General features: G+C 43.3%; 1 protein-coding gene across 5 annotated transcripts; it reads right to left on the bottom strand.

Annotated features, from left to right (window-relative positions):
- Positions 1-31,137: 31,137 nt before the first annotated feature.
- LOC112225645 (zinc finger E-box-binding homeobox 2) lies at positions 31,138-107,032 on the bottom strand. 5 transcript variants are annotated; one of them, XM_042306670.1, is made up of 10 exons: positions 106,863-107,032; positions 105,041-105,202; positions 46,674-46,946; positions 43,857-43,925; positions 42,072-42,269; positions 41,568-41,782; positions 38,006-38,114; positions 35,607-37,642; positions 34,966-35,143; positions 31,138-33,216 (listed from the first exon to the last, which is right to left on the bottom strand). In XM_042306670.1, the coding sequence occupies exons 2-10, from the start codon at positions 105,111-105,113 to the stop codon at positions 32,630-32,632; spliced, it is 3,738 nt and encodes a 1,245-aa protein (XP_042162604.1). In that variant the 5' UTR covers positions 105,114-105,202; positions 106,863-107,032; the 3' UTR covers positions 31,138-32,629. The 5 variants fall into 5 exon arrangements, with proteins under 5 accessions (XP_042162604.1, XP_042162607.1, XP_042162606.1 ...); XM_042306673.1 differs by having other exon boundaries at positions 35,044-35,143; XM_042306672.1 differs by lacking the exon at positions 43,857-43,925 and having other exon boundaries at positions 106,863-107,031.
- Positions 107,033-144,179: the final 37,147 nt, after the last annotated feature.

Here is a 144,179-nt window from a genome sequence, read left to right as displayed (position 1 = left end):
GTTGCAGGCCGTGTCAGTGGCACTGTATTGTCCTCAAAGCGGGCAAAAAAGTTATTTAGTCTGCCTGGGAGCAAGACATCCTGGTCCGTGACTGGGCTGGGTTTCTTCCTGTAGTCCGTGATTGACTGTAGACCCTGCCACATGCCTCTTGTGTCTGAGCCGTTGAATTGAGATTCTACTTTGTCTCTGTACTGGCGCTTAGCTTGTTTGATAGCCTTGCGGAGGGAATAGCTGCACTGTTTGTATTCAGTCATGTTACCAGACACCTTGCCCTGATTAAAAGCAGTGGTTCGCGCCTTCAGTTTCACACGAATGCTGCCATCAATCCACGGTTTCTGGTTAGGGAATGTTTTAATCGTTGCTATGGGAACGACATCTTCAACGCACGTTCTAATGAACTCGCACACCGAATCAGCGTATTCGTCAATGTTGTTGTCTGACGCAATACGAAACATCTCCCAGTCCACGTGATGGAAGCAGTCTTGGAGTGTGGAGTCAGCATGGTCGGACCAGCGTTGGACAGACCTCAGCGTGGGAGCCTCTTGTTTTAGTTTCTGTCTGTAGGCAGGGATCAACAAAATGGAGTCGTGGTCAGCTTTTCCGAAAGGGGGGCGGGGCAGGGCCTTATATGCGTCGCGGAAGTTAGAGTAACAATGATCCAGGGTCTTTCCACCCCTGGTTGCGCAATCGATATGCTGATAAAATTTAGGGAGTCTTGTTTTCAGATTAGCCTTGTTAAAATCCCCAGCTACAATGAATGCAGCCTCCGGATAAATCGTTTCCAGTTTGCAGAGAGTTAGATAAAGTTTGTTCAGAGCCATCGATGTGTCTGCTTGGGGGGGGATATATACGGCTGTGATTATAATCAAAGAGAATTCTCTTGGTAGATAATGCGGTCTACATTTGATTGTGAGGAATTCTAAATCAGGTGAACAGAAGGATTTGAGTTCCTGTATGTTTCTTTCATCACACCATGTCACGTTGGCCATGAGGCATACGCCCCCGCCCCTCTTCTTACCAGAAAGATGTTTGATTCTGTCGGCGCGATGCGTGGAGAAACCCGCTGGCTGCACCGCTTCGGATAGCGTCTCTCCAGTTAGCCATGTTTCCGTGAAGCATAGAACGTTACAGTCTCTGATGTCCCTCTGGAATGCTACCCTTGCTCGGATTTCATCAACCTTGTTGTCAAGAGACTGGACATTGGCAAGAAGAATGCTAGGGAGTGGTGCACGATGTGCCCGTCTCCGGAGTCTGACCAGAAGACCGCTTCGTTTCCCTCTTTTTCTGAGTCGTTTTTTTGGGTCGCTGCATGTAATCCACTCCGTTGTCCTGGTTGTAAGGCAGAACACAGGATCCGCGTCGCGAAAAACATATTCTTTGTCGTACTGATGGTGAGTTGACGCTGATCTTATATTCAGTAGTTCTTCTCGGCTGCATGTAATGAAACCTAAGATGACCTGGGGTACTAGTGTAAGAAATAACACGTAAAAAAAACAAAAAACTGCATAGTTTCCTAGGAACGCGAAGCGAGGCGGCCATCTCTGTCGGCGCCGGAAGTCACCGGGGGTGGCATAATGTTGTGGGGGTGCATTGCTGGAGGAGGGACTGGTGCACTTCACAAAATAGATGGCATTATGAGGTAAGAAAATTATGTGGATATATTGAAGCAACATCTCAAGACAGTCTCAGTCAGGAAGTTAAATCTTGGTCACAAATGGGTCTTCCAAATGGACAATGACCCCAAGCATAGTTCCAAAGTTGTGGCAAAATGGCTTAAGGACAACAAAGTCAAGGTATTGGAGTGGCCATCACAAAGCCCTGACCTCAATCCTATAGAAAATTTGTGGGCAGAAGTGAAAAAGTGTGTGCAAGCAAGGAGGCCTACAAACCTGACTCAGTTACACCAGCTCTGTCAGGAGGAATGGGACAAAATTTACCCAACTTATTGTGGGAAGCTTGTGGAAGGCTACCTGAAATGTTTGAAGTTAAACTATTTAAAGGCAATGCTACCAAATACTAATTGAGTGTATGTTAACTTCTGACCCACTGGGAATGTGATGAAATAAATAAAAAGCTGAAATAAATTATTCTCTCTACTATAATTCTGACATTTCACATTCTTAAAAGAAATGGTGATCCTAACTGACCAAAGACAGGGATTTTTTTTACTAGGATTAAATGTCAGGAATTATGAAAAAAGTTTAAATGTAATTGGCTAAGGTCTATGTAAACATCTGACTTCAACTGTATCATTCATTTTGGGGATTACGTACATCTGGTTTTAAGGTGGTCAAAGACAACTCCTGCTCCTTCCTCCTCAGGGTGAATCTGACCTGACAGAGTAAGTGATTGGCCACTAGAGTAGAGAAGAGAAAACCATCCAAAGGTTTAGCAGCAAGGTTACTGTCCTGAGGCCAAAACTTCAAAATAATCTCATCAGTATAATCCTAAAGAACCAGGATAGGGCATTTAGCCCAGCTAATAGTGGCTTGATGAGGGAAGGCCAGACAGCCGCTATAGCCGTTCCAGAGGCAGCCAGAGAACACTGGGAGAAGCCTCAGCCTCTGTGGCATGGACGGAGCAGTTCGTTAAAACACATTAAGATCTACTTTACAGTCATTACGAGGCTGGCGAGCTGACCCTTTAGTCAGAAGCTATAGGTCCACTCTGCAGCATCCCTATGAGGAACACTGGTCCACTCCATCTGGCATGGTGATAGGAGGCTGTGGTCAGAGCGAGGGCCCAGGGGGAAATTCCCCACGAGTGTTCAGACTTAGACAGAGATTAAGACGGAAGGAAGAGGAGCGAGGAGGACAGAGGAGGGTGGATGACATTTTGCCTTCAGCGTCATGGCAAAACAGTAGAGCTCAGAGACCCAAAAGTCAGATAAAATCATAGTGAGTTTTTTGTGGTGATTATTCTGGGAAAATGCTGACATTATGTAATATGCATATGGCTTGCAGAATGTGACATCGGGAACAATCAGCTTTCACCAGAGACACAAAGCCCAGACATCTGCTGTAGAGAAAAGATTGCACGGTAATACCCTCACCAATATAACCTGTCCGCTCAATGTTTTCATCCAGGTTGAGCTTCAGACATGAAAATCCTAATGTAACATCCCCATGTCAGGATTTGATTTGTCATCACAACAAAAAAATGGAATATAAAGGCCCCATAATGCATTGCAAAGAGGGTGAAAAAAAAGGTACACCGTACAGCACGGATCCCACTGAGACATCAAACTGACGTCCGTGCTCACAATACATGGGCCGTTTTTTCTCATTACTGTTTCCCTGAATGTGAACCTTTGTCATTTACTGGGTTGGAACACAGAATAAAAGTAGCGCCTTCCATTGTGACACGCAAGTATAAACATCATGGGACACACGCAGCCATCATACAGCTAGGAAGGAGATGCGTTCTGTCTTCAAGAGATTAATGTACTTTGGTGAGAAAAGTGCAAATCAATCCCAGAACAACAGCAAAGAACCTTGTGAAGATGCTGGAGGAAACAGATACAAAAGTATCTATATCCACAGTAAAACTAGTCCTATATCGACATAACCTGAAAGGCTGCTCAGCAAGGAAGAAGCCACTGCTCCAAAACCGCCATAAAAAAGCCAGACTACGGCTTGCAACTGCACATGGGGACAAAGATCATACTTTTTGGAGAAATGTCATCTGGTCTGATGAAACAAAAATAGGACTGTTTGGCCATAATGACCATCGTTATGTTAGGAGGAAAAAGCGGGAAGTTTGCAAGCCGAAGAACACCATCCCAACCGTGAAGCATGGGGGTGGCAGCGTCATGTTGTGGGGGTGATTTGCTGCAGGAGGGACTGGTGCACTTCAAAAAATAGATGGCATCATGAGGCAAGAAAATGATGTGGATTTATTGTAGCAAAATCTCAAGACATCAGTAGTTTAAATCTTGGTCGCAAATCTTGGTCGCAACATCAGTAGGTTAAATCTTGGTCGCAAATTGGTCTTCCAAATGGACAATGATCCCAGGCATACTTCCAAAGTTGTGACAAACTGGCTTATGGACAACAAAGTCAAGGTATTGGAGTGGCTATCACAAAGCCCTGACCTCAATCCCATAGAAAATGTGTGGGCAAAACTGAAAAAGTGTGTGCGAGCAAGGAGGCCTATGAACCTGACTCAGTTACACCAGCTCTGTCAGGAGGAATGGGCCAAAATTCACCCAACTTACTGTGGGAATCTTGTGGAAGACTACCCGAAACGCTTGACCAAAGTTAAACAATTTAAAGGCAATGCTACCAAATTCTAATTGAGTGTATGTAAACTTCTGACACACCCATTATTCTGACATTTCACAATCTTAAAATAAATTGGTGATCCTAACTGACCTAAGACAGGGAATTTTTACTCTGATTAAATGTCAGGAATTGTGAAAAACTGAGTTTAAATGTATTTGGCTATGGTGTATGTAAACTCCCGACTTCAACTGTATTTTACAATGTGAAGTATTATTATTTAAAAAAATGTTTAAACATATGTATTTACATTTTTTGTTATTGAGAATGTGTGACGCACATTTCAGACTTGCCATGTGCTAAAAGTAAATGATGTCACCACTGAACAGATGCCAATGGGTTTTAGCTAATGTTTGGTATTAAGGACAAATCACCAATACAGGGTTTGATCTTTAATTCGTTCCTAATCATCACAGTTAGTTCCCCGAACTTCAAAGGCACTATATGGACCTAATTGTGGTCGTTCCTGGCACACGAGCAACTGAAAACCGAGGCACCACCGTACCTGCAGTTTGGCTGTACACTGTCATCATACTTTGGGCTGAGCTCTTATTCCATACATACTGTACTCAAATGTGAGGGGGGTAGTAGACCAACCCGACCGACAGCTGTTTTCATCATGTCACCGATGAGCTTAAACATGGGTGGTTTAATGAGGAAAGCTAGGCTTCCCCCTCCTCCAGCCCCTACCCTTCTCCCCCTCTCCTCTCCCTCCACCTACCCTCGCAGTCAGGGTGACCACCGGCCGATGACTGGAGAGTAATCAAAGAGGACATTGTGGGACGAGTGTTGAGTCGTCTGATAAGATGACAGGCTTATGAGCCAAATGGTGACAGTGGATTAAACCCTCGAGGGGCGGGGCAGAGCGGTACGGGGCTGGGCAGAGCTGGGCTGGCTGGGTGGGCGGGTGAGGTTTAGGGTAGGGTAGGGCAGAGCAGAGCAGAGCTGGCTGGATGGATGCTTGAGTGACTTGTGAAATTTATGGTGGGCAGAGCGAGGCTGGCTATTATGGGCAGGCTGGGTTGGTGGCTGGCTGGGTTGGTGTCTGGCTGGCTAGGTAATTGGGTTGGTGGCTGGCTGGCTGGCTGGTTGGCTGAGTGGGTGGCTGGCTGGCTGGGTTGATGGCTGGCTGGCTGGCTGGGTTGATTGGTTGATGGCTGGGTTGATGGCTGGCTGGCTAGGTTGATGGCTTGCTGGCTAGGTTGATGGCTTGCTGGCTAGGTTGATGGCTGGCTGGCTAGATTGATGGCTGGCTGGCTGGCTGGCTGGGTGGGTGGGTGGCTGAGTGGGTGGGTGGCTGGGTTGATGGCTGGATTTACAGCTGCCTGGCTGGGTTGGTGTCTGGGTGTCTGGCTGGTTGAGGTGGCTGGGTGAGTGGCTAGCTGGGTTGGTGTCTGGGTGGCTGGCTGGTTGAGGTGGCTGGGTGAGTGGCTAGCTGGGTTGATGTCTGGGTGGCTGGCTGGTTCTATGTTTTCGTTAGAATAGAATGGTCAATCCAGGATGGACATTTTTCTTTGGCATCACCTTCCATTAAAAGGATCACAGGCATTGTCACATCAGGACATTAATACATTCACTCACAACTGACCATTGTCCCAACTGCACTAGATAGATTAGTACATATACCGATACAATTTACTTTGCATTTAATAGTCCAACAGCACAAGGAACAAAGGAATATTTGACCACATTCTTCTTGGCCATGGGCATTATGAAGTGCCGGCCAGAGAGAAGCCTCTCCAACTGATTGTGTAGAGGGTGGGTAAACAAGAGGATCAGTCTCCAGTCAATCCATAAAGAAAGTCAAAGTAAGAGAATCATCTGAATACAATTCACAGTAAGGGGATATGCACCATCAACGTTCTAATACAAATAGTGTAATCAACCAACCAGACAAAGTCTGAATTATTTTCACTTTTCAACATAGCTTCAAGTGACTAAATAACCTACAGAATACATTGAATGCTCTATTAAGTGTTAATTTCTAAAGCAAAATGACCCTGTTGATCCCATGGTAAATAAATCCCATCAGTCAGTCTACTGTCTGTCTACACAACCCCTGTTTAACACAAACCCCTCTCACTAAGCCAGTAGACCCAGACTGCCTTTCAAATTCCTCTGCTCCATCGCTTTAATGTTTCCAATTAGTCCCCACAGTCCCACGGCTAAACAGCCTCACCAAGGCTCACCGAGGCACGTGGCAACAACTGCCTTCAGATGTCCAGAATCTGGGAAACTGTCAACATTCCTTGGGGTGGTTTTCTCTTCATAGGTTCTCCATGTGGGGTGGCTGATACAACAACAATCTCTCTAATCAGAAACTAATGCAAACCGGTTTACGTCTCCATTTTTCACACATCACAGTATTCACCTAAACGTCTAGATGTGTCTGTCTCATCAGTCAAACAGTAACACACAACCTTTACTGTATAGCAGGACACAACGGACAAGACAAATTAAGTTATTGTGGATAGTGTTGGAACTAAACATTATTTGTGTCCTCCCGTTTTAAAATGTTACCATCTTCATCGGTTGCGAAAACGTCCCGTTGCATTTGAACTTTGTCAAATGATCGTTTCAAACAGGATATCCTGCCATCTGCTCCTCCAGCAGACTCATTCCAGGAGTCAGTCATTTGAGACCTGAGCTGACTGACTTGACTGCTTCTTCACAAGGAGCCACATCAATGGCTTTTAAAGGTAGCCAAAAAAAGAACAACCTTTTCCCAATCAACTTAAAAGTTTTCTTCAGTTATCTGCAGTGAGTTAAGGGACTTTAATGAAAACCGGTCATCAGTGGGAGGTCCTAAGGGACGTGCAACGCTTTCATGCAGAGTTGAAACCTGCATTGATATCTTTTCATGGAAGAACATGAAAGAGTCCCTTCTTTTTCCCTTTAACATTAACAATGGAGAACCTGTTCCATATAACCCTACATACCCTTGGTTCCTTCCACATTCTTTGTGAGAAAATTAAATAATAGACTAATCATGATCAATCTGGTTTCCCTCCCCCTTGAGCACCTGACGGCGTTCTGTTCTCCAGAGGAACAGAAATACACGCTGCCTGACAGCTACACAAACACCTCAGAGAGAACTGGGGTGAATGGGGAGACTGCAGTTGGGTCCCAGAATCTGGCACCTGCTGATTATCTGCATATTGATTTGATTACACACCAGACCTCTGAATTGACAACCCTCAAAGAAATTCAATGTCCCGCTGTTCCACCATGATAAATGTGATAGCTTTGTCTCTCACTACAGGTTTTTGCTGGCTCAGGTCAATCGCAATTCAATTACAAAAGTCCACCTCTCTAAAGCCGAGTGATAGATGGATACCAAAAACACACACTATCCAGATGATTTGAGCGCTTGGACTGAGAGAACATTTCAGAGACAATGAAAACACAAATACAGAACAATCATCTGGTGTTCCTTTGAGAGTTTTATCTTTTCAAAGAGCTGGACTAACTGTGTTTGGAAATGGACCGCAGGCATGTTTAGGGATTGTCGGCCATGCATATAATCGCTTACTTACACTCCGTGAGTTTGCTTTGGATCAGGCAAATTACCATCTGAAAATGAGCTGAAAATCACTCTGGGCGAGAGGCCTGTGTCATCCTTGTCATCTCACTTTCAGTATTTCTTACCCCAGCTAATATACAGGGAAACATGTGGAAATACACACACAGATTCTGCTCATCATTGCTTTCAATGTACTTAAAATTTCAAAAGGCAAAATAAATACTCTCTAAATACTATAAACAAACCTTACTCTTAATCTAGGCACAAAAGCTGGCTAGTTATGTGGTTATGCATCATCATGTTAAACCTATCCCTGTGAGGGTATATGTGCATCCAGCATAAATCGGAGTGGACTCAAATCACATAACTCACTCGCTCTAATTGGAAAGGCCATAAAATAAAGTCTGCATGACACAATAACTGCAGGCAGGGTCACACACTCTCACACACAAGTTTCATGGAGAGGGAACTCCCAAGGGGACGTAGGGCTACATAATTAGGTATAATATGCCAAAAGAGTATGCTCAGAGCAACTTGGGTGAGCGACGGAAACTGCTTTCATCTTTTCCATAAAGGCAAGGCTTGCATTGCAAGAAAGCAAGCAGAGGATTCATAAAAGAAACTGCATCAGGTGTTTGTTAGTTCCTATTCAATAAACGCAATGCTGACCCGATGAATATATTATGCATTATGGTTTCGCTTAAAAATGGGATACCATGTAAGAAATTCCAGCTGTGTGTGATACATCAGAGAATTGTTCAAGCAGCGACACAGACGACGGGGTGACATGCACAAACCTGTGCAACCAATTGTCAGACTTTGTCAGAACACATTTTGTGTTTCAATATTAATATTTAAGTTTAAACTGTTACGATGTTCTCGCATTCATGTGAACTGTATGTTGTTGATTTGGTCTCTGATAAGAAGCTCCTCTCTGTTGCATCGAGTTTTGGAGTGCTTCGCAGAGAGTACATTGTTTTTGAACAGAGCAATAAGATAGTACCACCCCTCGTCACTGATCCGAGACAACAGCTTATAAATATAGTACCACCCATCGTCACTGATCCGAGACAACAGCTTATAAATATAGTACCACCCATCGTCACTGATCCGAGACAACAGCTTATAAATATAGTACCACCCCTCGTCACTGATCTGAGACAACAGCTTATAAATATAGTACCACCCCTCGTCACTGATCTGAGACAACAGCTTATAAATATAGTACCACCCCTCGTCACTGATCTGAGACAACAGCTTATAAATATAGTACCACCCCTCGTCACTGATCCGAGACAACAGCTTATAAATATAGTACCACCCCTCGTCACTGATCTGAGACAACAGCTTATAAATATAGTACCACCCCTCGTCACTGATCCGAGACAACAGCTTATAAATATAGTACCACCCCTCGTCACTGATCTGAGACAACAGCTTATAAATATAGTACCACCCCTCGTCACTGATCCGAGACAACAGCTTATAAATATAGTACCACCCCTCGTCACTGATCTGAGACAACAGCTTATAAATATAGTACCACCCCTCGTCACTGATCCGAGACAACAGCTTATAAATATAGTACCACCCCTCGTCACTGATCTGAGACAACAGCTTATAAATATAGTACCACCCCTCGTCACTGATCCGAGACAACAGCTTATAAATATAGTACCACCCCTCGTCACTGATCTGAGACAACAGCTTATAAATATAGTACCACCCCTCGTCACTGATCCGAGACAACAGCTTATAAATATAGTACCACCCCTCGTCACTGATCCGAGACAACAGCTTATAAATATAGTACCACCCCTCGTCACTGATCCGAGACAACAGCTTATAAATATAGTAACACCCCTCGTCACTGATCCGAGACAACAGCTTATAAATATAGTACCACCCCTCGTCACTGATCCGAGACAACAGCTTATAAATATAGTACCACCCCTCGTCACTGATCCGAGACAACAGCTTATAAATATAGTACCACCCCTCGTCACTGATCTGAGACAACAGCTTATAAATATAGTACCACCCCTCGTCACTGATCCGAGACAACAGCTTATAAATATAGTACCACCCTCGTCACTGATCTGAGACAACAGCTTATTAATATAGTACCACCCCTCGTCACTGATCCAAGACAACAGCTTATAAATATAGTACCACCCCTCGTTACTGATCCAAGACAACAGCTTATAAATATTGTACCACCCCTCGTCACTGATCCGAGACAACAGCTTATTAATATAGTACCACCCCTCGTCACTGATCCAAGACAACAGCTTATAAATATAGTACCACCCCTCGTCACTGATCCGAAACAACAGCTTATTAATATAGTACCACCCCTCGTTACTGATCCGAGACAACAGCTTATAAATATAGTACCACCCCTCGTCACTGATCCGAAACAACAGCTTATTAATATAGTACCACCCCTCGTCACTGATCCGAGACAACAGCTTATTAATATAGTACCACCCCTCGTCACTGATCCAAGACAACAGCTTATAAATATAGTACCACCCCTCGTCACTGATCCGAAACAACAGCTTATTAATATAGTACCACCCCTCGTCACTGATCCGAGACAACAGCTTATAAATATAGTACCACCCCTCGTCACTGATCCGAAACAACAGCTTATTAATATAGTACCACCCCTCGTTACTGATCCGAGACAACAGCTTATAAATATAGTACCACCCCTCGTCACTGATCCGAGACAACAGCTTATTAATATAGTACCACCCCTCGTTACTGATCCGAGACAACAGCTTATAAATATAGTACCACCCCTCGTCACTGAGCCGAGACAACAGCTTATAAATATAGTACCACCCCTCGTCACTGAGCCGAGACAACAGCTTATAAATATAGTACCACCCCTCGACACTAAACTCAGCAAAAAAAGAAAATTCCTCTCACTGAGTTTATTTTCAGCAAACTTAACATGTGTAAATATTTGTATGAACATAACAAGAGTCAACAACTAAGACATAACCTGAACAAGTTCCACAGACATGTGACTAACAGAAATGGAATAATGTGTCCCAGAAAAAAGGTGGGGTCAAAATCAAAAGTCATTATGTGGTGTGGCCACCAGCTGCAGTAAGTACTGCAGTGCATCTCCTCCTCATGGGCTGCACCAGATTTGCCAGTTCTTGCTGTGAGATGTTACACCACACTTTCACCAACGCACCTGCAAGTTCCCGGACATTTCTGGGGGAAATGGCCCTAGCCCTCACCCTCCGATCCAACAGGTCCCAGACATGCTCAATGGGATTGAGATCTGTGCTCTTCGCTGGCCTGGTCTGCCACTGCGAGGACAATCAGCTGTCTGTTCTGTCTCCCTGTAGTGCCGTCTTAGGCGTCTCACAGTACGGACATTGCAATTTATTGCCCTGGCCACATCTGCAGTCCTCATGCGTCCTTGCAGCATGCCTAAGGCATGTTCACGCAGATCAGCAGGGACCCTGGGCATCTTTCTTTTTTCAGAGTCAGTAGAAAGGCATCTTCAAGTTTTCATAACTGTGACTTTAATTGCCTACTGTCTGTAAGCTGTTAGTGTCTTAACAACCATTCCACAGGTGCATGTTCATTAATTGTTTATGGTTCATTGAACAAGCATGGGAAACAGTGTTAAAACCCTTTACAATGAAGATCTGTGAAGTTGGATTTTTAAGAATTATCTTTGAAAGACAGGGTCCTGAAAAAGTGATGTTTCATTTTTTGCTGAGTTTATGTTCCTTACACTGATGAAGAACTTAAAGAGATAACAAACAATGTTTTCTTAATGTTGCCACCTCTGATCATCTCACCCAAACACTTCACACAGGTCCACTAATCACCGAAATCTGTAACGTCACTTCAACATCTGCAATGTCACACCGAAATCTGTAACGTCACGCCGACATCTGTAACATATACACAGGACAGTACGGATGACAGTGATAGATGGGCTTCAACAAAACAGGATATTAAAGCTCCATAGTCACTTCTAATCATGACTTACAGAACTAACTTCTCTCCAGTCAGTCAGATTGCCATTAACCATGCTTCCAAACCCTATCAGCTCTCTGGGTCGGATTAGGAGCCTGCAACGCTCTCTCTCTCAACTCTGCTTCCTTTAATCAGTGGCCTGGTTATCCCTAGAAGGCAAATGACTGTAGCCAAGGATGATGACACTGACCTTGTGACATGGGGAGATTGGATGGGGAAGTGGAGGACCCGGCCCTTTGGGCAGATGAGCTTGTCCAGGTCTTTGGGCCTGTGGTCCGGAATCATCTTCATGAAGGACGAAATGGAGGACAGGAAGGACTCCATGTTGAAAAAAGAGGAGTTGAACATCTTCCACCAAGCTGGGGGGGGGGGTGTCACACACACACACACAAAGTGACACTGCTGTGCCGTTCATTTGCAGATTCTGTGTGCCACATGGAAAGGTTCAGCATAGTGTGCATTTATCTGTACAGTCTAAAATGGCTCCCATTCTCTTTCATTACAACAAAAGCCCTGCATTATAATTCAAATTAGCAAAGCAATCTGGCTTGAATCCAATCAAACATCTCTTAATGATACATTCCCTTTGAGTAGCGTATTATTTAATGCTGCCATATTTGACTGGGTTAATAACATTAAAGTAGATTGAGTGGGCCTTACAGAACTGGCTTATTGACGCGTTTCCCTACGCAGATCAACAACAATGACTTTTCTTTAGAGTGCCTCTCTCTTTACTGTTTGCCCTCTGATTAATGACAACGCAGTCGCTCGACACAAGTGACTTTAATTACCCAGAGAGCATCATGTTGGCCTATCACAATTAAGCAATCATGTTGCGCACCCCTGACATGCTCATTAAGACAAACTATTACCGTATGAATAGTGTTGTTGTTATTTTAAATACACAGAGTAATTATGCGTGCTGCTAATTTTTCCTTGCTTGTTTGGGCTCTTGTTTCTTGGGACAGCTGTTTGCTTTGACGTTAGTTTTGTCCATGTTAACTGTGATAATAAGGTACTAAGCACATGGCACCAAATCCATTGTGTACTGTACAGTCAAGGCCAGGTCAATCTTCACCATGGTTGCATCCATACTGGAAGTGTCTGTCCTGACTCTTGTGGACCGGATAGACCAGCTGGTTCTGGCGGAAGTATAGCACAGGGCCACCAGCTCAGACAGGTTCAGTACCCTGAGGACCAGACCACACTAGACCAGAACACAGCACAGTGGATCAGGATGGTGAGTTCATCTATCTGCAAATACATGAATTCCTCACTAACAAATGCCAAGCCTTACTTCCTAATCCTCTATGTGCCTACTACTGTGTGACTAAAATGAAACTTTGGTAGGTGAGAGAGAACTGTCATTTTTAGCTGAGCCATGTCAGAATGAAATGTTCCCTCCGATGCCAACCTCTAAAATGAATTTAATAGCCATTGGTTTTAAAACCAGCAGGTAAAACATTAAATCACCCAGATGTACTAACTTTCCCCCAGCAGGATAATCCACCCAGCCTTGCCCATCACTCATGCACCCTATAAAAAAATGTATATATTTTTTATTTCACCTTTATTTAACCAGGTTGGCCAGTTGAGAACAAGTTCTCATTTACAACTGCAACCTGGCCAAGATAAAGCAAAGCAGTGTGACAAAAACAACAACACAGAGTTACACATGGGAAAAACAAACGTAGTCAATAACACAATAGAAAAATCTGTATACAGTGTCTGCAAATGAAGTAAGGAGGTAAGGCAATAAATAGGCCAATAGTGGCAAAAAAAATTACAATTTATAAATTTACACTGGAGTGAAATATGTGCAGATGAGGATGTGCAAGTAGAAATACTGGTGTGCAAAAGAGCAGAAAAACAAAAACAAATATGGGGATGAGGTAGGTAGTTGGTTGGATGGGCTATTTACAGATGGGCTGGGTACAGCTGCAGCGATCGGTAAGCCGCTCTGACAACTGACGCTTAAAGTTAGTGAGGGAGATATAAGTCTCCAATTTCAGTGATTTTTGCAATTCGTTCCAGTCATTGACAGCAGAGAACTGGAAGGAAAGGCGGCCAAAGTAGGTGTTGGCTTTGGGGATTACCAGTGAAATATACCTGCTGGAGCGCGTTGCTATGGTGACCAGTGAGCTGAGATAAGGCGGAGCTATAACTAGCAAAGACTTATAGATGACCTGGAGCCAGTGGGTTTGGCGACGAATATGTAGCGAGGACAAGCCAACGAGAGCATACAGGTCGCAGTGGTGGGTAGTATATGGGGCTTTGGTGACAAAACAGATTTGCTGAGTAGAGTGTTGGAAGTTAATTTGTAAATGACATCGCTGAAGTCAAGGATCGGTAGGATAGTCAGTTTTACAAGGGTAAGTTTGGCAGCATGAGTGAAGGAGGCTTTGTTGCGAAATAGGAAGCCGATTCTAGATTTAACTTTGGATTGGAGATGCTTAATGTGAGTCTGGGCGGAGAGTTTAGAGTCTAGCCAGACAGTGTCCAAAGAAGGGCCAGATGTATACAGAATGGTGTCGTCTGCGTAGAGGTGGATCAAAGAATCACCCGCAGCAAGAGCAACATCATTGATACATACAGAGAAAAGAGTCGGCCCGAGAATTGAACCTTGTGGCACCCCCATAGAGACTGCCAGAGGTCCGGACAACAGAAACTCTGATTTGACACACTGAACTCTATCTGAGAAGTAGTTAGTGAACCAGGCGTGGTAGTCATTAGAGAAACCAAGGCTGTTGAGTTTGCTGATAAGAATACGGTGATTGACAGAGTCGAAAGCCTTGGCCAGGTCGATGAAGATGGCTGGATAGTACTGTCTTTTATCGATGGCAGTTATGATATCATTTAGGACCTTGAGCGTGACTGAGGTGCACCCGTGACCAGCTCGGAAACCAGATTGCATAGCGGAGAAGGTACAGTGGGATTCAAAATGGTCGGTGATCTGTTTGTCGACTTGGCTTTTGAAGACTTTAGAAAGACAGGGCAGGATGGATATAGGTTTGTAGCAGTTTGGGTCTAGAGTCTCTCGCCCTTTGAAGAGGGGGATGACCGCGGCCGCTTTCCAATCTTTAGGAATCTCAGATGATACGAAAGAGAGTTTGAACAGACTAGTAATAGGGGTTGCAACAATGGCGGAGGATACTTTTAGGAAGAGAATGTCCAGATTGTCTAGCCCAGCTGATATGCAGGGATCCAGAACATCAGCTGTCTGGATTTGAGTGAAGGAAAAGCAGGGGGGGGTATTGGGCCAGTTGCTGTGGGTTGTGCAGAGCTATTGGCCCGGGTAGGGGTAGCCAGGTGGAAAGCATGGCCAGCCGTAGAGGAACGCTTATTAAAATTCTCGATTATCGTGGATTTATCAGTGGTGACAGTGTTTCCTAGTCTCAGTGCAGTGGGTAGCTGGGAGGAGGTACTTTTATTCTCCATGGACTTTACAGTGTCCCAAAACGTTTTGGGATTAGTGCTACGGGATGCAAATGTCTGTTAGAAAAAGCTAGCCTTTGCTTTCTAACTGACTGTGTGTATTGGTTCCTGACTTACCTGAAAAGTTGCATATCGTGGGGACTATTCGATGTTAGTACAGTACGCCCCAGAGTGTTGTTGTGCTGGTCAAGGGCAGTCAAGTCTGGAGTGAACCAAAGGCTATATCTGTTCTTAGTTCTACATTTTTTTAAAGGGGCGTGCTTATTTAAGATGGTGCGCAAATAACTTTTAATGAACAAGCAGGCATCCTCTACTGACGGGATGAGGTCAATATCCTTCCAGGATACCTGGACCAGGTCGATTAGAAAGTCCTGCTCACAGAAGTGTTTTAGGGAGCGTTTGACAGTGATGGTGGGTGGTTGTTTGACCGCAGACCCATAACGGACGCAGACAATAAGGCAGTGATAGCTGAGATCCTGGTTGAAAACACCAGAGGTGCATTTAGAGGGCAAGTTGGTCAGGATGATATCTATGAGGGTGCACATTTACGGATTTGGGGTTGTACCTGGTAGGTTCTTTGATCATTTTTGTGAGATTGAGGGCATCTAGCTTAGATTGTAGGACGGCTGGGGTGTTAAGCATATCCCAATTTAGGTCACCTAGCAGTACGAACTCTGACGATAGATGGAGGGCAATCAATTCACATATGGTGTCCAGGGCACAGCTGGGAGCTGAGGGGGTCTATAGCAAACGGCAACAGTGAGGAACTTATTTCTGGAGAGATGGATCTTTAAAAGTAGAAGCTCGAACTGTTTGGGCGTAGACCTGGATAGTATGACAGAACTCTGCAGGCTATCTCTACAGTAGATTGCAATTCCGCAACCTTGGGGATGGAAATTTCAGAATTTTTGGTGGCCTTCCTAAGCCAGGATTCAGATACGGTTAGGACATCACGGTTGGCAGAGTGTGCTAAAGCAGTCAATAAAGCAAACTTAGGGAGGAGGCTTCTGATGTTAACATGCATGAACCCAAGGCTTTTACGGTTGCAGAAGTCAGCAAATGAGAGTGCCTGTGGACACACAGGGCCTGGGTTAACCTCTACATCACCAGAGGAACAAAGGAGGAGTAGGATGAGGGTACGGCTAAAGGCTATAAGAACTGCGTCGTTTCCACCGCAGCCCTGTGGAACACACATCTCTCTCTCTCTCCGTCTCTCTCTGCGGCGTCTCTGTATCTGTTGCGTGCTCAGTGATGAGTCTTTGAAGCTCCAGCAACTCCCTAAGTGACTTCAAGCCATGGCTCGTCCCTTCATCAGTCAGTCAGTCCCCTTTACCCATGAGCAGGACTCTTTGATGTGGTTGAGTCCACGAGCCATCGCTAAGATCACGTCCCCGTGTGCCTTTCAGACCTGGGATTAGCCCAATTTCCTGGCCTGTTTGGGCCTTCGATCAAAACCAAGAGGCCTACAGTACTGCAAGTTACAGAAATCACCCTCACCGCCCTCACTCTGTTGGTAATGCAGGGCTCTGACTCAAACCAGATGAGAGTTCTCTACTTTTAACTTGTTCCTGCCAGTAGAATAGTCCACAAGGACATCCTGTGTAGTTAAGAATTAGAAGCACAGAGACTGGAGGAGTTACTTAATGTATCACTTTAGCAGGAAATAGATTTTTTTTTCTTTCCGTTTTTATTATAAGAATAATAAGTAGAACATTTTGATTTGTTATGTGTTGAATTACAACTTGTTTTCACTTAGGGAAAAGGGAATATCTCATTCTGTATCAAAAAGTATCATCAAAAAGAAGAGAAAGAGAAAATTGCTTAGTTTAGTTACTGTATGAGCTATTACTTAGCAACACGGCACTCCATAATGTAGGCTATCTAGCCACTACCAATTTGACTACCTGTCTTCATTTTGACTGATGACCTTTTGAAGTAGGAATTTCACTCTACTGTATGTGACGTGGCTCGCCCACTGTGTTTCTTCAGTAGCAACCGTTACAGCAGTGTTGCAGATATGACAGATAAGAGATCAAAAACCAAACAAGAAGGTTACACATCAACCTGAGTGGTAGTCCTGTGGGTGTGTGGAAGGACTGCAGCATCACTGCATCGCTTTTCCAAACGTATAGTTAATCACCCCATCTTTGGCAATCTGTCAAGTACTCACCAAGTCCTGAATCAGACCAGTTTCTGCAAAGCAGAGTTTCTCATCAAATGATTATACTGCACACTCTGGCTTAACGACAAAGGAAAGTAGCTAAAAAAACATGCAAGCAATTCCAATGCACAAAAAGAGGATGACTAACTACTGTTATACATTGGGTTCTTCCCTTATTAATAAGGTGTCAAACATACGGAACCCTTTCAATTATTTTCTTTAGAAAGAAAACATTTGGGGGGGGACAATCTCAATCGAAATGGAAATGACTAAAACCAAATGGAAACTGTGTAGAAATGAAAATGAACCTGTATTTACAGTCTCTTCACGCAGTCCAGCTTGCTAACAGTAATCAAAATCAAAGATAGACAATCAGGGAGCATTGGTTCATCATTAGAAATTCTAGAAGCAATGGGATAGAGCAGGGTCTCCCAAACTCAGTCCCGGGGCCCACGTTTTGGTTTTCACCCAAGGACTACAAAGCTGATTCAAATAACCAAATCATCATCAAGATTATTTGAATCAGCTGTGTAGGGCCAGAGCACTCAGGGGGTCGAGTTTAGGAAACCCTGGGATAGAGGATTATGTTTGCAAATTTTTATGACGAGAAAATATAATACATTCTAAGTGAAGCCATCCAGACCTTGGTGAAGACTGAATGCGACCTGCGGGCCAAAATGAGTGTGACACACCTGCTCTACATATTACCTAAACTCTCTACGTGGAAGTAAATGACGGAATGTAATCCCAATCTCTGACATCTAGTAGTGAGCGATACCAGGGTACCTTAGAATAGCTGACAACCCACTCTCCATCTCACTTTACCAAAACAGAGGAATTGGATTTCCCCTATACTGAGCTCACTGTACATGGAAACTCACAAACAACGTCTTGGAAAGAGAAACCCAGTGTACGTTTTGCAACACCAATTACCTACTAACCTTACTCAGGAATGTACCAGTTAACTCCATCCTGCGTCTTTGTGTTAACCTGTATGAGGGGCTGGCCGGGATGGCCTGGGCTGCTGATGGCTACGCAGTCTTCCACATTCTCTCTGAACAGGTCTATCAGCTGCTTGTGGGAGCACCTCCAACAGAAGCACACTCATGGATAGGCTATGCTGAATCTGAGGAGAGAAACATGGGATGATCATAAGCAAGGACAAAGAACACTCCAGTATGAATAGGACATGATGGGGAAATCAGAGGTTGGCAATGAAGGCCTCCTTGGCAGGGAAAGGGAAAAGACCAGTTACATTTTGGGAAGTATAATCTATTCATTTCCTGTGGAACAAATAAAAATATGTGCTGAGCTAAGCCCACACAGTCTTTTCCACATGTATTAGTTACAGTAAATTGACAATCACATACAAATTTGTTTTTTGTAAAATAGTCATCACAAACTCTATCTGGTCGTGTAAAGGAATGACAAGCGCAAGGAAGAATATGAGTGATGGCGATAGAAGGAAATGGCAGCCTAAAATGCTGAGAATACATTGATATACAGGACACTGGGCTCCAGAGTGGTGCAGCGTTCTAAGGCACTGCATCTTAGTGCTAGACGCGTCACTACAGACCCTGGTTCGATTCCAGGCTGTTTCATAACAGACCGTTAATGGTGAGTCCCACAGGGAGGCGCACAATTGGTCCAGCATCATACTATGCTAGGATTTGGCCGAGGTAGGCCGTCATTGTAAATAATGATTTGCCTAGTTAAATAAAGGTTAAATAAAATAAAAACTGTGTTTGAGTGCAATTTCTTTTCCAATTAATTCTCTCACCATGACATCCAGTTTACATCTACAGTAAATACTGTCCTCCATCTCATTCTTCCTGCCCACAATGGGTAACTCATCGTTCGCCCACAGACTTTCCAATCAGTCAATATCTTGGTCCCTCTCTCGCTCTGAAATGCAAGTCATATCTTAAGTAGGGAATGAGCTGTGCAATCTTTTTGTAAATGACAAACCCTTTAGGAGTTTAAAAGACGTGGAGTTCAGTAGAAAGTGGATGTTTTACAGGGCAAACAGAAGTTTAGGCCAATGACACAAATCTATCTTCCTGAAAGCACAATTGTGACCCATTGATCCAAAACCCCTAATGGAATACCAAGACATTCCCGCAGCATTAAATGTGTAAACAAAAGCTAAATGTAGTCTTTGTTACATATTGACATCTCTGACCTACTGTGTGTGACTCTTGTCAAGCACAAAACATTATGGACGCTTACACTGAAAAAAAAGAAGAAAAAAAACATGTGGATAGACGATGGACCATTGCTGTATAAAGCTCGGCATAACAACAGTTGTTGGAATAGAACACGAAACAACAAGTCTTAGACCACATCTCCGGGGTGATTTCCAACCATTGCGAAATGGACCCACTGACGATCAAATCTCTCCTCACCTATACCTTTCGCCCACCTCTTCAGAGTATTCAGGGTACTGACATCTTTCCACCTCAGAAATGAACTGAAAGGGTTCATGTCACCGTTCTCTCCCCCTCACGCTGCTATGAACGGGAATCCCCAACGCACCAAACCACCCAGGAGTGAATAACAAGGTAAGGACACTGTGAATGCTGACTATTCATTTCACTATCTGACCTGTCTGTCTGGAGACTGTCAGATAGAGTTAGTCTTTAGACTGAAACACCTGTCTGTTTGTAGATCCTCAGATAGTGTTAGTCTTTAGACTGAAACACCTGTCTGTCTGGAGACTGTCAGATAGAGTTAGTCTTTAGACTGAAACACCTGTCTGTTTGTAGATCCTCAGATAGGGTTAGTCTTTAGACTGAAACACCTGTCTGTCTGGAGACTCTCAGATAGGGTTAGTCTTTAGACTGAAACACCTGTCTGTTTGTAGATCCTCAGATAGGGTTAGTCTTTAGACTGAAACACCTGTCTGTTTGTAGATCCTCAGATAGTGTTAGTCTTTAGACTGAAACACCTGTCTGTCTGGAGACTCTCAGATAGGGTTAGTCTTTAGACTGAAACACCTGTCTGTTTGTAGATCCTCAGATAGGGTTAGTCTTTAGACTGAAACACCTGTCTGTCTGGAGACTCTCAGATAGGGTTAGTCTTTAGACTGAAACACCTGTCTGTCTGGAGACTCTCTGATAGGGTTAGTCTTTAGACTGAAACACCTGTCTGACTGGAGACTCTCTGATAGGTTTAGTCTTTAGACTGAACCACCTGTCTGTCTGGAGACTCTCAGATAGGGTTAGTCTTTAGACTGAAACACCTGTCTGTCTGGAGACTCTCAGATAGGGTTAGTCTTTAGACTGAAACACCTGTCTGTCTGTAGACTCAGATAGGGTTAGTCTTTAGACTGAAACACCTGTCTGTCTGTAGATCCCCAGATAGGGTTAGTCTTTAGACTGAAACACCTGTCTGTCTGGAGACTCTCAGATAGGGTTAGTCTTTAGACTGAAACACCTGTCTGTCTGGAGATCCTCAGATAGGGTTAGTCTTTAGACTGAAACACCTGTCTGTCTGGAGACTCTCAGAAAGGGTTAGTCTTTAGACCGAAAACACCTGTCTGGAAACAAAACAATATGAGAAAAAGTGAATATTGGACAATTGTTGTTGTCTGGTTTAATCTTTAGCACAATGCCTTCACATTTATAATGTAGCTTCACATCCTCAACATCACTGACATTTCCAGAGCATTGGGCGAATACAGTGAAGGACAATCAGCCAATCATCGCCACAGCTTTATAAATCATGTGTGTGTACCTTTGAAAAGCACACACACACACACACACACACACCGCCCTGAGGTGCACAGGGATTTCATGCAGAAACACAGGATTTACATAGACCTAAATAGCAACGGTGGGGGAGGCAGCCTGAGCCGCTGTGATTCCATATAAAAATGCATAAAGACGTCACAGTGAGGACCAATCGTGACCATTAAAGTCATCACCAGAAGCACTACCCCCATCGTGCCCTTGCGGATAGCAGGCACATGGTTGGATGGGATTGCAGTGGCTAGCGACAAACACAGATCGCTGGAGCATGCGTGCCAGATTCCAACACCTCCCTTTTGGTCCTTTCAGCCATTCAGGGTTTAAGCATGCATTCTGTGTGTGTGTATGTGTATGTGTATGTGTATGTGTGTGTGTGTGTGTGTGTGTGTGTGTGTGTGTGTGTGTGTGTGGGCATCAACATATTGTATGGGGTTTGAAAGGGAAGAGGCTATAGATCTGATACTTCCTCTGTTTATTTATCCTAAACATAAGATCGGATGAGATACTGTAGATGCTGAGAACATGGCAGACTGAGGCGGAGGCAAACTACATCTCAGTCTGTGTTGTGCACCGTCCGGAAGGTAGTTAGGGATGAGGTCTCACTTGACAAATGTCGTAAATACATCTATAACATTACACACCTACTACACATCTAAATATAGAAATGCATACACTAGACAGTCAAATAAACTGCAGTTTGACATGTGGGAAAATATTTGAGAAAATAGGTTAGCTTCTGTAATTTTCTCTTCCTTTAACCTGAATAGATATCATGGTATATATCAAGGTATAAGAGCATCGTCTTATTTTTGATTGAAAGGTTTAGTTAGATGACATACTTGAAATAGACTACATTCCTAATGTATAGAAAATTCCATCCTGATTTATAATGAAGTTATAGGTCATAGGGCAATAATATTCACAGTTATTGTTCAAAAGTGGGTACTGCAGTCATGAGACTAACCATGATTCCATTAGGATCAGTGCTCAACCAGCAAAACAGAGGGTAATATTGTGTCCTAAAAACCTTTCATTCAGTCTTCTCATGGCAGGCTTTTCAGGTTGACAATGCAAATTTAAGCGGCTTCCCACATCGAGCAAGGAACGTGTAATGCTATTCAGAACTCCTTTGATCTCATATTAGAAAAGGGGAGGCAGCTCCCATTTTCCGCAGATTAAGGTTTCAAAGCGGTGAAATGAGTGAGCAGTGACTTTTCCTTCTTTTAATTGAGGGAGTCGTGCCCTTGTACTTCACAAGCGCAGGCTTTATGTAAAAGCGAATCATTTAAGGATCCACTGAAAGGAACTACAGCTATAATTATAGGCACATGGACATGTGTTAATCTCTCTGTGCTGCTTTGCATGGGGAGAAGGAGAAGGCACAGTGATATGAACAATAGCCAGGAAAATGGAAAGGCAGTCCAATATGCACTGAGTGTGCAAAACATTTAGGTCACCTTCCTAATATTGAGTTGCACCCCCCCATTTTGCCTTCAGAACAGCCTTTAATTTGTCAGGGCGTGGACTCGACAATGTGTCGAACGCATTCTGGCCCACTCCAAAGCTTCCCACAGTTGTGTCAAGTTGGCTGGATGTCCTTTGGGTGGTTGGCCATTCTTGATACACACAGGTAACTGTTGAGCATGAAAAATCCAGCAGCATTGCAGTTTTTTACACAAACCGGTGTGTCTGGCACCTACTACCATACCCCGTTCAAAGGCAAATGGAACACACACACAATCCATGTCTCAATTGTCTCAAGGCTTAAAAATCCTTCTTGAACCTGTCTCCTCCACTTCATCTACACTGATTGTAGTGGATTTAACAAGTGACATCAATAAGGGCTCATAGCTTTCATCTGGTCAGTCTATGACATGGAAAGATCAAGTGTCCTTACTGTGTTTTACACTGTAGAACTTCACAGACTATATAACAAACTAGAGTGCCCCACTCAAGAATATCAGTCCTCCTTTTGGAAATGACCCTACATGTGAGAGGTGAGCCATTCATTTGCTTTTATAACTGTGCTCTTGCCTCTATACTGCTGGGTAAAATCCCTTTTTTGAATTCAATCACTTTTTGACAGCATCCCTTTTGATTTAAACAAAACTTTACACACATGTTTGATCATGCAAGAAGTGCTCAGAAAGTGACATTTTGGACCTGAATGCCAAAACATTCAGGAGATAAAGGTGCTCAGTTTAAACATTTTGCCTATACCCCACCAATCCATGAGACACCATGTCACTCCAAAACATAGCGGTTGGGTTTGATATCATGTAAAAGCTTACAAACAAATGTTGTCAAACTGAAATGTTTTAAACCTTTAATGTCAATCATCTAAAAATGTGTCAACTACAATTTTCTTTATTTTCACATATTCACATGTGATGTAGCTTAGACCCTACGTTACATCATCTGAGGTGGTGCAGTGCCCACCATCAGTTGAGACACAACATGTTTCTGAATACAGAGTGGGGGCCATTTCAATACTATAATTCATAGAATGGACCTATCCCTTCAGACCACTGGAATTTAGCTGCTACATTTGAATTACTACCATAAAGATGGCCGCCCGGCCCACCCACCGTCGATTGTCAACTTAAATGGTTATGTGTATTCTATTATCTATTTCTATGATTTCAATGGGTTTCCTACGTAGGATTGACATTAAATCCCTTTAGATCACTTCTTTACTCCCTTCTCGTGTCCAGCTCACAGTGTTGGTTAACTCTGGAGGTTCCGCTTGTCTCCACAAAGTTTGGTAAATCTGCCTATAGTTTTAATGCACCATAATTATAGAATACCTTACAAAACTAATAACACCTGGATTTCCTAGTGTCAGTAGGGCAGTTTAAAACTCTGTTGTTAAATGCTCATTGAAATGGGCTCCCAAGTGGTGCAGTGGTCTAAGGCACTGCATCTCAGTGCAAGAGGAGTTACTACAGTCCCTGGTTTGAATCCTGCCGTGATTGGGAGTCTCATAGGGCGGCGCACAATTGGCCCAGCGTCATTCGGGTTTGGCCATGGTAGGCCGTCATTGTAAATAAGGAAAGTCAGCCAACAAGTGCTCAGCATATGTGGGAACTTCAAGACTGTTGGAAAAGCATTCCAGGTGACTCATGAGCTGGTTGAGAGAAAGCCAAGAGTTTGCAAAGCTGTCATCAAGGTGGTGGTTACTTTGAAGAATCTAAAAAATAAATATATTTTGATTTGTTTAACACTTTTGGTTACAACATGATTCGATGTGTTATTTCATAGTTTTGATGTCTTCATTATTATTCTACAATGTAGAAAATAGTAAAAAATAAAAAATAACCCTTGAATGAGTAGGTGTTTCCAAACTTTTGACTGGTACTGTATGCTTCATGGTATGGTGGGTTATGCAAAAAACACCTTTATCTCAAATGATTTGGCATTCAGGTCCAAAAAGTTACTTTCTGAGCACTTCTACAATGGGCAAATACATATGGAAGGTTCTGTTCAAATCAAAAGGGGTTGTCAAAAAGTGATTGAATATAAAATGATTTACTCTGCTATTAAAATCATACTGTATCGGTCAGAATATGATTTGTCATGCAGCTGACTTATCACACTTTCAGGCATTCCACTGACTGAAAAAAGGCTTTTACATTGTGTGTAAGCAATTCTCAGGACTTTGTGTGGCCTTGTAAATGTAGAGCATCCCTTTGAAGTAGGCCTAGAGAGCCTTAGTCATTTAAAAACCACATCACTGGTGAAAGTTTCACTTATGAGCTAGGTCTACTGCAGTAAGAACAATGTCATTTGTTGATTAACACTGTAAGTGAACTGTCATAAACGACGACACTTTACTCTGCTCCGAAGTTTACAAAGTACCTCAAGTCCACAATGATTTCATCCACGGAGTTGAGCGCAGACTAGTGTGTTTTTATCCTTACCGTGTACTTATGTTTGTCCTCTGTTGTTGAGTGCCTATCTTGTTTGTTGAATTCCATCCTTTTTAATAAATCATAAATCAAATACAACTACCGACTGCTTCCTCATTGCTGTTGATCTAAAATGGCAACTCAGCGCAAATGTGCATGTGCCAATTGAATCTCAACAAGGGAGCAGTCGATGGTTTCATTTGATTTTTTTATTAAAAAGTATGGATTTCATCAAACAAAGAAAGGGTTTAAAATGTAAAAAATATATATATTATCGACTGCATAGTGACTAAGTAGTCAGATGTTTATTTCAAAATCTGTAGCCTACGCTCAACTCCATGGATTAAATCATCATGGAGTTGACATGCTTGGTACTATTTAGTATGAGTTGGCTTATCAGATGTTGGCAGAAAAGATGTCATACATTGTGACCAGTCACCATACCCAAGCTCAACAACCATTTAAAATAGGCTACTAAAATCATTCCAATACCAATTAAAAGGAAAATGCAGTTTAGCGGTATTAGAGGGCTGACTTGAGGACCATGAGGACACCTGGGAGCGGGATAGCAAAAGAGTGTCTGTATGGCTGGCTTGCTTGTTCTATGGAGAACGGGTCGACACAGCTGCAGAGAACAGTGCGACTTTTTCTAAAAACAGTGCAGAGGAAGAGATGACTGTAGTAGATGGCTTTGGCTAGGTAACTGCTGTTTGGCTAGGTAACTGCTGTTTGGCTAGGTAACTGCTGTTTGGCTAGGTAACTGCTGTTTCACTAGGTAACTGCTGTTTGACTTGGTAACTGCTGTTTGGCTAGGTAACTGCTGTTTGGCTTATGTAACTGCTGTTTCACTAGGTAACTGCTGTTTGGCTAGGTAACTGCTGTTTGACTAGGTAACTGCTGTTTGGCTAGGTAACTGCTGTTTGGCTAGGTAACTGCTGTTTGGCTAGATAACTGCTGTTTGACTAGGTAACTGCTGTTTGACTAGGTAACTGCTGTTGGCTAGGTAACTGCTGTTTGGCTAGGTAACTGCTGTTTGGCTAGGTAACTGCTGTTTGACTAGGTAACTGCTGTTTGGCTAGGTAACTGCTGTTTGGCTAGGTAACTGCTGTTTGGCTAGGTAACTGCTGTTTGACTAGGTAACTGCTGTTTGACTAGGTAACTGCTGTTTGACTTGGTAACTGCTGTTTCACTAGGTAACTGTTGTTTGACTAGGTAACTGCTGTTTGGCTAGGTAACTGCTGTTTGGCTTATGTAACTGCTGTTTCACTAGGTAACTGCTGTTTGACTTGGTAACTGCTGTTTCACTAGGTAACTGCTGTTTCACTAGGTAACTGCTGTTTGACTAGGTAACTGCTGTTTGGATAGGTAACTGCTGTTTGACTAGGTAACTTCTGTTTGGCTAGGTAACTGCTGTTTGGCTAGGTAACTGCTGTTTCACTAGGTAACTGTTGTTTGACTAGGTAACTGCTGTTTGACTAGGTAACTGCTGTTTGACTAGGTAACTGCTGTTTGACTAGGTAACTGCTGTTTCACTAGGTAACTGTTGTTTGACTAGGTAACTGCTGTTTGACTAGGTAACTGCTGTTTGACTAGGTAACTGCTGTTTGACTAGGAAACTGCTGTTTGACTAGGAAACTGTTGTTTGGCTAGGTAACTGCTGTTTGGCTAGGTAACTGCTGTTTGACTAGGTAACTGCTGTTTGACTAGGTAACTGCTGTTTGACTAGGTAACTGCTGTTTGTCCCAGATAACTGCTGTTTGGCTAGGTAACTGCTGTTTGGCTAGGTAACTGCTGTTTGGCTAGGAAACTGCTGTTTGACTTGTCATGGAGCTATGGAACAACTGTTTGACTTGTCATGGAACAAGTGTTTTAATCCCGATGGTGAACTAGTGAACAGTATGACATGTGTTTTTAGAATGTTAAAGGGAAAATCCATCCCAAACCACAAATTCCTATGATTATGTTAAATAACACTAATATGTGAAAACTATATTTCTGTTGAACAAATGTTTCAATTTGTCCTCATAACAAGGTTGGTAATGTAGCAACGTCAAAATCATTGTGGAAATCTGTTGCAGCTCAAGTCGACTACAAAACCCACGATGCAATGATCTCTCTCTGGGCTGGCTGACTAGCTAGCTAGCTAGCTAGCAAACGTAAATCCAAACAATAATACCAAAGTCAGTAGATAGCTAGCTGTAAAAAAAAAAAATACAGAGTATTTTGCTGTGGCAACAATGGCACTTTCCCACAGACATTGGCTGCATTCCAAACACTTTACAGACATACCCTCTCCCCTCAGCCCTCAAAATAAATGGACACTTCTGATGACGTATCATGACATCTGACGAGTTTACACTTACAAGGCAAGCGGCGAGGGAGGAAGGAATTCATTTTAATTTCGTCCTGCAACGATTGTGTTTTATATGCTCTATTATTGCATGTCTACTTATATTCACCATATAATTATTAATATAAGTATAATAGCTAGCAAATGAATGAGATAACTAACGTCAGCCTGCAAAGCTGGAACTTCTGAAGAAGGAAAATGTTTTATTTCTACAATATCCAAAAGCTAACTAAACAAAAACATATTTACTTTTACAAGACGTGTTTGTGCATTAGTAGGACAACTTCTAACATATTTACATTTGTTTTTACTTACACTTGAATGTTGACTTCATATTGACGTTGAGGTTTTAAGTTTTGGCTAACTTTTCTTAGGGTTAGGGATGTACAATCATCGCAAATTGAATTATGGGGCGTTTCTGGCCCCGAAGTGAACATAATTGTACACTTGCAAACTCCATTAAATACGAGGGCTGAGGGGCTTACGTTGCAAACTTCCCTTGCTAGGCTAATCACTTGGACAAATGACAAATATGCCCGCGGGGATTCCCCCAAGGGCATAAGGCCGAGGGTAAGTGGACGAGGGTGTCTTTTATGAGTTTGAAACGCAGCCACTGAGCATTGCAAGATGGTACTTAAAGGGAGAAACTGAGTTGAAGAATTTAGTACACAGTTTAGATTGATGACAAATTTTCAAAATCAGCATTAAAAAAACGTGCAATTTCCCACAAAACAGACTCGTTGCAGATACAAAATCAGTACGTGATGACAGTGCACTAAAAAATTTACTTTTTTTACTTACGTTTTTATGTAGAGAATCAAATGTAAAGTTCAACGTACATCCATCACATTTTTAACTCTACTCTAGTTTGTCACAAAAACGGTTGGGTTAAATACCAAATGTGCCTACTCTGGTCTTGGCATTTGCGCTCTAGCCAACAGCTCACAGATACAGAGCGGGTAAACTAGTCTACATGATGAGATTATTATGGATAAGATCGAGAATATTTGTATTAGTCAAACGGCAGTCAAGTATCGATCATCATGTCACCAGAATCAGCCCCTCGATATTTACTGTAAAGGAGCATCAAGATCACTGTGTACTTTCATCAACCTGTGAAGTTCATCATAAGTTATTTCATCTGTAGCCAAATAAATGGCATGGTTTCCTGAGTTGTAGTAGAAGGATCACATACCATATCATCTCATGACTAATTTACTTTGATATAATGGTTATTATATCAATATTTGCGCATAAAAGGTGTTTCCACGGACATTTCTCGAATAATTATTCTTACCGACACAAAATGATCCCACCATATCGAATGAACCAATGATCTGTCTGCATTCATGAAATTGTACTGAAACTTCCTGTTTCCATGACAGGTGTCTTGATTTTGTTTTATACGGTATGACATTGCTCACATTCAAACATATGAATGGAAACGTGGTTACAGATACAACATAGGCTTTCACCAAATCCACAAGAGTTTCACAATTGGCCCAGCGTCGTCCGGGTTTGGCCAGGGTAGGCCTGCATTGTAAATAAGAATTTGTTCTTAACTGACTTGCCTAGTTAAATAAAATAAAAATCTATTTCACCTTTATTTAACCAGGTAGGCTATTTGATAACAAGTTATAATTTACAACTGCGACCTGGCCAAGATAAAACAAAGCAATGCGACACAAATAACAACACAGTGTTACACATGGAATAAACAAACATACAGTCAATAACACAATAGAAAAAAAGTCTATGTACAGTGTGTGCAAAAGAGGTAAGATAAGGGAGGTAAGGCCATAGTGACAAAATAATTACAATTTAAACACTGGAGTGATAGATGTGCAGAAGATGAATGTGCAAGTAGAGATACTGGGGTGCAAAGGAGCAACAACAACAAAAAGAACAGTATGGGGATGAGGTAGTTGGATGGGCTATTTACAGATGGGCTATGTACATGTGCAGTGATCTATGAGATGCTCTGACAGCTGGTGCTTAAAGTTAATGAGGGAGATATGAGTCATAAATAAAGGTTAAATAAAAAATGAAGACTTTTACCTCCGGGGTGGATTATCCCTTTAAATCCCATATTGTCTGACGTGAATTAAACTACAGCAACAAGGTGATCATGGCTGGAGTCACTGTTGCTTGTTTTTACCTTTCTCCAAATTTCGATTTTAGATGTTTTTAATTTGTGTAAAAATTAAATAAGTGAGCTTCAATTTTATACAAATCCCATCCCGTCTCTTTGCCATACCATCGGACCTAGATTTATCTGAAATTATGGGCTGGTTTGTGACAGAGTGCTTAAAACACATGGTCAGGCCTATTTAGATTTCGCATGACATGTTGGCAAGGCTCAGGAAATATAATACGAAGTTAAAAGACTTTAGGTAACTGCTAGACTAACCGATTCAGGCGCGTGTGTTCAATGCTGTAGGAAACAAAACAAAAAGGCAGTAAACAAAATGCCCTCAAAATAAGTCATACTTTTTTAAAATAGCAGCTGGCACATAGCCTACAGATAGCAGTTATTCAACACTCGAGCAACATCTTTCCTTTTTACTTTGTAGCCTACATTGAATTCAGTCACTACACATGGATTTCGTATTTTGGCCCGATCCAGAATGCTCAGTTTACAAGGCGCAGTAATGCCCTGGACCAGAGCTAGATTGTACACAACGTCTCCTTTGCCAGAGACACATTTCCATTCGTAACCATATTTGTAATTGAAAACATTTACAGTCTCCCTATGCAAATTGACAATTGTTTTTCTATTCAGTAAGACAAATTAATGTAGAAATAAAGCGTCGCTTTATAGAAAGTGTTTGAAACAACATGCAGTGCACATGTCAGTGTTCGTTTCTGTCTGCATGTGGAACGAAGACTCACCTTTTCCTGAATATTATTGGTAGAAAAATGACGCACTCGTTCCATCCGTGCGTGATGGTGTCGTTTTAGGAACGCCCCTCACGCTGTTCGTTGTTTAGGTCTTCACTGGCTTGAGAGAGAGAGAGAGCTTTTTCGCTCACTATTTTGACAATACTGTCAAGGGATGACTTTTCTAGGCTACTTGTGAACATATTCTCTGCCAACAACTGATCTTCCATGTTTTAGTGGACTCAGTGACGATATGTACAATATTTTACCCAACATCTGCAAGATCCTAAAATAGACTTTATCTTGTGTGTGTGTGTGTGTGTGTGTGTGTGTGTGTGTGTGTGTGTGTGGGGGGGGATTTTATTTGCATTTCATTATGTTAGTTAAATTAGTAAGGTCATGGATAATGTAGTTCTTCTGAGATCCTGTGTAAACAGTTCATGGCCAGTTTGGTTGTCTGCTGCTGTGGTAATTTGAGCTCAAGCCTAGTCTTTTTAAACTTCAAAGAGGCAAAAGTAATTTAAAAAGTCTATCACACAGCTTCTAAGAAATCTTCACATAAAGTAGAATCCACATCAGAAGGTCATAATTCAGTAGCACTAATCACATAAGTGTAAAGGCAGCAATAACTAACAGTTGAGAGAGAGATTTTAGATTAGTCTTTCTCATTTTAAAGTAAAGTAAAAGTCTGTGCTAATTACTTTATATTAAATTGAAACTATCCCTGACTAGAAGCTTGTCATGGATAGTTAGAAATGTCTATAGTACTTTTGAAAATGTTTCCCTTTTATAAGTATAAATGATCACTGTTAGATCGATAATAAATAGAAGTCATTCAAGTACAAGAAGAATAACACAGCTTTATTCAAATTTATTTTGGCTACATTTATTTGAGGTCATTTCCAAGAGAAATAAAAAATTCAATAATAGCCTACTTAAGACATTTTAGGAATTTTCCATCAACACCCCCTCTATCTTAATCTCTTTACCTGGATGACTAAAGTGGATTTTTTATTGTCAAAAAATACAGTGTTTTCACAATATTGTATCAAAAGTTCCCCAAATTTCAAATTTCCAGTAGTTTAAAGGAAATAAAATGATAAGAACAAAATTGACAATTTTAACAATGACTGTTTTTCCAAATACCATAGAGTGCTCTCTATTGATGATTTTCTCCAATAGTCAATGACAGAATCCTTTACTAAAATATATTTGTTGAGGAACTATAATACTGTACACTACAGTATGAAATAAATACAATTAGGAAATATAAAATGAGTCACATAAATAAAATGGCAATCTTAAAATTTGATTGAAATGTAATTTATGCTTGGGAAAAAAATCTACAAAAACAAAAGTAAAACTGAAAAAAGGTAATGAAAAATACATAAAATTGCACAAACATGTAAACTAACGAACTGCTGTCTCTAACGATGCTAATACTGACATAGGTACTTTGAAAAACTAGGTGAAATATTGATTTAATACTGAAGCCAGAGCAAAGATAATACAAGTAAACTCTGATTTTTACACTGTACAGGGATGGCACTTGCAGAAACGCACAGGTGAAAAGGTTTGCATATAAGGCTTTCTCTTGAGAAAATAAAACATACTAAGTCTCTTGTCTGTCATATGGAGCCCTTCGTAATTTCACAATTCTCTATTTCATTCTGTCATTTCATTCCAGTCCATTTTAAGACAAAATCACACAGGTTTAAAGTTTCCTTCACATAAAGACAAAAAATGGTGTGGTTAGTTTGCCGAGCAAAAGGGAGGGTAGAACCAAGGACATCACAGTAAGTAGTAGACAAAGTACAACACTGACGGACTGCTACCAAGTCTTCAAGCACGGTATAAATATACATAGGGTTTTTTAAATAGTTTTTTATTGTTTTTGTAGTGATTAAATGGGCAGAGTGCAATTTCCTGGTTTGGGGTATGAACACAATAAAACACAAGGGTTAACAACATTATAGCACCACACAGCTTTTAGGCCTTATTTAACACTGTACATTAAAGACAGCTTCATTTAATTTGTTTATTATAATGGTAATCATTATTACATCATAATGTTGATTCTTAAATAATACCACCCAGCTTGTCATCTCAACTCTGATGTTGGCAGTCAGTCACCACATTCCATGAGTCCATCATTATGAGCTTCTGAGAAGCTACAAGTTGCTTGACTTAGCCACTGCAGTGCCCTTCTGAAAACAAAGCAAGTTTCATGTTTGCTGGAAGAATGGGAAAAGGAAATGAAACAAACCATCACGACAAATATTTTCTGCAATATTATTTTTTGACTGACTGCAGAATTGATTTAATCTGCTTCCTAATGGTCTGACTTGGTGTCTCTTTTCCCTTCTGTTGAACTGTCATCCATCGAATGCGTTGCACCTTTCCCCTCGTCATCCCTCGCTGTGTCCATCCTTCCGTCACCCTCGTCCTCTCCTTCCCTGAAACTTCCCGCCTCTCGTCTGTCTGTCACCTCCTCATACGTCTCGTCCACTTCCCTCTGTCCTCGTCCTCCCCTCATTCCTCCTTCCGTGCCATCCCTCAGGATGGTGTCGTCCCCGTTCTCCAGCTGGTCCTCGGGGTCTGAGTAGCCCAACGGCCCCAGACCCTGTAGGTAGGCCCTCCTCATCAGTAGCTCTGTGGGCTCCATGGGGCCCTGGCCCTTGTCCCAGGCTTCCCTCTCCTCCGCCTCCCTCTCAGCTGCCTCCCTCTCTTCGGCCTCCCTCTTGCAGTAGGAGTAGCGGTGGTTCATGTGCTGGGAGTAGGAGCCTGAGTGAGAGAAGCGCTTGCCACACTTGTCACATTGGTATGGCTTTTCTCCAGAGTGCAGGCGAGAGTGCTCGATGAGGTGGTGCTTATGTTTGAAGGCCTTCTTACAGATCGTGCACTGGTGTGGTCGCTTTCCTGCGGAGACACAGGAGACAGGGGAGAGGAGGTGTTACTACAGTGTTACTATGGTCCCCTTCCCTAGAAACACAAAGGGAAAATAAACAGTTATTCAGGAGAACAGACACGTAGTACACATGTCAAATTAGAGTGAATTTAGTCTGACTTGACACAGAATGTATTGATCATGTTATGTGCATACTGAGTGTAAAAGCATTGATATCATTATTACGGATTTCTTCATTCCCTCCATCATGGTGAAAATTATTATAGGACACAATAATGATAGGAATGAGTAATGTTGTGATGGTACAAATAAATACAAGTACATTTCTCAAAGACATTTTAGAAAACAGAACAAAGCGTCAAAAGTAAACCTTGACAATCTAACTTTAGAGCTAATTTTAGTTGCTGCTAGAAAACACGGTGGGGAGTCAGGTGGAAATAAAACCCCTCACCACTCTATGATGGGCGGGGCCGGCGAGCAGCGAGCTAAGCCAGTGAACTCAGATGTTTCGAACACCAAGCAAGGTGAAACTGAAGTGCAGCCTGGCACCAGTGACAGCGTGTTCTCATGACATCATAGGTCCAGGTTAAAACGAGTAGGATTAGGCATCCTTCACGTGATGGTGTGACAGTTATATTTATAGGAGGAGGACCTTCACACCACTAGCCCTCTTTGCCCCTCTTCCCCGTCCCCGCAACATGCAGCTCCTCGCACTAAAGGTTTACTACAACTCAGCAGTGCTACCGGAAATATATTCCCTTCTATTAGACAAAATGGGCCTCTCAAATGCAAGTTCAATCGGCCCATATAATAGCACCCTTCCAAAAGGGAACATCCCACGCTCACATGCACAAACACCTACCATCCTACGAAAGCCAATACACATAAAGTACACACAGGCGAGCAGCCACGCAACAGAATGCACATACACACACAGACACACACACAGGCGATTCCTATCCTCAGATAGCCTTGGAATGCCTGCGACATCATCCATAGTTGACATACTTTAAGTGCCCCCCCCCCTCGCCCTCCCCACCTTCCCTACAGTGGGACAAAAATAGAGGAGACAGAGAATTCCTCATGGGGCATTCCATTACAGGATGCTGAAAGAGAGGAGTCCCCAGGAGGAGAGGTCACATCTTTGAAGATCATTTAAAAAAATAACCAAACATGCCACACAGGCAAGCCTCCTATACGACCTGTCATTCTGTTAAATACCACCAGGGTCAACGCAGTAATTCTCGTCCCTGTCACTGAAGGCACAGTATATATACTGTATGTCCCTGTGTCTTAACATACTAGCATGATCTTTAAAAAGACAGTCCCTCTTGAAGCAGAACGTTTGTTTCCAAAATGGCCACTGGTCCTGTTACTTCTGGAGACCATATGATGATGTCATCATATGGTCTCTGTGATGAATGCAATGATGCTCACTTCTACTTTTACCGAATGTTTATGTAACTGCTTTGATATCCAAACAGCCCACTATTCCCAAACCCCTTGTCAATAAGAAAGGAACACGTTAAAGTTCATGGATCTGAACACATTATAATGGAAATGATGAAAGACGAGAGGAAAATAACAATTAAGATTGGTGGGGGGGAAAATGATGTGATCAAGAAGGGGAAAAAAGAGAGAGAGAGAGGATGAAATAACAAAAAAGAACAGCTTTCAAATGACACAAAACATGGAGGGGGACTGGCACAAAGGTAAAGAGGGAGGTTGGGGTAGAAAACAACTGTCCAAATGTTATATACCTGTGTGTTCATATTTGTGTCTTAGGAGGGAACTGGTCTTCTGGAATGTTTTGTCGCACAAGTCACACGCGTACATACCACTTTCTGTCTTCTTAATCTTCTTCCGGGAGAGGAGGGATTCGTCTGTCAGGTCCTCCAGGCCTGACAGATAGTCCACAGTGCCGTCCAATAGCTCCCCCTATGAGATGAGAGAGGCATATTGTTCAATTGTTTGTAAGTAATCCACACCTGTCACCTAAAACAAAGACACCTTCTGCTCTGAGTTTGATCCCAAGTCTGGACAGGGCTTAGTCGTCGATCCGTACGACCTGTGTAAGACCCTTCTTACTGCCCAGGAGAGGAGACAATAAAAAGGGGAACATATGGGCTTTTTAAGTCTGTGTTGTGGATTTGATGTGTGGAGTGGACGCATATACAAAACAGACAGCCACAGTGCAAACTCATCTAATTACAGGAAATTATTTGACAAAAACACAACTTTAACATTATTTTTTTTACTAATTTAAACATTTAATTTGTTTGGTGTTGAGTGTAACTTTATCCATTAGATACTAATTTAAAGGGGCAAAATGTTTATTGTTAAGCTCTTACTAAAAATGGATTTAGTGAATGGACCTGAAACCACAAAAGGGCTTGCTTACCTGGAAACCTGGTTTCCGTTGGTACTTCCTCGACCTCTGTTGCATTTCAGCGAATGTAGCCGCCCCAGTTGCATAAGTGTAGGCCATGTGGGGCAGGAAGCTCATTGGATCCAGCCCTGGGTATGGCCTCAGGCCTGGGATGCTGGCCTGGGCCTGCATGAAGCTAGGCGGGGGGAATGCTCCATGTGGGGGCAGAGATGTGTACATGTGACCACCACCAAAGGGGTTGATGCCAAAGATGGGGCTGACACTCTTCTCCATCTGGTGTCCGCGGTTGCCTCTGTTGTCTCTCTCCGAGCCCAGGAATTCCTTCTTGATGTGGGCCAAGTCCATGGGCTCAGTACCCTGCTCCCGGCTGGAATGGTGGTGGTCACCGTTGCAGTCTGAGACGTAGCCGTTTGGTTCGGACCTCTTTTCTCCCAGTGAGATGCTGTTGCTCATCATGTGTTTTGGCAGAGAAAGGTCCAACGGTGCGTCCCCCCCATGGCCATCCCCTTCAGAGGCCAGGCTGTTTGGAGTGTACGAGCTGCTCTGGGAGTTTTTAGAAGAAGTGGAGGAGAGATTTAGAGGAGATGGAGTTCTGCTTCTAAGTTGGTTCAAGGGGTCTAGTGGTTTGTCACCCGTCTGCCTGTTTGCTGTGAACTGGTTGGCCTCTGAGTGTCTGTGGAGAGCGTCACGGTCACCGTTGGTGTTGCCACCGTGTAAATCAGCGAGTGCCATGATACGGTCCACGTGTTGCGCCGTGGACATTGGTGACCTGGTTAGCCTGTGGTGCCTGCGCTCCTCTGCACTGCTCCGCTCTGGCGGCGGTGACTGCTTCCTGGGGTTGGCATTGCCCTTGTTGTGTTGTTGTTGTTGCTGCTGATTCTTCCACTGGGAGAACCACTCCTTGACGAACTCCTGCGGAAGGCCGACTGCGATGGAGATCTTCAGCAACTCCTCTGAGTTGGGTTCTGTGTTCATGGCGAAGTAGGCCTTGAGCACTGACATGTGGTCCTTGAAGGGGTTGGCGGGGCTGGTGGCGCCCCTCTCTGAAAGAGAGGACAGCAGGGAGGCCTGCTGGTCTGAGGGGAACACTCCCCTGTGGCTGAGAGACACGTCTTCGCTGGGCTGAAGGTGGTTGATCTCCTCGTTCTTCTTACACAGGTAGCGCTCATGTTGGTGCAGTGGGATGGGTCCTGGGAAGGTCTCCTTGCAGAACTGGCAGGAGAACGGCAGGAATGGAACCAGGTGGCTTTCGCGTTGCGACTTGTCCTCACGATCCGTCGAGTGGTTGAGCCTCTCCTTCTTTATGTCCATGTTGATCTGCCTCTTGGAGTCATCGATCAGGCTCTTGGCCTCGTTCACCTTCTCCAGGGTGTAGTCGATGATGCTCTTGGTGGGGCTGCCATGGCCCACCGCCTGGAAGCTGGCACGCGGAGAGGACAAGGCCAGCTTCTGTTCCTCCATCTGAGCCCCCAGCTCCTTCATATAGGCCCTGAGCTTGGAGATCTCCTCCGGGTTCCCATCCATCTTCTGCCGACACACCGTGTTGTCCACAATCTGGAGGACCTTCTGCACCTCGCTCAGGTTGTTCCCCAAGGACCCGTATCCCAGCAGGGGCAGGTCCAACCCCATTCCACCCAGGTGCTGCAGGGGGCTCTGGGATGAGCTGTGGACCCCCAGGGGGCTGCCTCCTCGGCAGGCTCCATTCATGTAGCCCCCTGGTCCTCCGACGCCATACTGGGAGGCCATCAGTAGCCGGTAGTCGTTTAAGTCCATTGGCTCTGCCTTGATGTCCAGGTGGCCCTGCTGGTCTTGGAGCCCCATGGGGCGGCCGTTCTCCAGCTTGTGGCGGAGCAGAGCCAGGGCGGGGCTTCCCGGGGAGGAGGCGGTGGAGTTAGGGGAGGAGCCAGCCTTGGCGTTGCCTCCTCCATTACTTACTCGTCCATTGACGGAGAACAGACCGACACACTTCTTGCTGCTGATGTGGGAACTGTAGGAGCCGGAGTGGGAGAAACGCTTCTTGCAGTTGGAGCACTCGTATGGTTTCTCGCCTATAAACGATAAAAAGGTACATGAATCTCAAGTTACTCCATTTTGAATGCTTGCAATTGGCTGGTAGTGAAATAGCTGAAGATTTCTTTCAGTGTGAAAATGTGAATTTCTATTTCTATTACACGTCTATTCAACTCTTGTCTTCTTGAGCTATGGCCTCATCCATATGGCGGAGTTAGTCAGTTATAAAACAGGTCTGAAACAGTGAGCTATTATAAAACAGAATGACTCATTTACTGACAGAGGCCAAAAAGGAACATTATCAATTTTACTCTTATGGCATGAGCCCTCTCTGTCATCTAGCCACAGTCACATGAATACATTTTAAAATGGTGGGCTGCTTGACTCATTTTAGTACCTACCGCTGTGAATGCGAAGATGCTCCTTCAAGTGATGCTTGTATTTGAAGGCTTTTCCACACTCAGTGCATTTGAACTTGCGATTGCCGGCCCCTTCACTCAGCAGCTGGGGCTGTGGAGGAGATAGAAAAGAGAGTTTTCACATCAGTGCCACCTAAACGTGTTGTGTAAGTGTGGGAGTCACAAATGAACCAGGCACTGGGCGAGATTTCAAGGTAGCTGGCCTTGAGAAGGAATGTAATGAATTTGTCGTAGCTTCAACGGTAGGCTACCTTGCAACACAATAACCCTCCGTCACAAACGTTAACTACATCTAACTGCATAAGTATTTTTGGGGGTTTTACATCTGAAATGGTTTAATAAAAATGATGAAGTGTGCAAGGAACTCATAAATCGATTTTGAGAATAGTGTGTGGGTTGAGTTTTTGTGTTCTGTTCAAAGGTAACTGTTTAGTGTAGGTGCATTTCCTGAAATTCAAATGAGTGCAGATAACAAATAAAAACAGCATGTAGAGAGATAAAGCCCCCACAAAGAACTTTATGAGAAAGATGTGGGAGGTTTTCATGGTACAATTTCAATGTCAAAAAATCCCTTTTCACTAATGCTTGCTGAAGAATCTATATATCGGTGTGTGTTATTGTGTTTGTGTATGTGTATGCGTGTATGTATGGCAGCAGGTGACATTTCAGGTTAGAGCATGTGATTAGAGTTAGACTACTGAATGTGGCTTGAAGGGGACTACATTGTGAAAATGCTAGCGATCTGAAAAAATGGGGCCAATGACTGATATGGTAGAACCTGCCTTCATAACCAAATGTGTGAACAATTACCCCATGCTAAAAATAAATTCCATTGCACACAGAGGATAATCAGAGTAGCACAATTCACATGTTTGCACCAATAGCACTCAGTAGCACTCAAATGGAAATCCCTCCACAGTCCGGTGCACTAAGGTAGCCTAGTCATAATGACCTTCCATAAGATCCTTTCTTTAACTCTTTTAACTGGAGAGGAAGTACAGAACTAAACAAACACTTAAAGTCATTTGAGGATTATGATACTCCAGATCACTGGGGGAAATACCATCTGCTCTTATTTAAGCCAGTCTGAAGGGGGGGGGGACTCCGGGAGGAAGGAGGGTGCTTATTTAAGGAAATCTGACTATTATCACCACTATAATTGGACAATTGTAATGATTCCACTGCTTATTTGCATGGTCCGTCATAAGAGACAGTTGTAGGTTCTGTTTTATGACAGAGACAAAGGCCTATACTTTTGGTTTTTGGTCTTTATGTTTACAAATTACTGGTTGTAAATGGTTGTACTTGTACTGATTCCCTGGTTAAAATCAAAATACAAAATTAAATACAACTTTATCCATCACACGAATTGGTAAACAACAGGTGTAGACTAACAATGAAAAGCTTACTGATGGGCCCAAACAACGCAGAGAGAAAGACAATAGAGAAATAGAAGACTGAAACACGTATTTAAAAAAAGTTATATTTAAATACACAATCAGTAACTGTCACACCCTGATCTGGTTCACCTGTCCTTGTGATTGTCTCCAGCCCCCTCCAGGTGTCGGTTATTATCCCCGGTGTATATATATCTCTGTGTTTCCTGTCTCTGTGCCAGTTCGTCTGGTTTGACAAGACAACCAGTGGTTTTCCTTGCGCCGATCTTTTCCAGTCTCTGTTTGTTTCTAGTCCTCCTGGTTTCAACCCTTGCCTGTCCTGACTCCGAACCCGCCTGCCTGACCACTCTGCGTTCTGACTACCAGCCTGCCTTTCCCCTTGTTCTGTTTTGGACTCGGATCTGATTTCTGACCCCTGCCTGGCCTGACCTCAAGACTGCCTATCGTCTGGTGCTGTTTGGACTCTGACCTGCTTTATGAACTCTCGCCTGTCCCCGACCTGCCTTTGCCTGCTCCCTTTGTTATAATAAATATCGTAGCTCTGCCATCTGCCTCGTGTTTGCATTTGGGTCTCGCCTTGTGCCCTTATAGTAACGATTACTAGGCTATATACACAGGGTACCAGTACCAAGTTGACTTGCAGGGGTATGAGGTATTTGAGGTAGACATGTACAAATAACTAGGAATAAAGTGACAGTGCTGCTACTGTTTATTATCTATCTATAAAACTGGTCCTTAATCAACGCTATGCTCAGTGAAAGAACTGCATATTGAACCATAGGAAATGGTCCAAATCTCTGCTACTATGTATGACTGCTCATTTCTAATCAAATCTGGTCCACTTCTAGCAACAGCTGATGTAAAAAGTCAGATGGCCTGAGGAAGGCAATATGCTAGCACATCCCACGCAGGCCTCACTAAAGGAAGACGCAACACAATGCAGCTGTGAACAAGCTGTGTGGGGGTCTGAGGCAGTGTGGGGGTCTGAGGCAGTGTGGGGGTCTGAGGCAGTGTGGGGGTCTGAAGCAGTGTGGGGGTCTGGGGCAGTGTGGGGGTCTGAAGCCGTGTGTGGGGGTCTGGGGCAGTGTGGGGGTCTGAAGTAGTGTGGGGGTCTGAAGCAGTGTGGGGGTCTGAAGCAGTGTGGGGGTCTGAAGCTGCGTGGGGTTCTGAAGTAACTTGTTTAATGTGAGAGGAGTAGAGGATGACAGGAAGAGGAAAGGAGAATACTAATTCACTCAAGAGAATATGATTCTTCATGCAGAAGAAAAGAGTATCCAGTCACCATGAGGAAGCCATTATAATTAACACAAATCTTAAAAGGGAAAATAAATGAGTGAAGGGCAGTGACCTAAAATGATACTGTGTGTTTCACCCAGATCGTTGGTCGACCCACACAACGACACAACAGTGTGAAGGAGATGAGATGAGGAAAGAAAATAGTAAAAGAAAAACAGAAAAACATCACCCCCCTGTCTGTCTGTCTGTCTGTCTGCCTGTCTGCCTGTCTGCCTGCCTGCCTGTCTGTCTGTCTGTCTGTCTGTCTGCCTGTCTGTCTGTCTGTCTGTCTGTCTGTCTGTCTGTCTGTCTGTCTGTCTGTCTGTCTGCCTGCCTGCCTGCCTGCCTGCCTGCCTGTCTGTGCCTGTCTGTCTGTCTGTCTGTCTGCTGTCTGTCTGTCTGTCTGTCTGTCTGCCTGCCTGCCTGCCTGCCTGCCTGCCTGCCTGTCTGTCTGTCTGTCTGTCTGTCTGCCTGCCTGCCTGCCTGCCTGCCTGCCTGTGCCTGTCTGTCTGTCTGTCTGTCTGTCTGTCTGTCTGTCTGTCTGTCTGTCTGTCTGCCTGCCTGCCTGCCTGCCTGCCTGCCTGCCTGCCTGTCTGTCTGTCTGCCTGTCTGTCTGCCTGCCTGCCTGCCTGTCTGCCTGTCTGCCTGCCTGCCTGTCTGTCTGCCTGCCTGTCCTGTCTGTCTGTCTGTCTGTCTGCCTGCCTGCCTGCCTGCCTGCCTGCCTGCCTGCCTGCCCTGTCTGTCTGTCTGTCTGTCTGTCTGTCTGTCTGTCTGCCTGCCTGTCTGTCTGTCTGTCTGTCTGTCTGTCTGTCTGTCTGTCTGTCTGTCTGTCTGTCTGTCTGTCTGTCTGTCTGTCTGTCTGTCTGTCTTACCTGATCGATCCCTGGCTTGTGCATGGCCATATGTCTCTCCAGCAGTGTTCGGTGTGAGAAGGTCTCGCTGCACAGTGGGCAGGGTATGCTCTCCTCATTCTTCTCATGGCGGTACTTGATGTGCTCCTTGAGCGATGTCAGCCGCTTGTAGCCCCGGTCGCAGTAAGGACAGGTCAACAGTTGGGTGAAAGCATCTGGAGTCCCAGGTGACAGTTCTGTATAGGGGAAAGGAGGAGGCGTTGTCATAAGGTCAGCCAGTAGACCTTGATGGGCAGTATGCCCAGGTTGTAAACAGAGGAAGTGCAACAAGCAACATGATTATCTCTGCTTCACAAAGACTCTATGTAAAGTCACCATCAGCTTACACTTGAACACAGACTACCCATAAAAGTCTGTCAGTAACACTATTGGGGACAAAGGCACAGGGTGGAAGGCCTTTAATGCAGCTTCTGAGACTGCAAATAGTCAGAGATTAACTGTCAAATGGATTTTATGGATTCTCACCGTTTTCGTTTTCGTCTTGCCCAATGGTTTCGGGAGTTCCGAGTCGTGTCACTTCCTCTGGGGCTTCTGGGTAAATGATGGCGGTGTCGCCACGCTGGAGGTATTCAGCGATGCTGGCCGAGAGGCCGTCACTCTCCTCCAGTTTACTACACTTAGTGAAGTAGTCGTCAAGCTCTGACACCCCATCCATTCCATTAACTGTATAAGATGAGGAGGAGGATGGAGAGGGGGAGGGGGAGGAGGAGGAGAGGGGGGAGGAGGAGGAGGAGAGGGGGAGGGGGAGGAGGAGGAGGGGGATGATGATGGAGAGGAGGAGGAGGAGATGTGGAGGAGGATGGAGAGGAGGAGGAGAGGGGCAGGAGGAGGAGAGGAGGAGGAGGATGGAGAGGGGAAGGAGGAGGAGGATATGAGAGGAGGAGGAGGAGGAGAGGGGGAGTTAGAGAAGAAGAGAGAGGAAGAAAAAGGAGAACATGAGAACATTGGTCGGTCTCCATTCTCCTTCCCCCATTTTGAGATGTGCTGCACAGCTACATTATATTGGCCACACAGGGAAACAGACTGGTCTCTAAATGTGATGAAGGACACTGGGGGAGGGAAGCATTAAGCCACTACTTAGAGGGGAGTATACATTTAAGTTACCGTTAATGATGCCATGTAATGGCCCCGACAAAGAAAAATAAGAGATAATTTCATCATTAAGTGATGTTCACAACCCATTTTAAAGCTTTTAGACATTTTAACTTAAATATTTCCTAGTGTAACGGGTAATTGGTTTAAGTTGCAATTAGATTTTCTGGTTTACAGATCTCACTTAGAATTCTCTCTCTATATAATTTAAAGCAGAGATTTGATTATGAGTAAGAAGATGTGAGGCTATATCTGCCAAACAGTCAGTGTAGGTGTAATGGTACATCAGGTGTCTAATGTATTCATCAGCTGATTTAACAAATCAGGGCAGTTAGTGTGGCTACATTTATTTCTCTTAGGATCAATACTGTTTGCTATTGGCTTATGTGTTGTGTGCAGCTGTGACACAGATACTGTGTACATTTTTGTTGTTGAAAATATCCTTAAAACGAAGGACACTGAACTGTCCCCAAGAGGCTTGGATCCCTTGAAGTTACTTTAGGCAAGATTGTGTTGATAAAAATGCTTAACTGCAAAGACATTGTGATTCACTGCCAGGACAAACTACAATTTTAAACCAATTTGAAAGTACATGAATCAAACAAATGAGATTTAGGTCAAAATTCAATTTTGTAGCTAGATGTGATTTGTGCTGCACTCTCACTCAACCTGCTAATGTTTGCTTTGCATTGTCTCTCGTGGCCCTTGACTGTGTGTATGTGTTTCCTATTAGGTATATCACCTGCAGCAAGGGGTTATAATCATGTCTCTTCCTAGTGTGTTATATATATATATTTTTTTTGCTTTTAGGGGGTAGATCAGTTTTAATATTGCAGATAGATTGTAGCTTCCATCAATGTATGTGTCTGCATCATTTCCAATCCCCCATATATTTTTTGGCAAATATATATATGGGGCCCCTGAGTGGCGCAGCGGTCTAAGGCAATACATCTCAGTGCCAGAGGCGTCACTACAGTCCCTGGTTCGATTGCAGGCTGTATCACAACCGGCCGTGATTGGGAGTCCCATAGGGCAGCACACATTTGCCCAGCGTCGTTAGGGTTTGGCCGGGGTAGGCCGTCATTGTAAATAAGAATTTATTCTTAACCGACTTCCCTAGTTAATAAATAAAAGTTCAATAAAGAGGGTGGAAGTCACCTGTACCACTTCCTACAGAGTGAAGAGACCCCTCTGGCCCCAAGGGATCATATTCATCCTTCCTTTCATCTATGAAGGAGAGGAGAAAAGGGCTCAAAATCAGACAATCAACTGTGGCTATCACAGCACTCAATAAACTGAAGTATGACCATAGTTTAACACTCGAGGCAAAGTCAACTGGAATGCACATGCTACCCTGACAATTCAGTTAAGTACCTCTTTCCATTCAGCCACGGCTTGTAATATGAATGTATTTTCCTGATAATGAGGGACAGGCAGGCGAGGGGTGTACATATACTGTGCCCATTGTGTTTGTTCCTCCTGGCCCCAGTCATGTGACTCCTCAACAGGAGTCACAAGAATCATACACTTTCCCTCTTCAAAGGAGGGATATACAACACCCCTGCCTGCAAGCTGCAGCAGGGGGGGGAACAGTCAGATTTTTCTCCCCCTCTTTCACTTACAGCAGGTTACTATTCAAAACTTCCTTCCTCATGAGCAATGTGTCATACAGGAACCTGATGCTGTGCCTTTTTAATACCAAAATAGTCTTGCTATGAGTCAAATGAGTCACAAGGTACTATGCACATCCTATTGAGAAAATGTTAACATAGGATCAATGTTTATAGTCGATTGGCAGCTACATTCAACAAAGGTAGAATGTATGGGAATTAGCAGGTAGCTGTCCTACTTCAATTTCTAAATATTGTGGATGAAAACTATTTTCTTTCTCATAATTCCAAGATGAAATGAAATCAAGAAACGAGGTCTCACACTTCTCCCCACAAAATGTTTCGCCCCAGCACCACGCAGATAAAATGGTGGTGCTGCATGTTTCAGAGAACAACTGCAAAAATGCATGCCTCTCCTGATGGGGAAAGCAAGTGTTGCTTCCCTTCGCCTCAACTTCAGAATCACTGCCAGACTTTACAGAATGAGTTTCATTCAGCCAACATGGGGCTTTTTGTGGGTTCCAGGCCTCAGAGTAAGGACAAAGACATGTGAGTCACGCCCTGTGTCTGTCGTAGAATCTAGACACTGTTCTCAAGTTTCATTCTATTTTCAGTAGGCCCCTCCTTCACTACACTTACAGTACTACTTGCACTGTATATGAAATCTGAAATATAAAATGGAGGCTCTTTGTGTTTTCACTCAGTCGTCTTTTTTTCCCTAGAGAGGCAGAGGCAAGATGGCGTGTACAGTAAATGAGCATTTCTGTTATTTTTGTGGTAAATCTTGATTCGATCCTTTGTGCATTCTCGATGTGACTCAGTACCTTGAAGTGACACCCGAGCATTTTACATCTGTTACCTGAGTGAAATGAATATAATAAATATGTGGGTTGTCTATCTCTCATCTTTCTTCAGTTTACATATAAATGTCAAATGCCAGTTGAATTCAAATCAAATTATTCGGCAAATAGCTAGGTTAGCATTAGCTATAATGGACTGTTGCAGATGTGCTAATCTGGCATTGATTTCTTTTTACAGCTTTCCTATAATGATCATGATAATAATGATTCTATACACATATGCTCCCCATATCAAGGCTCTTTTCATTTCCATTTCCTTTTTGGACCGGGTTCAAATTTTCTAAAACTATTTCCCAGTCCCTCATATTTCCCAATTCAGCAGCGCAGCTCACCACCAAGTCATTAACAGAGACGGATAGTCAACGCAGGTCCATTTAAAAAAAAAAAAAAACTGGGTGTCTCGCATGAGTTTTTCTCTGCACTCTGTATCTGTCAGGCGGCCACAGAATGGTGGGCCTATTAAGCATGTAAATGGACGTCATAAAGCTCCGAATTTCATTTAGGGATGTTAATGAGTCCTGCAAAAGCCTGGCTCCCTCTTTCACGATCCCGTTGGGCTTCTAATTAAAAGTATTTGTCTTTGCGGCCCTGGCGACACCAGTTGTCCTGTCACTGATGCAGATGAGTTGGAAGGAGAGGGGGGAATGGAGAGGGAGCAAAAGAGAAAGAGAGAGAGGGAGGGTTGACAGGTTTTACATGCGCTACTTGCTTATCATTGGTAGCTCTGCCTGTATGCGGGAGTTAGAGGCTCCGTTGGGCACAGCCCACTAAACTGAGTCTAATTATAAGAGTTACAATTATGGGTCAATAAGAATGAAAGGCTGGCTGTTTCACAGCGCTTCATATATTGAACTAAAATATTTTGACATTCTCCTCTGCCGAGACCTTGAGAGTATTGAACTGTTTGGAGTTGACTTTATTCATCTGAATGTATGTGAAACCAATGTGGAGACAATGCTTTTACCGAGCCAAGACAACAGAGAGACAAACATTGATGAGACAGTGCTTTAACAAAACCAAGACAAAAGAGAGAAGGAAAGAGGGGACAGAGAACGGTCAGAGGTCAGAGGTCCTAGAGGGTGTGAACAGTCATACAGAGATGAGTATGGGAGCGAGGGAGGTGGTTTTGCGATGTGAGTCTGTGAAGCAGCTAAAGTGCTGACTGTATTTCAGCAGCAACACGTCTCACTAGAATAGAGCACTGTGTTAATCTTTACAATCTCCTGTCAACCTCACAGAGATCCGGAAATTGAAAAAATAGACAGAGTAGAGAACAAAGCCATTTCCCAGGCTCCAACTATTTCAGCAGAAACTGAAGAGGTGAATATACTGTATTATTATGAGTTCTGTAATTGCTATACATAAGTGAGGTGTGTTGATTGATTTACTGTCAAAGCACTTTGTAAAAAAAGGCTAATTTTAAAAAAAGGGTTATATAAATGCATTGGATTGATATAGGCTACTGATTTATATTTTGCAGGTGTTGACCTGATCAGATCACTCACCAGTCCCATTGAGGTGTCTGTGTTGGTTGTCTCCCAGGCGGCAGGCGTGGTGGTGGCTCTGCCGCCCGTCCCCGCCCTCTGATCCCTCTGTTCCACCCCTGTAGGACAGCAGGGCGTGGCCCACCCTGGGTGATTTCTCCAGGTTCGGCACGCTGCCTCCAGCAGGGATACCACCCTCCTCCCCATTGGTCAGGCCATTCTCCTCTGAGAGCAGCTTCTTGTCATCCTCGTCTGTCTCAGAGCTCATCTCCACCTCATTCTCATATGTCAGCACTGCAAGACACAAACAAAGAGACCCTGTTAGGTTTCTAAAACAACATCCGCCTAACTCGGTTCTGATGGTAGGAAGGAGAAAGTCGCATTCCTGCTTTGAATAGTTTGGGGAGCTTTTTATACAGACCAGACAACCTAGGAACCAAATGGACAGCTTATAATATTACATCCCTGAACCTTGATAAAAAATGTAAATCAGGCTGAACTCAAGGGCCTTCCCGGTAACCTAGAAATATGTCCACTTTGGTGGAGATGAAAAATACTCTGATAAAGGTGCATGAGAAAAGCAGACATAGGCCCAAAAGAAGAAGAGGGAGGAAATACTGTAACAAAATGTAAAAGCCATGACATCATGGGAACTAGGCGCAGGAAAAGGGGCCCTCAGGGATAGAAAATAGAGCACAATGTTCAGGTTCATTTTGAGTTCTGTGTATGCCTAATAAAGCAATATTTCGCAAAGCTTTCATGCACCTTATCTCTGGAGGGCGCTGCCAACTCCACATAGCGAATGGGAAGTGGCTTAAAATGATGTGTTTTTGAAGTCAATTGCTTGTTTGGGGATATTATTTGGTTCCCCTCAACAGTTTTTGGAAACCATAAACCTTTTTACATCCCAACGGCATTCCATTCCCGCACACGTTCCCATGGAAGAGAATGAAAAATATTTAGTTTTTTTATTTTACTTTTCCCCTTTGGGTACATGGAGATTAGGCATTGCATATCTGTTCATAATATGATCTTTGTCTGACTGTATGGTTCGGCACTTGCCTCCTGGACAACTGCACAACAGGTGCAAATGAAAAAGGGTAAGCACGGTGGGGTGGGCTGAAATCTGCTGACCCGGGCTGAATTCCAAGAGCAGCAGAGGGGGGGTGTAGGGCGTGGGACAAAACCCTCTTTAATAAGAGGTGTGACCACAAGGATTTAAGGGGAGTTCAGACAGGGTAATGCCCTCTCCGATCAAAAAAGAAAAGAAAGAGAGATGGAGAGAAAGAAAAGGCTGAAAAGTGAGACGTGAAAACACATTGTGTGGTCTAGGTATATGTTGGATATAATATGATTTCATTTAACAGCTTAACCTCGCGCTCACCCTCCCTTCTTTAGTCCCGCCACTACAGCAACAGCAGTGGATTTGCCTTTTCGCTGAATGCAATATATGACCCTTTTAAAAAAATGTATTCTGAGCTAAGAGCAGTTTGGGAAAGACCAGTGAAAAGACCAGCTAGCATCCTATCCACTTAAGAAATTGTGTTTTTGCCATCTAGACTTTGAGCGTGTTATGATGCCACAGACAATATGTAGGCACATTTCCTTTAGGAAAGGACATTATTCAACTAATTTCTTCCTGGAAGAAGAGAGAGAAAGATGCTTCCCATTCCTAGAATAACTCACCGGCCAACAAAGATAAATGTTTGCGGGGAAAAACCCGAAGACGACTGTTTGTTTGTTACTTTACTTATGTTGCTCAGATACTTGGCCAGTGTGTGGCTGATTTGTATCTGTGTTGCGGTGGGCGGTAGGCAGACGAAGAAAATTCAGTAACCTCCCAAACAAAAGCAATTCATTGAACTGTTTGTCTCCATGGTCACATGGTCTAGTAGTGTGGCAGATGTTACAGGACTAAAGCTACAGGCTAAAGGATACAGAGCCTGGTTCCTCTCTAGGTTTCTTCCTAGGTTTTGGCCTTTCTAGGGAGTTTTTCCTCGCCACGTGCTTCTACATCTGCATTGCTTGCTGTTTGGAGTTTTAGGCTGGGTTTCTGTATAGCACTTTGTGAAAAGGGCTTTATAAATACATTTGATTGATTGATACAGGCTGGGATCTCAGTTGCTGTGTGTCTCTAAATCAATAGATCTGGTTGGAAATGATTTTAGACATGCTACCTATACGTACAAGCTGCCATTACTCTTGATGGTAGTTAGCAAACCATTTTCTGTAGGTTTGAGTTAGGATAAAGCAAGTTATATTAACTCTGCCACAGAGAGAGCCAGGGAGTGAGTGTGCTTTGTCTCCGGTGACATCTTTGATGGAGCGCCACCCTTCGCTCCATCTTGTCGCACCTCCATTGTGTGTGGAACGCCGCCGTTCCGACCTGCTGAACTCACAGAGATCCATTGTCTCCGCCCGTCACCTATCCATCGATCGATTCATTGTGCTCATTCAAGGATCCCGAAACAAAGCAGCAACAACGCTTGCTATTTTCATCAGACCGCTCTCTCTCTCTGCCTCTCCCGCTCTCTGTCCCTCTCTCACTGCCTCTCTCTCGCTCCCTCTGCTGCTCTCTCTCCCTCTCTCCCACTCTCTATGCCTCTCTCTCTCCCCCTCTCTTTCTGCCTCTCTGTCTCCCCCTCTCTCTCTCCCTCGCTCTCTCTGCTACTCTCTCCCTCTCTCTCTCTGCTTCTCTCTCTCTGCTTCTCCCTCTCTCTCTCCCTCTCTCTGTCTACCTCTCTCCCTCTCTGTCCCTCTCTCTCTATTTTCTCTCCATCTCTCTCCCTCTCTGTGTCTGCCTCTCACTCTCCCTCTCTTACTCAGCTCCCCTGAATGAGACATGAGCTCCGAGTCAAACTTTTGGGAGTCTCTAAATAATCTTAATTTAACCATTCACCTATTTCTTTAAAAGGAAGTGGTTATTTTGAAAATAAAAGCACCCCCACCTCTCTATAATGGTTTAACCCATTTATTTATACATGGCTGCACAAACCGTCTCCCTGTCCATGAATGGTGCAAATTCTATAGAGGAGGTGCTGTCCACTCAGTAGTGCTGAATTTCAGCCTTAACTGAGCTCACTTAAAAGCATAGATTTTCCAAAATAGCCTATTAGTTTAATCCAATTCATTAGATTTATCCGTTATTTTATCATTGTTTGCTTTTCTCAGTCAGCTGTTAAGAGCGCTAATTTCTTTGTTTTTCAGGTGTGTGTGGGTATAGGTGTTCTCCATGGCCACAAGAAGTCAACCATCTATTTAACTTTATTTAACTTTCTATTTAACTTTATTTAACTTTCTATTTAACTTCATTATTTTCTATCAAAATGTGTTTTCTTTCCTGGATCAGCTGATGATGGTCGACTACATCACTAGACAACTAGACATCAACGCGCATCCAATCCATCCAGCTAGATTTTCGAGTTCCCAGTTGTTTTGTTACGCGAGATAAGTAGTTTTTTCTGAAACCTGTGTGTGTTCATATTGTGTAAAATTGCCTCGGCTGAGATGGTAGGCTACCAGCAGTGGTTGCAAGCCTAGTGGAGGGTAAATACAGGTAAACACTATTTACCCACTTTTTTCAGAAATTTGCATTGAAAGTATAGGGAGCGTACATTTTTTTCACCACGACCCGCAATCAGAGTTTAGCCTCTTTATTTAACACACTAGGCTAGATCACTGGCTACAAGTAGGCCTATTTCAAGCTCATGGTAATACACACTGTATCCCAGGCTAGTAAATGAACTGTGTGTTAAGGTGACTGACCATGACGTTTTTTCCTGTGACACTTCCGGCCTCAATTTCATGTGTTCCGACTACAAAGACAGTCAATTTGTCAGCAAGACGAAATCACCGAACGGCATAAGAAACACGTTATGGTGTTTTGTTAACAGATGTTAATTTACATTCATCAAATGTCGCAAGAGCACACGCAGTGCACTGTTTGGATGCTGGAGTTATTTCGGAGTGGATGAACATGCACAGGTAGCCTACATTTTTTTAAGTGATTTTTTTTGACAGTCAGATAATATAAGGTCATTCATTTCTACTGTTACGCGACATCTTTACTATTTGTCCCATAAAAAAAGAGACCCTCCCCCCGTAAGCAGCGTTCCAAGCCGTGCTGCGTTGGCTGTCACAGACACACCTACGCCTGCTAACAGTTCCATCTGAAAATGATCACTGAGTCTCCATCAGAATATCATGTTCATGTTGCTGTCCGAATCATCTCTTGTATTTATCTCAACTCAAACATTATTTCCCCTTGCTTCCAGCCTAGCATTTAGTTTGGTACAGCAGGGGGTTAATATAAGCCTGGCATTTAGTTTGGTACAGCAGGGGGTTAATATAAGCCTAGTATTTAGTTTGGTACAGCAGGGGGTTAATATAAGCCTAGTATTTAGTTTGGTACAGCATGGGGTTAATATAAGCCTAGTATTTAGTTTGGTACAGCGGGTTTAATATAAGCCTAGTATTTAGTTTGGTACAGCATGGGGTTAATATAAGCCTATCATTTAGTTTGGTACAGCAGGGGTTAATATAAGCCTAGTATTTAGTTTAAGCCTAGTATTTAGTTTGGTACAGCAGGGGGTTAATATAAGCCTAGTATTTAGTTTGGTACAGCAGGGGGTTCATATAAGTTCTAATATGTTCTGTGTCTGAACTCAGAAACAATGTTTCACTTTAGAATTGTGATCTCTGTAATAAGTTAGTACCGTACATAGAGTGAACGGTGCCCAGAGGAGACAACTTTTTTTTGAGCAAGTCAAAATCACGCATCAACGTCAATTATCATGGACATATCCAAGTAAAAATCCCAATTGAATGAAAGCTCTAACAAACAAAAAATGCAGCTAGGTTCATTGTTTGACGTGACTGAGTTAGCTGAAGTTGGCGAGCTAGCTAGTGACACGAACATTAGCTGTCCAACCTGCATAGCAACCAATTTGTTTAGAATGGACGACCTGACCTGTTGCATAGCAACTATGCAACAAGAATTAATGACTCGCTCGCGTCTGTAGCAACATGACCAAAATAACTAACAACCAGATTTTGGTCCGGACTATATTTTCTGGTGGAAGAATAAAATTGTATGAATTGACTTTTTTAACGTTTTAATTAAAATATATAATTCATTGTTTAAAAAAAAAAAAACGTCAGGCTGAACAACGCCATTTACCTGTGATTGTATTCATGATACAGCACAGCCTCTTGTGGCTTATTTAAGCAATGAGGCATGAGGGCGTGTGGTGTATGGCCAATATACCACGGCTAAGGGCTGTTCCTATGCGTGACGCATCACGGAGTGCCCGGACACAGCCCTTAGCTGTGGTATATTGGCCATACACCACAAGCCTCCGAGGTGCCTTATTGCTATTATAAACTGGTTATCAAAGTAATTAGAGCAATAAAAATAAATGTTTTGTCATACCCATGGTATACGGTCGGATTTACAATGGCTGTCAGCCAATCAGTATTCAGGGCTCTAACCACCCAGTTTAAAATACTTAAATAAACCCCATCATAATTTGAATACAGTACAAATCCACTAAATCCTATGTAACAGACATCCCAGTATCAAGACTATTAGCTACAACTGTTTGTTTCAATATGAGCTAAATGCCTTTGAGGAGCTTGTAAATGTGCTAACTAACAGGTGCATACCATACCTGCCACATATCATATTAATTCCGTAAAAGATAACCCTGTCCACATCATCGCCTGTCCCACAGCACGTCCTCAGGCTCTGCAGAGACCACACCTGCCCTCTCCTCTCCTGAGGGAGGCTTCCTTCCTCGTCGTCCATTTTAAACAGCCCCGCAGTTCAACAGACACATCAGGCAGAGCCCTTGCATATGCCATGAGGCGCTAGTATCTACTCCATACAGTCTCTTTCTCTCTATCTGTCTTCCTTTCTCTGTGCGGCTCTTCCATGAAAAAAGCCATATTTGATATGTGTTTGATATGATCATAAAAATAAATAGCCATGTTTCAGGTCTACTGCTGGCTCCAGGTGATCCGCTCTCCTGTCTCTCCTGTCTGCCGCTACCACTGCCTGGATAATGAGAGATGAGGTGGAAGCTACCGGAGGAAAACTGCTCTCTCTGTTCTACCTCTCTCTCTTTTCTCTCTCTCTCTCTCCCTCTGCCTGTGAGCGGTGCAGATCACCTGAGCGAACAACTGGAGGGGAAAGGGGAGGGGAAGGTGGAGGGGCAGGTGAGGGGGAGAGGGTGGGGGAGGGGGATGGGGAGGGGCAGGTGAGGGGGAGAGGGAGGGGGGGGGGTGAGGGGCAGGTGAGGGGGGGAGAGGGAGGGGGATGGGGAGGGGCAGGTGAGGGGGAGAGGGAGGGGGGATAAGGGGGAAGGTGGAGGGGCAGGTGAGGGGAGGGGCGGGGAGGGGGAGAGGGAGGGGGAGGGGCAGGTGAGGGGGCGGGGTGGGGGAGGGGAAGGTGAGGGGGAGGGGAGTGAGTAGGTCTGGAAGCGTGGTCTGAACACTGTGGAAATGAGGTGTCTGCCTTAGCTACTGCAGGCTGGAAGTGGTCCAACATCCATCTAATGATAATCCCAGGCAGACAGGTAGGGATTTTCCACACACAGGGAGGTGGGAAATAAAGGTGTAATATTATTTCCTGAGAATGTTACATGGAAATAGCCTACAGTATGAATGATTTGCCATAATACCGTAACAACTCTCAGGGAAGTGAAATGTAGATGTTTCCCATATAGTAGCTGTTGCATTGTTTATCAGCTGGAAAAGTAGGCAGGAGGCTTTACAAGATGTGTGGTGTGTGTGTGTGTGTGTGTGTGTGTGTGTGTGTGTGTGTGTGTGTGTGTGTGTGTGTGTGTGTGTGTGTGTGTGTGTGTGTGTGTGTGTGTGTGTGTGTGTGTGTGTGTGTGTGTGTGTGTGTGTGTGTGTGTGTGTGTGTGTGTGTGTGTGTGTGTGTGAACGTCAGGGGTATAACAGGCAGGAGGAATGGGGTGGTTCCACTGAGCCAGTGCCTGCCGTGAGGCAGAAACAGTAGCCTGCCTCTAATTGAATTAAACTCCCATTTATCTAGGGGTCCTGAGCTGGAATTTATCTAGGGGTCCTGAGCTGGAATTTATCTAGGGGTCCTGACTTGGAGAAAAGGAGAGAGAAATAAGAAAGAAAGAGCAAGAGAAAGATTTACTCCGGCACCCAGACGGCCCACCTTTCCCCTTACTCCCTCCCGGCTTTTCTCCCTCCCTGCTTTACTCTCTCCCTCCTTTCTTCCCTCCCTCCTTTCCTCCCTCCCTCCTTTCCTCCCTCCTTCCTTTCCTCTCTCCTTCCTTTCCTCCCTCCTTCCTTTCCTCCCTCCCTCATTTCCTCCCTCTCTCCTTTCCTCCCTCCCTCCTTTCCTCCCTCCTTCCTTTCCTCCCTCCTTCCTTTCCTCCCTCCCTCCTTCCTTTCCTCCCTCCCTCATTTCCTCCCTCTCTCCTTTCCTCTCTCCTTCCTTTCCTCTCTCCTTCCTTTCCTCCCTCCTTCCTTTACTCCCTCCCTCCTTTCCTCCCTCCCTCATTTCCTCCCTCTCTCCTTTCCTCTCTCCTTCCTTTCCTCTCTCCTTCCTTTCCTCCCTCCTTCCTTTACTCCCTCCCTCCCTCCTTTCCTCCCTCCCTCATTTCCTCCCTCTCTCCTTTCCTCTCTCCCTCCTTTCCTCCCTCCTTCCTTTACTCCCTCCTTCCTTTCCTCCCTCCCTCCCTCCTTTCCTCCCTCCTTCCTTTCCCCCTCCTTGCTTTCTCTCTCCCTCCTTTCCTCCCTCCCTCCTTTCCTCCCTCCTTCCTCTCTTCTATTCCTCCTTTCCTCCCTCCTTCCTTTACTCCCTCCTTCCTTTCCCCCTCCCTCATTTCCTCCCTCCCTCCTTTCCTCTCTCCTTCCTTCCTTTCCTATCTCCTTTCCTCCTTCCCTCCTTTCCTCTTTCCTTGCCTCCTTTCCTCTTTCCCTCCTTTCCTCTCTCCCGCCCTCGTTTCCTCCCTCCCGTTACGCAGCCATCTGTGGCCTGCCTGAGCACATGTCAATCCTCTAGATAAATGTTCAAGGCCCCTACCGGCCCCTTACCATCTCCCTACAAGCTCCCTACCGGATCCCTACCGGATCCATACCGGCCCCCTCACACACACTTACACAAACAGATTTAGACATGCATAGCGTACACACAAAAAGCCCAATAGTCTTCCTTTGCATAGCCTATTCACAAGACTGGAGGAAGTTAAAGATAGAAAACTCTCAAAATGGTTCCTTCACATGGTGGCTGAAGGAAAGCCAAAGCCTTTAGAAACAAAGGCCAAATCAGACAGAAGGGTGATGTCCTCACACGGAAAGGATTACAAGAAAAATACAAAGGAGTGACTGATGATCAACCCACATGAGCAGATGAAAGAGAAAATAAGAGGCAGAGTAAAGAGTACTGAGTACAGAGGGAGGATTTAGTTTGATCATTCTGTAGAGTCATGGACTACTGTACATAGATATTTATTCCTGTTTGGAGTGAATACGGGTCAATTAATATGCAAATGTGGGATCAATTGTGTAGTAGTCAGCCACCTCCTGTGTGATTCTATCTGGCCAGTCCGTCTCTAGCTGTATAGAGCTGTTACAGCACCACAAACACACACAAACACATCACAGTCTTTTCTCAGAACAAACAACGCTACCGGTTACAAACCTGGACTGAAACTAATGCCCTATGAAAGGCAGCCATTCTGCACATATACTTTACACCGTTGGGTCTTTAAACAATTCCTTTGTTCTGTAATAAACTGCCAAAATAACTGCCACGATCAATTTGGGCTTTTCATTTGCTCTGTGGTTGACCTGAATTCACTTAACTAAATGGATTTTGCTCTTGGCTGCAGGTTAGCCATCGATTTCACGCTAATGCTATTTTTAGTATGACGATGAGGTGCTCCATATTTTCCATTGATTTCAGCTGAAAAACAAACCCAATAGGACAAATTATCCTTGTTTTGAGTGCATCTATATATTAAATCGAGCCCAGACTCTCTCTCTCTAAATCTATGACTCTATCTCTCACTATATGTATATATATATATATATATATATATATATATATATATTGTATATATACATTACCAGTCAAACGTTTGGACACACCTACTCAATCCAGCGTTTTTTATTTATGTTTACTCTTTCCTACATTGTAGAATAGTAGTGAAGACATCAAAACCATGAAATAACACAAATGGAATCATGTCGTAACCAATAAAGTGTAAAAAATTCATTTGTGGAATTTCTGTCCTTAATGCATTTGAGCCAATCAGTTGTGTTGTGACAAGGTAGGGGTGGTATACAGAAGATAGCACTACTTGGTAAAAGACCAAGTCCATATTATGGCAAGAACAAGAACTTTGAATGTTTCTTCAAGTAAAGTCACAAACACCATCAAGCGCTATTGTAAGGTTCTGTATTTATTTTCTTAGTCAACCTTGTGTTCTGTTTCATTGTGTTCTTGAACGTAGCCCTGTCTTTCATTTTTGTTCAATGTTTTCACCTGTTTTAGTTAATCACTTGGTCTCATCAGCTCCTTATTTAGTTCAGTTCATTACTGTTTTGCCTTTGTGAGGCATTGTTCATTTTGACTCTACTAAGCCTTTTCCAAGCTCGTTTGTGAGAACCAGCTATAGCCTTCAGTCCTAGTTTTGATTCACCTGCCTGGTTGCCTACCTGTGTATGATCATTATCTGCCTGTGACCACGATTCCTTCTGCGAAGGCGAAATAAACACCTGCCGCGCTCTGCGCGTGAATCTATACATTTTTCTCCCTAAGTATTCATTAAAGCTATGATGAAACTGGCTCTCATGAGGACCGCCACAGGAAAGAAAGACCCAGAGTTACCTCTGCTGCAGAGGATAAGTTCATTAGAATTAACTGCATCTCAGATTGCAGCCCAAATAAATGCTTCACGGAGTTCCAAGTAACAGACACATCTCAACATCAACTGTTCAGAGGAGACTCGGAAATCGGCCCTTCATGGTCAAACTGCTGCAAAGAAACTACTACAAAAGGACACCAATAAGAAGAAGAGACTTGCTTGGGCCAAGAAACATGAGCAATGAACATTAGACCAGTGGAAATATGTCCTTTGGTCTGTTGAGTTCAAATTTGAGATTGTTGGTTCCAACCGCGGTATCTTTGTGAGATGCAGAGTAGGTGAACGGATGATCTCTGCATATGTGGTTCCCACCCACCAAGGAGGAGGAGGTGTGATGGGGTGTGGGTGCTTTGCTGGTGACATTGTCTGTGATTTATTTAGAATTCAAGGCACACTTAACCAGCATGGCTACCACAGTATTCTGCAGTGATACGCCATCCCATCTGGTTTTCACTTCGTGGGACTATCATTTGTTTTCAACAGGACAATGACCCAACACACCTCCAGGCTGTGTAAGTGCTATTTGACCAAGTTAGGAGAGTGATGGAGTGCTACTTCAGATGACCTGGCCTCTACAATCACCCGACCTCAACCCAATTGAGATGGTTTGGGATGAGTTAGACCGCAGAGTGAAGAAAAAGCAGCCAACAAGTGCTCAGCATATGTGGGAACTCCTTCAAGACTGTTGGAAAAGCATTATTCATGAAGCTGGTTGAGAGAATGAAAAGAGTGTGAAAAGCTGTCATCAAGGAAAAGTGTGGCTACTTTGAAGAATCTAATATATAAATATATTTTGATTTGTTAAAAAAAAAAAAACTTCCTACATGATTCTGTATTCTGTTTTGAATTCTTCACTGTCATTCTACAATGTAGAAAATAGTAAAAATAAAGAAAATCCCATGAATGTGTAGGTGTGTCCAAACTTTTGACTGGTACTGTATATATCTAGATTGTGACTTGTTACTTGTTCTTATACTGAGGCTAAATGTGATTTTCACCTTTGTGGCGCAGATGGCACCAGAAGGGGCCATTAGAACATTAGGAGAGTTTTAAACCATGTTTCACAATCACATTTCCAGGCGGAGGAAGGAGGAGTGGTAATTCTGCCTGATCTGATTGGCATGTTAAAACAAGGCCCTGCTGTCAGAGTGGCAAGTCAAGACAAAATAACACACATAGTAGTCATCGCTCTACTCGGCTCTGCTCTGCTATCAATGTAGGTAGTCTTGTTTGTGCAAAGTTTAAATCTCACAGAGACTCGTAAATATTGAGGAGCTGTTTAATTTAATTAACATGACCTTTTTGGAATGTTGGAGCTGCAGTTAAATCCTACACAAGAGCAATATTTTCATAAACCCTGGAAATTATGTTTGTTATCCTACCTTTTATATTATTTGTAGCCTAATAAGAGACCTATCCCTTTCACTCTCTCTCTTCTCACACACACACACACACACACACACACACACACACACACACACACACACACACACACACACACACACACACACACAGAGGAAGATGGTGACAGCAGCAATGCGTGTCTAACTTTGTGTTGCAGGTTGTGGTGATGGTCTGTGCCTGGTTGGTCCCTGTCCTCTCTCTCCTGCTGAGCCTCTGTTCAGACTCCACTTCTTCCCTGCCATCATCAATTGCAATCAATCGATCAAATGTATTTATAAAGCCCTTTTTTTTTTTTTTTTTTTTTTTTTTTTACATCAGCCAATAACTGTTATGGGGAGCTTTGTTGATCACACTCACGGTGGTGTGTGTGTGTGTGTGTGTGTGTGTGTGTGTGTGTGTGTGTGTGTGTGTGTGTGTGTTTATTGGTGAGACACTAGAGTAGAAAATAAATTACCTGGGCTAAATATATGCACATTTGGATGAATACATGTAATCAGTGTGAAATGAATTTATCTGAAGCTGATTAAGAGCATTAATAAATGTTTCCACAGTGCTGGTGCCATCTGATAGTGCCTTACTCTTCCTGTCAGATGTATTAGGCTGCTACAATAACATAAGGTGCTGTTGGTATAGATTACTATTAGCTCTTTTGTTATCCTTCATGAAAAGCTAAGCAAACCTAAATTGCAATTAAGTACTGCCCCAGAGTACTTTGTTAGCTGTTTTATGTCTCATTGTGAGTGACGAGGGAGAGAAAGACAGAGAGATAAAGAGAGACAGAGACAGAGAAAGAGAGAGAGAGAGAGAGAGAGCGAGAGAGCGAGAGAGAGAGAGAGAGAGCGAGAGAGAGACAGAGAGAGAGCGAGAGAGAGAGAGAGAGAGAGAGAGAGAGAGAAAGAGAGAGGCAGAGAGAGGGGAGAGAGAGAGAGAGAGAGAGAGAGAGAGAGAGAGAGAGCACTAGGCATGAGGAGCATCTCTGGTCTGGTCTGTGGTAACTGCAGTCATACCATGCCAGTGACCAGCTGGCAGTGTAGGCAGCATTCATTCAAAGATGTCTGTGTGTGTGTGTGTGTGTGTGTGTGTGTGTGTGTATGCACATTTGCATGCGTGTGTGTTTACCCGCATGAGTGATAGTAATTGCCCACTATTGAGCAACAGCAAATGAATCCCAGCAGCTCTTTCACATGTTGATGACACATCTGCTCTCCTCCTCCTCCCACCCTCACACACATATACCATGCCAGGATCCATGTCACCTGAATAACATCCCCACAAGGTACAAAACAAGAAAGCAGGCTTCCCTTCTGTCCCCTAACCCCCTAGCAATCCCCAAAGGCTCTGTGGCCTATGAACTCTCTGAGAGGTTACATCCACTAGGCCACATCCACTAGGCCACATCCACTAGGCCACATCCACTAGGCCACATCCACTAGGCTACAACCACTAGGCCACATCCACTAGGCCACATCCACTAGGCCACATCCACTAGGCCACAACCACTAGGCCACATCCACTAGGCCACATCCACTAGGACACATCCACTAGGCTACAACCACTAGGCCACATCCACTAGGCTACAACCACTAGGCCACATCCACTAGGCTACATCCACTAGGCTACAACCACACTGTAATGTTATCTGTCAGTTAACCTGGCCAGGATATCTGTTGTCAAAGAGATACAACAGCTCACATCTATAACCAAAGGGATTTAGGGCATCTGTGCATGTCTTTTAGTCAGGGGCTGAATGAGTGTGTGTGAGTTCTTAGGATACCTGGAAAGGTGATAATTAGAGCAAGTGGATAATTAGGCTGCAGCTTACGCCACTCAAATAGGGATCTGGCTCGCACGCTGCTAAGCTATGGAATCCCCTTGTACCCTAAACACACACACACACACAAACACACACAAGGCCTGTACAAGCCATTAACAATGCTCCAGGACGGACGATTATGAGCTTAGCTGCAGTGAATATTTGAAGCACCATTGTTCCTGCCACTTTCTCTGGGAGACCATGAAGACTATAAAAACTTGCCTTTTCCACTTGGGGGTTCCTCCGGGGCGAGAACCGCGGATCAAATTATCATCCCAGATAGAAGTCGTATCAACTCCGTCGACCCCGTAACTCAGGCATCGTCATGAGCATGGCTACAGACTCGAGACCAAGGTGGGGGTTGGGCGGCGGGGCGTTGTGGAATCACAGGACAGGGACACGCATTAACTACGACCTCTTCTGCTCTAATGTGAAAACATAAAGTAGTTCGGTGAGCACTAGGAGTCACAGAACGTTTAGAAATAACTATAGAATGAGCAGCGTTGCTGGGGGACTTTTAGGGCCTATCAACTACTGTGTATTTCTTATGAAAGTCAAGATGACCCGGCTCCTTGTGGAGATGTCTGGGCACGCTTAACCTGATCATTTCTCAACTATGCAGATGGAGAATCTAAGAATGGAGAAAATCTCTGCGGAGAAGGAGGCTTTAGGAGAGAGCAGGGCAGTAGCGTTGCCGTTGGTTTCCATAGCCAGCCAACCTGTTGGCAGCTAGGGCTATCATTATGGCTGCCATACCCAGCCTTTCCCCGATGCGGTCCACCATTTTGAAAACAAAAAGGAGAGTAGCTCTGTAATTCAACCTGACTGGTTCTGTTTTCTTCAAATTCAACAGCCTGTGAACAGTCTTTCTGGGAATGGGGAGGTTTGGGGTGCTGCTCTCAACTTCAAACATGCAACAAACAAAAAAATGTCTCAGAGCTCCCTATTAAAAGGGAGACCATGGCTGTGCTTTCTCTTGTAGGTGGCTCCTTATTTCTGAGGAGAGCCCCTTTGAGTAACACTAAACCTCACCAGGGTTTAGAGAAACTGACCGACGCTGGTGGTCCTTTACAGTCTGACAAAGGCAACAAATTAGCCCCTCGCAGATAGAGGAGTGTGAAAACATCAGAGAGAGAAAGAGAAGTGTATTTTGCCGCACTGTTTTGTTATTTTCTGTTATGATCTATTTCTTGTACCGCCTAGTTTCACCCTGGCGTGTTTTAGTCTCTATGTGTGTGTTCTTGTCAGCCCTGCTGCCTTGTGTGCAAGGTGTGAAAAAGTGAGTTCCTCTTTGAACATCTCACGGGATGACTGCTATGTAGCACAAAACACTTCTGAGGGGAGCTTAATCAGGTTTTGGCACCTTGAGCTGGTCTGGCTGTTCTAGAGGGAGCATTAACTGTGGTTCCCCTCGCTCCTTTGCTTCATACCACCCCAACCAGCTAACACAATATAACACAATGCCCCTCACAATACATCAAACATTGAGGAGTAACAAAACAACAACAAAACAACTGTTTTCAGAGTCTAGAATATGCTATTAGATAATACATTGTAATTATTCAATCTTACTGTAATGTGCTATTAATGTGATATGATGTCAGTATTTCATGAAGGCACATGTTTTAAAGTTCACTTCAGTCCTGTATGTATATGGCACATAACAGTTCCAGCATCCAGTCCTTTCATCTCAAGGGACCAGTAACATTTCTGCAACGGTGAGTCTCTGAGTCACTGCTGTGTCTCCCTGATAAGAGTCTCTGAGATGGATATCAAATGGGCACGGCGTGGGTGTGTGTTTGTTTCAAGTTTTAATGTCACATGCACAGGTACAGTGAAATGCCTTTCTGTCAAGCTCTACACCCAACAATGTAGTAAACAATGTAGTGTTAAAAACAGCGTCAAGTTGAACAAAAACAAGAAATGAGAACACGAGTCAGCGAGGTCAGCGCCAAGGTCAGCGCCAATACCATATTTACAACGTGCATGGATACTGGAGTGATAGAGGTAGATACTGTATGTATAGGGGTAAGGGGACTAGGCATCAGGATATATGATAAACGGGGTAGCAGCAGCATATATGATCATTGTATGTGAGTGTGTGTGTGTGTGTGTGTGTGTGTATGTGTGTGTGTGTGTGTGTATGTGTGTGTAGAGTCAGTATAAATGTGTGTGCAGGTTGTGTTTATGAGCAAATTGTGTGTGTGTGTGTGTGTGTGTGTGTGTGTGTGTGTGTGTGTGTTTGTGTGTGTGTGTGTGTGTGTGTGTGTATTTTGGAGTGTCAGTGTGTGTGAGTGTGTAGAGTCCTGTGAGTGTGCATAGAGACAGTGCAAAAATAAAATACAACTCAGATAGTCCATGTACTGTAGCCATTTGGTTAACTATTTATAGTCACATGGCTTGAGGATAGAAGCTTTTCAGGAGTCTGTTGGTGTCAGACTTGATGCACAGGTACTGCGTGGAATCAGAGAGAACAGTCAATTGCTTGGGAAGTTGGAGTCTTTAAAGATTTTGCAGGTCTTCCTTTCACATCGTCTGATATGGAGGTCCTGGATGGCAGGGAGCTCAGCCCCAGTGATACACAGCCCCAGTGATACACAGCCCCAGTGATACACAGCCCCAGTGAGACACAGCCCCAGTGATACACAGCCCCAGTGATACACAGCCCCAGTGATACACAGCCCCAGTGATACACAACTCCAGTGATACACAAGCACTTCCCACTGTAGAGCCGATGTGATCGAGGGTGGTGCTGCCAGTCAAGATGCTCTCAATGGTGTAGCTGTAGAAAGTTTTAAGGATCTGAGGGCCCATGACAAATCTTTTCAGCCTCCTGAGGGGGAAGACTGCGTGCGTGCGGACCATTTTAAGTTCTTAGTGATTTGGACACCGAGGAACTTGAAGCTCTCGATCCACTCCACTGCAGTCCCATCAATCATATCCTTGGTCTTACTGACGTTGAGGGAGAGGTTGTTGTCTCGACACCACACTGCCAGGTCACTGACCTCCTCCCTATAGACTGCCTCATCATTGTCAGTGATCAGGACTACCACCGTCATGTCGTCAGCCAGCTTGATGATGGTGTTGGAGTTGTTTTTCAAAATGTAGTTAACCTTTATTTAACTAGACAAGTCTGGTAAGAACAAATTATTATTCACAATGACGGAGTACCTAGCCAAACCCCAACTTGGACAACACTGGGCCAATTGTGCGGTGCCCAATGGGACTCCCAAACACGGCCGGTTGTAATACAGACTGAAATCGAACCAGGGTCTGTAGTGACGCCTCTAGCACTGAGATGCAGTGCCTTATACTACTGTGCCACTCAGGAGCCATGAAGTCATGGGTGAACAGGGAGTACAGGAGGGGACTAAGCACACACCCCTGTGGGGCCCCTGCTGATTACAGACTGGGTTAAGGAGAGTTTGAAAATGACTGTGAATATGCCTGCCAGCTGTTCTGAGCATACTCTGAGAACGCGCCCTGGAATATCGTCCAGCCCTGCGGCCTTGCGATTGTTGACATGATTTAAAGACCGTCCTCACGTCGGCCTCGGAGAGTGAAATCACCCAGTCGTCTGGGTCGGTGACAGCCCTCACGCACGGCACGGTGTTGTTATTGCCAAAGCGTGCATAAAAGGCATTAAGTTCGTCAGGTAGAGAGGCATCGTTGGCTGGATATTCCTTTGTTATCCGTAATGGACTGTAGCCCTTGCCACATGTGGTGGGCTGCTGTCTACTATATTGTATTGTTCTTTTTCCTCGTTTGATGACTCTGCGGAGGTCATAGCAAGACTTATTGTACTTGTTCCTGTCCTCAGCCATATCCTCAGGGTTGTCTGCGATAGCCCTATGTGCGGTAGGTAGCCTGGCCTTTATCTTAGTGCCAACCTCAGTGTTAATCCAGGGTTTTTCATTGGGGAAGCAGCGAACCTTTACTGTTGGGACAACATCCTAATTAAGCCGGTGACGGAGGTGGTTAGCTCGTGATGTCATCGGTCGGAGTCTCGGAACATATTCCAATGAGCGCTAGCGAAGCAATCCTGTAGCATAATCTCTGATTCTGATTATAATTTCTCAATGGAGAGGCTCACGGTCACTTCCTGTTTGAGTTTCTGCTTGTAAACAGGAAGCAGGAACGCAGAGTCATGATCTGATTTGTCGAATGGAGGACGAGGGAGGGCCTTGTATGCTTGCTTGTGAGTAAAGTGAAAGTGGTCTAGGACTTTATCTCCCCTAGTGACGAAGGAGATGTGTTGACTGAAGTTGGGCGTCACGTGTCTTAATGACCCAAAATTTAAATCGCCGGCAACAAGAAAAGCAGCCTCCAGGTGCAAATTCTCCTGCTTGTTTATAGCCTTGTACAGTTTGTTAAGTGCCAGCTTGCTGTGTGTGTGCGTATGGGTGGGTGTAACTGGGTGAGTGAGTGTGCCCTTCAGCTATATTTTAACGGATTTTACTGCCATGCTAGAACCTCCGTTCCTAACTACCCAGACTCCTTGTTCCGGCCAAACGCTAGGCCACACCCACGGATGTTAGTTTCTTCTCCACAATGACTCTGTATCTGAGTACCTCCCAGACCCTTCACCGAATGCGAACACATTTGGGCCGTCTGATTGGTCCAGAAACCGATGGGTTGGGTGAGAGCCAAAACATACGTGGGCAAAGCCGTGTTTGAAAATTGGCTTTGATACACTGATTGTTTAGAGGCGATCCAATCACTGATGACTTTGTTTTGTACAAAGCCCCCTTCACCACAAACAACAATGACGTCAGTCTCACACTAAAGTATGTAGCGAACAACAGAGCAGTCAGAATCATTTAGTGTGAGTCGTCAGGCAAAGGAACTGCAGTTTGTGTATGTGTGCGTTTGCATGTCCATGTATGTGCATCTGTGTGTGTGTGAATGTGAAAAACGAGAGATAGAACAAGTAATAAATATGGAATTGAGCACACCAAACCACAGAGAAGGTATACATTTCCCTTTGGAACTTCTGAACATGTGCTACATACAGTTGAAGAAAAATGCATCTACACATTCAATCAATCATCAACTGCTAGAAAGAGAGGTAGGAAAGAGCTACATACCCTCACCACACTGGAATCTAGGTTGCCTAAGAGAAGACTGACTTAAGTCAAGTTGAACTGAATAATGTATGTTTCAGGCTTTACAGGCAGCCCACCAGCCTCTCTGGAGGGACAGGGAAGGAGGCCTACTTCCAAAATGTCTGAATTATTCATCTTCCCAGGTGGAAATAGACTTAATCCTTGTTTCAGTCATTTTTACAAAAGGAAGCAAAGGTTTTTAATTTGAAATCCCTTCGATGAATACACCCTCCTTCCCCTTCCAAAAATTTAATTACAAATACAAAACAAGTTCCATACAAGAATCAGCTCCTCAAAATGAAACTATGGAACTGCTATAAAGTTCCCGAATTATAGATTTACTCAAGCATTTCACACCAAATAATTCAAGATTACAGGTGTAAAGAAATGTGTATCTTAATGTAACCCTCAGAGTAACAGCAAAAGACTAAGTGGATAGTTTTCCGACCTCTATCCATTTTATACGTCTGTGTCTGCCTGTTTGGCCCCTAGCCGTCTCTCTTTATTGGCCCCTGTAGAATCATAATCGTCAGCCGGCCCTAAATATGAAACATAATCTTGTTTGTAGATTATCTTATTTGTGAACCTTGGCTGATAGACATCTCCCTCAGGTGAGCAGAGTTTCATTCAGCACCCTTTAGTGGGTTAGCACAGAGCTTTTTAGCAGTACGTTGAGTGTGGGTAGGGAAGGATTAGAGGACCCTAGAGAATGTTATTAGGTTTTTATTTGAGTTATTTTAGTATGGTGGGAGTGGAACAAGAGAGAAGAGGAGGGGTGATGGGAAGGGTCATGATGATTTCAAAATCAACATGACCCTTTCAGATCTCGAAGCAAAAAAAAATACATTATAATTTCTGTTTCAAGTCTTCATAAGGCTGTTTGAAATGTAAAATAACTCAGCTATATGAGACCTTTCTGACACAGAAAAAAACAAAATCCCTCGTACACAGTGCCATAACAGGAATCATCTGTTCAGTAATAAGGGGAAGGAGGATAATAAGCAGCACTGTGAAGACGGTGGATGTGTCCCAAATGGGACCATTTGTCCCATAGGGCTCTGGTCAAACGGAGTGCACTATATAGGGAACAGGCCCATAGGGGCTCTGGTCAAACAGAGTGCACTATATAGGGAACAGGCCCATAGGGCTCTGGTCAAACAGAGTGCACTATATAGGGAACAGGACCATAGGGCTCTGGTCAAACAGAGTGCACTATATAGGGAACAGGCCCATAGGGCTCTGGTCAAACAGAGTGCACTATATAGGGAACAGGACCATAGGGCTCTGGTCAAACAGAGTGCACTATATAGGGAACAGGCCCATAGGGGCTCTGGTCAAACAGAGTGCACTATATAGGGAACAGGCCCATAGGGGCTCTGGTCAAACAGAGTGCACTATATAGGGAACAGGCCCATAGGGCTCTGGTCAAACAGAGTGCACTATATAGGGAACAGGACCATAGGGCTCTGGTCAAACAGAGTGCACTATATAGGGAACAGGCCCATAGGGCTCTGGTCAAACAGAGTGCACTATATAGGGAACAGGACCATAGGGCTCTTTTCAAACAGAGTGCACTATATAGGGAACAGGCCCATAGGGGCTCTGGTCAAACAGAGTGCACTATATAGGGAACAGGCCCATAGGGCTCTGGTCAAACAGAGTGCACTATATAGGGAACAGGACCATAGGGCTCTGGTCAAACAGAGTGCACTATATAGGGAATAGGCCCATAGGGCTCTGGTCAAACAAAGTGCACTATATAGGGAACAGGCCCATAGGGCTCTGGTCAAACAGAGTGCACTATGTAGGGAACAGGGTGCCATTTCGGATGCATCCAGTTTAAGGGATTTAAGGCGGGGGGGGTTACAGATTACTTGTATGACAGCATTTGCAATTATCCCGGGATGAATCATGACAAAGATAATACATGCACCCTGCCTAATGAATATTCTAGATTGGCCACTCCCTGATCCTAACGAGGGACCAGGCCTTTAATTACCACTGATGGCTTCAACTTCATCATCACACACTGCAATATGGGAGCGTACACACAAGGGTGCTCGCTCACACACAAACACACAGGGGCATGCACGCACACGTACACACACTAACACACAGACACAGACACACACACACACACACAGACACACACACACACACACACACACACACAAACACTGTGTATTGCTTCAAATTCGACACTATAGTTCCTCTCCCTGTCGACCAGACAAACACCACATTTGGCATGTTGCGAAGCTGGTACATTTCCTGGAAAACACAGTTTGGAGTAATGAAACTGCTGCTTTTGCTGAGGGGGTCAGTTTGGCCAAACACTGCTCCAGCTTTACATGGTGGTATGACTAAAGAGCAGGCCAAGGCAGCAGTCATACTTTCTGACCAGCAGTCATACTTTCTGACCAGCAGTCATACTTTCTGATCAGCAGTCATACTTTCTGACCAGCAGTCATACTTTCTGATCAGGAGTCATACTTTCCGACCAGCAGTCATACTTTCTGATCAGCAGTCATACTTTCTGACCAGCAGTCATACTTTCTGACCAGCAGTCATGCTTTCTGACCAGCAGTCATACTTGCTGACCAGCAGTCATACTTTCTGATCAGCAGTCATGCTTTCCGACCAGCAGTCATACTTTCTGACCAGCAGTCATCCGACCACAGTCATTTCTGATCAGCAGTCATACTTTCCGACCAGCAGTCATACTTTCTGATCAGCAGTCGTACTTTCTGACCAGCAGTCATACTTTCTGACCAGCAGTCATACTTTCCAACCAGCAGTCATACTTTCTGACCAGCAGTCATACTTTCTGATCAGCAGTCATACTTTCCGACCAGCAGTCATACTTTCTGATCAGCAGTCATACTTTCTGACCAGCAGTCATGCTTTCTGACCAGCAGTCATACTTTCTGACCAGCAGTCATGCTTTCTGACCAGCAGTCATACTTTCTGACCAGCAGTCACACTTTCTGACCAGCAGTCATACTTTCTGACCAGCAGTCATACTTTCTGACCAGCAGTCATGCTTTCTGACCAGCAGTCATACTTTCTGACCAGCAGTCATACTTTCTGATCAGCAGTCATACTTTCCGACCAGCAGTCATACTTTCTGACCAGCACTCATACTTTCTGATCAGCAGTCATACTTTCCGACCAGCAGTCATACTTTCTGATCTGCAGTCATACTTTCTGACCAGCAGTCATACTTTCTGATCAGCAGTCATACTTTCCGACCAGCACTTTCCGACCAGCAGTCATATCTTTCTGACCAGCAGTCATACTTTCTGATCAGCAGTCATACTTTCCGACCAGCAGTCATACTTTCTGACCAGCAGTCATACTTTCTGATCAGCAGTCATACTTTCCGACCAGCAGTCATACTTTCCAATCAGCAGTCATACTTTCTGACAAGCAGTCATGCTTTCTGACCAGCAGTCATACTTTCTGACCAGCAGTCATGCTTTCTGACCAGCAGTCATACTTTCTGACCAGCAGTCATACTTTCTGACCAGCAGTCATACTTTCTGACCAGCAGTCACACTTTCTGATCAGCAGTCATACTTTCTGACCAGCAGTCACACTTTCTGATCAGCAGTCATACTTTCTGACCAGCAGTCATACTTTCTGACCAGCAGTCATACTTTCTGACCAGCAGTCATACTTTCTGATCAGCAGTCATACTTTCTGACCAGCAGTCATACTTTCTGATCAGCAGTCATACTTTCTGACCAGCAGTCATACTTTCTGACCGGCAGTCATACTTTCTGATCAGCAGTCATACTTTCCGACCAGCAGTGATACTTTCTGACCAGCAGTCATGCTTTCCGACACCCTTCACTCACATAGGATGAAACAGTAGGTGCTTCAAGGCCTACTGTATAGGGTGATCCAGTATAACATCTCAAAGCGTCAAAAGGTTCGACCATGAAAAGTGCACAGAATGCACTTGTTTTCTTTTCAGGTAAAAATGTCAAGCTTGAAAGTGAGTTTGGTATCTTGGCAGCCAGTCGTTTGACCCTGTGACACACACACACACACATACACACACACACACGCACACACACACACGAGGGTATGTGGGTATGTTTTTCAGTGACAGGGACTGAGAGGCTAGTCAGGATTGATGAAAGGATGAACGGAGCAAAGTACAGAGAGATCCTTGATGAAAACCTGCTCCAGAGAGCTCAGGACCTCAGACTGAGGCGAATGTTCACCGTCTGACAGGACAACAACCCTAAGCACACAGCCAAGTCAACGCAAGAGTGGCTTTGGGACAATCCTCTGAATGTCCTTGAGTGTCCAGGCCAGAGTCCAGACTTGAACCTGATCAAACATCTCTGGAGAGACCTGAAAATAGCTGTGCAGCAACACTACTCATCCAACCCGACAGATCTTGAGAGGATCTGCATGGCAGAATGGGAGAAACTCCCCAAATACAGGTGTGGCAAGCTTGTAGCATCATACCCAAGAAGACTCAAGGCTGTAATCACTGCCAAAGGTGCTTCAACAAAGTACCAAGTAAAGGGTCTGAATACTTATGTAAATGTCATATTTCATTTTTATTTTATTTTTTATGAATTTGCAAAAATGATGAGTATGACACCATAGAAATAACATTTACTGAAAACGTCAATAAGCCTCAAAGAGATAGACAGTCTGATACGACACCCTCCTCTCCCCTTCTCTGTGACAGTAATACCCGGTAAATAAGGATGAAGGATAAACAGGAAATGAGGTACACGCTGTATGTCAATTCTAATGGATGTGGCCTGTCCTAGATCAGAGCACTTTGCCCTGCGGTGCCACCTTTGGAGTGACAGATGTGTGCATCCTCCATGTGACCTGGGAAAACGACCCCTTACTGTCACCGACCTCCGGGCCCAGTGTGGGTAATTTGTCCCCTGTTCCCATTCTACACCGTCGATGTCTCTAGCCAGGCTGAGGTGAGGGGAACTGACAAGCGTTCAGTCCCCAAGGCACAACTTTCCAGTCAAGTGGATCGGAAGGCTGGGGGATAAAACAAATCAAATAAATGACTTATGAATTGCCCCCCACTACCACTCCCAAACAATGTAGACTTATCCTGCTGGCTCTCCATTGCTCTCTCTCTCTCTCTCACAGCAAGCATCCAAATGTATTTTATTACCCTGATAGCATTTGACCTTAAAAATCATGTTTTGACATAAGGGTGCTAACATAATGACATGGTTAAGCACTGGAATTACTGCTGAACAGTAACCTTAGCAGAGCATTTCACCTAACCTATGCTTCCATTCTTGCAACTCCCCTGTGCAATGTCCTCTGATTGTCATGGCAGAGCTGTAGCCTTAACAAGCTGAATAAGAGGAGAGGAGAGGAGAGGAGAGGAGAGGAGAGGAGAGGAGGAGAGGAGAGGCGAGGGCGAGGCGAGGGAGGGGAGAGGAGAGGAGAGGAGGAGGAGAGGAGAGGAGAGGAGAGGAGAGGAGAGGAGAGGAGAGGAGAGGCGAGGAGAGGCGAGGAGAGGAGAGGAGAGGAGAGGAGAGGAGGAGAGGAGAGGAGAGGAGAGGAGAGGAGAGGAGAGGGAGAGGAGAGGAGAGGAGAGGAGAGGAGAGGAGAGGAGAGGAGAGGAGAGAAGAGAGAAGAGAGAGTACTGGTGCATCATTCTTTGACAATAAGAGCTGGGGGGACATGGAGCGCGGTAAAGGGGAATAGGGGAGAGAGGAGGGGGTGTTGGTGGAGAGAGGAGGGGGTGTGGTGCAGGCACAATGAGCCCAGTGTTACTGTGATGTGCTCACCATTTGTGCCGCCTTCCTATGAGGTATCCCACTTCCGCCTAGGGCAGGAAAGCTGCCTAGCTGTATGCCTGATATAGGCGAAGGACACAAAGACAGACGCACTGACTGAATGAATCAAACTGGGCCAGATAACATTTAAAGACAAACTACTATAATAATCATAATCAAAAGATAGGTGGATAAAGGTGGAGGATATTAGCAAGGTCTCTCTTGGGAAAGAGGTATTCTGACCTCAATGGGATTCCCTGGTTAAATCAAATATTGCCGATCCCAGTAATTCCAATATTTTCTAAAAGGCTCAAGCTGGATGATCTTGGCCCAGCTGTGTGATCCCAGATCCAGCGGTAACACTTCCTGTCTCACATCTAGGCCTACCACCTGATGCCAAAAGGATTTGTGTCCAAAGTCTTACGTTGTCTCGAGCTGAGCTGCCAGAGAAGTCAGTGTAGAATTGAAATACCACACAATCTGATTCTGAAGCAGTTGGACAAGGCGACTTAGAAAAAGTGAAAAGTGTCTGAATGAGTAACTGCGAGTTATTTCACCCTGTCACAGGTGCGGAATTTAACAGCTCGTGCTTTTAGCATTTTTTGTAGCAATTCCTTCTGGGTCACAGGTTGTCCTGTAAGCAAGGCAACATAGAGGACAGCAACAGGACCCATGGTGGGAACACTATTCTTTAATTAACACTTTTATTTTTTTTACGTCCTTATTGTATTTGGGCCTGTGTCTACAGAACCCAGGTGGAGATCAATTCAAGGACAAGCTCCAAAAATGTGTTTCACCATCCAGTAAAGGACATGGGTGGCTAAGAACATGGAAGCTCTAAAATGGTAGCTGTTATATGCTGTGTAAAGGGGCACCATGCAAAAATAAAGATCTGGGAAGTACAGGACGATCCATTGATAAGACCACATGAAGGCAGCTTCAAAGCACACTCCTGACTAAATGAGTAATCGATGGGAACAAGCAGGCAACATGCATACTGTACATGAGCCTGATGTTTTACCTTGCCTGTCCTCCTCTTTCCTTTCTGCATCACTCTGACATTGTGTCAACACCCAGACTAGATTGAGGTGACAATCCGAAGCAAGTCACGAGTCACCTGTCCCTCATAGCGCTTGTCCATTTTGGAAACATCTCAGGGGGAGGGGATAAATTGTGCACACACTAGAAAAGTAGCAACTCCTTGTATCACATGACCCGATCCAACCTTCCTAGCCTCTTTCCTCCATGTCTCTTCAGATAGCTGGCTTCCACCAAGTTGTGGGTTTTTGAACCCACAATGATTAACATAACTGGTTTGGAACTAAAGTCTACCCAATTGTAGTCTTTACCATTTCAACCAGTAAGTAAAATATAGATGAAATCAAAATACACTAGCGAAAGAAAAAGCTACTTCAAGTCACAACAAATAAACAGATATGAATACACTGAAAGTGAGTTTACCTGATTCTGTCTTAGTTACCCGCTAATCTACACAGTATAAGCCTGACGATCAGGTTCATACTGAGGAAAAGAGGGTCGGTCTGGGCTTCCTTGAACATAGCAGGGTCTGTTAATAAACATTGGTCCTTTTGTTCAGGGCACAGTTGGCAGACAATACAGGGCTTGAGCTAACTATCTCTATTAAGAGTCAGACACACCAAGACATCTGACTGCCGATAGGTACTTAGCACCTCTACCCAAAGTGTCGCCAGTTTAACTTTTTGTTGTTTCACAAGGAACAGTTTTTACTGATTTGTTTCGTTTAAATTCTCCGGGCCCAAGGTGGCAGTAGCTAATGTAAGACAACTAGCAAGCTGCACTAATGTTGTTGCTAGCTAGCTAGAATGTGAAGTAAGCCCTTGTTAATACTAACCAGCTAGGCACAACTAGACAACTAACATGGCTAGTACCATTATAATTAAATCCCGAATGAATTGTTTTTGAATGAAGCAGCTGCCTGTTAGCGGTTGAGAGTCGGTTGAGTAGTTGCTGGCTATGTTGTGCCAAATGGCACTGCAAACCATTTAGCTAGCATTAGCCAGCAAGCGAGCTGGCACTGCAAACCATTTAGCTAGCATTAGCCAGTAAGCGAGCTGGCACTGCAAACCATTTAGCTAGCATTAGCCAGCAAGCGAGCTGGCACTGGCAGTATGAAATAATGGAGAGTGAATTACATTATTTCTTCATCATCTTGCTAGATAGTTAGTTTGGTAAAGCATTTATTGTTGTGTGCATTGTGCTGCACTTACAACCCCATTCATTTCATTAAGTGTTAGCAAGCTAACATTAGCTAGCTAGCTAGCTAACATTAGCTAGATAGCTAGCTAACTAATGAGCATGTTTACATTATCAAACTGAACAAAAATAATCCTTAGTCATGCAGAAAACTAATAATATGTATTATGCAGCTTTATAGTTTTAGTTAGAACAAGTCTGATATAAAGGGGGTGAATTAGGCTACACCAGGAAAAGTGCCTAGTTTTCATTTTTGGGTCACTTTTTAGGCTACATTATAGCATGCTATATGTTTATGATCAGTGATTCAGGCTACATTTTAGCATGCTAAATGTTTATGATCAGTGATTCAGGCTACATTATAGCATGCAAAATGTTTATGATCAGTGATTCAGGCTACATTATAGCATGGTAAATGTTTATGATCAGTGATAGATGAGCCAACGAATAGATGAGCTATTCCACCTCCACTCATTTGATCGTGAGCAGCACTCACCTCAACTTAGCTAACATTTCCACAGCCTAATTGTAGCCTAATCAATATCCAAATGGAGATTCAATGAAAAGAAAAACTGACATTGATTGATTTATCAAGGTGAGTCCCTACGCTTGTCTGAAATCAATGAACGTGATGACTTTGGGAGTTTCAGTAATTTTGATGCCTTTAATTGCATTAGCCTACTTTATTCCAGTATTCTCGTCATTCAGTGATATTTATTCTCACATTAATTCTGTATGGGACACATCCAACTGTGGTTAAGAAATCAGTGCATGTGTTGGGCACCGCGAAGTGATGGGTTGAGGTGACATGCCTCGCCAAGTTTACAGCTGGCAGGAGGATGGTTAACGGGCGTTGCCTAGCAACCATCGTAGAGCTTAAGAGCGCAGTGCGTGCCAATGCTGCCTCAGCATTACGACAAGATGTCGTACTAAGCCTTAGGCAGAACTTTACCGCCATCATGACTAGGTTGGTTGGTGGATATAAAAGTAAAGGCTTCTTCTTGCCATCGATACCTTTCAGACATAAAGAAAAGTCCGCAAAAAACTTGGCAGGATGCTAAAGTTGGAAGACAAAAATGGCTCGGTTTGAAAGGTTTTATCAGAGTCAAATAGAATCATAACAACTTCAAGAATCTGCTTTGTTCACTTTGATCAATCAAGTTGTATGTCCTTGTCTTCCTCCATAAGATGAACCACCAGATGGGTGGTAAGACGATGTTCCCAGTCAGTTCCTCGCAGGCTTAGACTCATTACAGGGTTCTTCTCAAAACGACGGGCCGCATGGTTTCTGTTCTCCGTGCTCCTCAGGCCTGACCCTAATCTGTGTTCGGCACCTCTGTGGGGGCCCCAGGTGTTGTTACAGCTGTGGTCACCCAGTGAGGAGGTGTGTGTGTCTGTGTTGGGGGGAGTTGTTGGGAGGCTGTTAAAGGCCCAGGGAAGTGGCCAGCTGATTAGAACCAGATGCCAGACAGATGGGATGAGGTGCGACTCAAATAGAAGCAAACTGTCGCCCATTCCTGACTCATGCAAGCATGGTTCCTCCTTTAGCCAGGCCCAACTTCATACCCCCATCTTTACACATGCTCTCGTCTTCCCAGGGAACTGGTATGAATGTTACCTTGGGGTCAGAGAATGTGTGTGTGTGTGTGTGTGTGTGTGTGTGTGTGTGTGTGTGTGTGTGTGTGTGTGTGTGTGTGTGTGTGTGTGTGTGTGTGTGTGTGTGTGTGTGTGTGTGTGTGTGTGTATGACAGGCCAGGAGTAAATAGGCCAGTAAATGGTTCTATTACGACTAGATTACATCGAACATTCCCTCTCGCGTTCGCTGCCATTCAAAGATGTATCACTCATCGACTGAAAGCCCAGGAGGGCGAAGGGGGGATAAACCATCTCGCCCCTGTCAGCAGCCCAGCCAGCGTGTAGGCCCGATACCACAGGGCCATTTTTAATCCTTTAATAGCAAGCCTTTCGTGTTCCCTCTTGAGTCACACTCTAGTTGCACTCCAAAATAAACGTGAGGAGGACCCTTATATTGTTCCTTTCTCGATGCTTCCTCAACCAATTAGTCATGAAGCAAACCCCTCAGATTGTTCAATATCACTCACTTCAATCCTTCCCTGGGCTGATCCCTATGATTCTAAGTGTGAAAAGTGTGAAAGGGGGGGGCACTTCAACATAAATCTTAAAGTCTCAAGGAAAATTTAATTCTGTAAGTAAAGAACATAGTTGCTGTTGAAGAGGTGACAAGAAACTCTTGTTGCCCATGGTTGTAGTATCAGACACACACTGGCCCGGAGTAACAGACCACAGAGCGTTTCACAATCACATTACTTTAACCAATTCACTCTACACAGGCAACAGACTGAGAGTAAAGAGTCCTACGACCCGCTTACCTATTATCTAGAAGTCCTTGCTGATAGTGCTCTCAAATTAACATAATGTCCCGTTCCTCCGTCAGAGCTGACTTCACTTCTATCAGCACGTCTCTCAAATAGCCAGTCATGTCAATTCTTGTGGAAACTTCACTTCCTCATATGTCAATGCCATCATGTTAATAACTACCACATTATGAGATACGGTAATTTAAACATGTTTCTTTATGGGGCTAACTTCTAGATACTGTATTTAAACACAAAGTCGATATGTTCACTTTCAATTCAATTCTGTTTTATGTTGGAGCGGTGTAATCAGTATCATGCTCCCATAGGAATGTAGTTCTAGTCTGAAGTTCTGAACTCCCTTCCTCCGCAACTAGGGAACAGATTCCAACATATTTATCGGGATGAATAATGAAAATCCCCAGAATTCTGTTTGTTAGAATGCATGCTTGGCCACGTTAATATCTAAGAGAGAGAGAGAGAGAGAGAGAGAGAGAGAGAGAGAGAGAGAGAGAGAGAGAGAGGAGGTTGATATCTTTGCATTCCCTCAGGTGGAAGGATATATTGTTGCTCTGCTTGAGAGCACCAGCTAACGCAGGAGATTTTATTAGACTAGTTAAACATTCATGATGATCGAAAATATAGTTGTTGTTTTTTTAAAATGTTATTTTGCTTTCAGGCCACCTGGCTCTCTTTAACGGCAGAATAGTTTGTGACCCGTTGTCAATAAAATACTACGTTGTTCTACACCGTCTATGTACAGGTATATTAATTTAACATAATACGAGGCAATTTATTCTAAAATAGCTATTCTTTCATTCAAACAAACTGTGGTAAAATGGTGGTTAAAACAGGGAAGAGAAAAGTAGCCTTAGTGGATATACAGTATATACAGAATATAAAAAGGTTCAGAGGAGACAGTTCACCTTGAACAATCTGCTATGTTAGTTCATGTCTGTTCTGAGAAATGGAAACAGAACCTATAGCATAGCAACAAGGTCAACAAAACCCCCAAGAAATAAAGTGTCAGCAAACTGCTTGTAATCAAGTCTCAAGGACATCTTACTGTGAAAACCATCAACAGACTGTGTGTGTGTGTGTGTGTGTGTGTGTGTGTGTGTGTGTGTGTGTGTGTGTGTGTGTGTGTGTGTGTGTGTGTGTGTGTGTGTGTGTGTGTTTGTGTGTGCGTGTGTGTGCCGTATTTCTCCTTACCTGCTTTTCACAGACAGTCAAAGCCGAAAAGAAAAAGACGCCCGGAAAAATAGAGAAATATTTAAAAGAGAATAATGATCCATTTGGAGATCATCATTTTGAAACATGTATCAAATCAAATGAAATGTTATTGGTCACATACACATGGTTAGCAGATGTTATTGGTCACATACACATGGTTAGCAGATGTTATTGGTCACATACACATGGTTAGCAGATGTTATTGGTCACATGCACATGGTTAGCAGATGTTATTGGTCACATACACATGGTTAGCAGATGTTATTGGTCACATGCACATGGTTAGCAGATGTTATTGGTCACATACACATGGTTAGCAGATGTTATTGGTCACATACACATGGTTAGCAGATGTTATTGGTCACATACACATGGTTAGCAGATGTTATTGGTCACATGCACATGGTTAGCAGATGTTATTGGTCACATACACATGGTTAGCAGATGTTATTGGTCACATACACATGGTTAGCAGATGTTATTGGTCACATGCACATGGTTAGCAGATGTTATTGGTCACATACACATGGTTAGCAGATGTTATTGGTCACATGCACATGGTTAGCAGATGTTAATGCGAGTGTTAATGCGAGTGTAGCGAAATGCTTGTGCTTCTATTTCCGACAATGCAGTATTAACCAACGAGTAATCTAACCTAACAATTCCACAACTACTACCTTATACACACAAGTGTAAAGGGATGAAGAATATGTACATAAAGATATATGAATGAGTGATGGTACAGAACGGCATAGGCAAGATGCAGTAGATGGTATCGAGTACAGTATATACATATGAGATGAGTAATGTAGGGTATGTAAACATATAAAAGTGGCATTGTTTAAAGTGGCTAGTGATACATTTATTACATCAATTTTTCCAATATTAAAGTGGCTGGAGTTGAGTCAGTATGTTGGCAGCAGCCACTCAATGTTAGTGATGGCTGTTTAACAGTCAGTGATGGCCTTGAGATAGAAGCTGTTTTTCAGTCTCTCGGTCCCAGCTTTGATGCACCTGTACTGACCTCGCCTTCTGGATGATAGCGGGGTGAACAGGCAGTGACTCGGGTGGTTGTTGTCCTTGATGATCTTTATGGCCTTCCTGTGACATCGGGTGGTGTAGGTGTCCTGGAGGGCAGGTAGTTTGCCCCCGGTGATGCGTTGTGCAGACCTCACTACCCTCTGGAGAGCCTTACGGTTCTGAGCGGAGCAGTTGCCGTACCAGGCGGTGATACAGCCTGACAGGATGCTCTCGATTGTGCATCTGTAAAGGTTTGTGAGTGCTTTTGGTGACAAGCCGAATTTCTTCAGCCTCCTGAGGTTGAAGAGGCGCTGCTGCGCCTTCTTCACCACGCTGTCTGTGTGGGTGGACCAATGGGTGGGTGGACCAACTACTTTCCCGTCGATGTGGATAAGGGGGTGCTTCCTCTGCTGTTTCCTGAAGTCCACGATCATCTCCTTTGTTTTGTTGACGTTGAGTGTGAGGTTATTTTTCTGACACCACGCTCCCAGGGCCCTCACCTCCTCCCTGTAGGCCGTCTCGTCGTTGTTGGTAATCAAGCCTACCACAGTAGTGTCGTCCGCCAACTTGATGATTGAGTTAGAGGCGTGCATGGCCACGCAGTCATGGGTGAACAGGGAGTACAGGAGAGGGCTCAGAACGCACCCTTGTGGGGCCCCAGTGTTGAGGATCAGAGGGGTTGAGATGTTGTTACCTACCCTCACCACCAGGGGGCGGCCCATAAGGAAGTCCAGTACCCAGTTGCACAGGGCAGGGTCGAGACCCAGAGTTTCGAGCTTGATGACGAGTTTGGAGGGAACTATGTTGTTAAATGCTGAGCTGTAGTCGATGAACAGCATTCTCACATAGGTATTGCTCTTGTCCAGATGGGTTAGGGCAGTGTGCAGTGTGGTTGCGATTGAATCGTCTGTGGACCTATTGGGGCGGTAAGCAAATTGGAGTGGGTCTAGGGTGTTGGGTAGGGTGGAGGTGATATGGTCCTTGACTAGTCTCTCAAAGCACTTCATGATGATGGAAGTGAGTGCTATAGGGCGGTAGTCGTTTAGATCAGTTACCTTAGCTTTCTTGGGAACAGGAACAATGGTGGCCCTCTTGAAGCATGTGGGAACAGCAGACTGGGATAAGGATTGATTGATTATGTCCGTAAACACACCAGCCAGCTGGTCTGCGCATGCTCTGAGGACGCGGCTGGGGATGTCGTCTGGGCCTGCAGCCTTGCGAGGGTTAACACGTTTAACTTCTTATGGCTGGGAGCAGTTTTGAGTAGCTTGGATGAATAAGGTGCTCAGAGTAAACTGCCTGCTACTCAGGCCCAGAAGCTGCGATATGCATATTTCTAAAACTGTTTGAATGGAAGTGGGAAATCTGAGGTTTGTAGATTTTCAAGTCTTTGCCTATCCAATATACAGTGTCTAGGTCATATTTCACTTCCTAAGGCTTCCACTAGATGTCAACAGTCTTTAGAACCTTGTTTCAGGCTTCTACTGTAAAGGAGGAGAGAATAAGAGCTGATTGAGTAAGAGGTCTGGTAGAATGTCATGAGCTCAGTTAGGCCTGTGTGCATTCCAATCAATTTCTAAAGACAAAGGAATTCTCCTGTTGAAACATTATTGAAGATTTATGTTAAAAACATCCTAAGGTTTGATTCTATACATCGTTTGACATGTTTCTACAAAATGTAAAGGAACTTTTTGACTTTTCGTCTGGCCTGCGGGTCGTGAATATTGATTTGTGAACTAAACGCGCAAACAAAAAGGAGGTATTTGGACATAAATGATGGACTTTATCAAACAAAACAAACATTTATTATGGAACTGGGATTCCTGGGAGTGCATTCTGATGATCATCAAAGGCCTTATATGCGTAGCGGAAGTTAGAATAACAATGATCCAGGGTTTTACCAGCCCTGGTTGCACAATCAATATGCTGATAAAATTTGGGGAGTCTTGTTTTCAGATTAGCCTTGTTAAAATCCCAAGCTACAATGAATGCAGCCTCAGGATATGTGCTTTCCAGTTTACATAGAGTCAAAATAAGTTTGTTCAGGGCCATTGATGTGTCTGCTTGGGGGGGAATATATGTGGCTGTGATTATGATCGAAGAGATTCCATGTCTAGTTAATCATAAGGCATACACCCCCACCCTTCTTCTTACCAGAAATATGCTTGTTTCTGTCGGCGAGATGCGTGAAGGAACTAGACTCCGACTCCGATAGCGTGTTTCGAGTGAGCCATGTTTCCGTGAAGCAAAGAACGTTACAGTCTCTATGTCTCTCTGGAATGCTACCCTTGCTCGGATTTCATCTACCTTGTTGTCAAGAGACTGGACATTGGCGAGTAGTATGCTCGGGAGCGGTGCGCGATGTGCCCGTCTCCGGAGCCTGACCAGAAGACCGCCTCATCTGCCCCTTTTACGGAGTCATTGTTTTGGTTCGTCGGCTGGGATCCAATTGTCCTGTGATCCCATTGTCCTGGGTGGTGAGCAAACAGAGGATCCGCTTCGGGAAAGTCGTATTACTGATCGTAATGATGGTGAGTTGACGTTGCTCTTATATCCAATAGTTCCTCCTGACTGTATGTAATAAAACCTAAGATTACCTGGGGTACCAATGTAAGAAATAACACGTAAAAAAAGACAGCTCGGTACCTTCAGCTTGTCAACACCTCTTACAAAAACAAGTAATGAGGAAGTCAATCTCTCTTCCAATTTGAGCCATGAGAGACTGACATGCATGTCATTAATGTTAGCTCCCCATGTACATTTAAGGGCCAGTCGTGCTGCCCTGTTTTGATCCAACTGCAATTTCCCCAGGTCCCTCTTTGTTGCAAATGACCACATGACTGAACAGTAGTCCAGGTGTGACAAAACCTGTGTTGTTAAGAGCAGCGCTTTATTATGGACAGACTTCTTCCCATCTTAGCTACTGTTGTATCAATATGCTTTGACCATGACAGTTTACAATCCAGGGTTACTCCAAGCAGTTTAGTCACCTCAGCTTGCTCAATTTCCACATTATTCATTACGAGATGTAGTTGAGGTTTCGGGTTTAGTGAATGATTTGCCCCAAATACAATGTTTTTGGTTTTGGAAATATTTAGAACTATCTTATTACATGCTACCTATTCCGAAACCAACTGCAGCTCTTTGTTAAGTGTTGCATTAATTTCAGTCGTTGTAGTAGCTGACGTGTATGGTGTTGTTACTACGATCGATAATGTCAAAAGCACTGCACTGACGTCTAACAAGACAGCCCCTACAATCAGTTGTTTCATCAATTTCTCTCAGCCAATCATCAGTCATTTGTGTAAGTGCTGTGCTTGTTGAGGGTCCTTCCCTATATATACGTGCTGAAAGTCTTTTGTCAATTTGTTTACTGTGAAATACTAGCATTTTATCTGGTCAAAATTGTATTCCCCATCAATACAAAACGAAAACAAGTATTGTTTTATTTAAGAGACGTCTTGTAAAGCTGTCCCCATTGTCATTTGAAACTGCCTCATATTGTTCTGTGACACGTCCTATAATATCTCAGTCTACAGGGAAAATTCAGTTGCTTCTACATTTCCAAGTCTTTTATAATAAAAAGGCCTTTGTGTGTGTTGTTGTTGTACAGCAAGCAGAGGGGCTCAAATAATTACTTTATTCTATTGACTTGAATGGTGACTGACTGGAGAGCCCACTCCACAGTAGACAGATCCAGGTCTTAATGAATTATCTTCTGGTCTAGTGCACGTACACATAAAGTAACATTGTAATTATTGTCTGGTATCACTGGGATCAATTTGCATTTAACCTAGATTTAAACTCAGAGTGAATTGTGGCGCATTGTTATCCACACATGCATATGACAGGGAGAGGGTGGCAGCAATTATCAATGTGGAGCAATATTGTAGCATCTTTCATTTGATTCAACATAATCACGTAGAGAAGAAAACATCATATCATTAGCATTTACGTGAAGAAATCTTGAGTATATAATTTACAATTGAAACAACACCACCACCTAAAGTAGAACCTCAAACGTCCCTATACAAACTAACCAACACCGTTCCACTTCTGTGCTTCTATTCCAAATTGCATGAACCAAGCCATATATCAACATCTTCACATTTCTACTCATGTCCCAGACGTGCAAACAAAGGATCCTCCTGAGACGTGGGGCCCGACCTGCCCCCCTCATCCTCCATCCCCTCCACCCCCACACCTCCCCACGGCAGGCAGGCCCTCCCCAATGGGTCACCTAGTTCTGCACGGGGGCTTGCTTTCCGAGGCTCATTCACAGACAGGAGACAGGGGGCTAGGGGAGGGAAGGAGGGAAGGAGTCTTTCCGCATGGCCCTTCTGGGATGGGGACCATTACTTTCAGGTGAACTGGTTTACATGGGGACCAAACTCCCGACTCAGATATCTAGCCTGAGGAATCCCCCGGCCTGGCCTGCCCTGCACCCCACTCCACCCCTCTACAACTCTACCCCTCTACCCCTCCACCCCTCCATCCCTCTACACATCCAACCCTCCACCCCTCTATCCCTCTACCCTCCACCCCTCTATCCCTCTATCCCTCTACCCTCTACCCTCTACCCTCTACCCTCTACCCTCTAGCCCTCTAACCTCTACCCTCCAACCCTCTACCCTCCATCCCTCTCCCCTCTATCCCTCTACCCTCCACCCCACTATCCCTCTACCCTCTATCTCTCTACCCTCCACCCCTCTACCCCTCCAACCCTCCACCCCTCCATCCCTCTATCCCTCTACCCCTCTACCCATCTACCACTCCACCCCTCTACCCCTCCAACCCCCCACCTTCCACCCCTCTATACATCTATTCCTCTACCCCTCTACCCGCCAACATAGGCTAGGGCTAGAGGGATAGAGGGCTAGAGGGATAGAGGGTCAGTTTGTTATATCTGGAGTACTTCTCCTGTCCTATTCGGTGTCCTGTGTGAATCTAAGTGTGCGTTCTCTAATTCTCTCCTTCTCTCTCTCGGAGGACCTGAGCCCTAGGACCATGCCCCAGGATTACCTGACATGATGACTCCTTGCTGTCCCCAGTCCACCTGGCCGTGCTGCTGCTCCAGTTTCAACTGTTCTGTCTTATATTATTATACGACCATGCTGGTCATTTATGAACATTTGAACATCTTGGCCATGTTCTGTTATAATCTCCACCCGGCACAGCCAGAAGAGGACTGGCCACCCCACATAGCCTGGTTCCTCTCTAGGTTTCTTCCTAGGTTTTGGCCTTTCTAGGGAGTTTTTCCTAGCCACCGTGCTTCTACACCTGCATTGCTTGCTGTTTGGGGTTTTAGGCTGGGTTTCTGTACAGCACTTTGAGATATCAGCTGATGTACGAAGGGCTATATAAATAAATTTGATTTGATTTGATTTGATATGCCCCCCGCCCCCCCACACACACACACCGACCACACACACACAAAGATGATAGACAGATGCATGACAGATACCCACAATCCTCATCATCAACTTAGCCTTTAGGTTTGGTGTGCTCATTAAAAACAATCACTCCCAATCTAACAAGCAGGATGATGGTGGCAGGGAAACATCAATTAACCTCGGTAACCTCAGTTGTATCTCAATGTATTTCAATCTATTTCTACAAGTAATTTAGATACAGTTTCCATTCTATTAATGGGGAAGATTCAGCACACCTCATACCTAGCCATAGCCATTGCATAAAACATGAATGGAGATACAGTACATTGTAGATGTGCTACCTTGTTCCAACTGGTAATACAGAGAGACAGAAAAAACACCTATCAATGTCCTGTGTTGAATAGAGAGAGGCACAAACAGCCAACGAGTGAATACAAAGGGAACCTTTCAAGTTCATCTTGGCTGATGTAATAAAATTGACACATGGCGTCAGTGCTGGATTGTGGGGCTCTGTCACCTCCCTTCACTGTAAATGAATCAATTACAGCCCAACCTAATCCTGTTAGAGTGATGAAATTACTGCATACCTCCCCGTAGGCAGGTGCTGCGTGCCAGGCTCAAGGGCCTATTTAGACACAGGCCAAATCCAATCAAACAGAGGCTTATATCATCCACATTATACAGACTAGACTGTCATCAGAAACCAGCGGTGTCCGTTATGTGTTTGTTCTTTTGGAATGAAATTCATTCATTTTTTTTGGTTGATCTGATTTTGAACAGAAACTTTTGATTTCTGAATCTCATCGCACAACAAGCATGTTGATCTGAAACAGTCTTATGGATAGAACAAGTAGCATTTTCCACAACCAGAAGCATCTCCCTAACCTCGACGTGTTCCCTCTCTCTCTATTTCCTATTTCCTACTTTCCTTTAGAGGTGGCATTACTCATACTGGTTATTTTCAAACTTCGTCACTCCTTTATGCAAATCTGAACAAAGGGAGAGCAGCCTGTAAACTCTAGTTTTACAGGTATAACTGTTTCTGTTAGTACTTTACAGGACAAATAAAGAGGATATGGGGGGGGTAACTAACACTGTCTTATGGTTTACTGCCCACTGGTTGAGGGGTTCTGCTACAACCCGCTAAGCTACAATCTGTCTAACGGGGGCTCCCAGCATTCTGAAGCACCTTGTCAGCTATCGCCTGACCCACACACTGAGAAGTGCCTGGGGGGGAAATAATGGAACAGAACAATGACAGGGGGCTTGTGAGCCAAGAGGAGAAACAGGAGGGAGGATGGAGGGAGGGAAAGAGAGAAAGAGAAACGTAGAAAGAGAACCCCCCCCTTCCCTCCACCATGGGTCGGCCCGCTCTCTGCTCTGCTCATGTTAACCACGTTTGACGGGCCGCACAAAAAAGGACACCTCGGGTACCATGACTCAACCTGTACCCTTCCTCTGCTCTGCAGCCCACCTCCCCCTACCCCCACACTCCCAATCTCTACCCAGACATGAAATACAGGGGACAGTCCCACTGAAGCAGCCAATGAAGTGCAAAGATAAGAGTGCAACAATTTCTCATTGGGATGTAAGGGCTTGGCGCTTTAGGAGTTGGAAAGACATGTTACATTGTAGGGAAGGGAGGGGCAGAGGTAGGCTTTTAGAAGTAACACATTTAATCATTCATATTACACAACGGTGAGTCAAATCCTGGATGCTGATTGGTTAAAACCACATTCCAGTCCGTGTCTATTCCACAAGTTACTACCGGCTAAGGCTATGATGTTGAAATACCTATTCACTATTCCATCTCACTGCGCAATCCACTATCTCATCAGCCCAGCCAGGCAATTTATAAACTTGATCTCAACTATAAAAAGCATCTAGACATTATCTCCCATTTCTTTTCGACTAACATTTGGTTTCAACAGCGGAGATTTGTATAAACCTTGATGTCTGTCTTGCCACTTTGCTTCAATATTGACATTATTTCCAGCTTGTCCCATGTGTTGGGAGTCAGGACGAGACAGTCTAGCAGCTTTTCTCAGCCAGTCGAAATCATGAATCAGCATCATTTGTCTGAATGTACAGTACCAGTCAAAAGTTTGGACACACCTACTCATTCAAGGGTTTTTCTTTATTTTTACCATGTTCTACATTGTAGAATAATGATGAAACAGTATGAATAAATTCATTAAAAAAATAAATATGTCAATCATTATTTGAATATGTTGGTAACATTGAAAATTACAGTGGAAATGATAATGAGTGAATTCCCCTATAGGGCTAAACCCTTAGAATGGATTATCTACTAAGCTAACACATTAACATTAACACATTGGACATCCGTCTGGACAATCGGTTTTGTAAGAAGACCTCTGCGACAGAGAGTTCAGCTGTAGATCACACGGTTCGGGTTTTACAGATGCATCATTGTGATGATTTTCTTGACTGCATGTGTAGAAAAAGGCAGCTTTCACAAGCCGCATGTCATGTAATAGGTGAACACTTTATATTGGTCGGAAAGAGTGGATTGAGTTGCAGCCACAACAATAAACGGTAAGTCTCTAGCACAAACACACAGGGAGATTTTCAATATTCGAATTGATGTCACCGTGTGACGCACAGCAGGATTACTTCGACTCTAAGGGGGAATTAGCACACAAAATAGAAATGGAATGTCTTTGTGCCAAACTCTTTTTCCACTTTGATTGTAAATGACAAATGAGTCGGTTTGGATGCGTTGTCTCATTGAGTTGGAGTCTTTGTTTTTCTGTGACATACAGTATGATGATGTCCTATACTATAATGAGTCAAGTCCAATTGGCAGATCATTTGTCTATGAAGAAAATGACACGTTTAGATTTACTACCCATTAAACTGCATTAGCACACCATTAGAACAAACAGCTACTATTAACAAGGCCGTAAAGGTATCATTGTCTTGGAGGACTACTCTTACAACACGGAAACAACGGCCTTTACACAAGGTGTTTGTCACGTTGAAAATAAAATTGTAGTTGGTCAATGCAATCGCGTAGATGTAAATGTAAATTACATTTCACTCGAAATAAATCGGATAGCGAGGCCTTTTAAAATGCATCCATCTCTACACCATATGTCCGTTTAGGAGAAATAAACTACGCTGAAATTGGGGAGTATAGCTATCACCCACAGCACTCACAACTCAGCTGAGCCCCAAAGGGTGGGGGGCAAGGAGGTCTGTAGTATTACAAGTGTCAGCTCTGTCACAGCTTTGATGCCTGATAGGACACACAAAATCACCTGTCCCATCTCCAGAGTGTTGGACCCCCCCCCCCCCCCACCCCCACCCACCACCACCACCACCACCCTTCTCTGACCAGCATTCCACACCATCAGGGGGTCCTCCCATGGCTACCTTTACCCGGTCACCCCATGTCCCCGAGCCCCCGGCCACCCTTAGCCCCCCGAGCCCTCATACAACCCCCCAGCCCTCGTAATCCCACTGCAAACACAGTTAGGCCTGCGCAAAGACAACGCACGAGACTTCTCACACACAGACAGACCCCCAGATAAAGGTGCACAACTGATTAGGCCCCAATGCGTGGGAACTGGAAGAGAGAATCTGTGAAAGAAAAGCTCATTGAAATGCATATGGGGACTTTTCTCAAAATGAAAACCTGGCATATGACGTGTCATTTTGTATGAGAGAGGAGATTTCAAGGTTAACTGGTCTGATGAAACAAGCAAAGTAGGTTTTCGTCTGATGAGCACTAAAATCTTCCACTACAATATACAGTTGAAGTCGGAAGTTTACATACACCTCAGCCAAATACATTTAAACTCTGTTTTTTCTGACATTTAATCCTAGTAAAAAATCCCTGTTTTTGGTCAGTTAAGATCACCACTTTATTTTAAGAATGTGAAATGTCAGCATAATAGTAGAGATCATGATGCATTTCAGCTTTTATTTCTTTCATCACATTCCCAGTGGGTCAGAAGTTTACATACACTTCATTAGTATTTGGTAGCATTGCCTTTAAATTGTTTAACTTGGGTAATATGTTTTGGGTAGCCTTCCACAGGCTTCCCACAATAAGGTGGGTGAATTCTGGCCCATTCCTCCTACCAGAGTTGGTGTAACTGAGTCAGGTTTGTAGGCCTCCTTGCTCGCACACGCTTTTTCAGTTCTGCCCACACATTTTCTATGGGATTGAGGTCAGAGCTTTGTGATGGCCACTCCAACACCTTGACTTTGTTGTGCTTAAGCCATTTTGCCACAACTTTGGAAGTATGCTTGGGGTCATTGTCCATTTGGAAGACCCATTTGCGACCAAGCTTTAACTTCCTGACTGATGTATTGAGATGTTGCTTCAATATATCCACATCATTTTCACATAATTTTGCAAACAGCAGTCTGGCTCTTTTATGGCGGTTTTGGAGCAGTGGCTTCTTCCTTGCTGAGCGGCCTTTCAGGTTATGTTGATATATGACTCGTTTTACTGTGGATATAGATACTTTTGTACCTGTTTCCTCCAGCATCTTCACAAGGTCTTTTGGTGTTGTTCTGGGATTGATTTGCACTTTTCTCACCAAAGTACGTTCATCTCTAGGACACAGAACGCGTCTCCTTCTTGAGCGGTATGACGGCTGCGTGGTCCCATGGTGTTTACACTTGCGTACTATTGTTTGTGTAGATGAACGTGGTACCTTCAGGCATTTGGAAATAAATACATCCACAGGTACACCACCAATTGACTCAAATGATGTCAATTAGCCTTTCAGAAGCTTCTAAAGCCATGATGTCATTTTCTGGAATTTTCCAAGCTGTTCAAAGGCACAGTCAACTTAGTGTATGTTAACCTCTGACCCACTGGAATTGTGATACAGTGAATTATATGTCAAATAATCTGTCTGTAAACAATTGTTGGAAAAATGACTTGTGTCATGCACAAAGTAGATGTCCTAACTGACTTGCCAAAACTACAGTTTGTTAGCAAGAGATTTGTGGAGTGGTTGAAAAACTAGTTTTAATGACTCCAATCTAAGTGTACATATACTTCTGACTTCAACTGTATATGTTCTTTTTATAAATGTTTTAAAAATAATAATACAAATGGTTAATACAATTTTCAAAACTAAGGAAAAAGATGGGCTCCTAATGAGTAACTCTCATAGCAACAAGAAAATGCCCTGTAGATGTCTGATGAATATGACCCTGCTAGAGTGCTGGGTTGCACCAGCCCTAACAGTCACAACACTTATATCCACACAGACAATGTCATCCCAGCACCCCTCTTTTCCTTTGTTCCCGGCTTAACAAAACTCTGTCATCACTTCGCTTTAGCTCAGACCGTGGACAGCCGTAACCCCATCAGGCCCTGCCTGTCATATGCAAACCTGTGTGTGTGTGTGTGTGGGGGGTGCATGTGCGTGTGTGTGTGTGTGTGTGTGTGTGTGTGTGTGTGTGTGTGTGTGTGTGTGTGTGTGTGTGTGTGTGTGTGTGTGCGAGGGCAAGAAAAGGTAAAAGAAAGAAATTGGTAATGTGTGGTTGATGCATGCTTAATCTGTGAATGTGCTGTGTCTGAACAGATGCTTAATGTCTGAACTTCACAGAGAAACAGAGATATAGAGATAAAGAAAGAAAAAAACTGCTGAAGGGGACAGCCAAAATAAACATTGAAAGGTGTTTCATCATTGATCGACGCAAAAGAATATGCTGGACCTGGCTATGATGTCAGACTCTATTTTAACATACAGAATAAATCTAATACATATACCTAACCGTATAAGACCACTTCCTGTCTTGTTCAGGCTGGCATAAACTCCCCCTATGCCTTTTTTGTTGTTCAGGATAAAGATGAGAATTCAAGGGGAGGAGCATCGAATGTGTAACAACAAGCAACTCTCCCCTTTCCTACCCAATGTATACCTCCCTCCTCTATCTCCTATCCCCGCCTTGTGCTACAGTTGCTTGCCAGAGCAAAGCCCTAATTGCCAACATGAAATCCTTCCTCCATAATACAAACAGGGGTCATGCTGCCTCCATAATACAAACAGGGGCCAGGCTGCCTCCATAATACAAACAGGGGCCAGGCTGCTCCATAATACAAACAGGGGCCAGGCTGCCTCAATAATACAAACAGGGGCCAGGCTGCCTCCATAATACAAACAGGGGCCAGGCTGCCTCCATAATACAAACAGGGGGGCAAACAGGGGCCAGGCTGCCTCCATAATACAAACAGGGGCCAGGCTGCCTCCATAATACAAACAGGGGCCAGGTTGCCTCCATAATACAAACAGGGGCCAGGCTGCCTCCATAATACAAACAGGGGCCAGGCTGCCTCCATAATACAAACAGGGGCCAGGCTGCCTCCATAATACAAACAGGGGCCAGGCTGCCTCCATAATACAAACAGGGGCCAGGCTGCCTCCATAATACAAACAAGGGCCAGGCTGCCTCCATAATACAAACAGGGTGTGCATTAAGCGTGGCGCGCTCATTTACGAGGAGGACAGCTGAGAAGGTGCCATACATTAATATTTCATTAAGTCTAATTGCGCAGGATCACTCCTTTATGGTAAAACCAGAGAGATGGCAAGTCATTAGGAGTGCAGCCGCCTGTACTGTAAAACTCCAATCATTAAGATGCCCTGTGATTTTGTCTGCTTAGACGATACGATAAGAAGACGTGCCGTCTGCATGAGTGGCGCACACCTCGCAGTGACAAGTCTCTTTGGTACAGTATACAACAATACACCAGCCATCTCAGTGATGGAAGAACCACATCGGATGGATCACGCCTGAAATGACACACAGAATTAAAGACGTCTGATCTGAAACTGTCACACAACTGGCCTTTTTTTACAAACCTTCTGAAGACAGAGCTCCCCAACCGTACTACAATCCAACCCCACAGCAGGGAGAAAAAAGTGCTCACATTTCCTTAAAAAAAACCTGTATGTCTCCTCTTCAACAGGAATGTCAGTTCCAATACCCCTGAGTGGGAGGACTAACACTAGGAAAGGGATCATTTAGCTCTGGAATAGAAAGACAGGACACCCTCTGAGATAGGACACAAGCAGCCCACGCCTGAGGTTGCGACTGAGCAGATCAGATTGAGGATCTATTGGGAGGGAGGGAGGACTGGCTCGGAAGTCAGCAGTCAGCATCATCGCTGTAGCTGAGGCCCAGCTCAGGCCTGACTTCCATGTGCACTGCACAGCCTCATTACTTTAATTGCTAGATCTGTGACCAGGAAGTTGTGTCCTTTCATCCCTGACTGGAACCCCTGCTGATGTACCCTCAGGAGCATTACGGACGATCTAATAGGAGGACAGGACAGTGAATTGGTAGTGTTAACCTAACGCTGCAGAGAGAGAGAACCCCTGCATGGTGAACAAAGGATGTCTCCAAATCAACCAGGACAGATTCCAAAACAAGAGAGTGGATCGGAAACAACAGACAAGGACAGGAGGCGCTGGCTGGGGCCTGTCTGGCTGGGGGATGAGGATGGAAGAAGCAGGATGGAGAATGGGTGCTGTCACCATGACTAATCTCTTCACCCTGTTGGTTGTGTTTGTCACCTGGGAGGTGTCTGGTTGACATTTGGTAGTGACAGCCCCCTGGAACAGCTACGGCTCAGAGGAGCCTGGGCTCCAGTCAGAACCTATTAGAGGACCAAATTTACCTCTCCAGATGTCTCTTTAGCCACCTCATAGTCACAGCCCTACAAACTAGAAACACTGCCCAAAAGCTGATCATCAAGGGAATTCAAGTACACGGTGTTGTTGTTTTTTGTTGTCCCGGTAACTGTCATGTAAATGGCCAGATCTGTCTGGGTGGTGAGGTTTCACATCCACACTACTCATGCCGGGTTATTGGTTCAGCTAATGATTAGAAAGCAACACTAATGCAATTCCAGCGATGGCAGTATTTGACATCTTTCAGTTGCTATACAGATGTCGGATCTCAATTTGATCATCCTGTTGCTTTCCTGCATTGCAAGACATTTAAAACTTGTAGTGTATTTGAGGTTTTAAAAGGCTTCGGAAGTTTGTAATTTCCTCTTTGAAATTTCAGTCTTGATTTTCCTTTATGAAAAATGTATCAACCCCTTCCAAAAACTGACCATTAATTATAATCCACATAATTGTTCACATTTCCTGTTGCTGCAGGATTATTTTCCTGCTGTAGAAAACTGGCAGCAGAGGTCTTAAAGCGTTCTGATCTAGTTCAGATGAGGACTAACAGAAGACGACTAACTGAAGAGGACTAACAGAAGAGGACTAACAGAAGAGGACTAACAGAAGAGGACTAAGAGAAGAGAGGGACTGCAGACATCCAGAAACTAATCTCCAAAGAACAGTACGATTACTTCTACATGGAACAGTACTATTACTTCTATATGGAACAGTAGATCTCTATTACTTCTACATGGAACAGTAGATCTCTATTACTTCTACATGGAAGAGTAGATCTCTATTACTTCTACATGGAACAGTAGATCTCTATTACTTCTACATGGAACAGTAGATCTCTATTACTTCTACATGGAACAGTAGATCTCTATTACTTCTACATGGAACAGCACTATTACTTCTACATGGAACAGTAGATCTATATTACTTCTACATGGAACAGTAGATCTCTATTACTTCTACATGGAACAGTACTATTACTTCTACATGGAAGAGTAGATCTCTATTACTTCTATATGGAACAGTAGATCTCTATTACTTCTACATGGAACAATAGATCTCTAATACTTCTACATGGAACAGTACTATGACTTCTACATGAAAAAGTCGAACTCTATTACTTCTACATGGAACAGTAGATCTATACTACTTCTACATGGAACAGTAGATCTCTATTACTTCTACATGGAACAGTACTATTACTTCTACATGGAACAGTATATCTCTATTACTTCTACATGGAACAGCACTATTACTTCTACATGGAACAGTAGATCTATATTACTTCTACATGGAACAGCACTATTACTTCTACATGGAACAGTAGATCTCTATTAATTCTACATGGAACAACACTATTACTTCTACATAGAACAGTATATCTATATTACTTCTACATGGAACAGTAGATCTCTATTGTGTCTGCATGGAACAGTAGATCGATATTACTTCTACATGGAACAGTAGATCTCTATTACTTCTACATGGAACAGTAGATCTCTATTACTTCTATATGGAACAGTACTATTACTTCTACATGGAACAGTAGATCTCTATTACTTCTACATGGAACAGTAGATCTATATTACTTCTACATGGAACAGTACTATTACTTCTACATGGAACAGTAGATCTCTATTACTTCTACATGGAACAGCACTATTACTTCTACATGGAACAGTAGATCTATATTACTTCTACATGGAACAGTAGATCTCTATTACTTCTACATGGAACAGCACTAATACTTCTACATGGAACAGCACTATTACTTCTACATGGAACAGCACTATTGCGTCTACATGGAACAGTAGATCTATATTAATTCTACATGGAACAGTAGATCTCTATTACTTCTACATGGAACAGTAGATCTCTATTACTTCTACATGGAACAGCACTATTACTTCTACATGGAACAGCACTATTACTTCTACATGGAACAGTAGATCTATATTACTTCTACATGGAACAGTAGATCTCTATTGCGTCTACATGGAACAATAGATCTCTATTACTTCTACATGGAACAGTAGATCTCTATTACTTCTACATGGAACAGTAGATCTCTATTACTTCTACATGGAACAGCACTATTACTTCTACATGGAACAGTATATCTATATTACTTCTATATGGAACAGTAGATCTCTATTACTTCTACATGGAACAGTAGATCTCTATTACTTCTACATGGAACAGTAGATCTCTATTACTTCTACATGGAACAGTAGATCTCTATTACTTCTACATGGAACAGTAGATCTCTATTACTTCTACATGGAACGGTAGATCTCTATTACTTCTACATGGAACAGTAATTCTCTATTACTTCTACATGGAAGAGTAGATCTCTATTACTTCTACATAGAACAGTAGATCTCTATTACTTCTACATGGAACAGCACTATTACTTCTACATGGAAAAGTAGATCTATATTACTTCTATATGGAACAGTAGATCTCTATTTCTTCTACGTGGAACAGTAGATCTCTATTACTTCTACATGGAACAGTAGATCTCTATTACTTCTACATGGAACAGCACTATTAATTCTACATGGAACAGTAGATCTCTATTACTTAGTCCTGACGATGTGCCAACTTCTGTCTGTAGTGTCCGAACCATTTGGGCTACAAACTAATATGACCCCACTATGGAAAGATGAGACTCTCACGAACACGATGGTGTTCCGTTTCACTCCAAAAGGTTTTCACCCTGAAGGTCTTTTTTATGCCAACAAAATAAGGGGTTAAATATGTTTTCAAAACACAAAAATATTTCCTGAGCTTTCTTATATGTAAATCTTTATTCCTTATGATACACTTTTGGACTGTCTGTTTTGCCATTTATGAACATGTTACTGAATGCGTTTCTATGGGATATAGTAGTAAAAGACTAATTCAATATTTAATCAAATAATACCTACAGGGGTCCTAAAATTAAAAATCAAATATATACATGATCCATGATATGACCATCTTACAACAAGTAAGTCCTGGTTGCATAGATCTGACTGGAACACTCGCTGACAGACAAAAAGAGGTCATAACACCTTAACCCACCGATCCGTTATTGATTGTTCCATGTGCGTGTGACCTTTTGCCCTGGGCACCACACCACACCAATCAAGCCCACATATCCCTGTTAAGGGATGGCCCATAGATGTGTGTGCAAATGTTGTGATCTGGCTCAAACATGTTCAGTCAAAATATATACAGGCCTCGCTTAGAGACCACCGTATGCTCACTTTATGACTCATATGACTCATAATAGTGATAACAGTGATAATAGTGATAACATAACAAGAAAGATCAAGGAACACTACAATAAATTAACATGACACAATATTCACAAATATATTTTCTGACAGAAAATGAATTCCAACAAACAACTCCTTATGCTGCTCAATTTCATAAGGTTGTCATAAGGTTGTCATACAGAGCCCTGGTTTGAACTCCCCACCCCCCACCCCCAACACCCACACACACACACACACACACACACACCACTAATAGTTGCGCTGAACCTTATTCCCATTCATTATAACTGGGGCTGTTGTTTCGGTAGCCTGCAGTGACATACCTCATTACTGACCTTGGTAAATCCTAGCTGTTTAGGCTAAAGGCGATGTGGCCCCACAAAATGTCACAGGGTACTCTGTATTCACTCATGAAAAAAAATGTGCGTATGGTTACAGGGAGAGACATATACAATAACCCATGTCAGTAACCTTGAAATACACACACACTGCCAGGCACACACACAACCAGCACAATGTGACTCTTAAGCAGCCATTTGTATCCCTCAACGTTGGTCAGTGCAGTGCAACCCCATAGTACTAACTTCAGCAGGCAACACTCTCTCTATCGCCACTGTTCCAGTCAGCAGCTTTAGGGAGGCGTAGGTGTTCTGAAGCTGTCGAAGCGGGCTCTCTGTTCTGAAGATTTCTGTGCTTCTGACACAGTGATGAGTTTTGTTTGTACAGTTAGACATCTTGGCATTTACAAGCAGGCAGGCAGGGTCCATGCATTTCATCAAGTGCATTAAATAACAGGGTGAGTGAGTGAGTGAGTGAGTGAGTGAGTGAGTGAGTGAGTGAGTGAGTGTGAGTGAGTGAGTGAGTGAGTGAGTGAGTGAGTGAGTGAGTGAGGGCGGAGGCTGAGACTGGAGCGAGAGGGGTTGGGACAGGGTGAGTGAGTGAGTGAACGGCAGGCAGGCAGGCAGGCAGGCAGGCTACACAACGAGAGGGGTGGAGGAGGTGTAGCTTTGTTGTGATTTAGTCAAGCAGGACATACAGTAGGGTGCAAACACACTACTCAATAATTCCATAGCTCTCCTCGCGACACACGGCAGGGGTGGCAGGGTAGCCTAGTGGTTAGAGCATTGGACTAGTAACCGGAAGGTTGCAAGTTCAAATCTCGAGCTGACAAGGTACAAATCTGTCGTTCTGCCCCTGAACAAGCAGTTAACCCACTGTTCCTAGGCTGTCATTGAAAATAAGAATTTGTTCTTATCTGACTTGCCTAGTTAAATAAAGGTAAAAAAATAAAAAACACATTTCAAGAATATGATCAAAACTCATGTTTAAACAAAGGTATAAAACTGTACATCCATGCTTAACACCTTGACCTTGGTTATTCGCCCTGTGAATGTGTAAACATGAGAGAGTGTATGTTATTGTTTGAGTGTATAGCAACATATGTAGGAGACAGCAGTCATTGGGGCCAGTCAGCCCATCTGTCCCTGTATAAGAAGTGAGGAGGGGGCTGTGGCTGCATAGAAACTTAACACGGCTCCCTCCCCAGGCCACCAGCACCCTGGTTAATATAATGGGCTGGCCGCCTGGTGACGTATTATCTCTCTTGCACCTCTTTGAACAAATCCCCTCTTTTTCCCAAAGCAAGCCTGTCTCCTCCCCAATGTCCAAAGGTGTTTGGTGAAGTAAATCTGCCTAAATCCCTCACAGCTTGGGCTGGCAAAGGGAGAGATGGTGTTGAATGAAGGTGAATAAAGATAATCTCCTTTTCTTAACAAAAAAAAGAGTTCTGGGGGTGGTGGGAAGGAACAGAGAAATTAGGAATTCATATCACATGGTGATAAAGTTGCAGCATCCCACCCCATTTCTCTCTCTTTCTCTCTTCCCCTTTACCTCTCTCTCTCGCTCTCTCGCTCTCTCTCTCTCTCCTTCTCTCTCTCTCTCTCTCTCTCTCTTTCTGTCTGCCTCTGTAGATGCGTGATTCCTGACCTCTGAAGCAGGAGAAAAGAGGAGAGACCTACCACAATGACGTCTGTCTCTCTGGACAGCACTGCAAGACACGTGTTTTGCCTCTGACTTGGGCTTTACGGAAGCTCAAATTGCATGCACTGTATTTGAAATGAACAGATATAGGCATAACACACTTTAGGAAAGTAGTTTGTTGTGAGGGGTTGAGGGATGGATGGGGCGGAGTGTGTAACGTTATACAACACATGATGTGACTAGCACATCCAATCCAGAAGGGAAAACAAAAACTAATCACACCTGCCCCCAACTCTGTCATGCTGATTAAAATGGAATATGAAAAGTCTCAAGCACTTGCAAGATTTATTTCAGAGCCATTAAACAATCTGTTGCGTTCCCTCCCTCAATCGCCCTACCAACCCTGCTCTCTCTATCCACACCCCTCACCTCACCCTCTCTTTCCCTCTCTATCCTCTCTCTCACTTTCTCACTGCTTACCATTTACCTCTCTCTCTCTCCCTACACCACTAATCCCTCTCTCTCTCTCTCTCTCTCTCTCCCTACACCACTAATCCCTCTCTCTCTCTGTCTCCCTAAACCACTCATCCCTCTCTCTCTCTGTCTCCCCACACCACTCATCCCTCTCTCTCTGTCTCCCAAAACCACTAATCCCTCTCTCTCTCTGTCTCCCTATACCACTCATCCCTCTCTCTGCATCTCCCTACACCACTCATCCCTCTCGCTGTCTCCCCACTCTACTCATCCATCTCTCTCTCTCTCTGTCTCCCTATACCACTCATCCCTCTCTCTCCGTCTCCCTACACCACTCATCCCTCACTCTCTGTCTCCCTACACCACTCATCCCTCTCTCTCTCTCTATGGCTCCCTACACCTCTCATCCCTCTCTCTGTCTCCCTTACACCACTCATCCCTCTCTCTGACTCCCTACACCACTCATCCCTCTCTCTGTCTCCCTATACCACTCATCCCTCTCTCTGTCTCCCTACACCACTCATCCCTCTCTTTCTCCCTCTCGCTCCTATTATTCAACTGTGAATAGTCCAGGAATGGCATCCCGTAACCCTATCTGTCCACCAATAGTGCCCAGCCCTTGGGCGGAGTGAGAAGGAGGCTATATAGGGCACGTAACCAGGGGAGGCCTGACAAACAGCCGAAGACACCTAAGTTATGTCGCTCAGTCACTACCCACTTTCTGTTCCTCTTTTCCATAATCTCTCTTTTTCATTCCCCCTCTCACTCACTCTCACTCAGTCTGCTTTCCATTTTTCTGAGCTCTTTTCATCTCAGGCTTTGGGATGCTGAATGCGAGAGCGGCCTGGCGGCGGTGAAAGGCCTGAATTGTGATTAAGAATGAGGAGAGAGGGAGGGAGGAGGAGAGGAGCTCCTTTTCTTTGTTCTGCCCTCTGGGGTGTTTACTGAGGGGGTGGGGGGGCGTGGAGGAGGGGACAGAGGGGGAGGGGGTGCATAAGGCATGGTGGAGCAGATATGAAAGGCATTCAGGTCAGCGCTGATTTGAGCAAGAGTGGTAATCATACCAAAGGCGTTCTGAAGGACCACCGTAGCAGTACCAAAGAGCTCCAGGACAGAAGGTGTGTGTCTCTGTGTGTGTGTGTGTATGTGTGTGAATGCGTAGACATGAACACATATGAGTGTGCTCATATTATACCATTAGCCATAGTGAGCTGGCAGACTGTTACGCGGAGTGGAACAGGGGAACCCAAGAGCAGACTCAGACGAGGAGACTGGGAGGAATTAACCAAGGTATTTATTAAATCACAGGGGGATGATGGAGTGCAGGCCAGGGGAAGCTCGGATGGGTTGTAGGAAACCAGGTGCGGAGGCTGAGACTGGAGCGAGAGGGGTTGGGACAGGGTAGCAGGTCTGGAGGGGAATCCAAGGGAGTAGTAGTGTGGGGAAGCAGGATGACGAGACGTGGAACTGGAGACAAGGACCAGAGTTAGAGCGGGCAGAACTGTAGCGGAGAGGAAAACAGGCACAACAGGATAACAGGATCTAACAGTAACAAACGGCTAGAAGCGTAGACTGACTGAGCAGAGATTACGATCTGGCAGCGTGGAAGTGGCAGGGCTGAGTATTTGTAGAGGTCTTGATTATGGAACAGGTTGCAGCTGGTGGGGATCTGCTCTTACTCCAGCACACCTGTTTCCACCCACACAATCACACACACACAGAGGGAGAGGGAGAGGGTACTGGGGGAGTGGCGGCAGGTCAAGGAGACACAGGATGAGCAATTGGGGGCATGGCAGGAGCAGATGTAACAGTACCCAATCCCTCTACAGGCACCCAACCAGGCTTATCTGGGTGTGAGGTATAGAAATCATGTAAGAGGGAGGGGTCCAGAATGTGATGGCAGGGCACCCAGCAGTGCTTCTTAGGCCCGTATCCTTCCCAGTCCATCAGGTACTGCCAGCCGCGACCCCGACGGCGCACATTCAAAAGTCGCCGGACGGTATAGGCAGGATGGTCATCGAGGAGCCGAGGGGGTGGAGGAGCCGCTGCAGGAGGAGACTGGGGACTGGAGCAGACAGGTTTAATCAGGGATACATGAAAGTTAGGATGGATCCAGATTGAGGCTGGGAGTTTCAGGAGCACAGCAGAGGGGTTAACAACATGGTCAATTTCAAAGGAACCAATGAATCGGGGGGAACGTTTCTTCGATGCCACCTTCAATGGCAGGTCCTTCGATGAGAGCCATACCTTTTGACCTGGGGTGTAGACTGGAGCGGAGGCCCAGCAACGGTTGGCTTGGGACTGGGTCCTGTGAGAGGCACGAAGAAGGGCAGCCCGGGCCTTTCTCCAGGTACAGTAACAAAGATGCAGATGGTCCTGGACAGAAGGAACCGCAACCTCTTGGGCAGGGAACAAGGGGGATTGGTAACCCAGAGCACACTCGAAGGGTGACATACCTGACGAGACGTTGGTGAGGGAGTTGTGGGCATTTTTCAACCCAGGGTAGCTGAACGCTCCAGGAGGAAGGGTTAGCAGAAGTCATGCAGCGTAGGGGAGTCTCCATCCCTTGGTTGGCTCAGTCGGTGTTGCCGTTAATCTGGTGTTGATATCCAGAGGAAAAATTTACATTGATATCAAGAGCTGAACAGAAGGATCTCCATACCTGGGAGGTAAACTGGGGTCCTCTGTCAGAAACGCTGTCAGTGGGAATTTGCATGCAGACAAAACACATGGGATACTAACAGGTCCACAGTGTCCCTGGAGGACAGGAGCTTGGAGAGGGGAATGAAATGAGACATTTTGGAAAACCTGTCAATAATGGTGAGGATGACAGAGTTACCGTTAGATGGGGGAAGGCCAGTGACGATGTCCAGAGCTATGTGTGACCAGGGGCGACTCGGTATGGGAAGATGGCGAAGCAGACTGGAAGTGGGTTTAGTGGAGGTTTTGTTCCGGGCACAAACCGAACAGGCTGAGACAAACTCCCAGACATCTCTCTCCATGGTGGGCCACCAAAAGCGTTGACGCAGGAAGGCAAGGGTCCAGTTCATACCAGGGTGACAGGTGAGGTGGGTAGAATGGCCCCACTGAAGAACATCAGAGCGAACACAATCTGGAACAAACCGTGCATTACAGAGATCGTTCACTGGGTCAGGTTGGTTCTGCTGAACCTGGCGGATACGGGACTCAATCTCCCAGGCGACAGCGGCAACGATGCAGGTGGATAGCACAATGGCTCCTGGCTCGGTACCCGTGTTGTCGGTGGTGAACTGGTGAGAGAGGGCATCAAGCTTGGTATTCTTCAAACCGGGGCTATAAGTGAGTGTGAAATTGAATCTACCGAAGAACAAAGCCCAGTTTGCTTTCCGGGAGTTCAGACGTTAGGCGGTCTGTATGTAGGACAGGTTTTTATGGTCAGTCCACATTATGAAGGGGGTACAGAGCCCTCCAGCCAGTGACGCCATTCTTCATGAGCCAGCTTAACTGCCGGGAGTTCCTGAGTTCCGATGTCAAAATTCCTCTCTGCAGGTGAGAGCTTACAGGAAAAGAATGCACATGGGTGGACCTTCTGATCAGAGGGGGAACGTTGAGACAGAACAGCACCTACCCTGCTGTCAGAGGTGTCCAGCTCCACAATGAACTGGAGTTCTGGATCGGGCTGAGTAAGGCCCGGAGCGGAGGTGAAGCAAAGCTTGAGTTCCAGAAATGCTGCCTCTGCCTCAGGAGTCCAGTGGAATGGAGTGGAGGTGAAGGTGAGACTGGAGAGCGGTGCTGCCAGGTGGCTGTAGTTGTGGAGGAAACGTCTGTAAAAATGTGCAAACCCCAGGAAATGCTGTAGCTGCTTCAGGTTGGTGGGCGCAGGCCAATCTTTGACTGTCATGACCTTGGCGGGGTCCATACTTAACTGTCCCTGTGCAATATTACAACCCAGGAAAGACACTGAGGCAGCATGGAACTCACATTTTTCAGCTTTAACAAAAAGCTTATTCTCCAACAGCCGTTAAGAACTTGGCCAACGTGTTGCTAGTGAGCCTCAGGGTCCTTGGAAAAAATCAGGATGTCATCTAAATAGACAAAAACAAAGCATCCAATCACATCCCTCAGCACATCCTTGACTAAGTTCTGGAAAACAGCAGGGGCATTAGTAAGACCAAAAGGCATGACCAAATAATCAAAGTGACCAAGTGGTGTGTTGAATGCAGTCTTCCACTCGTCCCCCTCTCTTATGCGAACAAGGTGATAGGCATTCCAGAGGTCGAATTTGGTAAACACACTGGCACCATGGAGGGGGGCAAAATCAGAACTGATGAGTGGCAAGGGGTACTTGTTCTTTACTGTGAAATTATTCAGCCCACGGAAGTCTATGCAAGGCCTCAGTGACCCATCCTTCTTCACAAAGAAAAACCCAGCACCCACCAGGGAGGAAGATGGCTGAATATGTACTGCAGCCAGAGAATCCTGGGATGTACCTCTCCACAGCCTTTTGATCGGGCGGGAGAGGTTCAAAACTGGCTACTGGGGAGAGGAGCTCCAGGCTGAAGGTCAATGGCGCAGTCGTACGGTCGATGAGGCGGCAGCGACAGGGTGTGATACTTGCTGAAAACAGGAGCTAGATCGTGATACTCGGGAGGAACTGATGACAGGTCCGGAGGTTCTAGAATGACCTGGGGCACAGACAAGGCAGAGGGGATGGCAGAATGTAGACAATTAGAGTGACAAAATTAACTCCAAGTGGTTACCTTTCAGGCGGTCCAGTCAATCTGTGGGTTGTGTAGCTTTAATCATGGATGGCCAAGAACCAGGGGAGGGTAAGGACAGTCGATTATGTGGAAACGGATCTTTTCCTAGTGATTTCCAGAGAGCTGCAGGATGACAGGGACAGTTCTCACAGACACGAGCGAGGAGCTTTCCATTGAGAGCGTTAGCATCGAGGGGTGAATCGAGTGGGACAGTGTCCAGACCCAACTAGGTAACGACCCCTCAGTCCAGGAAGCTCTCGTCGGTGCCCGAATTGATGAGAACAGACAGAGGAAAAGCTTGGCTCTGCCACACAAGGTTGCCTTCAATCAGAGATCTGGGGGAAGATGGGCAGGCGATTCGGCTAAACAGTATATACCCCACTACTGCCGAGCCCCCTCTTTTGCTGGATGGGAACAAGTGGAGACAAAGTGACCAACCTGGCCACCGTATAGGCAGCTCCTAGCGCTGATTCGTCGTTGCCTCTCCTCTAGAGAGAGACGGGCCCTGCCGAGCTGCATGTGTTCAGGATCTGGAATAGCCTTGGGATGGGATGCAGTCAGAGAAGGAGGACAAGGCACTGAAACAGATGTTATGGTGCATGCAACCCTACCTACCCTCTCCCTCCGACGCTCACGGAGACGACGGTTTGGTGGAGAGTATCAGAGTCTGCTGGGTTCATCTCTTTGGCAAGATCGTATTGTTATGCAGAGTGGAACAGGGGAACCCAAAAGCAGACTCAGACGAGGAGACTGGGATTGAAGTAACCAAGGTATTTATTAAAACACAGGGGGAAGATGGAGTGCAGGCCAGGGGAAGCTCTGGTGGGTTGCAGGAAACCAGGTGCGGAGGCTGAGACTGGAGTGAGAGGGGTTGGGACAGGGTAAGCAGGCCTGGAGGGGAATCCAAGGAAGTAGTAGTGTGGGGAAGCAGGATGACTAGACGTGGAACTGGAGACAAGGACCAGAGTTAGAGCGGGCGGAACTGTAGCGGAGAGGAAAACAGGCACAATAGGATAACAGGATCTAACAGTAACAAACGGCTAGAAGCGTAGACTGACTGAGCAGAGATTACGATCTGGCAGCATGGAAGTGGCAGGGCTGAGTATTTGTAGAGGTCTTGATTATGGAACAGGTTGCAGCTGGTGGGGATCTGCTCTTACTCCAGCACACCTGCCTCCACCCACACTATCACACACACAGTGAGGGAGAGGGAGAGAGTACTGGGGGAGTGGCAGCAGGTCAAGGAGACATAGGATGAGCAGTAGAGGGCGTTTCAGGAACAGATGTAACACAGACACATGTCTCCAGTAGCAAGGACAATGGCATGTTTGTGAGAAATGTAGCATGAATGGTACAACAGGCACCCTGACACTGCTCACTGCTGATGATAGGAGCAGGGAAATGAAACTCACTTCCATTGAAACCCCATTGTCTTGAGACAGTTATGGACCCACTAGCATACTGGCCATGACAGCCATGCCTTCATTTGAATGTTGTGATAATCCTGAGATGAACCCATGTATTAAATGTCTTATAACTCTGACTATATAAGTGTTGCAAGACAATAACATGTCCAGTTTATTAGGTGATTGATCAGTCTTATTTATATTTACCTCACACACTTTAGTACACCAATTGTGGTTTGAAAGCTGAAATAGTGTAACAAAAATATATATATATATATATATATATAAAATGAAAGAAATAGTATTTTAAGGCGAGGCTAATGGAGCGCTTTTGACAGCTGCGTTCACACAACTGAACGACCCCTCACAGCTGGATGTGACGTTTCGCACGGGGGAGGGGGCTGCGAACTGCAACAAAGTTGTGCAGACTGAGCATATCGAGTTGCACAGGGCCTAATGTGACCTCCGATTGGGACTAGGGAGTCACGGAGTTAAGATGAGGTGAGGTGGGGGGAAGAAGAAAATAAGTATAGGCCTAACCACAAGATACTGTAGGCCTGTATGCAACAGGCCATACGGACAATTTGTAGGCCTACTCTATAAAGAGTTCATTTCATTTACATAATAAATCGCATATTTCGAAGATGAGAATTATGGAAAAAGAAAATTAACACAGATATCAACAGTTCTGGTTCTGTATTACTTTGCGATAATAAAATGCATATGGTCCTCCAGACCGTATACAGCAGATATCCCTGTGGGAATACTGCATCGGAGGGAAAGTTGTCCACAGGCAAAAAAAATCTTCAGACTCGCAAAAGTTCTAGTTCACAAGCAAAGGTATTTCGTAGTAGACTTTCAGTCTGAATGACTATATCCATTCTGAATACACATATTTACACCAGACCAAAACTGTTTTTTCTGTTGTTGCCTTAACCCTACCATGATTGTCTTGCATCAACAGTATGCCAAGAGGCATATTCAGGCAAATACAAGGGGAAAAATAACAAATTGCATATTACAATATAGACCGATGAGGCTATGAAATTCTCCCGCAGGGAACAAGCAATCCGTTTAAATGGGGAATGGAAACAAACATTTCCACATAAAAATGATCAATAATACAAGTGCACACCTGGGAGAAACAACAGTAGCAGTAGTCCTCCATTATAGCCTCTGACAAAACAATATTGTCAACATTATTTTTCTCTTAATTTTTTGCCCACATTGACATTGGCTGAATGTTCTTAAAAATTTTAACAAAACCATTGCAATTCGAAAAATCACTTCTCATCTTGGTTTTTACAAAGACCGATGTGCGGTTAAACTTCAGTTGCAATACTTCAGTATTATCTTTGTTGATCAGAAACGTGCTTGACAGCAGTAGACATGCTGAACAACATACTGAGTTCACTGAATCAATAAACAAATAAAAACTAGTAAACAAAATAAGTCGAATGAAAATGTGTGATATAAAAAAACTATATAATTTAAATGTAAAGATTGTTTAAAAAATACATGTTTAGCTACAATAGTGCTATACAACAAAATACAAATTAAACAAACTACTGTGACACCAGTTTTACATCAAACATGTAATACCATGGGATATTAAAGTAACAAGAGAAAACAAGTCAGTTCAACATTGACATGAATTAAATATAACTTTGCATAACACACATGGATGAGGCGTCAAAGGGGATGCCCCCTCGCAAAATCCCTATCACTCCCAACACAACTCCTACACAAAACTCGGGAGTTTTCTATATCCTCTAAACGTTGTAGGTTAACACATAACTCAAGTAACGTTTCAGAAATTTGGTCAGTCTGTGAGCTTGCCTATACGAGGTGTGTTGTGTTTAGTGCTGTAGCCTTTGTGCAGCACCAGACCCGAACAAAAATTGACACATTCAGAAACTGTGTCCTATTGTCATGGCCATTTTAAGACCTTTAATTAACTCCGAGTTGACAGACTATATATAATATCTAAGACGTGGTAAAGGTCTTTAAAGGCACCATGTCACTTATGAATGGCAATTATAGCACAACACAATACCCACAACACAACACAATTCACACGACAATGAAACTGTGTTGAATAATCGTGAGAGAAAGCACATTTACGTCATAATCACACAAAAGTTAACAGCGCAGTTCAGTTTCTACCTAATCCACAGGTTTCTCCGATTTATCCAATTCATAGGAGACGCGCTATAGGCCTACCCAAATAACGGTTTTCCTGCCTGTTAGAAAGTAGCACTATCTCGCTGAACCGCATTCGAGCCTCATTCTGACATCCCTTTCCTACACAGTCAGCTCGAGACATTGATAGTTAACTTTAACGCTCATAATCTCATTCAAAATAAACATAAAAATGCTTTACATAGTGATTAAGTTCAAAACTATAACAAAATGTAGTGTACTTTTACGCAACCACCCCATTCTCAGTGCCTACACTGAATATAAACTATAATCGAACTGTGAAAGACGACAAGGCGCGGGAGGTCCCGCAAATGACTGCTGGCAAAACTTACAAATGTTCCCAAACATTCATTTTATTTAACTTAAAACATGTTCTTACCGTTCTTTCTCTGTGGGTTTGGTTGTTTTCGCCTCTTACACCGGGGACCCTCCGCCATGATCTCCTGCTTCATTGATAAGAGTTTAGGCTAGGTCAGATGGCTTACAGTCCGCATGGGCTCGGCTCCTTCAGTCAGCAGCACAGGCAGGCTCCGGTTGATATCTAATAACCAAACAAAACGGCGACAAATGTTGGGACAATATGACTGTATGGATCCCGTTCAACCACAGGGGCCCGAAATAAAACGTTTTAATTCACTCTAAAGTCTTCAATGAAACTCCATATGGGTTAAAGTCCAGGAGAGGGAGGTTGAGAAAAACCGTACTGCGTCCGCCGTCGCCTGGTCTTTTGATGTGTCTCCTAATCGGGCAGATTGTCAATGAATCGGAGCAGAAGGAGGAGGAGGACGGACAGGCAGACACATTCAATAGCTTACAAGGATGACTGAAATAAAGCAAGGCATACACTTCCAAAAATGTCGATGATTGTATGAAACCTCAAATTAAAAGGTGGATGTTTCTGTGCAAGTTTCTAATTGAATTTATACATCAACTTCTGAGACTTGTTGATGTCTTTGATATTGAAGGTTTGTTATGGCTGTCCCTTCTGTCAGTCTTAGGCAACTTTGCTGTCATCACCAAATGTATCACACTCGAGAAACATTGATTCAGTTTTAATCTATAACAACAATCTGAAATCCTTTGTATCATCTGCCTCAATCAAGTTAAGCAAAGTGTTCGATTCAACTACATAGGCTCATCTCATATCATGTCAGTCATTTCGAGTTTGTTTTCAATTTTTCCAAACTGTGTTTATGAGTGTATCTGCGAAAGACGTAATCATTTTTTGTATAGACTATACACATGATGTAAGGATGTTGGACACATTCATCAAGAAAAAAACGTGCCAAATGTTGCAATATGTGGGGAAATAGACTAACTTCCCCTTTCTAATAAGGATATGTTCAAATGTATTTAATCTACCATTTAAACTGATTGGTAAAAATAAAAGCAGCACCAGACCCGATTTAAATGTTTTTTTTTAAATGTAGGGACGTGGTGTCAGTGGAGTTTGTATTAAAAGGGTAGCGAACCGTAACAGAAGAAAACAAACACAAAAACACCCATAAACATTTACACGACAACAAACGGAAAAGCTCAATATTATATACTTTAGAGGAAAGTCAATTGAAATAGAATGATAGAAGCCCAGCCCAAACGAGGATCTTCTAGTTTAGAGACTTACATTTGGAAATGTTTGCCACTGCATCACATTGTATTTTTTTTCACAAGGCTTTGGCATTTGCACAAGCAGTGAACACACACATAGCCGACAACACACACAACAGTGCGGATGTTAGTGGTCACTGCCCAAACCCCAGCTACACATAATGAGCTGTCCACAAATTTGGAATGTAGATTAAAAAAAACAGTGTATGTTGATCTATCTAATAGAAGGCTATGCGTAAAATTAGCAAATACAATGGATGGCAAACCAACGCGAAAAGCCTACGCCCGTTTCTACTCGGACAGCTCAAAAGGAATAGGAACGAATAACATCGAATACAATTTGATTTCCCGGAAAGGATACAGGGAATATAGGAGAGCATCCGATCACAGTTGATGCAGGTAGGCCTATATAACGCTCTATCCACTTCTGCAGCAGCGCGCACCTTTCTCACCTGAGCAGGTAGGCTGTCCAACTTTGATAATTGCGCAACGGCGCACGGATACCTGAATGGCAAATCTACCTCAATCGCAAAGATATTGAAGTTTCATTCAAATAAACTGATGTAAAAAGCAATATGTTAAAATACACGTACCGGTGTCAGTGTGATCCTCTAAACAGCTGGTTGGAAGACAGAACGTCACAGAGAGATGAAAAAGGGGTGCGTTGTGGATCCAAAGAAAATAACTGGTAATAAGCCTTGAAAATAGCTTGATGATGAGGGACCGTTATTCCTGATGGGCAGGTTAGGACTGGTCTCTTTCAGCCACTTCACGAAACAGACCTGGGAACGCGCACTGACGGGTTACGCCTCTTCTAATGACATTTTTTCGCTCTTTTTCTTTTCCTGGAATATAGAGGCGCGAGACATCCTTAACACGCCACCTATCTTCACGCGCAGGGATAATTGAGGAGTATGTGCGCGCGTTGTTGTGGAGAGGGAGAACGTGATCAAGTTGTTGTCTCCCATGAGATTGTATTTGATCATTTGTAGCCTGTGCTTTGAGTCAAATGTGAGAGGAATTACCCACGCATCAGATTTCCAATAGCGACTTCATAAAATAAACAAAACAGCAGTGTATTGGAGTGAGAGAGAAGGTATTTATAATGCGGTGACAACTACTCTCCAAACTGGCATATGAAAGGAGCGCCAAGGTACCTGATTGGAGCGCACAGGTAGTTTACCTGCACGCAAATGGCTGCCTTCCGGCATGTATTCAGAGGCACTACAGCGGATACCTCTGCCTTTTTATCTTGACTGAGTGAGTGTATATTCCCATTTAAATGATTCTGTGCCATTCCACACTGTAATTTTTGTATAAAAACGAAAGAGGGAAGATGCAGCATATTTTCAACGGGCTATCACTGGCATTAACGAAACACCCTACGGTAAAGTCTTAAATTATAGTCTGCACATATGCGTATAAATCTGTAGAGTGGATTTTTTTAATAGTGTTAAATGTTTAGCACAGTTCGTTTTAATTTACATCACCACTTGTACAGTAACATAATGTCTATCGGAGAGTTACACCCATGGTTTGTGGTTGTTAAAATATTCTCTGTGTCTATGCATGTTCTGCATGGATGAAACGCTCACCAATGAATGGAATATGATCAGTCCACTCATAGCCAACTGGATTAGACTGGAGATCATACCAGACCAGGAGTTTGGGAACTGGGTGAAGATGTTATCAGGTAATTTTGAGCTCTACAGTAATCTTTTAAAGTTGTTAACAATAATAACGTTGTAACGTTATTATTATTATCGAATGTCATAAGCATGTATATATTGTAGCCTACTTTTCATGTATTTATTCATATGGAATTGGGGACCACTTTTTCCAAGGCCTCACTATATCACAATACTTACATGGATGCTAAAAGTAAAGTATCTAATATGTCTGTAAATAAGCTCTGTAATATGAACCACGACAGGGATACGTGTTAAATAATCATAAGGGTTATCTAGAAGTGCACAGAGGACACGTGTTTAAAGTAAATCTCTCTTTCTGGTGTCTCTGTTGGTTCTTAAAATGACATAACATTTGATTAGACTTCGATGCCCGAGTGCCGTTCTTTATGATCAAGACATCTTTACGACATCTACTGTCAGTAGAGCATCCTCTCGTCTCTTCTAGAAGAACAACATTTTAAGAACATTTGTCCCGACACCGAGTTTGACCAAGTATATATACATATATCATAGTTCCGTAATTGCCTAAATCTTCCAATTAGCTTTTGATCATGAAAAATGGCATATACTGCCATTATCTAAATTACATTCCCACCCACTGGGCACACACTGAAATTACGTTGAACCAATGTGGAATACAGGCTTAATTGACGTCTCTGCCCAGTGGGCAATAACGTGGTTGATTTGGAAAATGGACCAAAAATATTTTTGGAAACCATACTTACCTAAATGTGATTAAAACAGTTGTGTTGAAAAATGTATCTGCAGTTTTCTGAAAAAGTTTGTGAATGAAAGTACATTTATACTGAACGTTTTGTCCCTGCTAGCAGATGGCTTTTGGGAAGAAAATAACAAATGGAAAAATAAACAATTATATTTTATAATATGAGATGTATAAAGCTGAATTTCTGTATGTCGCTTTTTTAGTGTGGTCCATAGATATATGTGTTAAAACCACCTGTTAAGTTCTAGGAACAACAAAAAGAGAAGTGACCGTGTCAGTCACCTCAAAAACCTGAGGAGAGGGTTGTCATGCCCTGCACACACACACACACACACACACACACACACACACACACACACACACACACACACACACACACACACACACACACACACACACACACACACACACACACACACACACACACACACACACACACACACACACACACACACACACACACACACACACACACACACCACAAAGATAGAAACCTAATGTTGCTCAAGAGGTCTTATTGCAACACAGGAGGGATACGGTTGAGGGAGTAGATTCGAGTCAAATAGCTAATTTTCTACTGCAGTGGGCTAAATCAGGATCACACACAGTATTTCTTGGTAGTCTTGAAAACATCTACTTCGAAACAAAAGTATACACCTCACAAACATGGTTAGGGTCTTAAAAAAGAAGACACATGTATGACATCAGATATAGAGTTGACATTGTCCACATTTTGAGTTTGCATCCCAAAATTAGACTTTATATTCAGTACCAGTCAAAAGTTTGGACACACCTACTCATTCAAGGGATTTTCTTTATTTGTACTATTTTTTACATTGTAGAATAATAGTGAAGATATTAAAACTATGAAATAACACACATGGAATCATGCAGTAACCAAAAAAGTGTTAAACAAATCAAAATATATTTGAGATTCTTCAAAGTAGAATTTTGCACACTCTTGGCATTCTCTCAACCAGCTTCCTTTCACCTGGAATGCATTTCAATTACAAGTTAATTTGTGGAATTTCTTTCCTTCTTAAATGTGTTTGAGCCAATCAGTTTTGTTGTGACAAGGTAGGGGTGGTATACAGAAGATAGCCCTATTTGGTAAAAGACCAACTTCTCCCACTTTGATTATTTTGAACAATGTGGTAAAGCAAGATTTGCTCACCTTATGTTTTCCACTGTTTTGTGGATTATATGTAAATTGCTTGAACTTGTCACCTCAAAATACCAGTAACACATTGAACACCCACAGGGCAGTTCTCTCTGATGTGGTTTAGCATCGGAATGTTGCCCACTGGCATCCAACAAAAAACATCTTCAATCAACAACAAAACTAATTTAGTCTGATATCCTTGCCTTTTGCAGTTTACTATGCAACTATCACCATTAAAGTTTATAGAGGGAAAGCCAGCCAGGTCGGGGAGCTAAACACGCTTCAAGGAAAATAACATTGAGTTGCTGACGTGGGCCCCCTCTGCTCACGAGGACTGTGTGCTCTCATTCGCCATGCCCTACGTGAGAAAGTGATTTAAGCGAGTCAACCCTCGCAAGGTTGCCGGCATCCCAAGCCGTGTCCTCAGAGCATGTGCAGACCAGTTGGATGGAGTGTTTACAGACAGTTTCAATCTCTATGTATCCCAGTCTGTTGTCCCCACTTGCTTCAAGATGTCTACGATTGTTCCTATATCCAAGAAAGCAAAGGTAACTAAACAAAATGACTATCACCCCCCGTAGCACTCATTTCTGTCATCATGAAGTGCTTTGAGAGGCTAGTTAAGGATCATATCACCTCCACCTTACCTGACACCGTAGACCCACTACAATTTGTATATTGGCCCAACAGATCCATGGTTGACTCAGTTGCCATTGCACTGCATACTGCCCTACCCCACCTGCACAAGATAAATACACTACATGACCAAAAGTATCTGGACACCTCCTCGTTGAACATCTCATTCCAAATGGGCATTAATATGGAGTTAGGGCACTCTTCTGGGAAGGCTTTCCGCTAGATGCTGGAACATTTCTGTGGGGAATTGATTCCATTCAGCCACAAGAACATTAGTGAGCTCGGGCACTGATGTTGGCCGTTTTTTCCTGGCTCGCAGTCGGCGTTCCAATTTAGCCTATAGGCGTTCGATGGGGTTGAGGTCAGGGCTCTGTGCAGGCCAGTCAAGTTCTTCCACACAGCTCTCGACAAACCACTTCTGTATGGACCTCGCTTTGTGCATGGGGGCATTGTCATGCTAAAACAAGAAAGGGCCTTCCCCAAACTATTGCCACAAAGTTGGAAGCACATAATTGTCTAGAATGTCACTGAATCGTCTAGAATGTCATTGAGATTTCCCTACACTGGAACTAAGTGGCCTAGCCCAAACCATGAAAAAATGCCCCAGTCCATTATTCTTCCTCCACCAATTTTGCCAGTTGGCACTATGTATTCGGGCAGGTTAGTGATTTTTATGCACTACTCGCTTCAGCACTCAGCGGTCCAGTTCTGTGAGCTTGTGTGGCCTACTTTTTCACGGCTGAGCACTTGTTGCACCTAGATGTTTCCACTTTACAATAACAGCACTACCAGTTGACCGGGGCAGCTTTAGCAGGGCATACATTTGACAAACTGACTTGTTGGAAAGATGGCATCCTATGAAAGTCACTGAGCTCTTCAGTAATGCCATTATACTGCCAATGTTTGTCTATGGAGATTACATGGCTGTGTGCTCAATTTTATACACCTGTCAGCAATGAGTGTGGCTGAAATAGCCGAATCCACTCATTTGAAGGGTGTTCACATACTGTTGTATTAAAATGTAATAATGCAGCTCAGCCTTCAACACCATAGTGCCCCCCAAGCTCATCACTAAGTTCAGGGCCCTGGATCTGAAACCCTTCTTGTAAAACTGGGTCCTGGACATCCTGACGGGCTGACCCCAAATGGTGGAGGTAGGCAACAACACCTCCGCAATGCTGATCATCAACATGGGGGCCCCACAGGGGTGCATGCTCAGCCCCCTCCTGTACTCCCTTTTTACCCATGACTGTGTGGCCACGCACATCTCCAACTCTATCATCAAATTTGCTGACGACACAACAGTGGATATTACTTGTCAGATATTGCTGCACTGTCGGAACTAGAAGAACAAGCATTTCTCTACACCCGCAGTAACATCTGCTAACCATGTGTATGTGACCAATAACATCTGCTAACCATGTGTATGTCACCAATGACATTTGATTTGATTTGGTAGGCCTGATTACCAACAACAACAAGACAGCCTACAGAAAGGAGGTGAGAGCCCTGGCAGAGTGGAGGTAGGGCACTCTAATGTCAACAAAACTAAGAAACTGATCGTGGTCTATAGGAGAAAGCAGAGAGAGCATGTCCCCATCCACATCGATGGGGCAGCAGTGGAGAGGGTCAAAAGCATCAAGTTCATCTACGTGCACGTCACTGACAGAAGGCTGAATAAATTCGGCTTGGCCCCTAAGACCCTCACAAACTTCTACGGAAGCATAATTCGGAGCATCCTGTCGGCTGTATCACCGCCTGGTACTTTAATTGCACCGCCTGCAAATGCAGGGCTCTCCAGTGGGTGGTGAGGTCAGCCCAACGCATCACCAGGGCACACTACCTGCCCTCCAGGACATCTACAGCACCCGGTGTCACAGGAAGGCCAAGATGATCATCAAGGACCTCAGCCACCAGACCCACGGCCTGTTCACCCCGCTACCATATTGAACGCAGAGACAGTACAGGTGCATCAAGGCAAATCTCCAGGCCATCAGACTGAATCTTAGTCACTGTTCTAGCCAGCTATCACCAGGTACTCTACCCTGCACCTTAGAGACTGCTGCCCTATGTACATAGAGTCATTGAACAATGGTGACGTTAACCTTATACTGCGGTGGGCTAAAACAGGGTCACACAGAGTAATTCTTGGTAGTCTTAAAAAATCGACTGCGAAACAAAAGTATACACCTCACACACAACAATATGGGCTTAACAAAAATAATATTACCCTTTATACACACCACAGAAGATTGAAATATAACAAAACTGTTTCACAGAAAAACATCAGATTTTCTGCAAGTTTTTTCAAATAATCTTTATTAATTATGACATTATGAAAAATATGACTAACATTCCACCCATGAGGCAAAGGTGTTGCTTTTGGTCATTGACTGCAGGAAAGGGATACTAATGTTTACATACTGTTTCACTCTCTTTATACACTGAATGTACAAAACATAAAAAATAAATAAAAATAGGAACACCTGTTCTTTCCATGATATAGACTGGCCAGGTGAATCCAGGTGAAAGCTATGAACCCTTATTGATGTTACCTGTTCAAAATTCCATCAGTGTAGATGAATGTGGAGGAGGTTGGTTAAATAAGAATTGTTAAGCCTTGAGACAATTGAGAATTGTGTATGTGTGCTACTCAGAGGGTGAAGGGGCAAGACAAAAGTGCTTCTGAACAGGGTATGGTAGCAGGTGCCAGGCACATCGGCTTGAGTGTGTCAAGAACTGCAGCGCTGCAGGGTTTTTCTTTCTCAAGAGTTTTCTGTGTGTATCAAGAATGGTCCACCACATCTTGACACAACTGTGTGAAACATTGGAGTTAACACGGGCCAGCATCCCTGTGGAGCACTTTCAACACCTCATCCCCTCCTCTCCTCTCCTATCTCCACATCCCCACCTAACCTCCACCCCTCCTCTTCTATGACCCTCATCCCCTATAACCCCCCCCTTTTATTTATTTTACTGTATTTTTTATATTTTATCTTTATTTAACTAGGCAAGTCAGTTAAGAACTAATTATATGTTACAATGACAGACTACCAAAAGGCAGAAGACTTCCTGCTGAGATTTATTTTATTTTAAATACAAATAAATATAGGACAAAACACACATCATGACAAGAGAGGCAACACAACACTACATAAAGAGAGACCTAAAGACAACAACATAGCAAGGCAGCAACACATGACAACACAGCATGGTAGCAACACAACATGACAACAACATGGTAACAACACAACATTTTTACATTTTTACATTTATTTTTATTTAACCTTTATTTAACCAGGTAGGCTAGTTGAGAACAAGTTCTCATTTACAACTGTGACCTGGCCAAGATAAAGCAAAGCAGTGTGACACAAGCAACAACACAGAGTTACACGCGGAATAAACAAACATACATTCAATAATACAATAAAGAAAGTCTATATACAGTGTGTGCAAATGAGGTAGGATAAGGGGGGTGAGGCAATAAATAGGCCATAGTGGCAAAATTATTACAGGGGGTGATAGATGTGCAGAACATGAGTGTTCAAGTAGCAGTACTGGGGTGCAAAGGAGCAAAATAAATCAAATAAATAACAATTTGGTGATGAGGTAGTTGGATGGGCTATTTACAGATTGGCTATGTACAGGTGAAGTGATCTGTGAGCTGCTCTGACAGCTGGTGCTTAAAGCTAGTGAGGGAGATATGAGTCTACAGCTTCAGTGATTTTTGCAGTTTGTTCCAGTCATTGGCAGCAGAGACTGGAAGGAAAGGCGGCCGATGGAGGAATTGGCTTTGGGGGTGACCAGTGAAATGTACCTGCTGGAGGGCGTGCAACGGGTGGGTGCTGCTATGGTGACCAGTGAGCTGAGATGAGGTGGGGCTTTACCTAGCAACGACTTATAGATGACCAGGAGCCAGTGTGTTTGTCGACAGATATGAAGCGACGGCCAGCCAACGAGAGCATACAGGTCGCAGCGGTGGGTAGTATGTGAGGCTTTGGTGACAAAATGGATGGCAATTTGCTGAGTAGAGTGTTAGAGGCTATTTTGTAAATGACATCGCCAAAGTCAAGGAAGTCAAGGATAGTCAGTTTTACAAGGGTATGTTTAGCAGCATAAGTGAAGGATTCTTTGTTGTGAAAGCCAATTCCAGATTTAATTTTGGATTGAAGATGCTTAATGTGAGTCTGGAAGGAGAGTTTACAGTCTAACCAGACACCTAGGTATTTGTAGTTGTCCACATATTCTAAGTTAGAACCGTCCAGAGTGGTGATGCTGGACGGGTGGGTAGGTGTGGGCGGTGATCGGTTGAAGAGCATGCATTTAGATTTGCTTGCATTTAAGAGCAGTTCGAGAGCAGTTGGATGCCATTGAAGGAGAGTTGTATGGCATTGAAGCTCATCTGGAGGTTAGTTAACACAGTGTCCAAAGAAGGGCCAGAAGTATATAGAATGGTGTTGTCTGCGTAGAGTTTGATCAGAGAATCACCAGCAGCAAGAGCCACGTCATTGATGTATGCAGAGAAAGGAGTCGGCCCGAGGATTGAACTCTGTGGCACCTGCATAGAGACTGCCAGAGATCCGGACAACAGGCCCTCCGATTTGACACACTGAACTCTGTCAGAGAAGTAGTTGGTGAACCAGGCGAGGCAGTCATTTGAGAAACCAAGGCTGTTGAGTCTGCTGATAAGAGTTGAAAGCCTTGGCCAGGTCGATGAATACAGCTGCACAGTATTGTCTCTTATCGATGGCGGTTATGATGTCGTTTAGGACCTTGAGCGTGGCTGAGGTGCACCCATGGCCAGCTCTGAAACCAGATTGCTTAGTGTAGAAGGTACGGTGGGACTCAAAATGGACGGTGATCTGTTAGTTAATTTGGCTTTTGAAGACCTTAGAAAGGCAGGGTAGGATAGATATAGGGCTGTAGCAGTTTGGGTCTAGAGTGTCTCCCCCTTTGAAGAGGGGGATGAGCGCGGTAGCTTTCCAATCTTTGGGGATCTCAGACGATACAAAAGATAGTTTGAACAAGCTAGTAATAGGGGTTGCAACAATTTAGGCGGATAATTTGCCCTGCTGATTTGTAGGGTTCTAGATTTTGCAGCTCTTTCAGAACATCAGCTATCTGGATTTGGGTGAAGGAGAAATGGGGAGGCTTGTGCAAGTTGCAGTGAGGGGTGCAGTGCTGTTGACCGGGGTAGGGGAAGCCAGGTGAAAAGCATGGCCAGCCGTAGAAAAATGCTTATTGAAATTCTCAATTATTGCGGATTTATCGGTGGTGACAGTGTTTCCTAGCCTCAGTGCAGTGGGCAGCTAGGAGGAAGTGCTCCTATTCTCCATGGACTTTACACTGTTCGCAGAACTTTTTGGAGTTAGTGCTACAGGATGCAAATTTCTGTTTGAAAAAGCTAGCCACTGCTTTCCTAACTGCCTGTGTATATTGGTTCCTAACTTCCCAGAAAAGTTGCATATCGCGTGGGCTATTTGATGCTAATGCAGTACGCCACAGGATGTTTTTGTGCTGGTCAAGGGCAGTCAGTTCTGGAGTGAACCAATGGCTATATCTATTCTTGGTTCTACATTTTTTGAATGGGGCATGCTTATTTAAGATGGATAGGAAGGCACTTTTAAAGAATAACCAGGCATCCTCTACTGATGGAATGAGGTCAATATCATTCCAGGATACCTGGGCCAGGTCGATTAGAAAGGCCTGCTCGCTGAGGTGTTTTAGGGAGCGTTTGACAGTGATGAGTGGTCGCAGACCCATTACAGACGCAGGCAATGAGGCAGTGATCGCTGAGATCCTGGTTGAAGACAGCAGAGGTGAATTTGGAGGGCAGGTGGGTTAGGATGAAATCTATGAGGGTGCCCTAGTTTACAGATTTGAGGTTGTACCTGGTGTGTTCATTGATAATTTGTGTGAGATTGAGAGCATCAAGCTTAGATTGTAGGATGGCCGGGGTGTTAAGCATGTCCCAGTTTAGGTAACCTAACAGCAGGAGCTCTGAAGATAGATAGGGGGTAATCAATTCGCATATGGTGTCCAGGGCACAGCTGGGGACAGAAGGTGGTCTATAGCAAGCGGCAACGGTTAGAGACTTGTTTCTGGAGAGGTGGATTTTTAAAAGTAGAAGCTCGAATTGTTTGGGCACAGACCTGGATAGTAAGACAGAACTCTGCAGGCTATCCCTGCAGTAGATTGCGACTCCGTCCCTTTTGGCAGTTCTATCTTGTCGGAAAAGGCTTCTAAAGTTAACATGCATGAACCCAAGGCTTTTACGGTTACACAAGTCAACAAATGAGAGTGCCTGGGGAATGGGAGTGGAGCTAGGCACTGCAAGGCCTGGATTAACCTCCGTATCACCAGAAGAACAGAGGAGGAGTAGGATAAGGGTACAGCTAAAGGCTGAAAGAACTGGCCGGCTAGTACTTTTAGAACAGAGAGTAAAATTAGCCGATTTCTGGGCACGGTAGAATTGATTCAAGGCATAGTTTACAGACAAAGGTATGGTAGGATGTGAATACAGTGGGGGTAAACCTGTGCATAGACTAACGATGAAAGAGATATTGTCTCTAGAAATATCATTTAAACCAGGCGATGTCACCGCATGTGTGGGAGGTGGAACTAAAATAAAATTTAAATTAAATAAAATGTATTTGTCACATACACATGGTTAGCAGGTGTTAATGCAAGTGTAGCGAAATGCTTCTGCTTCTAGTTCCGACCATGCCGTAAGTAATTTAACCTAACAATTTCACAAGTTAAAGTGTTAGTTAAAGTGTTAGTGTAAGTGTTAGTTAAAGTGTTTTGAGCAGGGCTAGAGGCTCTACAGTGAAATAAGGCAATAATTCCTAACCAAAATAGCAATGTACAAGGCATATTGACGTTAGGGAGAGGCATGTGTAGCGAAGTGATCATAGCAGTCCAGTGAGTGGCTTCAGGCAGCTAGCGGGCTGGGGATAGCAACCTACCAGAATTGAACCAGTTAGGTATTTACAGGTAATTAGAACCTGTTAGGTATTTACAGGTAATTAGAACCTGTTAGGTATTTACAGGTAATTAGAACCTGTTAGGTATTCACAGGTAATAATAACATGTTAGGTATTTACAGGTAATTAGAACCTGTTAGGTATTCACAGGTAATAATAACATGTTAGGTATTTACAGGTAATTAGAACCTGTTAGGTATTTACAGGTAATAATAACATGTTAGGTATTTACAGGGAATTAGAACCTGTTAGGTATTTACAGGTAATTAGAACCTGTTAGGTATTTACAGGTAATTAGAACCTGTTAGGTATTTACAGGTAATTAGAACCTGTTAGGTATTTACAGGTAATTAGAACCTGTTAGGTATTTACAGGTAATTAGAACCTGTTAGGTATTTACCTGTAAATTGAACCAGTTAGGTATTTCCCGTTAAATAGTAAATCCTACCTTGTAGTGTAGTGAGTATTTTCCTACCTTGCTGTGTAGTGAGTATTTTCCTACCTTGCAGTGTCATGAGTTTTCCTTTCTTGCGGGGTAATGAGTTTTCCTACCTTGCAGTATAGTGACTTTTCCTACCTTGTGGTGTAGTGACTTTTCCTACCCTGCGGTATAGTGACTTTTCCTACCTTTTCCTACCTTTTCCTTTCCTACCTGCCAGTCAGGATAGGTTATTGTCTGGGCAGGTCTGGCGTGCCTGTCAGGATAGGTAATCGTCTAGGCAGGTCTGGCGTGCCTGTCAGGATAGGTAATCGTCTAGGCAGGTCTGGCGTGCCTGTCAGGATAGGTTATCGTCTAGGCAGGTCTGGCGTGCCTGTCAGGATAGGTTATCATCTAGGCAGGTCTGGTGTGCCTGTCAGGATAGGTTTTCGTCTAGGCAGGTCTGGCATGCCTGTCAGGATAGGTTTTCGTCTAGGCAGGTCTGGCATGCCTGTCAGGATAGGTTGTCATCTAGGCAGGTCTGGCGTGCCTGTCAGGATAGGTTTTCGTCTAGGCAGGTCTGGCGTGCCTGTCAGGATAGGATATCGTCTAGGTAGGTGTGGCGTGCCTGTGCACACCTGTTACAGTTTTATCATCGGGGAAGCACCTTTAATAGATCAATACACTTTGCTCTTGGGAGACACATGGGACTATGAGACACAGGTTAGTCCTCTCACACCAGTCCACTATGAGACACAGGTGTTAGTCCTCTCACACCAGTCCACTATGAGACACAAGCGTTAGTCCTCTTACACCAGTCCACTATGAGACACAAGCGTTAGTCCTCTCAAACTCACACCCTTGTCTGGAAGGTATTAATTTCCAATTACCACAAATCCCATTAACCCAGTTTGTAGCGCATTAAATACGCATGTGAAGTCAGCCCTTGTATTAGGAAATGAATCTCCAATAACAAAACTGGAATCTGAAACATTTGTTTCAGTGTCGTTTTATTCAAACGATTTCAAGAAAGGAGACCACAATATCCGGGTGTCTTAGTCGCGACAGTTGCCCCAAACTGATGTTACTAAAACAAGGCCCTATATGAGTCTATGCATGGTCATTATACAAGGGGTGGGACTTAGTCCTGTCAACTATCTTAGGGCTGTCATGTCTGGGCTAAATTTACTCCTGGAGTGGTTGCCACTTCCTTTTGGCTGTCATGATGCCCTCAGTAGTTATAATGAAGAACACTGGACATGTCAACTCTGATAGAACAGAAACTGTGGCTAGGGTGTGTGTATGTGTGTTTGTGTGTGTGTGTTTGTGTGTGTGTGTGTGTGTGTGTGTGTGTATGTGTATGTGTGTTTGTGTGTGTGTGTGCCATTTATTTGTGGCAGACACTTTAAAAGCAGGCAAGACACACCTGATATTCAGTAGATGTTATACTGAGCAGATAGAGCTAGCTCCAGAAAGACTCAGCCAAGGATAGGAAGTGGACAGGGAGAACAAGTCTTGGGGATGAAGCAGTGGGGTGATACCTGAAGAGGACAGGAGGAGGATGTGACTGGCTAGTGATTACTGTACACACAACTGTCAACCCCCTTAGTTGACACAGTTTGTGTGTGTGTGTGTGTGTGTGTGGGGGGGGGGGCGTCAGGAGGTAGAGGTTGTTATCAGACAGGCTCCCTCAAAGAGGAAGTGAATGAGTGTGTTGAAATGTGTGGACCAGAGTTAAGCAGCTCGGTCTCCGCCCCATTGTCTGGCCGGCTCTCCAGTAGTGAAGCATGCATGTGCATTTCCAAACATCTGAAAAGCTGTCTATAAGCTGCACACACCTTACACTGCCCGACACGTAACACTACCAGGATCTCCACATGCTCAATATTGTACACACTGACCTGATTCACAAAGGTATAAATATATAGTCACCACCACCAATCCCTGAAAAGTCCACATCAAATCAAGCATTGATCGTACACATGGTTTTACGACACGGAAACACATTATAAACACTGCAGCATCCATGTGCAGAGTATGTCTGACCTGCCTTGCTATTGAATGGAGGATGGGGAGGTCCATCACGGTCCTTCTATAGAATAACATCCAGGTGGTTTTTCTTTTTTAAATCAACAAAGAGCAGCCACAAAAAGAAAAGATTTGACTTTCGATGTGTGTGAGCTGCTGGATGGGAGAGTGTATCCCCCAGAGGGAGGATTAGCTGTACCTGTGAAAGGCCTGTCAGGTACATGCACAGGAAGACATGATAAGAAGATGAATGAGAGGAGGAGCGGAGGAGGAAGAATTCCATTTCTTCTCTGTAATCCAGGCCCTTGCAGGACTCCTGCAGAGCAAGGCTTCCCAACTGTCTGTGTTGTGTGTTATGTCTCCCTGCTAAGGAAAGATGGCAGGAAGGAGGAAGAGAAGATATTATTGAATGTACAAAAGAAGGGGAAGATGGCTGAATATGTGTAAAATGTTGCAGAACATCTTGGTCTTTCAAACATAAACTTACTGGACAAATTAGAAACTCCAATCACTGTTTTTGCACATTATCCTAGATACATACATAGTGTAACATTTATAGTGTTGATTAGGCATTAAATTAACTCTGTGAGACTCATTGGTGTCAAAGAAACCCAGTGTTCCTGTTAATAACCAGTGCTAAACCAGAACCACTCCGATCATTATAATATTTCCCAGCATTCTCTATTGGAGGCAAAAAAAAATTGTTATTGTTTGTTTCAATATATATATGTTTTTGCATGTATATTGATTGATTAATTAATGTTATGCTACTCAAATATACATTCCATACATTTTTCTAAACTAATCCAATTGGTTACTTAAATTATTGTTGTGGTTTAGATGCTATAGACAGTCTCATATCTAAGTCTTCCCAACCCAGCAGTCATTCTGAATGCAGGTTGCGAGTCAATGTAGATGTGTACATGAAGACAGGGTAAAGCGACTAGGCATCAGTATAGATAATAATAAGGTATTTCAGGTAGATGTGTACATGAAGGCAGGGTAAAGTGACAACGCATCAGGAGAGATGATAATAAGGTATTTGCGGTAGATATGTACATGAAGGCAGGGTAAAGTGACTAGGCATCAGGAGAGATGATAATAAGGTATTTGAGGTAGATACTGTATGTACATGAAGACAGGGTAAAGTGACTAGGCATCAGGATAGATGATAATAAGGTATTTGAGGTAGATACTGTATGTACATGAAGACAGGGTAAAGTGACTAGGCATCAAGATATATAATAAAAAGCTATTTAATATGCTATTAGAGTAAAATAAAGAAAAGAGCAGCAGCAGGTGATGAGTGTAAAAGTGTGTGTGTGTGTGTGTGTGTGTGTGTGTGTGTGTGTGTGTGTGTGTGTGTGTGTGTGTGTGTGTGTGTGTGTGTGTGTGTGTGTTTGTGTGTGTTGTGATGTGTTGGTTTGCATGTGTGCGTTATGTGTATATGTGTGCGTATGTAGTGCATGTGAATGTGAGTGTATATATACTGTAGTCCAGTGAGTGTGGCAGGGTCAGTGCAAGATAGTCAGTGCAGATAGTTTGGGTACCCTTAATTGACAATTTAGCAGTCTAATAACTTTTCATGTTCAAAATTGTTCACTCTCCAAACAATAGCATGGTATTATTTCACTGTAATAGCTACTGTAAATTGGACAGTGCAGTTAGATTAACAAGAATTTAAGCTTTCTACCAATATCAGATATGTCTATGTCCTGGGAAATATTCTTGTTACTTACAACCTCATGCTAATTGCATTAGCCTACGCTAGCTCAACCGTCCCGTGGAAGGGACACAGATCCTGAAGAAGTTATCCTCTTATAGAGTTACACCATTGAGAACATCTTGAATGGCTGCATGACCACTTGGAATGACAACTGATTGGCATCTAACAGCAGAGCGCTACATAGGCTAGTCCGTATAGCCCAGTACATCACTGGGGCTGACCATCTGCCCTCCAGAACCTCTATACCAGGCGGTGTGAGAGGAATGCCCCTAAAAATGGTCAAAGACTCCAGCCACCCATGTCATCAAATCAAATCAAATCAAATCAAATTTTATTTGTCACATACACATGGTTAGCAGATGTTAATGCGAGTGTAGCGAAATGCTTGTAATAGACTTTTCTCTCTGCTATAGCATGGAATGTGGAACCGATCGGACCCTGAACAGAAATCAACAGGACCCTGAACAGTTTTTACCCCAAAGCCCCGAGACTGCTAAATATTTAGTCCGGGTAGCTATTTGGTTAACTATCCTGTTGCCTAGTCACTTTGTTCCTAGTTATATGTACACACAGTACTTTCAGAAATGATTCACACCACTTGACTTTCTCCACATTTTGTCGTGTTTACAGCATTCAATTTTTGAGTTTTTGTTACTGGCCTACACACAATATCCCATAATGTTAAAGTGGAATTATGTTTTTAATTAATTTAAATGAAAAGCTGAAATGTCTTGAGTTAATACTTATTAACCCCTTTGTTATGGCAAGCCTAAATAAGTGCAGGAGTAAACATTTGCTTAATAAGTTGCATGGACTCACATTGAATGCAATAGTGTTTAACATGATTTCTTTATGACTACCTCATCTCTGTATCTCACACATAAGGCCCCTCAATCGAGTAGTGAATTTCAAACACAGATTCAACCACAAAGTCCAGGGAAGATCACCTATTTGTTGATATGTAAAAAATAAATAAAATAAAAAGCATATATTGAATATGCCTTTGAGCATGGTGAAGTTATTAATTACACTCTGGATGGTGTATCAATATACCCAGTCACAAAGATACAGGAATCCTTCCTAACTCAGTTGCCACAGAGGAAGAAAACCGCTCAGGGATTTCACCATGAGGCCAATGGTGACTTTATAGCAGTTACAGAGTTTAATGGCTGTGATAGGAGAACACTGAGGCTTTATCAACAGCATTGTAGTTACTCCACAATACTAACCTAATTGACAGAATGAAAAGAAGGAAGCTTGTACAGAATACAAATATTACAAAACATGCTTCCTGTTTGCAACAACTAAACTAATACTGCAAAAAACGTGGCAAAGCAATTCGCTTTTTGTCCTGAATACAAAGTGTTACATTTGGGGCAAATCCAATCCAATTACTGAGTACCTCTCTTGCATCATGTTATGTGTATGCTTGTAGTCTTTAAGGACGGGGGAGTTTTTCAGGATAAAAAATAAATGTAAGGGAGCTAAGCACAGCCAAAATCCTGGAGGAAAACCTGGTTCAGTCTGCTTTCCACCAGACACTGGGAGATTAATTCACCTCTCAACAGGACAATAACCTAAAACAAATCTACAATGAAGAAGACAGTGAATGTTACTGAGTGGCCGATTTAAAGTTTGGACTTAATTGTACTTCAAAATCTATGGCAAGACCAGAAAATAGTTTGCTAGTAATGATCAAGAAACAATTTGATAAAGCTGGAAGAATTTTGAAAATAATGGGCAAATGTTGCACAATCCAGGCGCTGAAAGCTCTTCGAGACTTACCCTTAAAGACTCACAGCTGTAATTGCAGCCAAAGGTGCTTCTACAAAGTTTTGACTCAGGGGTGTGCATACTTATGTAAATGAGACATTTCTGTATTTCATTTTCAATACATTTGTAAACATTTCTAAAAACATGTTTTCACTTTGTCATTATGGGGCATTGTGTGTAGATGGGTGAGATTTTTTAAAACGTTTTGAATTCAGGCTGTAACACAACTAAATGTGGAATAAGTCAAGGGGTATGAATACTTTCTGAAGGCACTGTATCTACCTCAATTACCTCGTACCCCTGCACATGGACTCGGTACCTGTACCCCGTGTATATAGCCAAGTTATCTTTACTCATTGTGTATTCATTTTACATTTTATTATGACGTGTTTTTGATTCACTATTGTTTCTCTATTTTCTTTCTCTCTACGTTGTTGGGAAGGGCCCATAAGTAAGCATTTCACTGTTAGTCTCCACCTGTTGTTTCTCTCTACGTTGTTGGGAAGGGCCCATAAGTAAGCATTTCACTGTTAGTCTCCACCTGTTGTTTCTCTCTACGTTGTTGGGAAGGGCCCATAAGTAAGCATTTCACTGTTAGTCTCCACCTGTTGTTTCTCTCTACGTTGTTGGGAAGGGCCCATAAGTAAGCATTTCACTGTTAGTCTCCACCTGTTGTTTCTCTCTACGTTGTTGGGAAGGGCCCATAAGTAAGCATTTCACTGTTAGTCTCCACCTGTTGTTTCTCTCTACGTTGTTGGGAAGGGCCCATAAGTAAGCATTTCACTGTTAGTCTCCACCTGTTGTTTCTCTCTACGTTGTTGGGAAGGGCCCATAAGTAAGCATTTCACTGTTAGTCTCCACCTGTTGTTTCTCTCTACGTTGTTGGGAAGGGCCCATAAGTAAGCATTTCACTGTTAGTCTCCACCTGTTGTGACGAAGCATGTGACATATTTACATTTTGGGGGATTTGAATAACATTGATTTGATTTGTGTCATGTGTTTTCTTTTCAAATGACCAGCACCCCATTTCTTCTCCGTCTGTCTGTTTCCAGTCTTCGCAGGGAAGTTTCCTCCAACTTCTCCATGACAAGACAGCTTCACATTAAAGGTTGCTAATTTCTCTCACTCTGCTAACAATGGTGAAGAGCTGTGGTTAATGCTAATGGTAGTACTACATGTGTGTAATTGCATACAGTATAGAGCCAAGCCCCCTGCCCCTACTATATTCACTAGCCTTGACCCCTGGGTGTTGACCACTACTGTCTTTCCTGGCCTTGACCCCTTGGTGTTGACCCCTACTGTCTTTCCTAGCCTTGAACCTAGGGTGTTGGCCCCTACTGTTTCCTAGCCTTGACCCCTGGTTGTTGACCACTACTGTCTTTCCTGGCCTTGACCCCTTGGTGTTGACCCCTACTGTCTTTCCTAGCCTTGAAACTAGGGTGTTGGCCCCTACTGTTTCCTAGCCTTGACCCCTGGTTGTTGAACCCTAAAAATCAATTTCTTCCCTATGATGTCAGAGAAATTACCCGTCAATAAGTTGTTAAACCTTGAGTTGCTGGATTACCGTCCGACGGCTCTCGTCTGTTTCAGCCACTTGGGTTACGTCCCCCTTATACAGAACAGCCGTTTGCAGTGTTTTTACAAGGCAGCAATAAAAATCATGTTCCTGTGCAGTATATATTGTACGCACTGCATGAACACTCTTGGCATTGGTTCGTTGTCTGTGGGGTAACAACTTGTGGGTCATTCAAGATCCTAGTGAGAGGTAGCCTACATCTGGTTTAGTGTTTAGTATCCATGAATACATCAACATCACAGTGTTGATAGGTGTGCAGGTATTACACACACACTGATAGATGTTGGCTGAGGTGAGTGGTTCATATATAAATATATCATTTTTATAAAAACATATTCGGCATATTTCGATAAAATTCAGAAATTCAATTTAAGCACATGGGGTCTATTGCAGAGTTTTATTGACCCAGATAATAACCATTATATAAATGAGTTCTTTCTGTAAACCATCGCAGACCCACACAGACACAGCATAAGGCAACAGTTGTTATCACCAGGCATTGGTCTGTGGTCTGCTCTGTACTGTAGGTGGTAGAGCTCTCTCTCTCTGAGAGAGTACGATTACCAGCTATCACAGGTCAGGTGTTCCGTCTTAATTCCACACCCAGAGAGCCTGAGCCAATGTCAACTAGCTGTGTAACTGGGGAGGTTTGAGTGGGAGGGTCAGGGGTCTAGGGGACTCATTTATGGTTGCTTCAGCCGTATTACTTACCTTGAAAGAGAAAACGTTCCACAGGGGCCTCAGACATTCCAGTCAAAGTGTTATAGTTGTTGTTTTACCACTCAGCAAGACGCTTTACCACTCAGCAAGACGCCGCACATTTATTGTCCCACGGACATGGGTGAACAGTAAAGGTGTCACCTATTTAGAGCCGTGGTTGAAATGGTCTTTGGGCTCTTGCTTACAACTGACTGAAAAATTCAATGGATGACACCGACGAGGATGTCAACTTTCAAGGAAAGAGAAACCACTGTGGAACAACCGTGGTCATGGATAAAACATCACCATAATTCCTATTTCTAGCATCCTAGCAGCAACTTTAGGCTGACTTGTGGACGGTTCTTTCGGCTTTCGCTCTCTAGATGTTTACCCAGAAATGAGAGTTGGGTCAGGATGTCCTGGCAGGGTCGTGTTTTGCGTCGCCTGTTGTTCTTGGAGAATCTCCAGCAACAGCTTGGAGTTATATCTGTCTCTGGTCATCTCACTGTAAGAAGATCAAACTATACCAAGCTTACCATGCAACATATTATCGTAATGGTACCTTGCCAAGAGGGGAGACGTATATATTTTATAGCTTAGAGTTTGAAGTATTTGATACAAACGATGAGCGATTTTGAGAATTATTAGATAGTATAACGAGAATATGATCTTAGCAGGCCCTGAAGAATATAAACATTTGTTAAAGTTCTCATTATTCATTACTTTCATTAAATGTCATCCTACAAGCTATGTAAATCTCAGTCCTCCCACACCTTTAATGTAGGCCTACAGTATGTGAAAACATCCAGTGATCTAGAATCTGTGCTCGTGTGAAACAAAAGCTATCGTCCTATATAGTATTGTGCTTTGTAGACAGAGGAACCATTTTAATGCAAGAACAAGAGGATGCTGAGTGTGTCCCACTCAGAAAACAAGGAAAACACTACAGAGAGGGAGAATGCATTCTTACATTCTTACAACTATTGTCCTTTAGAAAAGGTACACTTCCTTCTGTTAAATGCCATCAGATGGGCAGGATCCCTTTTTTTAAGCCATGGGTGGGACTGACTCTCACTCATCCTGTTGCCGCTCATGTGTTTTTTGTTTCTTCAGATTTCCGTGGAGACATTATTCCTGGTGTCTTTGAAAAGAAACCAGTAAGAGAGGGAAGGAGAGAAAAGAAGAAAGTGAAAGAAAGGAGGGAGATTCCAGCTTGCGGGCAGACGGAAGGCGTGAGGGCAGAGGGAGGTGCTGGTAGTGTGTCAGGGGAGAGATGTAGGTTTGCGTTGGCAGCCGCAGACAGAGAATGCAGACAGAGTTGGTAGGGGGTAGTGGGGCGCCAGATCACTGACACGACAAATCAAAACCAAAGTGACTTAGACTTCTTGGCTTTATATTTCTTGTTGGATAAACATCTCTGTGTTGAAAATTGCCCCTCTAATACATTGTGTTACAAAGCCTTTACCACCCTCCCGCTATTCCTCCTTACTATAACGGATCATGTTGACACATATTCCCCCACAGCTCTGACTGAAACGGTATACAATACGTCTGCAAGCCTCGGTAACCTCCTTGAGCTATGACCAAATGTGTTATGCTTGGACAGTGCCGTGTTATGCTGGATTTAATGCTAGAATGTGGGCTTGAACAAACCAGCAAAGGTTCTACCGATAGTTTTTCTCCTCTTCACGGGAGACACCATTACCCTAAGCCTTAGAGTTACTAATGAAGTCATGCACAGCAAGTGCAGTCATAGAATAGCCTGTTTGATTTGTAAAAGGCACCAGTCAGGCTGGGCCAGGGTGGGCGGCAGTGATATGAGATGTCTTCTGTGCTATCATATGCGTGGGCAGAGTCTCTATATGGCAACCACTGTTTATGACTAATACACATTAGATCGACATCGCTGTGGAGGAAATCCCGAGAAGGAACACTTATTCAAAACATTTCATAGTGTAACAGGAAACAGTTAAACACACTTCAGCAAATTGGCAAACATAGAGAACTCAGAGAAGTAGAGGAGACCTAAGTCCAACTCTTGTCTCTTGTGTCTTCAGTGATGCAAGAGGAGGATCAACAAGTGGAGACAACCATCACTGACTTAATAGGATGATTGGGCTGGAACTTGATCATATTTTCAGTTGGGGGGGAAAAAATATATATTTTCAGAATTAAAAGTGGAAACAAAGTTAAAACAAAAACATCAGAGAAGGTCTAACCAGGAACCAACCAGGACAATAATAGCAAAGTGATTTTCCTTCACTCATGCAGGGCATATTTTAAGTACAAATTATGGTTGTGAAGACTTGACGTGGAGCTAGGGAGGCGCGTTGACAAAGTTCCAAGCCCTCTTTGTGTCTGGAAAGTTGACATCAGGCTAAGAGCCAGGGTACGCTGTCAACGACTGAGTGGTCAGAAAGGGAAACTATTAGTGTTGTTTTCTTTTGGAAGAATAAAGAGGTCACAAGGACCAAGTTATCATAAATTCTTCGCTTCATATGTGTTTGTATTGAATTTCATCTCAGGCGGTGCCTTTAATCTTCAAACAGGAGAAAAATATTTGGTAGGACACTCCTCCCAGCCTGAGACCTACAAGAAGAAGTGACTGGGTGAATTTTTTTCTACCTATTGCTCTTTCGACCAATCACATCAGATCTTTTCACTTCAGATCTGATTTGTCAAAATACCAATTTGTGAATACAAGATCAGAATTTGGCTGCCTGTGTAAATACAGCCAAAGTCGATATGTACTATCAGTGCAATGTCATGCATGACACCTGCTTTTCTTCGGTCAAAAGTTCTGTAACACACCCTATACTGCATATATAACACACCCTATACTGCATATATAACACACCCTATACTGCATATATAACACACCCTATACTGCATATATAACACACCCTATACTGCATATATAACACACCCTACTATACTGCATATATAACACACCCTACTATACTGCATATATAACACACCCTATACTGCATATATAACACACCCTATACTGCATATATAAAACACCCTATACTGCATATATAACACTCCCTATACTGCATATATAACACACCCTATACTGCATATATAACACACCCTATACTGCATATATAACACACCCTATACTGCATATATAACACACCCTATACTGCATATATAACACACCCTATACTGCATATATAACACACCCTATACTGCATATATAACACACCCTATACTGCATATATAACACACCCTATACTGCATATATAACACACCCTATACTGCATATATAACACACCCTACTATACTGCATATATAATACACCCTATACTACATATATAACACACCCTATACTGCATATATAACACACCCTATACTGCATATATAACACACACTATACTGCATATAACACACCCTATACTGCATATATAACACACCCTATACTGCATATATAACACACCCTACTATACTGCATATATAATACACCCTATACTGCATATATAACACACCCTATACTGCATATATAACACACCCTATACTGCATATATAACACACATTATACTGCATATATAACACATATATAACACTATACTGCATATATAACACACCCTATACTGCATATATAACACACCCTATACTGCATATATAACACACCCTATACTGCATATATAACACACCCTATACTGCATATATAACACACCCTATACTGCATATATAACACACCCTATACTGCATATATAACACACCCTATACTGCATATATAACACACCCTATACTGCATATATAACACACCCTATACTGCATATATAACACACCCTATACTGCATATATAACACACCCTATACTGCATATATAACACACCCTATACTGCATATATAACACACCCTATACTGCATATATAACACACCCTATACTGCATATATAACACACCCTATACTGCATATATAACACACCCTACTATACTGCATATATAATACACCCTATACTGCATATATAACACACCCTATACTGCATATATAACACACCCTATACTGCATATATAACACACCCTATACTGCATATATAACACACCCTATACTGCATATATAACACACCCTATACTGCATATATAACACACCCTATACTGCATATATAACACACCCTATACTGCATATATAACACAAGGTAATAACAGTAATAACAGTAGTAATAAACTCTCCACTTCAGGAGATTAGGAGATGACTGAGAACAGATCATTCAGTATAACCTTGAAAAAGACACATGTATCTTTTTCAAGCTGGACTTCTTATAGTTTAAAACCACAGATCCCCAATCAATCTCTAGACCAGGGATATTGAACTCTTAATCGACGTGGTCTGGAGCCTGCTAGTTTTCTGTTCTACCGGATAATTAATCGCACCCACCTGGTGTTCCAGGACAAAACCAGTCCCTGATTCGAGGGGAACAATGAAAACATGCAGTGGAACTGATTTTGAGGTCCAGCGTTGAGTTTGAGGGCTCTAGACTAGACTATCGGTTAAAACCACAGATTTCCAAGCAATCTCTAGACTATCTAGTCAACTCGAATAATACATTGCTGAAGAGAAAGAAAAACCAAACAGCCAGTTGTTTATGCCACCATGCCGTGCCATCAAAGACCTCTTTATGAGATATGCACTGAAAGGGGAAAATACTGAGAACTATCCAAATAGGCATACCATTCTCAAGAAGCAACGGTAATTGTTATGTGTTGGGGATAAATGAACCATTTTGTTACACAGGTCCCCTGGTGGTTACAAAACATTCAGAGTACAGTTATTGTTTTCCAACCCAATATGGGACAACCCTGTATTCTTACAGTTTATGTATTAAGTCCTAAAAGTCCCAAAGGTAGCAGGTGTCCCAAGCACTACTCATAAAACATAATGTAATCTTTCATTGTGAAGAAATGCATACTTCTAGCTATCTATGAAAAGTTATTGTAAACAATTATGGTACCAATTATGGTACCACCGCATCGGTACACCCCAACACCAGCCGGTTCGCTGCCTTCAAAAAATATATTTCAGAAGTTAGTATCTCTGTAAACTCAAAAAAACTTTTCAGGACACAGACAGACGTTCAGGCGGTGTTGTGGAAAATAAGTGATCAGGGATATGATACTCTGATGAGTGATCAGAGATTCAATTGTCTTTTATTTAATGTTGTGAAGGCATCTAAGGTCCTGCCAAAATACAGAAACAGAGTCAACCCCCGATTGTCAGTGTGCAGCTCTGAACAACGTACCAGCCATAGGAGTTCAGAAGTTTTCTTTCATGGCCTTCCAAGGCTCATTTAGGAGACCCGGAGTGACTGGAGGCCTCCTTGCTGACTGCTCTCTGAAATGCCTCATGGAGCAGGTGGGTTAAACAAATGCATATGGGGAACACACACACACCAGAAATGAAGCCGCAGACGTTGGGTTCCTGTGAGCCTTTCAAAACGAAGCAACATCAGAGAAGCAGGTGGTGCGACCGTGTTACAGCGACCCTCTTGCCCCGTTCCAAAATCCAGTGGCTCTGTAGTCTCTGATGCTCTGCATATGGGGAGCCAGAACACAGATCCTTTGAAGACACTTGCAGTTAGAAGTTTGGCTGAACCATCTGTCAAACAGTTCACCATCCACCAACAGAAAGAGAATATTTTGCTTTTGTTTGACTGAATGGGGTGGTTGTATCCTTTTCTACCTGGAACTCTTCTGAGAAGTTAATCATTAAAATGTAATGAATCAAAACATTGAAATAGTATTACATTGTCATGTCTTGATAATCTGTCATTTGACTTGTGAACGTTGCCGTGACAGGATGTTGCTAAAAGACCTCTTACACAAACCTACTGCTTGTTTGCAACCTAAGCTTCCCCAGGTGAGGTTTGCCACATGAGGAACCTACTAGGTTGGGTTTTGCGGCATTTCAAATGCTATAAGGTGGCCAAAGTCTTGCAGTTGTGTACATTTTACCATTGTGCATTAGAATGATGGCCTATGGGGCTCATTCCGTTCATCTCCAGTTACTCAAGCAAACAACAGCAATTATTACCTTTAAAAAACAGATAGAACAACATCTCATTGAACTGTGAGGGGACACACTCTAACACACACATACTTTTTGTTGTTGTATTGTTTGTATTATATTTTAGAATTTAAAATGTGTGTTACTGTCCTCGTCCATCAGTGTATCTGTGTTTTGTTAGTTGTCATGTTTTGTGTTTTTTTTTGGGGGGGGGGAACCCAGGAAGAGTAGCTGCTGCTTCTGCAAAAGCTAATGGAGATCCAAATAAATAAATAGCTTATTTTAATGAGACAAGTTTTGCCAGCCTAACAAGAGACTATAAGACAGTACAAACAGTCCATTCTTACAAATCTCTATAGGACACAGGAAGACATACAGTATACAGGTTTTTTGCAAGAATGGCCCATTTTTTAACTAAGGGGATAACATACTGTAGCAGTACTTGTTACTGAATTATACAGTTACGAAAATAGATTCACAGTGTGCTTCAAAAAGGCGAGCCAGAATTACCACAGGTCCTGTAATCAAATTTGCTCTAATTTCTTCACTGGTGCAGCCACGGTGCCAGTACATTTACTATACACTCATGTATAATTGAAAACAGTGGTGGTTGGTGCCATTTAAGATAAGGGAGGATGTTTTTTTAATGAATATTGCCTTATTTCTATTACAGCATATTGGATGACTGTCACAAAATTCCATTCTCCCAGCTCAATGTAACATCGATAGGTTTAGGCTACTACATGATACTCTAATACACCACCTGGATTCAGTCTTATGTAGCAACATTTTAACATATTTGTTTTACATTGGATAAAAGTAAAATCAAATCAAATCAAATCAAATTTTATTTGTCACATACACATGGTTAGCAGATGTTAATGCGAGTGTAGCGAAATGCTTGTGCTTCTAGTTCCGACAATGCAGTAATAACGAGCAAGTAATCTAACTAACAATTCCAAAAAAACTACTGTCTTATACACAGTGTAAGGGGATAAAGAATATGTACATAAGGATATATGAATGAGTGATGGTACAGAGCAGCATAGGCAAGATACAGTAGATGATATCGAGTACAGTATATACATATGAGATAAGTATGTAAACCAAGTGGCATAGTTAAAGTGGCTAGTGATACATGTATTACATAAGGATGCAGTCGATGATATAGAGTACAGTATCAACGTATGCATATGAGATGAACAATGTAGGGTAAGTAACATTATATAAGGTAGCATTGTTTAAAGTGGCTAGTGATATATTTACATCATTTCCCATCAATTCCCATGATTAAAGTGGCTGGAGTAGAGTCAGTGTCATTGACAGTGTGTTGGCAGTAGCCACTCAATGTTAGTGGTGGCTGTTTAACAGTCTGATGGCCTTGAGATAGAAGCTGTTTTTCAGTCTCTCGGTCCCAGCTTTGATGCACCTGTACTGACCTCGCCTTCTGGATGATAGCGGGGTGAACAGGCAGTGGCTCGGGTGGTTGATGTCCTTGATGATCTTTATGGCCTTCCTGTAGCATCGGGTGGTGTAGGTGTCCTGGAGGGCAGGTAGTTTGCCCCCGGTGATGCGTTGTGCAGACCTCACTACCCTCTGGAGAGCCTTACGGTTGAGGGCGGTGCAGTTGCCATACCAGGCGGTGATACAGCCCGCCAGGATGCTCTCGATTGTGCATCTGTAGAAGTTTGTGAGTGCTTTTGGTGACAAGCCGAATTTCTTCAGCCTCCTGAGGTTGAAGAGGCGCTGCTGCGCCTTCCTCACGATGCTGTCTGTGTGAGTGGACCAATTCAGTTTGTCTGTGATGTGTATGCCGAGGAACTTAAAACTTGCTACCCTCTCCACTACTGTTCCATCGATGTGGATGGGGGTGTTCCCTCTGCTGTTTCCTGAAGTCCACAATCATCTCCTTAGTTTTGTTGACGTTGAGTGTGAGGTTATTTTCCTGACACCACACTCCGAGGGCCCTCACCTCCTCCCTGTAGGCCGTCTCGTCGTTGTTGGTAATCAAGCCTACCACTGTTGTGTCGTCCGCAAACTTGATGATTGAGTTGGAGGCGTGCATGGCCACGCAGTCGTGGGTGAACAGGGAGTACAGGAGAGGGCTCAGAACGCACCCTTGTGGGGCCCCAGTGTTGAGGATCAGCGGGGAGGAGATGTTGTTGCCTACCCTCACCACCTGGGGGCGGCCCGTCAGGAAGTCCAGTACCCAGTTGCACAGGGCGGGGTCGAGACCCAGGGTCTCGAGCTTGATGACGAGCTTGGAGGGTACTATGGTGTTGAATGCCGAGCTGTAGTCGATGAACAGCATTCTCACATAGGTATTCCTCTTGTCCAGATGGGTTAGGGCAGTGTGCAGTGTGGTTGAGATTGCATCGTCTGTGGACCTATTTGGGCGGTAAGCAAATTGGAGTGGGTCAAGGGTGTCAGGTAGGGTGGAGGTGATATGGTCCTTGACTAGTCTCTCAAAGCACTTCATGATGACGGATGTGAGTGCTACGGGGCGGTAGTCGTTTAGCTCAGTTACCTTAGCTTTCTTGGGAACAGGAACAATGGTGGCCCTCTTGAAGCATGTGGGAACCGCAGACTGGTATAGGGATTGATTGAATATGTCCGTAAACACACCGGCCAGCTGGTCTGCGCATGCTCTGAGGGCGCGGCTGGGGATGCCGTCTGGGCCTGCAGCCTTGCGAGGGTTAACACGTTTAAATGTCTTACTCACTTCGGCTGCAGTGAAGGAGAGACCGCATGTTTCCGTTGCAGGCCGTGTCAGTGGCACTCAGAGTTACAACATGGTATATTATATACTGCATTTGAGGAAACAATGGGAAAGTAATTATCCTTTGAAAGTTGATCAACTTGTAAACTCACCTTTGGGAAAACCATCTTTCAGAAGAGCCCTTCTTTGTCAACACCCATTCACCATTGTTCACACCCTCTTAAGCCTTAGCCCCACCCATCTCTTTAAAGGGTTGATCCGTGCATTCTGTACTAACTTGCCAGCTACTTTCAGATATCTAAGAGAGAGAGAACAGCTCACTGAACATTACTTTCCCTAGCAGAGGATAGCCTGTTATATTATCCAGAGCGTTGGTGACTGCAACTGTGCTGTCAGATCCTTTGTTCGTAAATTCAGAGTGTTTCGTGTTCAGAGCGCGCACCGGACAACTCTGGCCAAAAAGCAGGGTTGTTCCCAAAAGCTCTGAGCTACTTCAAATCAAATCAAATCAAATCAAATTTATTTATATAGCCCTTCGTACATCAGCTGATATCTCAAAGTGCTGTACAGAAACCCAGCCTAAAACCCCAAACAGCAAGCAATGCAGGTGTAGAAGCACGGTGGCTAGGAAAAACTCCCTAGAAAGGCCAAAACCTAGGAAGAAACCTAGAGAGGAACCAGGCTATGTGGGGTGGCCAGTCCTCTTCTGGCTGTGCCGGGTGGAGATTATAACAGAACATGGCCAAGATGTTCAAATGTTCATAAATGACCAGCATGGTCGAATAATTATAAGGCAGAACAGTTGAAACTGGAGCAGCAGCACAGTCAGGTGGAAGTTGAAACTGGAGCAGCAGCATGGCCATGTGGACTGGGGACAGCAAGGAGTCATCATGTCAGGTAGTCCTGGGGCATGGTCCTAGGGCTCAGGTCAGTTGAAACTGGAACAGCAGCATGGCCAGGTGGACTGGGGACAGCAAGGAGTCATCATGTCAGGTAGTCCTGGGGCATGGTCCTAGGGCTCAGGTCCTCCGAGAGAGAGAAAGAAAGAGAGAAGGAGAGAATTAGAGAACGCACACTTAGATTCACACAGGACACCGAATAGGACAGGAGAAGTACTCAGATATAACAAACTGACCCCAGCCCCCCGACACATAAACTACTGCAGCATAATACTTCCAGACACATAATGAGAAAACACCCCACTCTGACCATTTACTCCCCCTTGTAGAGCTGGTTAGGCAGTTTTCATGTTATCCAGAGCGTTGGTGACTGTAACTGTGATGCTGGCAACAATTGAATTAAGCTTTGTTTCCGGACGTTTACCGATACCGGGCATATTAAATGGGTGTTGAGCGTTCAAAAATGCATCAGTTATTCTGCGCTCTGGCACAATAAGACGAGAGTCTTTTGTTAGGGAATGTCGCTAGATAGCTAGCTATGTAAACAATGAATCCCAACACATGATGTAACGTTAATTAGCGAGCCTGCCAGCTAAAGTTAGCTAGATAGCTAACAGTACACTAACTTGAAACAAAAATACTTTGTCAAAATTAGAGGGAAGTCTTTTGCTAAGACATATAGCTAGCTAGCTAAACAATGGACCATAATCACAACTCATGACATTCCTACCCTGCATGAATCTGCAGGTAGCTAACCAACCAAGTTCTATGGCTATAACTAGTCAAGCAAATGTGTCTGAGATACAGTATGAAGAATAAGATCATACACATAATGTTAGCTAGCAACCCAGCCAGCTAACGTTAGCTGGCTAAAAGTACACTTGAAATGAAACCACTTTCTGTAAAAATAATAAATGTATAATATCTGAAAATGTAGCTATTTAGACTATCTTACCAGTATACATCATGGTTGGACGCGTCTCCTGTCTGATGCCATGCATGGTTTCCCTTAGTTTGACGATGTAATCCAGACTTGTGTTTTTTCCGTCTCGTTAGAATTCCACTGATTTCAAAACTCGGTCCTCCAGAAAGTGGAGAGCAAACACATAACGTTTGCTAGCGAACCAGTACACTTTAACTTGACATTAGCTTAATGTTTAACTACACGATACATTTTTTAAAAAGTTGCTTTTGACACAATTATCTAGACATACTGCCCAGCTCTAATACACAGTGCTATATGGCAGACCAATCCAAACTTTTCTCTCGGCATGTCCAGCCCACTCATTATCTCAGTCAATCATGGCTAGCGGGAAGGTTGCTCTTTTTCTGTGGATAAACCAACTAGGCTCATAACATTTAACAATTTTATTTGTATTTACTGATGTCATACAAGTTTGAAATTAAGGCACATGAAAGTTCACATGTTCGAGAAACGCATTTAGAAGAAAAAAACATTTTTTACTTTCAAACAGCTCTCTTGTGAAGTCGTGACTTGCGACATGTACCTAGTTTCCTGAATTTGGTCACAAATAATTCCTTCTCACATGTATCTACGCTCTCCTCCTCTCACCTTTTCTCTTTGCTTGTGGACTTATTAAGTGCACAACACATCAGCTGTCTATGACCAGGCAAAAAAAACTTTCCAAGCCAAACCTTCATATCACTAACACAGCCTACATTGTTGTCACCATATTAGCTAACGTCAAGTCAACATAGCTAATAGAACTAACGCATTAGTAAACCCACTATAATCATGCAGTACAGTGTACAGTCAGCAAGAAGTACAGCAGTTACACAGGCGGGCCCCAAAAGCTTACAAAACCCTGACTTGGAATTCAAGGTAGTTCCAGTGTTGGATAGCCATAGCCAGGTAGCTAACATAGTTTTATCCCGGTGGTTGAGTAGACCAAACTAGCTCACTGCATTTGAGGCTAGCTAAGTAAATAAAAGTGAATATATATATACTACAAAATATAGCTAGCTCTCTCTCTCGCTTCTCCTTAATTTTGGAAAAAATGTATTTGTTATAATCTGTTAAACTATTGTCTGTATCTTTGAGTCAACTACTCACCACATTTTATCCAATGCAGTGCTAGTTAGCTGTAGCTTATGCTTTCAGTACTATATTAATTATTTGATCCTTTGATTGGGGGAACAACATGTCAGGTTATGCTGCAAGAGCTCTGAAAGGTTGGAGGATGTCCTCTGGAAGTTGTCATAATTACTGTGTAAGTCTATGGAAGGGGGTGACAACCATGAGCCTCCTTGGTTTTGTATTGAAGTCAATGTACTCAGAGGAGGACAGAAGCTAACTGTCCATGGTGCTACCCTATAGAGTGCCGTTAAAGACCTTCATTACAGAACAGTGTGTTTTTATTAATTATTTGGTAACATAAATATAATTAGTATAGTTTTATTTAAAAATGCTTCCTTTTTTAATGTTTCAATATTAGATTTTTTATTAAATTCCTGAAAAAGCCTCCACGGATGGAATATAGCAGTCTGTTGTAGGTGTATGTGGTATCACTTCCCCCTGGTGTTAACCTACAGTATAGTTGAACAATTACGATAATTACTGCGAGGCACCATTAGTAGGCATACCATTAGGGACACTGGCGCTGTCCTTGTGTTGTGTTGCCAATTTTGTTTTATCTGTTCAATTAATTAAATCAGCAGCTTCTCGTCTTAATTGGGCATTATGATTTGTTGACTGCGGTTTCTTAAAGTTTATACTCACGTCAAATACAATGTCAAGTAAAATTGTGTAAGGGGTGAGTTATTAAAGGGTTGCCTGGCTCGCTAATGCAACCATGTATTTGTGTAAATGTAAAGGTCTTAGGAATGTGCCATATACATATGTGCAAAAAACAATTATTTGCTCAAATCAAATTTTTCATTGTGACATTTGGCATAATTTATGCCTATTTCCCTCATCAAACGACATAGATGTATCTTTTGTCATTTGAGCACCTTTTTTGTCCTGCCATACACCCTAAGGCCTTCTCAAATGGCCTACACACTCTGTATGATGAGTGTTCTCTGGGAGTTCATAACAATGTGGATCATGCACAAAATGCTCTCTTTCCCAGATACACAAAAAGGCAGCTCCGCTCACTACAAAACAGATGACCTCACTGAGGCACAGTGTGAATGGAAGGCCTTGTGCCTTATCACAATCAGGAACTTTAATAAGAGGCTTTTTTTCCTTCCCTGACTTTGTGATGAGACAGACCCCAAAGGAAGTACATTGTCAGGAGCTCTTACGGAACTATTTTGGCGTAACTTTCCAATTTTGTATTCCTGAATAAGGGCAACGTTTGTCCTTAATATCAACTGTGAGTTAGAATCGCTGATAGATGTACTATTATATATTTACTATTATATTGACATTCCATTGTACTTGATAGTTCTGGAATATATTCAATTCCCTTCTCTTATACTCATGGAGTTGCAGTAAAATAAATCCTCTATTCTACTATTGGCTGTCAGTTAGAAGTGTGTGCATGATTGTTTATTTTTATACAATTCTATGTGAAGACAGTCCTGACCCTTAGGAGATGATCATGACTTATTTCAACCTTGGGCATGGCTATACAATCCAATTATTCACTGTTGAATCAAGCGAACTTTGCACATCTTCCCACAGAATCTCGTAGATATGAAAAATGATATATTTCTTAAAAATTAAACCCAATTATTGGGCCTAAAACACTGCGGGTGAATATCAATGGTTATAGAATACCACAAACCTCTTTACTTGCTGATGCAAAGTATTTTTATTTGCTGACACTGGCACAAGAAGAATAAACCCTAATTGTTAAGGGAAAAGGATGAGATATTTTCTTTTTTTATAGGCTCTGGAGCATACAGGATGCAAATAGAATAAACAGTTTCCGATGTTAGCAATTACCAACAATGACTCAGCTGATATATAACAGTCCAACCAACCCACCCTGCCCTGTGATAGAGGATCTGCTTCACGCCACACCACTGTCACTAAACACGTTTACAGAAATTCACTGTACGCATTTAGAGCCAAACATTCTGTGGTGAGAAAGAGAAGACATTGATAGAGTGAGAGGAAATTGTGTATGGTTTTCATATTGTCACTAATTAGTGGTTAAACTTTAGCATAATAAACTTCCTTAATTTATTTGCTATTCTGTGGTGAAATTGCAGTGCTGAATCTGCGGAATTTTCATTCTTACCCCCATCACCAAAATCTCTGAAGAGTTGTCATTACAACAGCCAACTATAAATTATGCATATGTGTCTGCCAACAGTTTACTGTAACTAATATATATAAGGTATAGTAATTCAGACAGAGGCCTACATTATTTAACAATGGCAACAGTCATGGAATGACTGCCATAGGATAATTACAGAATTGCACAGCATCTGTAGGAAGTAGGAAGTAAAACCATAAACTAATGCACGAGGGAAAAACATGAACACTTCTGCATCTAACAGGAGGAAGAGTGCTGGTTGCTGGTGTCCTCACATTGTCAACTCCCTGTTTCTGTACACGTGTCAAATTCAACTGTGTGCACTATAATAGCCTGTTGTAATGATGTTGATGTAATAGTGTTATAATAGCCTGTTGTAATAGTGTTGCTTAAATAGTGTTGCTATAATAGTGTTGTTATAATAGCTGGTTATAATAGTGTTGCCATAATAGTGTTGTTATAACAGTGTTGTATTAAAAGCCTGTTGTATTAATAGTCTGTTGTAATAGTGTTGTTATAATACAGTTGTTACGATAGTGTTGTTATAATAGCTGGTTATAATAGTGTTGTTTTAATAGCCTGCTGTAGTAGTGCTGTTATAATAGCCTGTTGTAATAATGTTGTTATAATAGTGTTGTTGCAATATCCTGTTATAATTATGTTGGTATAATAGTGTTGTTATAATAGCATGTTATAATATTTCTAAAATAATAGTCTGTTATAATAGTGTTGTTATAATAGTGTTGTTGCAATAATATTATTATAATAGTGCTGTTGTCATAATATTATTATAATAGTGTTGTCATCATAGCCGGATGTAATAGTGTTGTTATTATAGTGTTGTTGCAATAATATTATTATAATAGTGCTGTTGTCATAATATTATAATAATAGTGTTGTTGTAATAATATTATTATAATGTTGTTGATGTTGTCATCATAGCCGGATGTAATAGTGTTGTTATAATAGCCTGTTATAATAGTGTTGTTATAATAGTGTTGTTCTAACAGTGTTGTTGTAATAGCCTGTTATAAAATTGCTTTTATAATACTTTGTTATAATAGTGTTGTTATAATAGCCTGTTTTAATAGTATTGTTATAATAGTGTTGTTATAATAGTGTTGTTATAACAGTGTTGTTGTCATAGCCTGTTATAAAATTGTTTTTATAATAGTCTGTTATAACAGTGTTGTTGTAATAGCCTGTTATAAAATTGCTTTTATAATAGTCTGTTATGATAATGTTGTTATAAATGTGTTGTTATAATAGTGTTGTTATAATAGCCTGTTGTGAAAGTGTTGTTATAATAATGTTGTTATCATAGTGTTGTTATAATAGCCTGTTGTGATAGTGTTGTTATAATAGTGTTGTTGTAATAGTATTTTTACAATAGTGTTGTTTTAATTTTGTAATTTTTTAAAATTTCACCTTTATTTAACCAAGTAGGCAAGTCGAGAACAAGTTCTCATTTACAATTGCGACCTGGCGAAGATAAAGCAAAGCAGTTCGACACATACAACAACACAGAGTTACACATGGAGTAAAACAAACATACAGTCAATAATACAGTAGAAAAATAAGTCTATATACGATGTGAGCAAATGAGGTGAGTTAAGGGAGGTGAAGGCAAAAAAAGGCCATGGTGGCGAGGTAAATACAATATAGCAAGTAAAACACTGGAATGGTAGATTTGCAGTGGAAGAATGTGCAAAGTAGAAATACAAATAATGGGGTGCAAAGGAGCAAAATAAATAAATAAACACAGTAGGGGAAGAGGTAGTTGTTTGGGCTAAATTATAGATGGGCTATGTACAGGTGCAGTAATCTGTGAGCTGCTCTGACAGCTGGTGCTTAAAGCTAGTGAGGGAGATAAGTGTTTCCATTTTCAGAGATTAATAATTAAAAGTGTTGTTATAATAGCCAGTTGTAATAGTGTTGTTATAATAGTGTTGTTATATTATGGTTGTTTTAATGGTCTGTTATAATCGTGTTGTTACAATAGTGTTGTTACAGTAGTGTTGTTATAATGGCCTGTTATAATAGGGTTTTTATAATATCCTGTTGTAATAATGTTGTTATAATAGCTTTGTTATAATAGTGTTGTTATAGTAGCCAGGTGTAATAGTGTTGTTATAATAGTGTTGTTATAATAGTGTCGTTATAATAGTGTTGTTATAATAGTGTTGTTATAATAGTGTTGTTATAACAGTGTTGTTACAATAGTGTTGTTACAGTAGTGTTGCTATAACAGTGTTGTTATAGTAGCCAGGCGTAATAGTGTTGTTATAGTAGCCAGGTGTAATAGTATCATTATAATAGTGTTGTTATAATAGTGTTGTTGCAATAGCCTGTTATAATAGTGTTGTTATATTTTTATGTTGTGATAGTGTCATTATAATTGTGTTGGTATAATCACTGTTATATTAGTATTGTTATAATAGCCTGTTGTAATAGTGTTGCTATGATAGTGTTGATATATTAGTGTTATTATAATAGCCTGTCATGATAGTGTTGTTTTAATAGTGTTGCTATAATAGTGTTGTTATAATAGCCTGGTATAATAATGTTGTTATAGTAGGCTTTTGTGATACTGTTGATACAGTAGTGTTGTTATAATAGCCTGTTAAAATAGTGATGTTAAAATGTAATTGCTATAATAGGGTTGTTATATTAGTGTTGTTATTATAGCCTGTTGTAATAGTGTTAATAAGCTATTGCTGTTATAATAGCCTGTCATAATAGTGGTGAGTAGCCTGTTGTAATAATGTTGTTATAGTAGTGTTGTTATAATAGTGATGTTATAATAGTGTTGTTATATTAGTGTTGTTATAATAGTGTTGTTATAATAGTGTTGTTATAATAGTGTTGTTATAATAGCCTGTTAAAATAGTGTTGTTATAATAAAGTTGTTATAATAGTGATGTTTTAATATCCCGTTAAAATAGATTTGTTATAATAGTATTGTTATATTAGTGTTGTTATAATAGCATGTTATAACACTGTTGTTATATTAGTGTTGTTATAATAGCATGTTATAACACTGTTGTTATAATAGTGTTGTTATAATAGTGTGTTATATTAGTGTCTCTCTCTCCCTCTCTCACTCTCTCTCTCTACCCCCTCCCTCTTTGTCTCTGTCTCTCTCTCCCTCTCTCACTCTCTCTCTCTACCCCCTCCCTCTTTGTCTCTGTCTCTCTCTCCCTCTCTCACTCTCTCTCTCTACCCCCTCCCTCTTTGTCTCTGTCTCTCTCTCCCTTCTCCCTCTCTTCTAACATTCTGTTGAGCAATTAATTTGGTTTTGGGCTGTCCCCTGGTGTCCACACATCACAGAAAAATGTCTGTCTGAGGCTTTGATATATTCCTCTCGTGTCTCCACAGCCGCACCGCCGGGCCATATCCCGTTGCACTGATGTCACACATTCACTTAAGCACCTCTTTATGGGGAGGGATTCACAAGATTACTTAAATTAAACTGTGCAAATTGGGAATAGGTGCTGGAATGTATAATGCCATGTTCTATCAGTGGTGAAAATGTTGGATAATATTTCATTAAGACACCCAACCCAAATGGATTCATACCTGTTAGGTCAACTATTCAAGTAATGTGATAAAACAATGACTGCTGGAATGAATGGACATTATGATTTTCTATGACGATATTATTACAGTGAGTTATGACACCATCATCTACATTGAATTAGCATATATCACTTGTCTTCAATGCATTATCTTTCAGAGGCCAAGGCTCAGTAAGTGAAGCTTTTTCTCTGTGTGTGTGTGTGTGTGTGTGTGTGTGTGTGTGTGTGTGTGTGTGTGTGTGTGTGTGTGTGTGTGTGTGTGTGTGTGTGTGTGTGTGTGTGTGTGTGTGTGTGTGTGTGTGTGTGTGAGTGTGTGCATGTGTGTGTGTAAGTATGTATGTGTGTGTGTGCGTGCGTGCATCTATACTGGAGGGAAAAGGAAATTTGCGAGTTAAATCGTGGCAAAGGTGACTTGGCCTACATGCATATTGACAGCTTTATGGGCTGTGCGCCTTGGAGAGTGAGGGGAAAATGGAAGAGAACTGGCGTGTTTCCCAGACACACGCAGGTAAAACAGCAGGACCATGTTAACAGAAGCAATCTGGCACCCTAACAAGTGCACCTACAGCCTGTCAGAGGAGAATGCGGACCAATTTAACTGTGTGTGTGTGTGTGTGGGCATACAGTGCCTGCAGAAAGTATTCACAACCCTTGACTTTTTTCACATTTTGTTGTGTCACAGCCTGAATTAAAAATGGAATAAATTCAGATGTTGTGTCACTGATCTACACGCAATACTCCCTAATGTCAAAGTTCAATTATGTTTTTAGAAACGTTTACAAATTAATAAAAAATCAAGTCAATAAGCATTCAACCCTTTTGTTATGGCAAGCGTAAATAAGTTTGGGAGTAGAAATATGCTTAACAAGTCACATAATAAGTTACATGGACTCCCTGTGTGTAATAATAGTGTTTAACATGATTTTTAAATGACTGAACTGTCTCTGTACCCCACACATACAATTATCTGTTAGGTCCCTCAGTCGGGCAGTGAATTTCAAGCACAGATTCAACCACAAAAAACAGGGAGGTTTTCCAATGGCTCGCAAATAAGAGCA

This window comes from Oncorhynchus tshawytscha, linkage group LG26 (genome assembly GCF_018296145.1).
Source record: "Oncorhynchus tshawytscha isolate Ot180627B linkage group LG26, Otsh_v2.0, whole genome shotgun sequence".
Taxonomy (NCBI): Eukaryota; Metazoa; Chordata; class Actinopteri; order Salmoniformes; family Salmonidae; genus Oncorhynchus; species Oncorhynchus tshawytscha.
The sequence above is the reverse complement of the archived record's forward strand: the minus strand, read 5'-3'. Positions and strand labels throughout refer to the sequence as shown.

Coding starts and splice junctions, on each gene's coding strand:
- LOC112225645 (XM_042306670.1), bottom strand. CDS start 105,113: ATGAAGCAGGAGATCATGGCGGAGGGTCCCCGGTGTAAGAGGCGAAAA. Junction 46,947..105,040: donor AAACCCACAGAGAAAGAACG/GTAAGAACATGT, acceptor TGTGTCTTGCAG/TGCTGACATATGAGAATGAG. Junction 42,270..43,856: donor CTCTGTAGGAAGTGGTACAG/GTGACTTCCACC, acceptor CATCTTATACAG/TTAATGGAATGGATGGGGTG.